Here is a 139,489-nt window from a genome sequence, read left to right on the forward strand (position 1 = left end):
CTTCAACCAGGATAAGCTGTTCCTTGTTCATCTCTTATGCTGGCCTCAGGAAGACAGGGTCTGTCCTGGCCTGTATGTTCCTTCCTCTGGAGATTCAGGAGTCATCCTTGAACTTAATCATAGCAGTGAGGGTAGCCTGCAGGATCTTGGGCCACTGATCTGGCCTCAGGAGGGTTTTAGGGACCCAGGGAAGGCTGTCTTTATCCTCTGTGGCTTTGCTGGGGCTGCCTTTCCTGGTCCTGATGCATTAAATGGAAACTAGACCTTGAATTACCCTCTCTCCACCACAAAGCAACTTAGTTGCTTTGGACTCCTGGCTTCTGCTCTTCATGGTAGGGGAAGGCAGGGAGAAACATCTGCCTGTATAGTTGTGATTCAGTTGGCTCACAACAATAAACAGCATTTATGAGACCAAAGCTAGAGAAGTATCTTGAATTCAAGACCAGCCTGTGCTACAGTTTTAGACTCTGTCTCAAAAGTAAGTGTAAATAAAAACCCACCACGACCTCCAGATCCGCAAGGCCCTATAGCCCCAGGAAGTGACGCATTCTTGGCTTCATGAAAAGGGTCATGGTTCTCAGCCTGGAGCCTGAGAACTTTATTTAGAAAGTGGCCTGTGTGTTTTAAAAAGGCTGAGAAAATGTAGAAGGCCTAAGTTAGAGGGTGACCTATTTATCTTCCAGTCTCTGGGTTCTTTTTGTACTCAGCATACTACACATGCTGCCTTCTGCTCCCAGGCTTATTGAGGGGTCTGTATATGCCTGCCTGCCTGGCGTTCATTTCACCCACTGAAGACACTGTCCTTCCCCCACTGATACATGCTAAGATAAGTGCTTTAAACTTTTGTTTTGAGAAAGGGTTATTGCCCAGTCACTCTTTGAATTTTTGATCCTCCTGCCTCAGTGTCCTGAGCACCTGGGATCATCAGCTTGTAGTGTCCCGAGGTGCCTAGCCCCTGAGGACGAGTTTTTTTTTTTTGTTTTGTTTTGTTTTTTGAGACAGGGTTTCTCTGTATTGCTTTGGAACCTGTTCTGGAACTAACTCATATGTACACATTAAAAAAAAATTAATGCTTATGAGTAAGGTGTTTTGCATGTGTTCATCTGCCTGTCTGTGCAGAAGAGGGTGTCAGATCTTCCTGAGCTAGAGTTAGACAGTTGTACGTGGATGCTGGGAATCAAACCTGAGTTTTCTGCAAGGGCAGTCCGTGCTTTCAGCTGCTGGGTCAGCTCTCTGAACCTCATGTTTTTGTTTTTTTGTTTATTTTTCGAGACAGGGTTTTTCAGTGTAACAGCTCTGGCTGTCCTGGAACTTGCTTTGTAGATCAGGCCAGTCTCAAACTCATGGAAATCCACCCCCCACCCCCACCCAGTGATGGGATTTGCCACCATGCCTGGCTTAAAACATTAGGGCTGGAAACATGGCTGAGTGGTTAAGCATGCTTGCTTCTTTTCTAGAAGAGCAGAGTTCAGTTCTCAACACCTATGTCAGCCTGTAATTCTACCTCCAAGTATCCAGTGCCCTCTTCTGATCTCTGAAGCATCGGAATGCATGTGGCATATACACATACATAAATGGAATAAATTGTGTATATGAATGCAGGAGCACCTGCCACAGGCACACTGAAAGCTGAGAACAGCTTCCGGGAGTCAGTTCTCTCCTCCCAGGCCCAGCTTCATTTCTGTTGCTGTGATAAAATACCCTGGCAAAAGGAACTTAGGGGAGAAAGGGCTTGTTTTGGCTCACAGTTCCAGGTGACAGTCCATCTTTGGGAAGAAGTCACAATGACAGGATCTTATATGCTCTCATTACATACACAGTTAAGAGGCCGAGAGCAAAGGACACATGTATGCTTTTTTTTCCCCCGACCCCCCCCCCCCACGTATGCTTTTATATAGTCTGCGTCCCTAGCCCAGAGAATGGTGTCATACTGTGGATGGGTCTCCCACCTTAATCAACATAGTTATGCTCATAGATATGCTCAGAAACCCATCACCCAGGTACCTTTAGATTTTTGTCAAGCTAACAAACAGCACATTCAACCATGGATTCTGGGGAACTCAGTTGTTGGCCTTGCTCAGCAAGTTCTTTTATCTGTTTAGCTATCTCACTGGCCCAGACTGTTTTTTTGCAGGGTTGGGTATTGAACTTGGGGAGGTGAACACTCCAGCACTCAGCCCCAGCCCTGTATGCACCTCCTTGTGTCTCGGCCATCTGTCCCTCAGCTCAGTGAAAAGGCCTTCTGTTATGTGTGCCCCTGTCCTGCTGGCCTGTGGATGGTGCTCAGGACCTAGCCAGAGACCTGCTGAAGATCTGCTCCTTGGAAGCTCTTACCCCAAGAGTTCCTGCCTCTGGTGCCAGGCCTGCCATGGCATTCCGTCGGACTGAGGGTATGTCCATGATCCAGGCTCTAGCCATGACTGTGGCTGAGATACCCGTGTTCCTGTACACAACATTTGGTCAGGTAAGATGGGCGTGGTCCTACCCAGGAGTCCTCAGCACCTGGGAGAGCTAAATCCTTATGGCTACACCGTGTGTCTTAGTTAATTTCTCGTCGCTGTGGGAGGAAGAGGGTATTTGCGCTCACAGTTGCAGTGTGCTATAGTCATCATGTGGTAGGCTTGGCAGCAGAAGCAGGAAGTTGGCTGATCACACTGCACTCAGGAAGCAGACTGACAGTGCGTGTGTACCAGTGCTAAGCTCGTTTTCTCCATTTCATACACGGGATCTTGCCCAGCCCAGTAGCGGTCCCCTCCACAATTAGGATGGATCTTCCCTGGTGCTGGAGAGATGGCTCAGAGGTTAAAAACACTGGCTGCTCTTCCAGAGGTTCTGAGTTCAGTTTCTGACAACCTCATGGTGGCTCACAACCATCCATAATGGGATCTTGTGCCCTCTTCTGGTGAACAAGTGTATCGAACATTGCATATGTAATAAGTGAATGAATATTAAATAAAAACAACAGAAAAACGGAGTCAGGGCCCAGTCTTCACCTAAGGCTAGGTGACTCTTGACTTCAGATTGTCTGTGGGAGTTCTGCCTGGAACAGCAGCAGAGGGTGGCCAGGATGAGCCTGGTTGGAGTGGTCTGGGACAGTGAATGTCGTTAGCTCCAGTTGTCATTAGGAAATGGATTTGAGATCTGGGTTTGAGTTGTGTGTTGGTCCCCATCTACACATTTCTTAAGTGCTGTGAACCTCGGATTCTTCATTTGGAAGGTGGCAGGGACTCTGACAGGTAACACAGGTCAGGCCTTGGTGCAGTGCCTGTCACTGTACCCCTGCTGGCACAGAATGGTGACCAGCAGTGTGGGGGCCCTGGGCCCGGCATCCTATTCATCTTCTCAGTGATGCATTATGCTATCTTTATATTTCTGCTTCACATTTCAGAGAAGCTGGCCTGATTTACTTTTCAGTGTCCCTTGTCACTCTTCTGATCATCAGGGGAACACTGCCCACACCTGCAGCTTCCTTTTAGGTGACATAACCAGACCACTTATCTCTTTCCTCCAGTCTGCATTCTCCCAACTGCGGTTGACACCAGGCCTGAGGAAGGTTCTTTTTGCCACAGCCCTTGGGACTGTGGCCTTGGCCCTGGCTGCCCACCAGCTGAAGAGGCGCCGGCGGAAAAGGAAGCAGGTGGGCCCTGAGATGGGAGGTGAGCAGCTGGGCACAGTACCGCTGCCCATCCTCATGGCCCGCAAGGTCCCTTCAGTGAAGAAAGGTAGGTGTGTGGTAGGGGACCCTGACATTGTCGTGTTTCAGCATTGTTTCCTGTGGGGTCTTAGGCCCCTGCCTCACAGCCCCCTTCCTGAAGTAGGAGGGACAGTAGATCCACTCTTTGAGACCCGGGGCTCAGCCTTGGTGGGTGGTATTGGTACTGGCCATCTTTATCACCTTAGGGGACACTAGGTAAGGGCCCAAGGTTGTCAGTTTCTCCATGTTCAGGAATAGGAAGAGCCATGAGCTTCATGAACCCAGAAGTATTTCTCACATTTTCCTTTTTAAGGGAAAAAAAAAAAAAAAGGATTTGCATGTGGTAAAATTCACCCTTTTAGCATGTCCTTCCGAGCTTTAAGAAGATGCCGTCATAGAACCAAGCCACTATGGGAAAACATTATTAAAAATATATTTTGGTGTTTTTGTGTATGTGAGTGCCTGTGTGTATATGTGTACACGTGTGTAGGTGTGTACCATAGTGTGTCGATGGAGGTCAGAGGACAACTTGTGGAAGTAAGTTCTCTCCTCCTTTAAAAATGTGGGTTCTGGGGTAAAACTCAGGCCATCAGGTTCAGCAGCAAATGCCCATGTCCATCTTGCTGGCCCTAGAAAACCCTTAACAGCCCCCGGTAACCTAGTGACATATATGTTTGCCACATGTCAACGTCATGTTGTTCTCCTTCCAAGGCAAAATGTTTTTAGGTTCTCAGCTTGGGAGAAACAATTTTCTGTCTTGGAAAAGAAATTTTAAAGCCAGGTATGATAGTGTATGCCTGTAACTCTAGCACTGGACGCTGAAGCAGGGGGATAGACAGTAGAAGGCCATGGTGTGCATGAGGCGGTCAGAGGAAGCTTGTGGGAGTTGGTCTTCCCCTGCCACCCTGTGGGTCCCAAGTATCAAACTCAGGTCGTCAGGCTTGGTGGCAAGCACCTTTACCTGCTTAGCCATCTTGCCAATCCTGTCGTTATTAAGTTCTCTTTTTGTGCGTGAGTGCTTTGCCTGCCTGTATGCATGTGGGGGTCAGAAGTGAGCACTGGACCACCTGAATTGGAATTAAGAGATGGTGTGGGCCACCATGGGAGGCCTGGGAACAAAACTGGGGTGCTCTACAAGAACAGGAAATGCCCTTAAGCGCCGAGCCATCTCTCCAGCCTGTTTGTTTTTGAAGCAGCGCCTGACTTTAGCCCAGTGAGTTTAAATAGCTCATTGCCCTTGTAGATGCTGTTTGTCTCGACAGTTGGAGACAGCCTTTAGGCTGTCACAGAACTGGACCCCGAGAAGGGATGATAGCTCTGCTGGCCCTGGCAGTGTGCCACCACGCAATGTCTACTTTGAGTGAGCTTGGCCGCACCTCCTCCATCTTTGATTTCACCCTTTTTCTCCCTTTCCTTCCCTTCAGCGCTGTGTGTTTAGCACAATCTTCTCATGAGCTGTACCCAAGTTCCTGTTTCTTTCTTGAAGTGTGTGTGTGTTTAAAAAAGTTGTTTCATTTCCCATTTTGGAAAGATAATTATTTTTCTGTCTTTTATTATTTATTATTTTTTGTGTATGGTATTTTGTCTTCAGGTATGTCTGTACTGTTTATATGCCTGGTGCCCACTGAGGCCATTGGAGCAGGAGTTACAGCCATTTGTAAACCACCATGTGGTTGCTGGGAACTGAACCTGGGTCCTCTGGAAGAGCAGACAGGGCTTTTAACCAGTGCTCCACACACAGACACAGGTTCTTGTAGCCATGGCTGGCCCCAAACATAGCTTGTAGCAAAGAATAACCTCGAGCTGGATTTTACACGCTGCCTAATTGTTTGTGTATACATGTGTTGTGTGTATGTGTGTGTGCACGCGCGTGCATACAAGTGTTTTTGTGGGTAAGTGTGAGCTTTCTCATCACAAGACAAGTGTGGCATCCAGAGTACCTGTGCTACCATGCCCAGTTTATGGGGTCTGGGGGTCAAACCCAGGGCTTCCTGCCTGCTGGGCATCCGCTCCTCTAACTGAGCTACAGCTTGGCCCCTTTAGTATTTTTCCTTTGTGTGTGCCATGGTGGGTGTGTGCAGGTCAGAGGACAACTTTCAGGAGTTGTCTCTCCTTCCATCCAGAATTGAACCACGTTGTTCGGCCTGGCAGCAGGTGGTCTTACCTGCTGAGCCATTTGAAAAAGAGAATTCTTTATCAGTCATTCAATCAAGCACACAGACAAACTGAGCAAGAGGTAGGGAAGTGACCCTGTCTTGCTCTCAGCTTGTCCCAGCATTAGGAACCCTCCTATGAGCCTGGCCCGGGGTTAAGTCACCAGGCCACAGGAAGGGTCCCATTCCTCTGCTAAGTGTACACACTAAGGGGGATCTGCTGGTGCCGTGGCTTTAGGAGGTCAGGTCATCAGAAAGATGAGGATGGGGAGGGTGGTCCAGGTGGAGGATGCATGCAAGGTTCACCTTTCTCCTCACAGGCTACTCCAGTCGGAGGGTTCAGAGCCCCAGTAGCAAGAGCAACGACACTCTCAGTGGCATCTCCTCCATCGAGCCCAGCAAACACTCAGGCTCCTCCCACAGCCTGGCCTCGGTGAGGAGCCAGGGAGGGATATGTGTGGGGACAGGATGCTCTTGGACTCTGCCCTGGGGAAGCTTCTGGACTGTTAGGGAGATGAGAGAGAGGTCCCTTCCTTCCTTCACACCGTCATTGGTGAATTTGGACTTCAGAGCCTGTGGGTGATGGTTGGAGACACCTGTGCCAAACAAGGTGCCTCTCAGGAAAGCTCAGGCTTCAGACATTGAGCAGGTGCCTGGGAGGTGTCCAGGGCACTGAGGGTCTAGAGATAACAGAGACAAAGGTGAATCCCTTCAGCAAGAGTGATAGCCTTGCCCTCAAGTCTCCTGTGGTAAGGTAGAGGCCCCACTTGTGGTTGAGAGGCTCCGAAGCATCTGCCCTTGCCCGACTGGTAGAACAGGGAGTGGGGCCCAGGGACGTTTCATTCATGGCTGTTGTTATCAACCTCTATGGGGCAATATCAGGCTGCTCTGAAGATGTGAGCGTTGGCCTAGCTCACTCGGGAGGGATCTGGGAGGGCATGTGGCCTGTGGTCAGGCAGTGGGATGGGCCTCACCTTTCTGTATACTTGGTCTCCAGATGGTAGTGGTCAACTCATCCAGCCCCACAGCTGCGTGCTCAGGTTCATGGGAAACCAGAGGAATGGAGGAGTCTGTACCCACCACCGATGGCAGTGCTGAGAGCCTCTATGTACAAGGTTCTACTGGGAGGCTAGCCCAGGGCCTTGGGGTAGGGTAGTTGTGGTGGGAGAAATGGCCTTTTAGGAGTCTGGACAAGGCAAGTCACTTCTGCAGTTACTGCCCCACCCCATGTCCCCAGTCACTACATTGCAACCCTTTCTGATCAGAAAATCAGACCTGCCTGGGTAAAGGCCTGAATACTGACCAGTCCCGAAGAAGTCAAGACCCAGGTGTCCAGCCCTGCCCAGTTCTGATCCTGCCGTGGCCTTTGCTTCCCGCCATGCTGCATCCCCTTAGGAGTGAGGCTCTGGGACCTGAGCCTGTCTCCTCTCACATGTTCTCAGGCATGGAGCTGTTTGAGGAAGCCCTGCAGAAATGGGAGCAGGCACTGAGTGTGGGGCAGCGAGGGGATGGAGGCAGCACCCCCACACCAGGGGACAGCTCCCAGAACCCAGACACCTCGTCAGAGGCACCGTCAGAGGTAGGTGCTCCTCCCCAATCACTGTGCAAAAGGTTGGGAGGGAGGGACAGACTGACTCCAGTATCACCTCCCATGGGCATTTACTAGTCTCCCATCCTTGAAAGCTCCACTTAGAATGAATAACATGCGTGGTGCTGCGTCGACTTGGTGATAGCTTGGTGGACAAGTCCCATATTGATAATCAGACCCTCCCTAGCTCTGTTTGGGCGAGGATGGGCATGCTGGTGCAAGACTATAGGAAATGGGTCTCTGTTACTAGCTGAATGGATTCTAGGGCCTTTGGGTTTTGCTTATGGTTTTTATTATAATGTTTTTATTATAATTCTATAATTTATTCATTTTTAGGACTTTTTAAAAAATGTGTTTCCCTGCATGTATGTCTGTGTACCATGTTGGTGCCCACAGAGTCCAGAAAAGGGTGTTGGATTCCCTGGAACTGGAGTTAAAGTTGTGAGCTACCAAATGGGTGATGGGAACCAAAGCTGGGTCCCCCCCGGAAGAACAGCCAGTGTTTTTAGCTGCTGAGCCATCTCTCTGGCCCCGCACTCCCACACCCATTTTTCTGATATTTTTGAGACATTTCCATGTTGCTCTAGCAGTCCTGGAACTCACCCTGTAGACCAGACTGGCCTCCAACTTACAGAGATCTGCCTGCCTTTGCCTCCCCAGTTCTGGGATTAAAGGCATGGACCACTACTTCCAGTGTTCGTTCGTTCGTTCATTCATTCATTCATTCATTCATTCATTCATTCATTCATTCATTTTTGTGTTTGTGAATGTGCACACCAAGGTGCATGTGTAGCATCCAGAGGACAATGCAGATGTTGGCCTTTGACTTCTGTCTTGTCTAAGATGGGGTGTCTTATTCAATGTACTCCATGCAGCTTCCCGGGATTCTCCTGTGGCTGCCCCTTGGATGCACTCACTGAATCCAGCTTGACATTAGTTCCGGGGATCCCAGCTCTGGTCTTCATGCCTGTGTGGCAAGTGCTTTATCTACTGCACCTTTTCTCCTGCCAGAGTGTGTGTTGAGGCAGTGCATTGCACCTATGTGCAGGCAAATGGAGTGGAAGACAAGTTGGTAGTTATCTGTGGAGAGAGGTGAAAAGACTCAGTTTACTTCCAGTGTCAGTGCCTTCCTCTTCTGTTTGCTTAAAAAGACAAACCTCAAAAACTTCCCAATTAAACTGAGCACCTTGCATGGGCCAAACTCACAAGGGTTAAGCCCTAGCCCTGTGTTTGGTAATTTTGAGCATGTGTGCTTGGCATTGGCTTGAGTGGGTAGAAATACTGTGAGCTATTGCTGTTTTATTCTTTATGCAACCCCAAAGCCCCCAGGTTTCCTTGCTCTGTCTGAGCAAGGTCCAGTGGGGACTCCTCTTGGGGAGCAGCAAGATGCCTGGAAACCAGCCAGGAAATGGCAGCAGAAATCTGGGGAACCTGGGTGTGGTGGCATACACCCAACACTTGGGAGACAGAGTCAGAAGGTCACAGAAAGTTCCAGGCCAGCTCAGGCTACAGAGTGAGTTCCAGGCCAGCTTGAGTTTCAGAATGAGATCCTGTCTCAAACCAAAGAAACCAACCCAGGGGAGTTTCACAGGGACTTGTTGCTCAGGAGAGGGGTACTTGGGCCTGTGTACTTCAGTGCAAGCCAGGACCACCTGTGGCAGCTGGAACCACAGTGCATCTGGCCAGTAGGGGCTGTGTCTCTATTCTAGCCCTGTCTTTGCACCTCCACAGAATGGAACCAGCTTGATTGGGTGCCTGGAAAACTGCAGTGAGAGAGTGGGCGGTGCCTGTAAGTGCAGGGCTGGGTGTTTAGTGCCTGGCACAGACAGTTACAGGTAAAGGTCACTTCTGTTGCCCAAGTGGAAAGCTCAAAACCTGTCACTCAGAAGTCTTGCCAGCTGTCTTAGGGTTTCTATTGCTGAGATGAAACACCATGACCAAAGAGCAAGCTGGGGAGGAAAGGTGTTTTAGGCTTACACTTCCGTATCACTTTTCATCGATGGAGGAAGTTGGGACAGGAACTCAAACAGCAGGAACCTGGAGGCAGGAGCTGATGCAGAGGCCATGGAGGGTGCTGCTTATTGGCTTGCTCCTCATGGCTTGCTCAGCCTGCTTTCTTTTTTGTTTGTTTTTTTGGGGGGGTTTTGAGACAGGGTTTCTCTGTGGCTTTGGAGGCTGTCCTGGAACTAGCTCTTGTAGACCAGGCTAGTCTCGAACTCACAGAGACCCACCTGCCTCTGCCTCCCCAGTGGTGGGACTAAAGGCCTGTGCCACCACTGCCCGGCTTCAGCCTGCTTTCTTATAGAACCCAGGACTACTTGTACAGAGATGGCCCCACCCACCATGGGCTGTGCCCTCCCTCATTGATCACTAATTGAGAAAATGCCTTACAGCTGGATCTCATGGAAGCATTTCTTCAACTGAGGCTCCTTCCTCTCTGACTCTAACTTGTGCTAGGTTGACTCACAAAACCAGCTAGTACACAACCATTGTTTTTGTCATAGGGTCTGACGGCCTGGAACGGGCTATATAGACCAGACTGGCCTCGAACTCACAGAGGTCTGCCACTGCCTCCCAAGTGGTGGGGTTAAGGGTATGTACCACCACACCTGGTTTTCAGGCCTTTAAAGTTTTTTTTTTTTTTTTTTTTTTTTTTAAATAGTGTGAGAGAGAGACTCACGTGATGCATGTGCCACCATGGGTTTGTGGAGGTCAGAGGACAACCTACAGGAATCAAATCTGTTTCTACCATGTGGGGCCTGGGAGTTGAACTCATTGTCAACTGTGCTGGCAAGCACTTTGACCTGCTGAGGTAGCTCACTGGCTTACCATCCTCTTTGTTGTTATTTTAGATTTATTTATTTTATTTTATGTGTATGAGTATTTTGCCTGGTATGTTCAGTACATGTGTGCCTGGTTCCAACCAAGGTCAGAAAAGGGTCAGTTCCCCTGTAACAGGTTACAGGTGGTGATGAGTCACCGTGTGGTGCCAGGAACCAGCAGAGCCTGGGTCCTCTGTTTGAGCAGCCTGTTCTTTTCACTCCTGAGCCATCATTCCAACTCTGTGTCAACATTTTTTGTTTGTTTTTTGAGATAGTCCTGGCTGTCCTGGAGCTTGCTTTGTAGACCTGGCTGGCCTTGAGCTCAGAGAGATCTGTCTGTTTCTGCCTCCTGTGTGCTGGGATCAAAGGCATTCACCACTACTGCCTGGCCCCGTATTAGCATTTATTTATTTATTGTATGTATGTTTGGTTTTCTTGAGACATGTTTTCTCTGTGGCTTTGGAGCCTGTCCTGGAACTAGCTCTTGTAGACCAGGCAAGTCTCGAACTCTGCCTCCCCAGTGCTAGGATTAAAGGTGTGCATCACCACCTACCTCCCGGCCCGTGTTAGCATTTTTAATATCTTTGTTAAACAGTATTCCTGTGTTATAGTTCACTCACATTATTCAGCCCAGTGGCTTTTAGTATATTTTTTGAGTTGTAGCTATCAGTCTTGGTCATTTCATAAATCCTTACATATTTTAACATTTACCCTCCATATTTCCTTACTTCCTCCCCCAGCCTCATGCACTCTGGCTTTGATTTTTACTCCTTTGCTGATGTTGCCTGTTTTTTTGTGTGCTGTTTGCCATTTGTGCATATATGTTAAGTTTTTTATTCCTTTTGTTGTTGTTGTTGTTGTTGTTGTGTGTGTGTGTGTGTGAAACATGGGGCACATGTGGAAGTCATTTTCCACCTCTGGTCATGTGGGGTGTTCTGGGGCTTGAACTCCAGCTTATTGGCAACACCTTTATCTGCTGAGCCATGTTGCTGACCCCTGTCTGTGTGTTCCCTTTGGAGAACTGTCTGCTCTGGTCCCTTTGTGTGGGATGACAGCACACTGGTTGTTTTTAATCTTACAATGGTGCTGTTGAGTGTGCATGTCCCTTGTATGTTCTAGGCTCAGTTCTGTTTTCAGATCTGTGATTCACAGGGATCTTCTGTCCTATGTGTTTTCACCTTCTTTTTGGTTTATTTTCTTTGAGACAGGGTTTCTCTGCATATCCCTGACTCTGTCCTAGAACTCACTCTGTAAACCATGCTGGCCCCAAACTCAGATCCGCCTGCCTCTGCCTCCGGAGTGCTGGTTCTAATGGTGTGCGCCACCATGCCCATAGTTTTCATATTGTTGATGGCATCCATTGAAACACACAAGACAATTTTAAATTCTGGGTCTAGAGATGAAACTTAGCTAGTAGAGTGCTTTTTTATCAGGCACCAAGCCTGTTGTGGGATATTTGTATGCTGTGTAAAGATGTATTTGCTGTGATTGGTTTAATAAAAAGCTGAATAGCCAATAACTAGGCAGGAGATATAAGCAGGACTTACAAAAAGAGAAAGGAAGAGGAAGAAAATCTAGGCGCTGAGGAGACACAGAGGAAACAGGAGGTACATACAAGATAGAGAGGTGATGCCATGTGATAGAGCATAGATCAATATAATGGGTTAATTTAAGTAAGAAGAACTAGTTTGGGACAAGCTTAAGCTATAAGCCAAGCTTTCATAATTAATAAGTGTCTATGTCATTATTTGGGAGCTGGCTGGCAGGACAGAGAAAAACTCTTTACAAAAGCCCTGGGTTCCATTCCCAGTACCACATAAGCCAGGAGGAATATGCCAGCAATCCCAGCACATGGGAGGTGGAGGCAGGAGGATCAGAAGTTTAAGGTTATGCGTAGTGAGTTTGAGGCCAGCCTGGGCTACATGAGACCGCTTCTTAAAACAGAAACATTTTAACCCTGAAGTTCATGGTGTCTGCTTTTCTTAAATGGTTGATCTGTGTTACATGTGTGCAGCTTTAACCCAGCCACAGTTATGCCCAGAGAGCTGACAGGAGCTGCTCGGAACCCAGCAGAGGGACCTATGGCCCAGAATTCTGTAGGCCGGGTCCAGGTTTCCCTCCTGTGGTATTTAGTAGACACCCTGGACCACTTAAACACCGAAGGTTTCTCCGTGAAGCATCAGTGCTCCAGAGAGGTGCTTTGGGACTGTACAGTGAGGTCCAGTGTCAGCCCTCACTCATGGCCGCCTCCCAGCTCTTCTGGCCCTTTCTCGGGCCTAATTGGCCTCCCTGGGCTCTGGTTACTGTAGGAACAGGCTTTGCCTGTTGCCTCCACCTCCATGGAGAGAGTGGTTAGGCTAACTTTTATCTTACCTGGGGACCCAAACCCAAGAGCTCCAGGCTGGAAGGGAGCAACACCCCACTTCCCATACTTGGGGCTGGACGTGGCAGCATAGTCACAGAGCTCACAGGCTGTCCCCCACACCAGCTCCCACCCTTCACCTTAGGCAGAGGCCCGGCTTATACTTCCTTTTAAGCGTTGTCATGCCACCTGGATCCTCCCTGGACAACCAGTCCTGCAGGCCATGACACTCATATACTAGAATGTCCCTTGCTTGGTGACATTCTACTACATGTCTACTATATGACAACTGCTATGTGCACCTGTCCCCTGAGTACTAGAAACTCTCTTTACCAGGTGACCCCTTTTCAGTCTCTTCTGTAGGGAAGGTCTGGGAGGACTTGAAGGGCTTGTCCAGGTACCTAGGATCTAAACTGTGTGTGTGTGTGTGGTGTGGTGTGGTGTGGTGTGTCTGGGGGTGTGCTTCAATCCAGTGACAGTCTCGGGTCACCTAGAGACCCATTGTCTTCGAGGAAACACGTTGGTTGAGCCAGCCAGCCACTCAAAAAGGCAAGAAGAGAGACAGAGGATCTGGCTCGGCTGCTAAAGCACTTACCTGTCATGCAGCAAGCCCTGAGCTCAGTCCCTAGCACCATGTCAAACGAGGTATTAGGGAGCAAACTTGGGTCTTCTGCACGATCAGTGTGCTATCTAACTGAACCATTGAGCCATCTCTCCAACCCTGGTGGATAAGATTTTCTTCTTTTTTAAGACAGGGTGTTGCTGTATAGTCCTGGCTGCCTGGAACTCACTAATGTCCCATGTTGGCCTAAACCTGAGATATTTTTTTTTTCCTGTTTTGCCTATAGGGTTCCAGGAAGATGTCCTTCCTGCTGACATCCTTTGCATGTCTTTCTGGCATCAGAGTGTGTGTATTTACACCCCTGATACTGGGCCTGCTGCCTCTTGCAGGGAGCAGCACAATTCTGGAGTTCTTCTTTTGGACCCAGAGCCAGCTTCATTTCCTTGGGGCCCTATCTGAATAGGGGAACTTGGCAGCTCTGGGTTGAAGGTCATTTTTTGTGTCATAGCCAGAGTCACAACGGAGGGAGTTTGCCGAGAAGCTGGAGTCCCTGTTGCACCGGGCCTACCACCTGCAGGAAGAATTCGGTTCCACTTTCCCCTCCGACAGCATGCTGCTGGACCTTGGTGAGCAGGACCATGCAGGCTGCTGCAGGCCTGAGATGCCAGGAACAGAGGTCGGGAACGAAGCAGGAGAAACAGGGCTTGGTTCCCCAGTGCTACAAACAAATCGCAGCTCCTGGGATCTCGTTGAACGAATAGGGAAACTGAGGTATTCCCTTAAAGATGGCAGACACTGAAGCAAGACGAGGCTCAAGGAGTCCATAGTTAGTGTCCGCGCCCTGGTCTCCCGGGAGCACCCTTGGGTAGTGTGTCTTCAGGCCTTCTTGTTCACATGGTGTTAGCCAAAAGCAGTCTGAGTGCCACAAACAGAAGTTCTCTTGTCACCTGGTGGAGGTGAAGCTGTGAGCCACAGAGGGGGAACCAGCTTGTTCAGCCCATCCTTGTCATGTCTGCTGTGTCTGGCCTTTCCCAGAGTACTGAGCCAGCTCTGTGGGCCACATCCTCCTTGGCTTCTTGGCATTGGCCTCAGTGTGGCTTTGCCCACTGGAAAAACCCTGATCCTTTGGATCTTCCTCTATAACTGAAGTTGATAGGACCTTCAGAGTGGCCACTATCAAGTCTATGGCCTCTGTTTATTTGACATACCTTTCCTAAGTTGCCTAGAAGGTCCAGCCCCCAGACTCTGGAGCTGGCAGATAAGGGAATGCTGGATAATTGCCCTGTGGATGTCCTTAAGGCAGTTTCAGCCTCTTAGAAAGGGAAACAGTAAATTGAGTGGTGGTGGTGGAGACTTTAATCCCACAGGGAGGCAGAGAAAGTAGGATCTGAACTCGAGGCCAGCCTACTACAGAGGGAGTTCTAGGACTAGGACAGCCTTTCAAAGACCTAAGATACACAGGAAAACCCGTCTCCAAAAACCAAACATCAAAAAACAAGAAAGAACCCTCTAGGTAGGGCCACAGAGACCAACGGAATGGGTATTGAGATGACCCCGTTGTTATCACACAGCTCCAGGCAGACAGAGCCTCTGGGGTATGGGGGTCAGTGCTGGGGGCAGGCCAGGATTCCTGCAGCACCATGGGTCTCAGCCCAGTCCTACTCCCTTTCAGAGAGGACCCTCATGCTGCCCCTGACTGAGGGCTCACTTCGTCTTCGGGCGGATGATGAGGACAGCCTGACCTCGGAAGATTCTTTTTTCTCAGCCACTGAGGTGATTGGCTTAGGGAAACAAGTTGGGTTGGGCCAGGACTTCTGGGCTAGCACTAGGTTGTGGGGAAGTAAAATTATTATTATTATTATTATTATTATTTTGGTGGAAACCAAGCCCTGCTTCCTAGAGACTCCGAAGTGCCAGGTCAGGGAGGCCTGAGAAGCCAGGCTCTGCATGGTCAGAGCAGAGGTGGTCCCACCCCCAGACTAAAGCACACCCAACTCTACTTCTCTAACCCATTCAGTCCTTTGGTTAGCATTAGTCTACTGCTAGGCTGGAGCAAGGGGAATGGTGTGCATGCTTGGAACAGGAAGATGGGAGCATGTGTTCAGTTGGCTAAAAGTAGGAGTGCTGAGGTCTAGGGCTGGACTCGAATGAGGCCTCCTGTCTCATGGGGCTAGTATGTCTTTGGCATCTCCATGAAGAGCCATAGGCAGGCTCCTTGGGTGGTCCCTGTTAGTGTGGCCCAGAGCTCTGGCCTCTGGGGTGCTGCTCACTGGCCTCCTTGGCCCCCTCTCCAGCTCTTTGAGTCCCTGCAGGTTGGAGATTACCCACTCCCTCTCTCCAGGCCTGCGGCTGCCTATGAGGAGGCTCTGCAGCTAGTGAAGGAGGGCAAAGTACCTTGCCGAACACTCAGGTGAGAACATGTGGCAGCTGTGGGTGGGCTCCAGTCCTGGGGAGGAGGTGCAGAGGTCCTCAGTGCCTGGCAGGGACTCCGCTCAATGAGTGCCTCACATTGGCCATGCCTGGCTCATCCCAGCATAGCAGAGGTCAAGAACAAACCCAGAAGGCCGGGTGTGGTGGCACATGCCTTTAACCCCAGCTCTTGGGAGGCAGAAGCAAACAGATCTCTGCGTTTGAGGACAGTCTGGTCTACAGAGGAAGTTCCAGGATAGTTAGGCTGTTAACATAGAGAATCCTGTCTCGAAAAACAAAAAACCCCACAAACCCAGAGCCAGGACGTAGTTTGAGGTAGAATGCTCACTTGGCTGGCACAGGACCTGAGTTCTGTTCCTGAGACAGTCAGACTGAAAACGACAGCCATACCTTTAGAAAGCTAGGCCTGTAGCCATACTTAGTGTGATCTTGACAGCTCTCTCGCCTTGGCCCCACTGTGCTCTTTCTGTGCTTACATGTGGGCTCTAAACTTCCCCTTTGGATAGAGCACTTGGTAGTCTGGCCTTGACCGTGAGTTTCCTGTGTAGCTAACTGAGAATGACCTCAAACTCCTGAGTGCTGGGATTGCATGCACGTGCCACCACACCAAGTTTCTTTTTGAGACAGGGTTTCTCTGTGCAACAGCCCTGGCTGTCCTGGAACTCACTCTGTAAATCAGGCTGGCCTTGAACTCACAGAGATCACCTGCCTCTGCCTCCCAAGCACTGGGATTAAAGGTGTGTGCTGATGCCACCCAACAAGAAAATGTTATAAGCATACATTAATTATATATAATAGTTTCATTGTGACTTTGTTTGTTTGTTTTGTTTTTGATTTTGAGACAGTGTTTCTCTGTGGCTTTTGAAGACTGTCCTGGAACTAGCTCTTCTAGACCAGGCTGGTCTCAAACTCACAGAGATCTGCCTGTCTCTGCTGTGACTAAAGGCGTGTGCCACCACCACCCGGCTTTCATTGTGACATTTTTATACGTAGAGTATTTTGATCATATTCAACCCCTGTCCTCCTCTCCTTCCTGTTGATCCCTCTTTTCCACCTATCTCTGTGTGTGTGTGTGTGTGTGTGTGTGTGTGTGTGTGTGTGCGCGAGCGCGTGCACACGCGCACGTGCATGTACATGCATGTGTGAGAGAGAGGGAGAGAGAGAGAGCAAGCAAGCAAGCGTGAACTTGAGCCAGTGTGCAGTGTTTGCCTTAGGGTTGCCTCCAGAAGCATGGCGTATAGGTAGGTGAGGGCTATTTCAGGAGCATGGACACCTTATCAGTGGGTGCACTACAGAAGAGAATGTCTTCCCATCAGCATTAACTAAATATGAAGCATAAATCTTCTGGGTGCTCTCTGCCCTCTGAAGTGAACCTTGCTGAGTTGTGTGGACTTGGCACTTTGTTTTCTGGTCATGGCTTGTATGGTTTAAAATTCCACTGACTGAAAACAGCAGAAAGCTCTCTTGAGTGCTGTAGTGACTTAGAGAGAGGTGGCATATGGAACTAACTGGTTGGCCATTTTTCCTTTGCCGGGGAACAGTGATGGTTGATTGTGGCCTAAAACACTGAAGTCAGCCTAGGTACTATAGTTATAACTGCCACCTATGCCCAGGACCAGAGGGGTCAATGAGGCTCCAGAAAACATCCAATCAGCCTGTGCCTTTGGCAGGGGGAGAAACTGAACAGAGGGAGGCTGGTGCCAGCCAGAGGTCACATTGCCAGGCTGAAGCAGTTGGGCCTCTACCCCTTCCTCCTTGCCCAAGGTACACCCTGCCCTCCGTTGGGCCTTTGCTAGGCAGGACCAGGTGGCATGACACCATCTGTTCCTCTCCTCAGGACAGAGCTGCTGGGCTGCTACAGTGACCAGGACTTCCTGGCCAAGTTGCATTGCGTGCGGCAGGCCTTTGAGGTGGGTGTGATTCCAGGGGCCACTGGGGAGGGTGCTGGGCCTGCACTACACAGCCACAATGCCCAGCCATGACTCTGCCCTCTCCATGGCCTCTGGGAGCTGCCAGCTCACCCCCTTCTTTCTTTAGGGGCTTCTAGAAGAAAGGAGCAACCAGGTCTTCTTCGGGGAGGTCGGCCGGCAGATGGTGACAGGCCTGATGACCAGGGCTGAGAAGGTAGTGGGGAGTGGGGCTGTTTGAGATTTTCTTGCCTACAACCTCTCCCTCCAAAAACTTATTTCTGGCTGGCGTTTGCTTTGTTTTGTTTTGTTGATGTTGATTGGCTCTTTAACAACAATAGACTGGGGCCTCTGAGATGCTCAGTGGGTAAAACCACGTGCTCAGTAGGACTGTGATCTAAGAAAGATCCCCAAAACCCATGGTGAAAAGGGAGACCAAGTCCTAGAAGCTGTCCTGATCTCCACATGCAGCCTGTGGTATGGGTGTGCCCACAGTCACACGAACACCCTAATAATTAGGACAACACTGCTTGGGGCTGAGATGATGATGACTTGGTTAGTGATGGCTGGCTGTGTGAGCATGAGGATCTGAGTTCAGAACCCGACTATTAAAAAGCCATGTGTGGTAAAGTGTGTTGTAATCCCAGTGCTGTGGAGGTGGAACGAGCCAGACCCTTGGGGTTCCTTGACAGTCAGGCTAATTTGGTGATCCCCTAGCCCCATCGAGAGACCCTGTCTGAGGAATGACTCCCGACCTCCCCTCTGGCCTGCACATACATATAAACACTTTCAAACCAAGTAAAGGAGTCCTGGCATTTTCCTATGGCCATGGGGTGCTGGAAAGGGTTGCGGATCCTTCCCAACCTGGAAATGATATTCCAGTTTGGGAGATTAGAGACTTCAACTCTTTCTTACTTGTGATTCCAACAGTTCAGCTTTATAAAGCTAACCAGTTATGAAATACAAACCACAAGCCAGGTATTGGCGGTGCACACATTTAATCCTATACTTGGAAGGCAGAGGCAGGCTTATCTGTGAGTTTGAGGTCAGCCTGATCTACAGAGTAAGTTCCAGGACAGCCAGAGCTTCATAGAGAATCTCTGTCTCAAAAATCAAAGTTAAACAGCAAAAGAAATGCATATCACAGAATGTCCCCTGCATCTGTCCAAGGCAGCCCTTGCTGAAGTCCCACATCTATTCCATGAACATTCTGACCATGGGTGCCATTGGCCACCTCCTTAGCTTGTGCCCTGCCAGCAGCTTCCAGCTTTTGCTTGGTGGTATCCCATGGTAACTCCTCCTCCAGCATGCTGGAGTGGGGAATTAGTGACTGCAAAATCCTCCATCTTGTGGGCTGGCTCTGGTGTGTCCTGTTTCCTGGTGGACAGGCATCTTGGTGGCATCTGCTGTTCTTCAAGTGTTAACAGCTGTCATCATCCCCACACAGACTCCACGGGGACCTTTGAGGTCTCTGTCTAGGGATCTTGCTAGTTCACGTAGATCCCTGTTGGCAACAGTAGAGTTTGTGTCCTCACGTCTTGGCAGATAACTGGGTTTTTGTAATCTTAACCTTTGTCACTCTATCCACTGTTCCATGGTTCTTCGCTTGTGGAAGAGGTTGCATAATTTTCCATATTTAAGGCTCACTTGTGCTTTTGTTCATGGATTGGAGTCTCTTTAGAGAGGCTGTTCTGTAATAGGATGGCTGTGTGGCTGAGGGTGACGGTGAACTCCTGACCCTCCTGCATCTCCCTCCTGAGTGATAGGATCTCAAGCATATACAACCATGCCCAGCCTCTTTAGTTGTTGCTAATTACATTTTTAGGGTGTTTATTTTGTGTGCGTGAGTATGGGGCCATGTGCATATACCACAGTTTATGAGTGAAGGACAGAGGACAACTTGTGGGAATTGGTTCTCTTCTTCTACTGTATGGGTTCAGAGGTTGAACTCAAGTTGTCAGGGTCGTGGTATGTGCTTTTACTACTGCAACATCTGGATGGTTCTCCTTTTTCTTTTTCTTTTTTTTTTTTTTGGAGCCCAGGCTGGCCTCAAACTCATACCAATGCTACTGCCTCAGCTTCCTGGGGCTCTGCTGGAGCAAAGCTGATTTATAGGCTGTCCCTCACTATTTGCTCTCCTATGCTGGAGGAATGATCTAAAAGCCCTGTATACATCATTTTCCTCCACTCCTTCAGACCCCCTGGTCCAGCTGCCCTCAGTCATGATCTGAGTGCTGGCATGGGCTATGCTGGGCATACTTTTCCCAGTGCAGCTTTGGGTGCTGGGGTCCTGGGTGCATACCAGACCCTCTGCCTGCTTTAGACTTTCATCTGTGCTGCCTCTCTGTGCATAGCACATCTTTCCTCAATGATTTTTCTATTTAGACAATTGAAATCCACAGAGTATGGGAAGGTGTGTATAATAGTTAATGGTGAAGGAAAGCACCCTGAGGGCTCCCACCTCTGGCCCTGTCACCCTGTACTCTTCTTATGATGACCCTCATCCTTCCCACCATGCAGTGAAGTCCACAAGGGCCAGGGTTGTAAGCCTTGCACAGGTGTATATGCAGTTGTGGCCCTGACAGGTGCTGTATTCACCTTAGCCAGGTAATTGCCCCTGGTGCCTGCCATCTGTCCCCAAAGTGAGCTCCAGGCAGCTTTTTTTATGTCTCCCTCCAGCCCATCAGAGCTCTGCTACTGTATTGTTTAGCAGATGAGGAAACTGAGCCTGGAGAGGAAAGGGCGGCTTCCCAGGCCATGGAGCAAGTGAAGTATAGAGCTAAGCTTTGCAGTTAAGTTGGCCAGCTGGGTCCATCCTGTGACCTTAGTTGGCTCTTCTTGGCCTCCTAGGAATAGGAGGGGGAACAGAAGTGAGGTGGCCTAAGGCCAGGCCTTTCTCAGCAGGCCTCTACTGCCTGAGCCCCATGACAGGAGCACTCATGTAGACCTGTTTAGGCTCCCCTTGGGAAATGCCCAGGCTCTGTAGCATCAGGGCCACTTTGTAATTATGCAGCCTTTGGCCAAGCCTTTTGTCTCTAAGTGGGCTGTTTCCATTTATAAGTGGGTGTGTCCTATGTCAGCCACCGCCATGCTAGGCAAGCCTGTGCTGAGCCTGTCCCTGCAAGAGTTTGCTCCAACTGCTAATGGAGTTTTTCTGTGCCAAGGCTGATGGTAGCACAGGTGTGTGTGCAGCGCCTCCCATCTCACCTCTTAAAGCCACACCTTTTGGGTACCTCCAGGCTGTGCCTGGCTCCCAGAAGGCCATAGCAGTTTAGTAATGAGCCAGACATGTCTGGGTGCCCTGGTGTGGAATCTGCCCCAGACACACCCTGGTTCTCGGAAAGGTGCAGGCAAAGACACCTCCTTGCCTCCTCTCTGGGGTGGGGCCCCAGCTGTGCTGTCATATTCTGCCTGTGAATCTTATCCTGTTGGGTCTCAGGGCCTCTCCCCCAACCAGGACCTGCTGTGTTTCTCACAGAGTCCCAAAGGCTTCCTGGAGAGCTATGAGGAGATGCTGAGCTACGCCCTGCGGCCTGAGACCTGGGCCACTACCCGGCTGGAGCTGGAGGGCCGAGGGGTGAGTTGGCTCATGTTGAGCTCTTAGCATCTTTCAGAACTGAGATCCTTTTTTTGAGGGCTCTGCATTGATGCTAAGTAGCTGAGAAGGCTCTCAGTGCATAGAGCCTGGGTCTAGCCATTTCCTCATGTGTCATGCACAGGCCTCTCTGGCCTCAGCTTTCTGTCTGTACAGCCACTCTAGACACAGCACCCCCTCTTGCAGGTGGCATGCATGAGCTTCTTTGACATTGTGCTGGACTTCATTCTCATGGATGCCTTCGAGGACTTGGAGAACCCTCCATCTTCGGTGCTCGCTGTCCTGCGTAACCGCTGGCTATCTGACAGCTTCAAGGAAACGGTGTGTCACCATCTCTTTCCCATATTTCATGTCACATTACTTGGGCACTCGTCTCCTTGTCCCTGGAGTTCATTTATCAGTCCTCTGACTTCCTGGCCAGTCCCTGTCCACTGAGATCTGGGGTGACAGATAGGTCCAGGGTTCTCTGTAGGCATTCTGGAGCTCCCTGATGCCCTGGTTCCAGCAGAGTGCACATTTCCCTCTGTGTTGTACCTCACATGGTGCAGAACCCTCTCTCTGGGCTGATACTAATTACATTTATCTTAATGCATCACATTTGTTTAAAATGGGAAAACTTCCCGCCTCACACTGCTACCCCCAAAACAAACAAAAACAAGTCAGGCAGTGGTGGCGCACACTTTAATCCCAGCACTTGGAAGACAGAGGCAGGCATATCTCTGAGTTCGAGGCTAGCCTGGTCTAGTTTCAGGACAACCAGAGTTACATATTGAGAACCTGACTTGAAAAACCAAAATCATAGGAGTTGGGGAGATGGCTCAGTGGTTAAGAGCCACTGGCTGCTCTTCCAGAGGTCCTGAGTTCAATTCCCAGCAACCACATGGTTCCTCACAACCATCTGTAATGAGATCAGGTGCCCTCTTCTGGCATACATGTATACATGATAAAACATAAAAAAACAAAACAAACAAAAACCTCAACGTCACCAGTGACACTCTAGTAACATTGTGGTGCTGCTGCCCATAACTGATCTCCAAGTAGGCCATTTATAGATGCTCATCATGGCTCCCCACAACCACCAGGTGAGGTGGGGTGCCTATCATGGCCATTTTACAGAGGAGGAAACTGAGGCTTGGAGTTCTGAAGCGGTAAGGGTTAAAGCATAGGTGTATATGGAGAGAAAGAGATGGCTCTGTGGGTAAGAGTGCTCACTGCTCTTGAAAGGCACCAAGTGTGATTCATGATGCTTATGTGGCATCACAACCACTGTAACTCCAGTATTGGGGATCCCATGTCTCCTGCCTTCTGTAGGCTCCTGCGTGCGAGAGCACACACACACAAGCACACGCACACGCACGCACGCTCACACATACAGTAAAAAACTGTTGCCAAATTTAAGGTAAAGAAAAAGCAAGGCTTGGGCACGGTTGAGTGTGGGTAAGTTGTGGGAAGCACTCATCCAGGGCCAGCACTGGGCCATGGGTTAGAATGTTCTAACTCTAGGCTGGGGTCTTATCTGTGTTTCAGGCCCTAGCCACTGCATGCTGGTCTGTCCTGAAAGCCAAGAGGAGACTCCTAATGGTGAGTGACTGGTGGGGCCCTTTGGGAGGTTATGCAGGGTCCTAAGTGGTCAGAGCTCCCCTGATTAGTTGGATTGATTGGGGAAGGGACAGGTGCAGCAGAACATCCCACCCCCACTGATCACCCACCCTGCCACTGTACCCCACTTGAACATCCCAGCCCCCACTGATCACCTACCCTGCCACTGTACCCTGCTTGGCCAGGAGCCCCAGAGGGCATGTAGCTCCATCATGTCTCCCCTTTCAGGAGCAGCCATCATATTCCAGGACTCAGAAGAGGAGAAGGACAGGAAGGGAGGGAGGGAGAGAGAGGAAGGGTAGGTTTGAGTGAGTGCACATGAGTGGCCAGTGGTTACAGAAGTCAGAGAGCAGGCAGAACCTTCCTCCTTCCCAGTAGGCAGAAGGTATCTGCACCCTGGATGTAGTAGTAGGCTTTGCCCCCTAAGGCTGCATGGGGCAGCTCTCAGCGCAATCTGCTGGCTATACAAGCCCACCACTTGCCCAGGGCCAGCTAGCCATGTTGTAAGTGGGCCTTTAGATGACCCCTGATCTCCAACCCCGACCTGGTCCTTATCCCATAGGTGCCTGATGGCTTCATCTCCCATTTCTACTCCGTATCGGAGCATGTCAGTCCTGTGCTGGCCTTTGGCTTCCTTGGACCCAAGCCTCAGCTTGCGGAAGTCTGTGCTTTCTTCAAGGTAGATGAACAACCCCTGCTTCCCTGCTCCTGATACAGGCACCCTCTCACTGCCACAAGAGGGGTGGGAGCCTGGGCTGCTCAGGAAGGCAGGGCCTGAGAATGGGAGAGTGGGCTGGGGCTTGGTCATTGAGAAAGGGACTTTGTAGGATGTAGAGAACATCACAGGACCCAGACCCAATATTGGTCTCCTCCCCGCAGCACCAGATTGTGCAGTACCTGAGGGACATGTTCGACCTGGATAACGTGCGCTATACATCAGTGCCAGCCCTAGCAGAGGACATCCTACAGTTGTCCCGGCGCCGCAGCGAGATCCTGTTGGGCTACCTGGGGGCACCAGTGGCTAGCAGCACTGGGCTGAATGGGCCACTGCCTCAAGAGAATGGGCCCTTGGAAGAGCTGCAGTAATGGGGACACAGGCTGGAGGGGAGGTGGCTGCTTGAGCCTTATTCACAAGGATGACAGGAGAGAGAAGGCTGCCCCTCCCCCTTCCTTCAGGGTGGCATCCAAGGGCCAGGTGGCCAAGGGCCATTGTCCCTGAGCCTGCTACACTTCCTCATCTGGGAATCCCAACACCCAGAGGACAAATTTCCATGGAGAGGAACCACTAGGAGCCTATCCAGATGCCCTCAGGGTTACCTGAGCAGCAGGGACAGGCCAGGGACAGTAAGGTGTGACAAGGGGAAGTTGGTGAGAGAGGAAGGTGTTGTAGAGATATGGACCATAGAGCCCCAATCCCCTCTGGGCTGCAGACAGAGGGCAAGGAGATGATCGGTGAGGGATAGGACATGCAGGGCTATGTGGTGACAGTCACAGGGTCCTGGAATAGGAGCTAGCACCCAGGCTCCTGGCCTGTATAGAAAGTCCCATCTGGGCCATCCAGAGGTGAGCTCACCCCACCTGTGCTCACATGTAAGCTGGGACTAGCCCTTCAGAAACCCAGGCACCAACCCAGGACCCTGTCCCCCACATTTCCACACCCCACCACCACCAAAGATGGAGGAGGTGGGACTGGGTACTTCCCACTCCCGTGAGCCTAGAACTTCCTGGGCAGTGCTAGGCTCCAGCTGAGGGCTCTAACCCGAGCTCATAAAGGCCTAGCACCTGTGTTAATATCTGATGCTCTAGAAGTGAGGGCCTATGGACCATGGCAGGAAGGGCAGAGGGTGGCAGAGGATGCACAGCAACCCCCCCTCCCCAACACACACACACAAGAAGCTGGACTCAACACTTTGCCTTCAGCTCCATGCACACACACTTTGAGGCTGCACGGCAGCATAGAGCCACCGCAGGGCTGCTGCCACCCAGGGTCCTGTAAGCATTTGTCATGGCAGCTGCAGGGGTCCTGGCAACCCGATCTGGGAAGTTTTTATTTATTGCCTTAACACTTTATTTGTATGTTCTGCCCCTTCCAGGTTGTAAGACTCCTGGTTTGGTCTGGAGTTGAGCACTGGCTCCTGGGACCCAGTCCCCCTGGAAGGGGCAAGGGCCTCCTCGGGTCAGGAGGATACAGTGAGAGAGGGTGGCCATGGCTCTGGCTCCAGATTCTCCTCTCTGAGGCCTGTGCTTAGAAGGGAGCAGCCCTCCGAGCTCAGTCTTGACATTCCATTCATTTGCACTTACCCTGAGCTGTGAATGTAATCCTGGGCCAAGGCCCACTCTGATTTGCCCCTGAATCCCACAGCAGTAGCGTTTTCATCTTGTCCTTGTTTGTGTCCATACACTGCTGTCTAGCACTCATCTGTCTCAGCTTCCATTCCCCAATGTAAAGCGTGCGCAGTGACTGTGAGTCAGATAAATGATGGAAACGGCCTCTTCCTGTGTCTTGCTGGGTGCAGGGGCTGGGCTGTAGTGGGGTGGAAGAAGTTCCAGGAGGAACAAGGTCACAATCTGCCTGATGTGAGCTGTGAACCCTCTTGATGTCATGTGACAGCATGACAAGTTCTGGGATGGCAAGATGCAGGTGTGATGTGGGTGGCCTGCACCTCTAGTCCTCAGTTTCAACATCTGTAAATTATAGGCATTTCACCCAGCCAGGGCCAGGTAGCCACAGGCCATCAGGTCTTCATGTGTCTTTATGGACATCTGTCTGAGGGCTTCTATTGCTGTGATGAAACACCGTGACCAAAAGCAACTTGGGGAAGGAGGGAATTATTTCACTCAGTTCCTTATGACTGTTCATCATCAAAAGCCGTGAGGGCAGACTGGAGAGATGGCTCAGGAGCTAAAAGAGTTGCCTGCAGGCCTAGAAGGTTGATGGCTCAGAGGTTAAAAACACTGCTTGCTCTTCCAGAGTTAATTCCCAGCCACAAGGTGGCTCACAACCATCTTTAATGAGATCTGATACCCTCTTCTGGCATACATACAGGCACAACACTATATACATAAATAAATCTTGGCAGGAACCTGGAGGCAGAAGCTGGTGCAGAGGCCATGGAGGGGTGCTGCTTACTAGCTTGCTCAGCCTGTTTTTGTATAGAACCAAGGGCCACCAGCCCAGGGTTGGTTCTGCCAACAATGGACTGGGCCTTCCCATTAATCACTAAGAAAGTGTCCCACAGGTTCACCTACATGGGGCTGTAGGCTGTAGGCATTTTCTCAATTGAGGTTCCCTCTCTGACGACTCTAGCTTGTGTCAAGTTGACAAAAACCAAAATAAGCAATCTTTAATCCCAGCACTCAGAGGTAGAGGCAGGAGGATCTCTATGGGTTTGAGGCCAGCCTGGTCTACAGAGTTCCAGGACAACAAGGGCTATATAGTGAGATGCTATCTCAACAGTTCTTAAGGGCTAGGGACTGGGCATTGAGTAAATGGCTCAAATAGTTCTTGCTGTGGGAGTTCAGTCCCCAGCATCCTGGTAAAAGCCAAGCACTGTGGCAGCATAGTTCCAGCTGGAGTAGAGATAAGAGGGTCCTTAGGGCCTTGCCAATTTAGCTGAATCACAAATCTGGGGTCAATGAGAGATCCTGCCTTAAAACATCAAGTGGAGAGTGATTATGGAGGACACTACTGACCTCTAGTCTCATATACATGTACAACAAGTGCATGGATACACACAGAAGTTTTCTTTCTTTTTTTCTTTAGACAGGGTCTCTCTATGTAGTCCTGGATGTTCTGGTCCTTGCTTTGTAGACCAGGTTGGTCTTGAATCCACAGACATCTGCCTGGCGCTGTGTCCCGAGTGGCTGGGACTAAAGTCATATGCCACCACAATCGGCTTTACAGGATTTTTTTCTTTTTGTTTCTTTTTTAAAAACAATTTTATTTGGTGGAAAAACATCTCTCATGTAAAATAAATACCCATCCAGTCCTGGTCTGGGAGACCGTTTTGAAGGACCCAGGAAGGCAGGTATATCCCAGATCTGAGGATAGGTTAGGGGATTTCTACATCACAGAGGGCCACTTTCTCTGCACTCCAGTGGACAGGAGCAGAAACTGGAAGCCAGGATAGGGGGATCAGTTTGGGGGTAAAGCCAAGGACATGCACTTCATGCCTTACCAGGCATGCTGTCTTAGACATGTCAGAGTCTGGGGATGAAGTAGTCCTCACTTTACAGGAATTTTTTCAAGGACTGAAGGTGCATTTTTGTGGAGAGCAATTAGCCAGCATTCACAAAGCCCTGGATTCAATCCCCAGCATCACACTATCCAAAATACACTACAAAACCAATGCCTTTAGCTGGCGATTAGAGCTCTGCCACATTTGTCTCCTCCCCAGTGTATTCAGAGTGAGCTTCTGGCTTCTTTCATAAGCACTTGAGTGAGCAGACTTGAGGGCAGTGTTCCAGTGAGCGCAACCCTATCACAGTCGCACCTGAAGCAGTAATTCTGTCCTGTCCTGTCTAGTGAAGCTCTTGCAAGGCTTGACTCTAGCCCTACTTGGAAATGGTGTGGGTGTGGTTGCGCAGTTTACAATTCTGGGGAAAGGAGATTGAGCATAATGATCAGAAGATCAGAGCCATCTATGGCTACACAGAGTTCAAGGCCAACCTGAGCTTCAAGAGACCCTGTCTGAAAAGGGGACAGGTTAAGTGGCACGCTTAACACTCAGGTAGAGCCACCTCTAGCTACTACATAATTCTAGGCTAATCTGGCTCTACATGAGACTCTCAAAAAGCAGAAACAAAAGAGGGCAGGGGATGTGGCTCAACTGGTAGAGTACTTGTCTGTATTCAGGAAGACCTGGGCTTCAGTCTCTGTAGAACCACCTAAACTGGGCATGGTGGCACACACCTGTGGGGCCAGCACTGTGGGGGTGGAAACAGGAGGTCAAAAGGACAACATTGTCCTCAGTTCCATAGCAAGTTAGAGGCCAGCTGGGACACCTGTGACTTTGTCTCAAACAAACAAAAATGGAGGGGTGCATGCTTGATTCCCCATCAGCAACTTTAGAGGTGTAATCTGTGACTGACATGTCACTCCAACACTGGGAAATAAGTGGACTGCAAGCCAGGTGGTGGCGCATGCCTTTAATCCCAGCACTCAGGAGGCAGAGGCAGGCAGATCTCTGTGAGTTCCAGGACAGTGTGGTCTACAGAACTAGTTCTAGGACAGGCTCCAAAGCCACACAGAAACCCTGTCTTCAAAAACAAAAACCAACAAAAAGTGGGCTTTAAACAAGGCCAGTAGTTTATTTAAGCAGCCTTGTTGAGGCATACTTTGCACCCCATACACACATTTTCTTAAGGATTTCAGTAAGGATGCACAGGCATGTACCAGTTCCTATGATGTACTTCTAGAACATTCCTATCACCCTCTGTGCTCTCCAAGCTGTCAGCAGCTTTCTCTACTCCTTGCTTTTTCTGAACATTTCCTGTAAATTGGTGTGGTCTTGGAGTTGTGCTTACTCTGGGAGAATGATGTTTTGAGAGTAATTCATTTTGTAACTGGGGATCCAATGCAGAGGTCATGTATGCAAAGCAAATACTCTGCCAGTAGAGCTACACCCACTTCTCTGGTTTTGTTTTTTAGATTTGTGTGTGTGTGTGTGTGTGTGTGTGCACATGCACACACACTTCTAGTGCTATGATGAAACATCATGACCAAAGCAACGTTGGGGAGGAAAGGGTTTATTTGGCTTACACTTCCACACCATAATCCACTGCTGAAGGAAGTCAGGACAGGAACTCAAACAGGGCAGAAACCTGGAGGCAGGAGCAGATGCAGAGGCCATGGAGGGGTGCTGCTTCCTGGCTTACTCCTCATGGCTCTGCTTTTTTTTTTTTTTTTTTTTTTTTTTTTTTTTTTGGTTTTTCGAGACAGGGTTTCTCTATTGCTTTGGGGCCAGTCCTGGAACTTGCTCTGTAGACCTGGCTGGCCTTGAACTCAGCTGCCTCTGTCTCCAGAGTGCTGGGATTAAAGATGTGGGCTACCAATACCCAGCTTTCAACTTGCTTTCTTATAGAACCCAGGTTCTTATAGAACCAGCCCAGGGATGGTACCACCCACAATGAGCTGGGCCCACCCCTATGCCCAATAGGCTTGCCTACAACTCAATCTTATGGATGCATTCCTTCCTTCCTTCGTTTTGTTTTTTGAGACAAGAGTTTCTCTATGTAACCACCCTGGCTGTCCTGGAACTCGTTCTGTAGACTAGGCTGGCCTTGAACTCAACTCACAGAGATCCATTTGCCTCTGTCTTCCAAGTGCTGGGATTAATGGTGTGTGCCACCACCAACTGATGTGGAAGCATTTTCTTAATTAAAGTTTCCCCCTCTCTTTAGCTTGTGTCAAGTTGACATAAAACTATCTAGCAAAGTAAATGTGTGTGTGCGCGTGCGTGCGTGCGTGTGTGTGTGTGTGTGTGTGTGTGTGTGTGTGTGTGTGCTTGTGAAGGAGAGTTCAGTGTCCACAGAAGCCAGAGGAGTCAGATCACCCCTAGAGCTGTGACTATAGGGATGCCTGGATCTGTAACTACAGTTCCAGGGGAAATTTGATGACCTCTTCTGACCTCCACAGGCATTGCATGCACACAGTATACAGACATATACATACAAGCCAAACGACATACATATATATATGAACAAATGCTGTCTCTCTGGGATGCTGTGATTGGCACAAGGGACCAAGGAGGAGGGTCATATGGAATGATCAGAAGGATTTAAGATGCCATTGGTCTAAATCTCTCAGAGGGAGGAGTTGGAGGCAGAGCTCCTCATCTACACAGCTGGTCTGACCTTGTCACCTTTGCCATGTCAAGGAACCCTGCAAGGTCTGGTAGGCACACTTCTTTCAGCAACAAAGATGTACCCATGGATTTACTTTGCCTCTCTAGACCCATATGTGATAGCTGCCCTGGTCCCAAATGTCCTCCAAGAGTCAAATGTGAAGTAAACTAGTAGTTCATACCATGGGAACAGGAGTCAGTGCCCAGTGGGAGAAGCTGATTGTGCATTGCAGGTTTTTGCTTTCAGCAGGTACAAACTAAACATGCCTGATATCTGGTATTAGATGTCACCTAGGGTGACTGCACAGGCCATCCTTATCTGGAAGATTCTTTTTTTTCTTTTTTTCTTTTGAGACAGGGTTTCTCTGTGTAGCCTTGGCTGTCCTGGAACTTGATTTGTAGATCAGGCTGGCCTCCAGCTTACAGAAATCCCAGAGATGCACCTGCCTATGCCTCCCGAGTGCTGGGATTAAAGATGTGTGCCATCACTGACCAGCTATCTGGGGGATTCTTACACAAGAATGTTTAGCTTCTGAAACACAATGACCTATATCCAATTTGATTTCTGGAACCTTCTGTAAGAATGTCACATATGGATACGCACGTGCACGCGCACACACACACACACACACACACACACGCACGCACGCACACACGCGCACACACACACACACACACACAGAGATTATTTTGATCCTCCTCCCATAGCTTCCCAAATGAAGAAAGGATAAGTGCACACCACCAGCAATACCATAAAAGTCAAAAGTCAAACTCACAATTTGGTTTTTAGTTTAGTTGTTTTTTTTTTTTTCTTCTATTTTTGAGGCAGATTTTCATGTATCTCAGGCTAGTCAAGGCCTGAGGCTGACCTTAAATTCCTGATCCTCAAAAAAAAAAAAAAAAAAAAAAAAAAATTCCTGATTCTCCTGCCTCCTCCTAGGTGCTGGGACTATTGGCATGATCCATCTGGTGTATCCTTTCTTTTTTTGAGACAAAGCCTCACTATGTATATCAAGTTTTCTTGGAACATAATATGCAGCATGGGCTATAATTCCATCCTCCTGCCTCTGCCTCTCAGGTGATAAAATTTTAGGTCATGCCACCCAGTTAAATATTTTATTTAATTAAAAATTAGCAAAAATAGGGACTGAAAAGATGGCTCAGAGATTAAGAGCACTGGCTGCTCTTTCAGAGGTCCTGAGGTCAATTCCCAGCAACCACATGGTGGCTCACAACCATCTGTAATGAGATCTGGTGCCCTCTTCTGATGTGCAAGCATACACTGCACACATAATATATAAATAAATCTTTTAAAAAATTGCTTGCAAGAGGAAGTTGGGTGTGGTGGAACACAGCTATAGTCTCAACACTTGGGTGGCAGGGGCAGGCAGATCTCTGAGTTTGAGGTCAGCCTACATGTTGCCTACCTAATGAGTTCCAGACCAGTTAAGAATACATAGTGAGACCCTGCCTGAAAAAAAAAATAATAAAGAGCAAACCAACTTCCCTACTTTCTCTCCAGAGCGCTCTCTATCCTTAGTAGCAATGGTGACCTCAGAGCCTCAATGGCCCAGCTCACCTCCCTCAGTATCCTGAGGTTCTTTTACACAGTTAGGCTGGACCACAGAACAGTGATCTATGTTCTTCCCTCTGCCAGAAACTCACCCCATGATTCCCACACTTCTTTAGTTCATCATCTTGTCACTTCCTCAGGAATTCTCTCCCTCTGTGTCAGGGACTTTGCCTCTGTGGGCCTGTTGAGGAGGGGTTGGGCAGCCTGATCTCCCATGACTGCCCCGTCTCAGAGAACTATTCTGGGAAGCCGATGGCCATTCTTCACACTTCTTTCTTTCAGAGGCTAATAATGGCAGTGTCTGAGAGAGCTCAGGGCAGGTGACAAAAGAGGTGAGGCCAGCTGACCCAGACAAGTTCAGGCTGGGCTGGGGAGATGGAAGGGAAGCTGAATACAGCTGGAGGCAGGGGCTTCCTGATCCAGAGCTGGATTCTGAGTCACCAGCAAGTCCCCAACCTACTCAGACTAACCTCTGTCCTAGCTTCTGCAGGCTGCCAAAATAAGCCACTCTAGCTAATGACCTCTTTGGTTTATTCTCAGTCCACCTCATAAGCACCATGTTATTTATTGAGTATTTATTCTAGGTCATCTATCAGGAACTTGTGCTATGTCATTTATCAAGTACATGATAGGTCTGGGTTGGGCCAGGTTTTGGATGTAAGTTGCCTGTTTGCTTGTTCTACGGTGGAGTTACAACCACTTGTATCAGAAACCCAAGAACATAGAATATGGAGGCCAAAGCTCCAACTCAGACCCACACCCCAGACAGACCCAAGAACCTCCATTTTTTTTGGGGGGGGGTTCAAGACAGGGTTTCTTTGTAATGCTTTGGAGTCTGTCCAGGAACTTGCTCTGTAGACCAGGCTGGCCTCAGACTCACAGAGATCCTCTTGCCTCTGCCTCCTGAGTGCTGGGATTAAAGGTGCTCACCACCAACACGTGGCTAAGAACCTGCGTTTTTATTGTGCATGCTATGGGCTCAGTGAGGTCAGAGAACCATTGCTTATTGGCAGAGACAGACAAGGAAATAATTACAGTGTAATGTAGCTAGAGATGAGGTAGACAAAGGGGGTTCAACTGTAAGAGCACTGGAGGCCCCTATGGTTTTTGTTTGTTTGTTTTGAGGCAGCCCAGAGTGGGCTTGAACTCACAGAGATCTTCTTGCTTCTGTGAAGGCCCTTCTTTTAACCTTGGGAACCTGTAAGTATGAACTGACAAATAAGCCAGACTAGGCAAGGAAATGGGGCAGGAGTGTGTGTGCCCATTCCAAGCAGAGGAACGGCATAGGTAAAAGCTTGGAGACAGAATACCTGACCTAGACTGTGGGTGGGAGGCGTGGCTGTTTCCTCAGTAATGTTTTGGGAAAACAGAGAAAGGTAGATGGAACATCTGGACTTATTCAAAATGTTCCCAGGTCGCCTCGATATGTAGCATAATTAATGGAACCAGTAGCATTCCATCTAAGATGCCTACTATGTGCTCCGTCTCAGGAGTTAGGACGCATAATCTTTTAACAAAAAGGCTCCTCTGCAGAACCGTGACTCCTATATGTCAATAAACGGCAGAAAAAAATTGGCACTAGGTCTTTGGCCTCAATTTACGTTTATGGACAGGAAGCCAGAACCTGAAAGGGTGAGTCAAAAGTGATGCTAGGATAAGCCTGGGCTTCATAGTGACACACTAATTTTTGTTTTCAAAATGAGTCAATTCAGACCCGAGGTGCAGAGACTCCCTTTCCACCGCGTTCACGGTTCCCGGAAGCCTCTACTCTGGGAGCAGGTGCCAGACGAACCAAAGCTCCCACCAAAGTACAACACGCCCCCCGAGATAGCGCCTGATTGGCTCCTCCTGCCCACACTCCGGACCAGGCTTACCTTTTGATTGGCTGTTCTGCACTCTGTCCTGCGATGGAACCCTCCGTTCTCCTGATTGGCTAGACAACTACCTGCGCTCGCCCGGGATTGGGCACTGGCAGAGCTGTGAGGGTCCCCGCTCTCTGATTCGCCGTGCGGGCCAGCCTCACGGCCTGCACACTGAATGGCTGCGCCACTACCTGCAATCGGCCTCGGATTGGGTGCGTGGCGCCTCCCCGGCGTGATAGGTCAGGACCACCGCCCCCCTTGCTCCCCATTGGTTGCTCGGCGAAGCCCGGTCTCCGGGTAAGATGGCAGCGGACGGACAGTGCTCGCTCCCCGCTTCATGGCGGCCGGTGACCCTCACCCACGTCGAATACCCTGCAGGTAAGAGGCGGCCCCGGTCCCGAGGACGTTCTCCGGGAGCCGGCGCCTCAGTCCCGAGCTCTCCAGGCCGCGTGGGCCGGCGTGGGGGCGCCGGAGCACCGCTGTGAGAACTGTCAAACAGCGAGCCATGGAGGGGCTCGGCCGGCGCGCGCGCCGCGCAGGCGCAGTAAGGCGGCGATGAGCTGGGCGAAATTGTTAAGCGGCTCTCTAGTGTACTCTGCGGCTGCGCGGCTGAGTCGCTCTCCGGGGTCCCGAGGTGCTGGTGGGCTGTCCTGGGCCAGAGGTTTGGGTGGGGCGGGCAAGGATCTGGTCCTGGACCTTGTCCCTTGTGCCCCGCCCTCCCGAGCCAGAGAGGCCGCACTCCTACTGGGGCGTGCAGGGAGTGCCAGTTTCCTTCACTATGCTGTGGGCTGCTTGCCGGAGAAAGCTCTCTGTTGCAGGGGGTGTACAAGTCGAGGCCAGGTTTGGGAGGATTTGCAGCGCCACACCCTGAGCAGCGGGGCAGAGGCTAGCAGCCACGGGGGCACGGAGCCCCCGGGAGCTTGACTTGTAAGAGCTTCCATCCGACACGCCTCTGGGAGTGCCCGCCTCTCTGGTGGGAAGGTCCATTAGCCACGGTTCTGAAGTTCCGGCTCGGCTCCGTAAGCTCCGTCTCCGTAGAGTGGTGCGGAGCTTAGGCCTTGGGGTTAGAGATTTCGGAGCCCCAGTGGAGCCACCATCACTCCAATGGCTCCAAGTACAGGGTCTCCTTTCTGTAATGGTGTGTGAATCAAATGACCACAGGCCTGGGAAGTGCTGGGCACAGGGCCTACCCCACAGTGAACACCCAGTAAATACCTGTAGTTTATATACCTCTAGCAGTGAACACCCAGTAAATACCTGTAGTTTATGTACCTCTAGCTTGTTAGCACCCTCCCTGATAGATGCTTGTTGCTGAGCAGCTGGTTGCTGGGAGCCTCTTGCTGACCTCTGATTGTCCAGGAAGGGAGAAGTTGATTCTGCTGAGAGTGCAGGGCCACAGGCAGAAAAAACTTCTTCAGCTCTGGGTGTTATGGGTTATACTCAAGGTGTGACAGTCTTACCCAGTATCGGTCCCTATCCAAGTGCCTGTCACCATCTCTCCATCCATCCACTCATTCATTCATTCTGCATCCCCTTAGCATCTCCCAAGTGCTAAGCCTTGAGCCAGCTCTGGGTTTGGAATGATGAAGTCCCTGCACTCTTGCTCTGTGGAAAATCTCTGCTCCAGAGGACGAAATCAGGCCTGGAGAAGGGGAGAGACTTGACTCAGGTCTCCACACCTTCCTGCTTTTCCCTCCCTGGCTTCAGAGTAGCTCCTTGGAAGGCTCATGACCTTAGAGGCGAGAAGGCACCCACCTCTGAGACATATGCAGGGATGTGTGATGTGGCACCTGATTGAGCCTGGGGACATCTGGTAAAGTCCAGTTTCCTGCTACCCTTCTGGAACCCCTGCATTTCATATCCCTCAGTATACTGAACACATTCCTTTTATCTGTTTAACATGGTGTCTGATCCTGTGGAATGTCATACATTGCTCCACTCAGGACAGTGGGGCATAGAAATGTTCTCACTACCCTCAGGGGACCTGAAGTATAAGAGGGCAAAAAGAGGCACTCACCCACAGCTACCTAAACTAACTAGTGGCTCATGAACCGTGGCCCAATCACAAATCTTCTCTCAGTCAGGCTGAGAGTTTTGTGATGGTCTCATCTTTGAGATTTGTAGCTTTTATGTGTTGAGTTCACCTAAGTAGTACCCCAGGTGGGAGAAGCCACGTGTGCACGAGTCCAGAAGTAGGACAGCACAGTGTGTTCAGGGAATTAGAGTTCTGTCCCTGCAACTGGAGCAGAGGGTGGGAGGGAAGTGGGCCAGGACTGCACAGAGCCTGGTAAGAGGGCCTAAGGAAACTCATCTCAAGGGCAAGAGAGGGGTGTGGGTCAGAGAGAGCTGAGGCTAGAGTCCCTGGCAATATGGACAGGAAAGCCTGAGGGTCTTGCTTGCAACCTGAGGAATTGTTCTGAGGTTTAGGGGCCCTAGCTGTGTCCTCATAGCTCAGCAGTTATCAGCTGTGAGTTGTGACAGAGTCAGAACCTCAGGACTGGGAAGACATGGGCTCAAAAAAGAGTGGGTACTCAGTGGGCCTGTGGCAATATAAGTAATAGAACCTGGGTTACGGGCCAACTCTAGGTCAGCTTTCCTGGTTGGATCTGATAAGGTATATGTACATCTAGCTTTTAAGGCCTGGAATCTGTTCTCTGCCCTCTGTGGGCACCTGCTTGCTTGTGTAAAGCCAGGCTGCTGGTGTGGGGGGCATTTCCCATACTAGGTTCACCCAGCCTCTGTGAGCCCCACTGTGGGAGTGTCCTGTGTGCCCATGATCATACTGGGCATTTTACATCGATCTTCACAGCTGTGGGAAAGATACTACTGCCCCTGCCCCACAGGAGAGTGTGTGGAGGTCTAGGACGGTAAATTCCAAACCTGAGTTCCTACAAGCAGCTTAATCTGCTACAGGAAGTGAATGATGGCTCCTGAGTCACCCACCTGTGAGCAAGGGAACGTGACTCTAAGCTTTAGCTTCTGTCTTTCAGAGAGGCCAGTGGTCCTCACTTCTTGCCTCCAGGCTTTGGCAGGAGTGGGAAAATCAATGCCTTGCCTGCTAACTGTTGTGGGTGGCCACTTTGAGCTGGCCTGGTTGGAGTCTCCTGTGTGGCTCTGTATTTGGTGTCTGGAAGAGCACAGGCTTCTCCAGAGGCCCTGGCCCCACAGGGCAACCCAGACATGTTTTGCATTGCATCTTGGGATTCAGATTCCCCCCTGGCAAAGTTATGGGTACAGTATCTAGACCAGGCCAGAGACTGGCATTCATCCAGGTTCCACCTCTCTCTGGTTATGCTACTTGAACAAGTCACAGAGCCTCAAAGAGACTTAGTTGCTTCTGTAAAATGGGGCCAAAGAGGCACCTTCTTGAAACTCCTGGTGTATGGGCTTTCATGATTGGTAGTACACCCCTTAACAACTATGGGGGAGTTGGTTCATCAACTGGATGTCCATGGCTATGGCCCATGGCTCTGGGACTTCCTCTTTTGTTTAGCCCCTGCTGACTTTCAGAGGACTGACCCCTCTTCTGATGCCTATGGCCTGTCTCATCCTGTTCCTCTGTCCCTACAGGTGATCTCTCTGGCCACCTCCTTGCCTATCTGAGCCTCAGCCCTATTTTTGTTATTGTTGGTTTTGTGACCCTCATCATATTTAAGCGGGAGCTACACACGGTGAGTTTTGGCCCCATGTTGCCCAGATCCCTCTTTCGGTCTGCAGTGGCTTACTCTACAAAGCCTGAAGGGTCTTCTTGCTGGGTCCAGGTTGTTCGTTCACTCATTGGTCTGGACTGTCCAGTCAGAGGCCACGATCGTGGGGATTGGGTGTTGGCCAGCAAGCAGGTATACAGAGGCCCAGCTGAGCGCCCATCTTTCCCAGCAGATTTCATTCCTCGGGGGCCTGGCACTGAATGAAGGCGTCAACTGGCTGATCAAACACGTCATCCAGGAGCCTCGGCCCTGTGGAGGTAGGGCTGGGACTTTGAGTGCCCAGGGCTTCAGGTTGGACATTATGAGGAAGCCCATGTCCTCACATGATGCCCTGTTGTTCTTCTCTCCCCCAGGCCCCCACACAGCAGTAGGCACTAAGTACGGGATGCCCTCCAGCCACTCCCAGTTTATGTGGTTCTTCTCCGTTTATTCCTTCCTTTTCCTGTATTTAAGGTGAGCCCCACCCCTGACCCCTGTGGTAGCTACGATCTGCTGGAGACTGCTGCAATAGGCTTTTGGATGGGACCAAGGGTAGTCGGGAGGTTCTTATTCAGGCTGTGGGCTGAGGCTGTCTGATGCACCTCTTTTTCCAGAATGCATCAAACAAATAACGCCAGGTTCTTGGACTTGCTGTGGAGGCATGTGCTTTCCCTAGGGCTCCTCACTGCAGCCTTTCTCGTCTCCTATAGCAGGTATGAAGGGAGGAGGAGCCCACCCTGTAGCCTGCTCACCTGGGGTCCTACTAGAATATTGGTCTCTTTTGTACAGTCCCTGGGCACCCTAGGCCCAGAAACTTTATAGTAGGACTGGGAAAGGAATTTTTAACAGCTAGGGCTCTAGCTGCCCTTTCTAATATAACAGGCTAAGCCCAGGAAGGTAACAGCAGCTTCTTGTATTAGTCATTTGTCCCCAGCTTCCTGGCAAGGTGGGAGTAAGGGTGGGTACACCTTTGTGGACAGGCTCCAGTTTAAGAGCTGGCCAGGAAGGAGGCAGGTCTGGAGATGGGCTGCTCCAGCATCCCTGTTGCCTTCTGGAAGTGCCTCTTCTGTGTGTATCTTCATATCTGCACACACAGGGTCCCAAGGAACTGGCCCTTGAGCATGGGATATTGTGCTAGAGCGTCCCTGGTTGGATCTCATGAATTTCCCTTCTGGCCTTGCTGCAGGGTCTACCTGCTGTACCACACCTGGAGCCAGGTACTCTATGGGGGTATTGCTGGAAGCCTCATGGCCATCGCTTGGTTCATCTTCACTCAAGAAGTTCTCACCCCACTGTTTCCCAGGATAGCAGCCTGGTAACCAATTCCCCACCCTTCTCAGTGTTGTGTCCCTGCCCCTCCTGCAGGTATGCCCATCTTTGGAGAGCTCTGGATGTCCCAGTGTCTGGGCCTTTGGTGGCACGAGGCCATGATGCCCATTTTCTTGGCAACCAACTCCCCCGGGGGCTTATGGGTCTCTCAGGCTCAGCAGCTAGAGTGCTATCCTCTGCCCTTGCTTCAGCACTTAGAGACTTAGAAGGCAGCCAGTCTCGTGGAACATTGGAGGAGGTTTTGGACTCCAGGAACTGTTGGGACATCTGGGTTGGTGGTAGGTTCATGCCCTCACCATGCCCTGGCTTTTGGGTATCTGTCTCTCCAGGCCCATCTCCGAGTTTTTCCTCATCCGGGACACGAGCCTCATTCCCAATGTGCTCTGGTTTGAGTACACTGTAACCAGGGCAGAAGCCAGGTGAGTATAGGGGACAATAGTAAACACTACCCCCACATTTGGAAGGCTCCTCAAAAGCTGGATATTTGTTTCCATTTCTGACACTGAGTTCTCTGTGCTGCTGGTCTCATCAGAGAGGAGGAAATCACTTACCCGGGCTCCGTCTGTTAGGAAGGGAGGGAGCTGGTGGTAAACTGCTGGCCTCTACAGCCCAGATACAGAGAGCCAGGCCTTGAGTCTTTCAAGGCACATGAATGTGGCTACCCTCAGAACTGTTTAGCTTTGTTATCTGGGTAAGCTGAGGCACACTGGGCCAGCTTGAGCCCAGTACAAGTTAGGGCAAAGCTGGACTTGGCATCTCCTGACTCATGTTCTTCCCCAGTCCCAGGTGGAGTTCTTCATGGGTGGGGAAAGGCCAGCCTCTCCCTAAGCTCTGAGGGGAGATGAGGCAGGTCAGGCTCCTGAGGATGCCTGAAAGATTTTCCAAGATCTGTAATAGGAGCCACTGGGCAGTGCAGAGCAGGGTGGGTGTCCAGCAGCTAGGAAATGTGTTAGGACATCAAGGTCCACATTATCTTAATGAGCTTAAGAGCAAAGCCTGGGATCCATGAGGAAAGGGGATTTGAGGGGTTAGGGCAGGGCAATCCCATTAGTGACAGAAAGGCCCCAGATGCCTCAGGCTCAGCTCTCCACCTGGCTCCCAGAGTAGCCAACACTGCCTGGCCCTGCTCAGCCAGCTGCCACCTGCTCCACGTCAGGCTGTGTGCAGGGGCTGAGCACAGTGAGACAGCTATGCTCTCGCCCTCCTGAGCCATGAGGCTGGAATGGCCAGCCCATGTGATCTCTTCTGAGAGGTAAAGCTCCGAGGGGCTTGAGGGGCTTAGCGAGTGACAGGATCCTAGAGCAGAGCAGGACAGTCCATAGGCCTCCCAGGAGGAAGCAGACCTAAGTGATGCAAATGAGCAGGCCTTTCACAGTGGGCCTGACAGAGGAATCTGGGAAGGGTAACAGCTTGCATGAAGCTCTCAAGACAGACACATTGGTGTGAAGAGCCTGAGGAGTGTGTTGGAGGACTGGGGCCACATCACACCAGGACCCTGGGGGCCATGGTTAGCTTTCTAGTTCTACAGGTACCTTACAGAAGCACTGTTATTTCTGAGCCTCAGCTAGTCCCTCTAGAGAACAATGGTAATCCTTCCTGGGCCTCTCCAAGTAGGTGCTTTGTCCCTGGCATCCCCTTCAGTGTGCCTTCCTCTGCTTGCATCTTCCCACAAGAAGAGCACACCACCTTTCTGTAGCTGCTTTGCTGGTAGCAGCAGAACTCCCCACAATTACTCAGGCCCAGACAAGTACCACTGACCTTTCTTGTCCCAACTCCATCTTGCCATCCCTGGGTCATCATGATACAGCCCAGCCTAATGCTGGCCCTCTTCAGGTTCCAGCCCACAGCAGGAGCTCTGATTGGCCTGGCTCTGGTCAGGGTGGCTGTGGTTGAGCATTTACCTGTCTTGTTGAGACTGAGCAGAGAGAGAGGACAGCTTTAATACCAGGCACCCCCCACGTCTAAATTGTCTCATTTTGCAGGAACAGACAACGCAAGCTGGGAACAAAACTGCAGTGACTGGTAGGTGTGGCTGGGTCAAGCCTCTGAATCTGGCCTGCACCATGCCTTGCAGGATGGACGGGATGATGGACGGAGGGTTGAAGCAGAGACTGCTACAGACCCAAGTCACCAAGTGGAGCCTTTTTTTTTTTTTTTTCTTATTTTAATTTTAATGGACATGGTGGACCAAAGGGCTTAGTCAGGCCCTCAGCGAGGACCCTGGGAGGGCCTGCTCTTTGTGGGTCACATGGCCAGAGACCCTGGCTCTGCTGCTGCCAGCTCCTGACTGGGTGGAAAGTGCTCTTGGCATGGGCCCTAGGGTGGGTAGAGCACAGGGGCTCAGCTCTCTGGTCATGAGACCAGGAACTCCATGTGGTGGAGTGCACACTATTTATTTTTTTGGGATTGTGGAGTTCAGGCTGAAGAGACTGCTCTGCAGTGGCTGCCCTGTATACAAAGAAGCACAGGTCAGCTCCCAGGCCCTGTGTCCTGAGCCACAGGTGGGACAGCTTGCCTTCTGTTGGTCCTGAGTGGGGTCTGGGGCCCATGAGTGAGGCATCTCCCTACCACCATTGCCATTCCAGAACCTTGTCAGTGTTTCCTTGTCTGGGGGCAGGGCCCAGAGTGAGCACCATCTGTCGGCTGCTGTCATTGTGCTCTTCCCTAAACCAACCCAACATCACAAGGGCTTTCTCTGGTCCTCTATCCCTTCCTGACAAGAGAGCCTGCACAGATGGGTGGGCACACCCAAGCGTTTACAGCTCCTTTTGTCTGGCCATGCAGTAGCAGTCTGTCTTCATCCCACTTGAACAAAACAGGAACCAGGAGCGAGGGTTCTGGCAATGTGGCAGTGCTGACACCCTTCCCCATCAGCTGCCCCGTGTGTTCTGGATTTGTTCCTGTCCTTCCTGGAGGCTGGAAACCTGTGCTGGTTGACCCTGAAGGCTGCCTGGGTGTGGGCTCTCAGATCCCCACCTGCCCAGCTGCAAGGAGTCCCTCTTTGGGCCTCTCTGAGTTGCCCTGCCACAGTTGTGGCTTCCAGAACTGAAGCCGCCCCCTTCTCTCTGTGGAGGTTCCTAACCTGCTGCTGAAGCACAAGTCCTTGGTGCTTTCCTTTGGTGTTTGTTAAAGGCCGTGTCCAAACCCAAGATGCCAGGGCCAGGGCTGGTTTCTAGGGAGGTAGGTCAGTCACATTCCCTCCCTCCCCCTAGGATTTTTATTTTTTACTTTTTGCCTGAGACAAGCCAAGTGTGAGGTGGTTTAAGAAAATAAATGAAATTGTTTACTATTGTTTTGAAATAAAATCTGAAACTCTGGAGGCTGCGTACACATTAACTGAGCTCATGAGAGGAGCTGGGACAGCTGGGGCATAGGTGGTCCTTTGGGGCAAGGATGTTAAGACCCTGAAGCCATGAGCATTTCCAGGCTATTAACCCTTCTAGCTCACAAAGTGAGGGTTTGAATGGCTGCAATATCTGCGACAGGGCTCGTCAGCCTCTGTTGCCTGTCTGTCATCCAGCATCGTCAGGTCTGTGCACCTGCCAGACGCCCTCTCTGCCTAGTGTGTCTAGCCCTGGCCAGGTTTCCTCCACAGAACAGTCTGAGGACTGGGGAGTTTCTGCCCTTCGCCCTTCATAGGGTCTGCGTGATCAAATCCACTTGTGCTGTCTGCTTCAGTGTGTACAGGTGACATGTCTGTCCACCAGAGGCCTTGCAGGACAGAGTGAGCAGGCTGGCCAGAAGCAGGCAGGCAGTTTCCTTTCCCAGCAGATTATGCCAAGGTACACAGCCACATCCCCGGGTGAGGGCGTGCAGGAGGTTACCGTGTTCCTCACATGATGGGAAGCCGGGAGACGCACTTAGATGGGGGAGGGTAGAATTTTGACAATTGTGACGTTTGACTAGTAAGAATATATCTTGGACTTCAGCTTATCCATAGTTTTTAAGTTACAGGAGTCCTGCCTGGGATCCAGCTCTTCTCTGGGGCCTAATCAGAACACAGGGCCACACCCCTGATACAGTTCCTTTCTGCATAACTACTGCCCTGGGACAGTGTGGTGTGAGGCTGGGCTGAGTTGAGCTTCAGGATCTTCTCAGACCTTTTCTGGCTTGGAGGTGACTAATGTACTCTTGGGTGCCTGCCATTTAGTAGCACAGTGTCAGTAGCTCCTCTGAGCAGGGTTCCTCAGGTGACCACACAGGTCAGTCAGGCCATGAAGCACTTCCAAGCACAGGACATGTGCCCTCTAGCAGGTGTCAGGATTGGGACAGTACATGGCTCTGATGTGGTGGTGGCCTCCCTAGCCCACTTCCAGTAAGCATTTGCTCTAATGTCGGGCCTGCTTCATTGGCCCTCCTGTTGAGCTCAGTGCAGGGTAGCTGCACCTCTTTCAGACATGCTGTACCCCCACTAGCCATGGGCTTGGGAAGTCAGGGCAGTAGGAGGGTGCTGTAGAAATAGATTCACTAGGGTCTGGCACCATCCCTGCCTCAGCACCAAGGTTGGGGCTGGCCTCAGCTCTCTGAGCCCAGCCTGAGGATTTCTCTTGGTTTCCCTGGGAGTATAATGGCTATTCAGACACCAGCTCTCAGAACGAGAGGTAGCTAGAAAGAAGGCAAGGCCAGGCATCTGTCCTCTACTTGCCCCTCAGCTGAAACGCATTGTCACCAGCACTTCTTCCTTTATTGATCACCTGGAACATTCACATTATGCAACCATGAATGTAGTTATGGAATCAAGCTGAATGGAAGCAAGAAGGCTGGGGCAGAGTCACCAGACAGAGCATGGCAGCTGGGAGATGGCACCTCAAGGTGGAGTGATGGAGGTGAGACCTCAGGGAGGCTGAGAGCCCAGCGATAGATCATCCCGATTCCTGGTCCTTGGGTGTTTACAGATGAAGATGGATTTCAGCTTGACTGTGGAGATGTAGCAACTGGCCATGCTGTGAGAAGGGATGGGCTAGACTGGCTCTCTTCCCTGGGGCTCATGTTGGTGGGTGATGTACTGGGGACCTGGGCCTTCATCTTGTTCAGCTTCTAAACTCAACCCTGGCGCTGGGACTATGGCAGGTGCCCAGGACAGGACCTGTAAGGCACTTGGCTTGGACTTTGGGGCCCTGCTAGAGACTTTGCCTGGCTCCATCAAATTGGAGGGCACAGGAGCCAAGGAACTGAGCCATGGCAGGTGTCCATACCAAAGAGGGCTTGATTGTACTGGCAGGCCTTGGCCTGGGCTCAGAGCTTGGCCTTGGGGTGATTCTGCAGTAGGGTGCGCATATCCAGCAGAGCTTTCTCCAAGTAATGAGCCATACGGGCAGCATTAGTCTCAGCGCAGCTGTTGTAGGCTGACACGGAAAAGTTGATATGGGCCTCCATGGGGTTATAGCAGATGCCATAACCATCTGGGACCACAGGTCCAAAGAACATGACGCAGTCTGTCTTAGCAGGCACCTGGGGACAGTAGATGCAAAGCTTTCATACCCAGGTCTGCGGTGGCCCTCCTGCCTCTTGGTTGTGCCAGTCTGCCTCTCTATGGGTGAACCTTCCTTCATATTTATCTCTCTCTGTACTCCTCTAGCCACTAACAGTGCCCTGGGCCATCACTGCCCCCTAACCATGCTCCACTGATACTGGGAGCTTCATGGGACTACGGCTTGTTCCCCAGCTGTGGCAGCACCCGGCACATGTTTCACTTACAAATGGCCAATGAAAGAATGGAACAGATTCTCCTAAGAGGCCTAAGCCTTCCCACCCTTGTCACAGCAATATCCCTTACCCTGAGCTCCTGCTTGGGAACTCAGTTGCTTTGGCAATGTGGCCGTAGTTACCTGTGTGGGCCACACTACCCCTAGGATCCATCTGCCCATGGGTTCTAAAGATTATTCATATTTTATGTGTCTGCCTGAATATAGACATGTGTGCCACATGTATGTGTGTGTGCCCACAGAGGACAGAAGAAGGGTGATGGGGACTGAATCTGGGTCATTTGGAAGAATAGCCATCTCTCCAGGCCCTGCCAGTGGGTTCTATTCACCCCTACCCTGGGGTACCTGAGGCAGTAGCCTACCTGGCTGGTAGAAAGGTTGAAGTGCATAGCGATGGCATAGGAGGTGTCCATGAAGATGTCGGGCATGCTCACCAGGTCCTCAATGGCTTGCAGCTTCAGACCCAGCAGGTGCCGGTCAAAGGCCTCCCCTCGGATGGCCTGTGGGTGGGAGAACTGTGAGTTCTGCAGGTGCTGCAGCCACTGGTCTCTCAGACCATAAGGCCAAGGTCTCCAGGCAGAGGAGTCCTCACCTCCCAGATGGAGAGACCAGGGCCATAGAGGAACAGACAGCTATCCAGGGAGGTACAACAGTGCAGAACTTAAAACATAAGCTTTTGGGGCTGGAGAGATGGCTCAGTGGTTAAGAGCACTGGCTGCTCTTCCAGAGGACCTGGGTTCAATTCCCATCACCCATGTGGCAACTCATAACTATCTGCTACTCCAGTTGCAGGGGATCCGACACCTTCACACAGATATACATGCAAACAAAACAATTCACATAAAATAAATAAATCTTAAAAAAAACAAAACAAAACATAAGCTTTCACCAAATGGTGGTGGCACATGCCTTTAGTTGGAAGACAAAGGCAAGCAATGATCTCTGTGAGTTCAAGGCCAGTCTGGTCTACAGAGCAAGTTCTAGCACAGCCAGGGCTATAACAGAGAAACCCTGTCTCAAAAACCAAACAACAAATCAAACCAAACCAACCAACCAAACAACAATAACAAAACATGAGCTCTGGTTCAGTGAGACCTAGACAATGTCTGCATGTAAGATAATCAGTGTCTGTGTATGCCAAGTAACAAGGCCAGGGCCTATACAGGCTGTGTAAAGGGTGGTGTCTGTACAGGGCAGTGTTTGCATGTTGGGTAACATGGGTAGTGTGCCTTCCATACGACAGGCAGTGTCTGTCATGCTTTGTAGCATGGGCACACCGTACCTACTGATGCCCAAACCGCCACCTCCCAGGCTGCAGCCTCAGTTGCAGGACAACAGGAGAGATGCCATCTGTTGGGCCATCAGGGACAGTACACAACACAGGGTCTGAGGGCATGGACTCAATTTGATTATGGAACTGGGACCAGGGCAGTGGCTAGGTTTACCCTGGTTTCACCAACTTTCAAACTGTAGGATTAATTAACTAATTTTACAATTTATTTTTACTTTGTGTGCATTGACATTTTATCTGCATGTATGCCTGTGTGAGGGTGTTGTAAGCTGACATGGGTGCTGGGAATTGAACCCTGGTCCCCTGGAAGAGCAGTTAGTGCTCTCAATCGTTGTGTCACCTCTGGCAATATTCATTTAAAATGGAGATTCCCTGGGGCTCCAGAGCTCTGGGAAGAGGCAGTTCTCATCAGGAATGGACAAGAAGGTGGACAGACAGGTGGGGTGGTAATGAACAATAAGGAAGGAAAGCAGGGCTCACTCACTCGGTCAGTGTAGGCTCGGTGGGCCTGCACAGCCTTCCGAAGCAGCTCCACCTTCTGGTGCTCCTGGGGGAGGGTGGGAACAGAACAGGCTGAAGTGCTGTCCCTCCTCTCCCACGTTAGCAGCTTGCTCTGCACCCAGCACCACAGCAAGGACTGCACCGCCGCCATTTCCTCATTCTATACAGCAGAGCCCAGCATTCGCTGCTGATGTGCATGGACAGATGGCTGACTGGCTTCTCTTATGAATGGATGGATACATGGTTTTGCCTTGGCTGCCAGAAAGCTCAGAGCTCTATTCATGGCTCCATCTTCTGTTAAGTTCCATTTGACCACTACAGGGCTGAAATACCATAGAGGTACAACCCATTTGCACAGACAGAGTGAACAGGAAAGGAAAGAGATGACCCAGCACAGCCTACCCACCCTTGTCCCAGACTTCTCACCGGCACAGTGGAATCATCCATGCCTTTGACAAAGGCTAGTGAGTCTGTGGAGGCTGAGCGGATAGTGTCAGTGCGGCCCAGGTGAAACATACGCAGAGAGGCGCTTTCATACGTGGCACATGCCTGTCCATAGATCCTGGAATGGAGTGGATATCAGTATGTCCCTTCTCCACAACAGGCTGCCTGTGCCTCCCCTCCCTTACTCCTCTGTGGGGTAGGTGGTCAGGCAGGGCACACCTGTAGTATGCCAGTTGCAGGGCTATCTGGATGAAGGCATCAGGGCTTAGCTTCTCTGACTTGGGGAAGTCCTTTCCAAAGTGATGGAATACCAGCATCATGATGTCCAGGTCCTGGATCATGCTGGGGGGAAGGTACAGGAGGCATGAGTGACAAACAGGTACCTGGCAGCCTTGTGGCTGGCCCTCCCTAACAGGGCCCAGCCATGCACTCACATGCTGATATTCTGTTTGGCTTTCTCAATGTCATTCTTCATCTCAGGTGTTATGTTGAACCGCAGCTTCTTGGGCATGGGCAGGGGTACCATAGGAGACCTCACGAGCTCAGGTTTTTTTCTGCATGGGACAGACAGGTGGGCTTTAGGCTCATGTTGCTGTCACTGAAACCCGGGTGTCCCTGGGACTGAGGTGAGGAAGAAAAGTTCCTGAAGCTAGTGGTAGGCGGTTCAGAAACCAGGGGTTAGCTCTTGTGAAAACTAATTACACCAAGCTTTTTAGATGCCAGATGGAAGCCAGGTGTGGTGGCATATCTAGTGTCCTAGTACTTAGGAGGCAGAAGTGGGTGGATCTCTGTGAGTTTGACGCCAGCCTGGGTCACTTAGTGAATTCCAAGACAGCCAGCTATAGTGGGACCCTCTTTCTTTCTTCCTTCCTTCCTTCCTTCCTTCCTTCCTTCCTTCTTCTTTTGAGACAAGGTGTCTCTGTGTAGTCTTGACTGTCTTGGAACTCACTCTGTAGACCAGGCTGCCCTTGAACTCAGAGGTCCACCTGCTCCTGCATCCCAGGTGCTGGGATTAAAGGTGTGCACCATTATCTTGTGGCATGCTCTGCTCTTCTACAGGCCTGAATTCAATTCCCAGCAATCACCTGGTGTCTCACAGCCATCTATGATGGGATCCAATGCCCTTTTCTGGTGTGCAGGTATACATGTAAAACACCCATATACATAAAATACATAAACAAACCATTAAAAAATCTAAACTGGGTGGTGGTGACAAACACCTTTAATCCCAGAACTCAGGAGGCAGTGATAGGCAGATAGTCTGAATCTGAGACCAGCCTGGTCTACAGAGCAAGTTCAAGGGCAGCCAGAGCTACACCAAGAAACCCTGTCTTAAAAAACACAACAAAATCTTCTAAAAGACAGAGACAGATGGACTGACTGACTCTTTGGTGCAAATGAGTGATCTATTTCTACAGGCTAGGTCTGTCACCTGCATACCATCTGCCACCAGGAACTGAGGAATGAAGCTGTAACCATACTCACGTATACTCAATGACATGGTCCACAAGAGCCACAATGGGGGGCCCTTCTGCAGCTGCATGCTCATAAACCAGCCCACAGGACCCATCTTCTGCCACAATGAACTGTGGATGAGAAAGGACCCATCCTATTAGCCCTAGATCCCTGGAGGAACCCAGTTGCTCTCTAGGTAGGTCTCACAGGAAGGGTCCCCAGAGCCATCTCCAGGCCCTATGCTGACATGCTTGACATAATTGAAAGCACTGCACCTGTGGTATGAGCGCAGAGGAAGTCAGACCCAGACTGCACCACTCTGACTACCCCAGACATGCTGAAGGGTTATGCTGAGGGTGTCAGTGGCATGCAGGCCTGGTAATGACAGGTTGGTTGCTTGGTAATTACAGCAGCGTCCCCAGCCTCCTTTACAAGCAGGAGGCTGGGGACGCTGGGCATAAGGAGGGGACAGAAAGTCTAGAGCTTTATTGAACCAAGTTTTGGGGCTGTGGCCCTGCCAGGTCCTCACTTACCTGCAGTGTCTTGTCAAACCAGCGGTTACCACTGTTGAGCTTGCTGCCACCACCATGCAGCATCTGTCCTGCTACATGGTTGCGGTAGACGTCATCAGAGACTCTGGGCACTGGCTTGTCCAGGCACACAGTGAAGATGCTCTTCTGAATGGAGTTCACCGACTCCCGATTTACTTTGTCTGTAGGAGTTGGGGTAGACGTAGGGGGCCTCAGAGCCTGTGGTCTCCTGATCTGGGCTCTTGCTTCATACCCCACTGGGGATGGGGCCACTAGGGCATGCTTGAAGTTCAGAATGTATGCTCAGAGCTTTGCCCTCAACAAAGTCCTGCAGGTAACCCCCCCCCCATACCTCAAAGGGTAGGGCCCAACACCTGGCACATCACAGACACAGAAAAGCAGAAGCCCAGGGTCACATGGGCTGGTGTGGCAGTCAGGGATCTAATGCCAGCAATCTACAACAGTATCCATGGACAGCATGGGATTTGATGGGGGTGATCCAGGGAACAGAGACAGTCTGGAGAAGGGCACCTCAGCCAGACACTGCCTAAATCCAACTTGCTACTTCACAGGAAGAAACTGGCCTTACCAAGCTGAGCCTTAGTTTTCTCATTTATAAAATGGGTCAGTAACACCTGCTTCAAACTGAGAGGGTCAATGAAACAGTGGCTGCCCCAGCCTCATGTCGGATTTATTTGGCATGTAAGGAAGCCCTTGCCCTGGAGGCACCTTTGATGAGGTTGTTGTAGGCCTTGGCCCAGGTGTTGCGGTGGTTGGAGGTAAGAATGCCAACCGGTTCTTTGTTGGTTTGCAGTGATGAGTTCCAAATTTTCTCCAGCTGTACAAAGATCTGATCAGAGGTGAGGGGTGTCCCATCACTGTGGTACACATCCAGCTCGAAGAACTGTGAGGCACAGACATGGAAGAGAAGGGGGCCTGGGTGATCTCAGACAGCGAATGCCTCTTCTGGTCTTGGCTATGGAGGTCACAATCAGCATAGCTTAGGACCAGCGCAGGAGCTGGAGTTAGGCTGGGAGGGGCTGGGGCCCCTCTGAGGGGGTAGTGGTGCCCACCTGGTAGTTGTGCACCACTGTTATGTGCATGGGTGGCTTCTTTGTCTTTAAGAAATTCACCACAGAGTCCTGCTTGGGGCCCGGCACACGGCAAGAGGACAGGATCTGATAGTACTGGTTCATGCACAGTGGCTTTCCCCCCAGGAACTCGACAGGCAGGCTCTCGCTGTGGGAGGACACAGGGAGGGGCCACTGGGCACGTGAATGGGGAAGAGGCCAGGGTAGACAGACACCTGCTAGTTCTATTTGGAACTGGGTGAGGGCCCTTGTCTTTAGCATGAGCAGGAGCCAGTGGGGTATAATGGGGTTTTGAAGCCTCTATTTTCTAAGGATTGGGGCTGTTTATGAGTCACCCACAAACTCCCTCCCTCTCCCTTTCTGAACTTCACTTTGCCACAGGCAACTGTGATCCATTTTGGCTGGGATGACAAGGTCACCAGGAGAAGTCCTAAGAGCTGTAGTGGCAGACTTAAGTGTCCCCCATCTCACTGATCACTGTCCTCAACCTTTTCCAAGGCTGGGCCAATAGGAAATGAAAATGACATGGGCCTGCTCAGTGCCTAGGCTGACACACTGAAGTCCAGGGCTAGAGCCAGGGGCAGCTATGATATTAGGCAGGTATGGGCAAGGGTAGGAATGGGGCTACTCACTTGTCAATCATGGACTTGAAATCCAACACACCCTCGATGAGTTTGGCAGCAAACCTACAGGATGAAGTAAAGATGTAAAACAGTGTGGCCATCCAATAGAGGACCCTGGGACAGGGATGAGTGCTGAGTAGGGGGAGGATCAGTCAAGGATAGGACCTATGGAATCGGTACCCACCCTCAGTACTGAGGGTTGTGGACTTCAAGGTGGACCCATAGTAGTGGGAGACCCTTCTGAGCTTCTTTTTATCATCTCCAGTGGGAGGGCTGCATCTGCCTCAGAAATGCTGGTGGGAGATCACCTGGAAGGACCAGGATGCTGCTCAATAATGGTACACTACTGCTAGATAAGAGGCCAGTGGTGACTGGCCACTGAAGGGCCACCACCACCACCAAGGGCCTGAACCACAGTCTGAAGTACTCATTATATGGAGATTTGTTACCCTAGTAAGATAGATAAGGGTCCCCTCCAGGATCCAGATATCCCTCTTTCTGAGTCTATATTCCCAGGACACTACTTTTAACCTGTTCTTTCTCCTTGGATTATCTGGGTGTAGGAAGAGGGGTTTTCTGGTTCATACCAACTATCTCCCAATGCCTGAGGCCATCTCTGGTCCCAGTACAGGCTGGCTAGAGTTCCCAGGCTGAGTCCCATCCATAATCAGGAGGCACTGATTCCTTTATCATTTGTGTGTGTGTATTACTAAAGATGGAATCTAGGATCTGATGTATGTTACGCAATCACCCAACTACTGAGCCACACTTCTTTCTTCCTCTCCTTCCTGGCTTCTCTGTATTCTTGCCCTGGTCTCTTTAAGAGAAGCTGGTGGCAGTAATGAGTGAGTGGCAGGCTCCTGGAGATCCCTGCTGCTAGTATTTTTATCTCTGGTAGGACTGGAACAGGGGCCAGGGCAGGTGACATGGCTGAATGTGGAAAAGGGGACTGTGTATAAAGGTCACGGTGTGGCCAGCTGAGGAGAGTGGGAGGGACTCAGGGCAAGGTTGGCGGGTGAATGGTTCCAAAGCCTTGGCACTAGAAGCCCAGCCTCTTAACTGGAGTTGTGACCATGGGAGAAGGTTCCCTCATTGTTCTGAGCTTCAGTTTCCTCATCTGTGGGTGGGGTAAAAGCACAGCGTCAAGGCTTTCCAGTTTCCTAGGGAGTAGCCTTGAGGGTTCTGGAAATGCACAGGGCCCTGTTCACTGGCACTGCCAGCCTTGTACCAGTCTCTGACACTCACCGGAGCTGCCCCTGTTGGTCCACGAAGTCCTGCTTGGGCAGCATCACTCCTGGGCTAGAGTAGATGACCACCGGCTGGCGGTACTGGAGATAGGCTGTCTTGAGCCACCAGTCGGACAGCTGGATGAGGACCAGATCAGAAGTAGAATATTGGTACCTGATGCCCCTTCCTCCCCACAACTAGGGACCTAGCTAGCCCTGGTGTCCTTTGGCCTCTCTGCAGGACAGTCTTCCAGTAAATGTTTAGGTCTACAGTACCCTTCCCTACCTCCTCCTACCCATCATCTTCTCCCGAGCCTGAGCAAACAGCACTGCCTAACAAAATGACCTGGGAGAAAAGATTGGAAACAAACCTGGCAAGGGAATAAACAAGTGAGCAGCTTTTCTCTTTCGGTGTGCATGCATGCTGGTGAGGCTTGAACCCAGAACCTCACATACATGCTAATAAGCATGTTTGGTCACTGAACTATACCCTTTCTTTATCTTACAAATTTCTTAGCAATGATTATAATATACTACTAAATAAAAATGCATCCCTAGATATGTAGAATAAAGTAGAAGGAATGAAATAATAATAATAATAATAATAGTAATGATAAAATAAAGCTCAGCAAGTGTGTTTTCAATCATCTCTAGTTGGCAAATATCTGAGGAGCCAGAAACCTGTGTCAGGGCCACCCACAGGAACTGGTCCTTTTCAGTGGCCCTAGACTAAGAGGTGGATACTGGCAATTGTCAGGGCAATTCTAAGTGGGGAACTCACTGTGAGGGTGAGTTATTGTAGGTTTTTTTTTTTTTTTTTTTTTTTTTTTTTTTTGAGACAGGGGTTCACCATTTACCCCTGGCTGGCCTAGAGCGATGCAGATTAGGCTGGCCTTGAACAGGGATTTGCACCTCTGTCTCCCATGTGCTAGGCATGTGCCACCATTCCACACCTATCTCTTTTAGGCTCCTACACTTCTTTGAGACCTAGGCCTTTCAGTGCACTCCATGCCCATCCCAGACAGCAGCAGGGTATGTCTGCACAGCACTCAGACTATCTTTGTGCAGTGGCTAGTCTGTGGCATCAGGCCACTCGTCCTGGCTCTTGGCAAGAGGGAAGGGAAAGTGACTTGCCACAGGCTGGGTAACATGTGACTGCCATCTGCTGACTTGTAGCCAAGGACTGGTCCCCCTGAGGCATCCAGGCATCCTGTACATCTCAGGGTCTTTCTTTTCTGAGAGCTACTATGAGGATCTGAACTCTAGTCTACCTCTCTAGGTCACAGTTTCCCCATTTGTAGGGAGGAGACAGACTAAGGATCCCTCTCAGCCAGGGGCCCAACACCACAGGGCTTTCAGGAATCCCTGGTTAAGGTTTAGAAGATGAGGGGAGAAGGTGCGCTTGGTAGTAGCAGCAATGCTTCCAGGGCCCTGTGAATGGAGAGTGAGTAGCCTAATTCTAGTCAGGGTCTTTGACTCAACAAAGTCAGAAAACCATTAGACCCGACCCCAGAATCTCTATGGTCCTTTCAGGGCCAGCATCCTGACTTGAAGAGTCCAAGGCCCTGGCTTGCTAAGGCTCGGCAGGTGCTTATCCCTAACAACTTCCACCTACTCCCAAATTCCTGCACGGGTTTCCAGACTCCACTGAGGCCCACCTATCCAAAGTCCTTCCCATCTCTTACTCCAGTTAGCTCAGATCTGTGCTTCTACCCCCAGATTCTTTATCTACAGATTCCACCAGCTCAGGTGGAGAATTTGAAAAGCAAAAAACTGCACCCATACTGATCACATAGGCCTTTTACTATACATCATACTTATTTACCCAGTATTTATGCTGTGTTAGATATAATACCATCTAGAGATGACTTAGGGTCTATGAGAACAGGTATTTAGTGAGACAAAAATACTGAAATACTTAAGGGACTTGAACATTTGTGGGGTCATGGAACCAATGCCCCATGAATACTGAGGTGACTCTTACCCAGCTCAGGCTGTCCCCCATAGCCAGCTTCTTCCTTGGCTTCATATTGTAACCTTCTCCCCAGTTGCTCGCTCTATCTATCTATCTATCTATCTATCTATCTATCTATCTATCTATCTATCTGAGACAGGGTTTTCTCTGTGGCTTTGGAGCCTGTCCTGGAACTAGTTGCTTTAAAAGGGAATGTTCTACCCTTTGGCCCCACTGCATTAGCAAATGCTATTCAGTCTTGCACCTCACGACTCCTCATCTCCTTGAGCCAGGCCCAGGCCATGAACATCCCCCTCTAGGTAAAAGCATTGAAGCATTCACCTCTTCATTACCTCTGGCTCCTAGGGCTATTTTTTTTTTTAATCTTTATAACGTGAATACAGAAATATGTACCAAGTACCAGTCTAGCTGTGTTTTGCAAATTGAACTACTCTATCTGATTAGACACAGAACTAGGAGCATATACAGCAACCTCAGGCTGACACAAATTCCCTGTCTCAAGCTATCCCACCAAGCTCAAGTCTATATTCCTTCCCTTGACTGCCTATCCTGCTCTGAACAATCTGGTCCAGGTTCTGTCCCAAAGTAGGTCATACTATTGCTAACTTTGTCCTCAAATCCAACACCTTCTCCTCCTACCCTCTATCTGATAGACACTGCCATCCATCTCTCTACCTCTTTTCCCCTCAGCCCTTCAAGTGGAACCCAGGGTCTCACACAAGTAAGTGTTCTACCACAGAGCCACAATCCAACCAGAATGACCTTTAAAAAACCACATGTAATTTCTTTTTAACATGACTTCACCTACTGATTTACAATCCTGTTTTCCACCCTTCTTTCTCCACCCCCAAGACCCCTACAACCAGTCCTCTTGCCAATACCCTGCATTTGCCAAGAGTAACCCTGTCAAGCACACAAATGAAAATGCCACAACAACAGGTATGGGGAGACCGTGGGCATGCAGCTAGCAACAAGCAGCCGGAGGGATGCTCTGGAGGACCCAGGGGTCTGGAGGAGCATCGAGATGCTCCATCTCACTTACCCAGTTCTCCATTTTCTTGGCCCTGCGCTCCAGTCCCTTCTGCAGGCGTTCCCCTACACCCCCTGAGGTCTGAAATTCGTCCACCAGTTGCTTGGTGTGGGCCCACTCTTCCTCACTCACGATGGGCTGCAGTGCCTTGAGGTAATGGTCCAGGGATTGCTGGAGTGGGGGCACGGGCAGCCTCGGAAGTGCATCCTGGTGGGCCTTGAAGCGACCAGAAACCCTCATCAGGGAGGAGGGCTTGAGAAGGCCCAGGGGCTTTACCTGAGGGAAGCAGAAGAGCTTATTCATTCTCTCAGTTTGAAGTACAGCTCTCCCTAAACTGCAGTCCTAGGTGTTTATATGCCATCCCTGGGGGCAAAGTCAGCTTTAATGGGTGGTGCCTGTCCTGGATGCCCAGCCCTTGAGGGACAGGAGTCCCACCTCTCAGGAGTCAAGAGGTGCAGGGAGGCTGGGAAAGGGTGGGAGCAGGGATGAATGACACTGTTGGGGAGGCAGAGGTAAGGAGGCCTAGCACCCATCATCTTTCTTGTCCTGGCAGGTAAGTCAGCTAGCAGAGAGGTGGCAGTTGGCTCTCTAAGCTGAGGTTCCCAACTTCTTTCTTCCCCGACCCTTTCCAGTTTGAGAAATAGGAGGGGATTGGAAACGCCAGAACCAGACAGTGACAGGACCTCTAGGTGAAGCTTCAGCCTCTGGGCTTTCTCTTCACCATGCGGCGATGGTAAGGGGTGCTGGGCAGTGCTGCAGCGAGAGAGCTGAGTAGCCTGGCCTGGAGGGTGAGAGGTAGCAGAGAGAGAGGTGGGGAGTCCAGGAGACTCAGGAAGTGGCAGAAAGCAAGGCAGGAAGGTCCCAGGCTGCTGGCACAGTGGCAGACAAGCGGCAGAAGTTCCATTCCATACCTTCTCTCTCTGCTGCTCGTCCTCCATGGCAGGACTGAGGATGTGAGCCCTGTCTGTCTGCCTTTGCTGGATCGCTAAGCCTAACTGTGCTACCAACTGGACGAGTAGAAGCTAGCAAGAGGCAGCCACCTGCCTGGGCTGGAAAGAAAAGACAAGATCCGATATTCAGGGCTGAGGGAGCAGTGAAGCAGTAGCCACTGATGTGGCATTTAAGGTTATAGCCCTGGTGGCTACAGGATTGCAGCAGCTACTCCACCCCTTCCTAGCTTCCAGAAGATGAGGAACGGGGCAGGGGAGTGAGTGGGCTGGAAGTGTGCATTAGGAGGAGGAAACCTGGCACTTTCTCCCTTCTTCTTTGGATGGGCCCAGTGCCAGGGAGGCAAGCCAAGAGGTATTAAAAAATCCACCTGTCAAAATCTTCGTAGATCTTTTTGATGTGGGAAAACTTGGCTGGAGGGTGGAAACAGTCTGGCTGCTAACCCATGGCCCTGAAATCGCTCCTGTGTGGGACTATACAAGGCAGGAGATGGCAGGAAGGAGCCACTAGGGGTCCATGCGAAATTTCTACAAACCTTGCCCATTTGTTTCACTTTTAGAGCCAGGGGTAGAGGGTCACCCCTCTACCAAAATCTGGGTTTCATTTTTCTGAGCTTTGGATCATTCAGGTTAGGATAAAGAGTGTGTGGCTGGGTGTGTGTGGGGGGGGCAGAAGTACTTTTGGTATGAATAATAAACTAAAGGTCCCTAGTTCGAGGGTTGGGTTAAATTGATTAGCAGAGCCATGGATTTGATTGTCTCCTCGCTTTAGTTTCCTTAGGATCCAGTGACTGTGTCAATATGGTGACCCCACATGATGACATAGAAATGTAGAAACAGTCTGTTGGATGGATGGCGGATGGCTTTTGCAAAGGGCAAGGCAGGTCCCAGGTGCTGCTGGAACTACTCCAAGAGTCTCCCTCTGACCTGAGATGGGTACTCTTAAGTGCCAGCCTACTGTCTGAGATGGAGATACAACTCACTGCTGTACATATGGCATCAGAGAGGAACGGGGCTCACATCCGTATAGCAGCACTGGGTAAGGATGGCAAGGGACCACCTGCGACCTCCTGCCTTCCTGGGGACTCTCAGTATTAGTCTCCACCCGAGGTTCTCTTAAAGAGGGTGAGCACCTGATGAACTCAAGAATGGCCAACTGGGTAGGCTTGGAGAAGTGGCTCTTGTGGGGCAAAGGCAACCGGGCCTGAGGCTGAGCCCATGCCAGGAGCTCCCAACTGGTGTCTTGAGTCAGAATAGCTGAGCATGAAGGAGAAGCCGGGTGTAAAGGTGCAAAAGGCTTGAACCTAGATTTCCCAGTCTTTTCCTGGGTAGTTGATATTAAGCGCCACAGGTCTCCGGTTCGATCCTGCCCCTCACCTGGTCGGTCTCTCTACCCACTTTGCAGATTGTACCCTATCAGCCGATGTGGGAGTTCTAGACCTGCAGCCCGCGGCCCGCCCGCCTTACCCGGTCTAGAACCCTCCCGTGCGTACTCACCACGGTCCTGGCAGCAAAGGCTAACATCGTCCCAGTCTGTCTGCGGACACTCGGTCCGCTCCGCCTCTTGTGCTGGGCAAAGTCTGCGCTGCTGTGGGGTCAGTGGGTTCCCCTCTCGGGCTCTAGGTTCAAGGTCACCGAGTCACTGCTGCCAGCCAGTAGAGGCGGCCCCGCGCCCACCGGGCCCGGCGGGCGGGCGGCCGGTGGAGCAGGACTCACGGGGCGGAGCCTCGGTGGAGCTCAGTCCCCGGCCGCTAGCCGCGAGCTGGGGGCGGGCCCAAGCCTGGACGTGGTCACAAGGGGAGGGGCCTGTGGCGATCGGGCTCCTGTTCATCCGTTAGAAGCCAGGCCCTGGGCTTCCGTCACGGGTCACAACGGTGGCCACTGTCCAGCACGCGCTTTCCTCCTCCAGACGCCACCTGAGCTGTCGAGGCGGTTGGGTGCATCCATCAAGTCCGACTGGTGTCCTTGAACGTTGCAGGAAAACATAACTATGTTGACAGGGGGCTGTCTCAGATTCTTTGGGCTAGGCTCTGTGCCATTCACAAAGATGACAGGTGGCCTTGCCCCGCAAAAATATGGCTGCCACCCCACCCCCGAAACCGGAAGCCCCGCACAAACATGGCTGCCACATCTGCTGTTGGCCTGCGGGCAGCGGCCGTTAGTGCGCATGCTCTCAGCGCCCCGCACCAAGATGGCCGCTGCGTCAGTCCGCACGGCGGCCGCGAGACGGCAGTTGGTGGGCATGCTCTCTGAGTGCCCCGCACTGGTATGGCTGCCGCCCTCACAAGAGTGACTCTAGTTCTCGGCTTCCGGTCGTAGCCGGCCGGCGCTCATTTCTCTTCTGGAAGCTTAGTGGAGCCGGGGAAAGGTGCGGGGTAAACAGTGAGAGGGAACTGCAAGCATCCGCGCCGGCTCCTAACGGAGAAGATGGCTGAGGGCGAGCGGCAGCCGCCGCCAGGTAGGGCGTGTGGAGGGCCCCGGCGAGTGGGTAGGAAAGGGGTGTGGCTCGGGGGTCTCTGGAGTGTGGAGAGCTGGAGAGGCGTTGGAGGCGAAGCTGTCGGCCTCGGAGGAGCTAAAGGGCCAGAACCCGGGACTGCAGGCGGGTGGCGGAGAGGGCGACCAGACTCGGGGAGCCCGGGGCTGACGAGGGCCGGGCGGGCAGAGCTCTGGGGAAAGGTAAAAGCTCTTGACCTGATGCCAGAGTTGCCTGGGACCGGGGGCGAGACGGATCTAGGAGGCTGCCTTTTTTAAGAGACTTTGCTCGAGTGGGCCTGCGCCTCGCTCGCTCCCAGGCCAGCTTCTTCCATGCCCTGCCCACCCTGCATCAGCTCCCTCCCTCCCTCCTTCTTCCCCTCCCTCCGTTTCAGTATCAGCAGAGTTGAAACTACCCGCGGTGTCTAAACTACTAATTTTAAAAAAAGGCTGTTTGCAAGATGAGAAGGTTGATGGCATCATCGTCTGTTAACTTTTATTTACACTGTGGCCTCATTGTATTCATCTCAGTTAACTAGGGCAGAGGTACAGGCCCCCTTTCCTGGAGAAGAAAGCAGTTTGTTGACTCCATAAGTTAAGAAGGTCCGGAAATTTCTTACAGATAGTTTGGCTTAACACAGCATTTGATACTACTTCTGTCTCGCTTCATAGTTTGTGGTCCCAAACAAGGTCTCAATAGGGAGACATTTTGAAAATCAAAAGAGGCGTCATTTCTGTGTCTCCCTAAAATAGATGAGCACACTGGAATTGGAAACCAAACATTTACATTATTCCCAAACTTCAAACCTCTATGAATGTATCCTAATCAGTTCTGGTGATGACATCAAGAACTATAAGTGTCCCTGAAGATGACTAGGGGAGAGACATGAGGACCAGAACCTGTGCACTGGAACAGACAAAACAAAACAAAAAAAAACCTCAGGGAGGTCATCTGGAGAGACTCTGGTTCCTGGAAGGAGTATTTATGTATTTGAAGGCAGGGTCTCACTATATGTATAACCTTGGCAACACTGGGACTCACTAGGTAGACCAGGCTGGCCTTGAATTTACAGAGATCTGCCTGCTTCTGCCTGAGCGATGGGATTAAAGGTGTGTGCCACCATAACTCCCAGAAGAGTTATTTATTTTTTAAAATTAATTTGGCCAGTTTTAACTTAGTTTTAGGAATAAAATAGATTTGAGTACCCATGAAGGGCAGCAGTATGGGGAGGGATGAGAGTAGCGCCTGTGGCCCAAATGGAGTTTTTAGATTAACTCTTAAGACTCTGTAAAGTTAGGGGACGTTTTCAATCACACAGACTAACATAGCAAGTCATAACCTTCGTGTCCTTCAGTAGACTGAAAAACAGGGATACTCTGGCTTGGCAAGTAAAGTGTTTGCCGCCTAAGTTCCATCACTGGAACCCACAAGGTGGGAGGGTAGAACTGGCTCTTGCTTGGTTGTCCTCTGACATCCACATGCACTTTGTGGCTTTATACACACATGTGCATGTACACACACACACATTCTCTGTCTTTCTCTTTAGAAATACAATTTTAAAATGAGGTTATCCAACTTTCCTCTTGGAGTTTGTGGTATGTGGGCAGTCAGAAGTGAGCACAGTGTAGGGTGTGGCAGGTATGTGGTGGTTACAAATATGTCACATCCAAATGGGAGGTGATAACCCAGCACACTCTTGGTGGGGGAGGTTGTGGATATTTTTTGTTTTTGTTTTTTTTTTTTTTTTTTTTTTTTTTTTTTTTTTTTTTGAGACAGGGTGTCTAAATCCCTGACACTTTTCATTTCCCCATGACTTCTCCAGGTAGATTCTGTTCCTCTGCCCATGCCACATACACAGAACTTTGCTAGGATTAGGACTCACTGTAGACCAGACTGGAACTGAGCTCTTGAGTGCTGGTCTTAAAGGTCTTCACTGCTATATCTAGCATGTACTTTTGGTACACGGTCACTGGCCCTGGCTGCCCTGGAAACATCTTCTAGCCCTCTCAAGAGCTGGGGTTACAGGTGTTCTGCTGTTTTTGAGGCAGGGTTTAACTATGTGGCCGAGGCTGACTAGAATTGGGGTTCTCCTTCCTCCATCCACTGAATGTTGGGATTTTAGTGATGAGCTACTGCACCTGGGCTACTTTTGGGTGTTTTTAAGGAACATCTATAAACCCTCATTTTTTGATCTTAACTGTCAGTGCAGGGGATCCAGTATCTGTTGTCAGAGGCAGCCTGTGACTGGAGAAGCTGTGTGTGCTCTCTCTTATAGTCTTGTCTCTGAATGAAGTCTTATAGCTTTGGTTTGCTTGTTTGGCTTTGATTTGGGATTGTGTATTCTGTTGACTCTGTTTTTTTAGGGATGTACTGTTTTGCTTTTTGGCTTTGATTTGGGATTGTGTATTCTGTTGACTCTGTTTCTTCAGGGATGTACTGTTTTGCTTCATATAAGGTGGCCTCTGCTCTTGGCTTTTGTCTCTGTGAAATAATGTCTGGAGGGCAGCTTGTTGCAAGGAACAGGTCTCTTACAAGAGAGTTAGATACCAAAGATCATTGGCAGGTTGAATATTTGTCATGGGGAAGACATTTCCCATAAATGTGTCTCTATAAACAGTGGTTGGCTCACCAGACTAGCTTCAAAACTTTTATTTCTCATCTTACTTCGATTAGCCATTTACTATTAGGAAGGGTCTGGGGTGGGGCTCTGGAAACAGTGTTTGTGTGAGGTGGGAGGAGTGGGGGGGAAGTTTGCGACTCTCCGCATGACCTTTTAGCTTCCCTTACCCTCTGCTTTACTTTTGGGTTCTGCTAAGTCTGGGAAGCTTATCTTGCTCTTATCTCATTTTTTAACCTTCCACTTTGGTCTCCAAATCCCCTGCACTTTAGTTTTCTCAGGACTTCTCTGGGCAGGCTCTGTTCTTGCACACACCACATCTACAGAACTGTCTAGGCCTCTGTTAATTTTTTCTGCATACAGTGATGACCAGGTTTTAGAGGAAGGCATCAGGGCAGGTTTGTGTTATATGGAGCCTCATCATCTTTCACCTTCCTGAGAGTTAGTGTTTTCAAATGCAGAGGACCTGAGTTTGGTTCCTTGCACTCAGGTTGGATGGCTCACTACCATTTGTAACTCTAGCACCACTGCCTTTGATCTCTTGAAGACACTTAAACGTATGTACATATATCCACACATAGAAGCATGCACAGTCATCTCCATACACCTAAAAATAGTTAAAAATAAATATTAATATAATATCTTTTAAAAATTAAAATAGTAGTTCACCCTATGCTAGTTCCACAGTTGATAGTGCAGAGTCAGTGATCTCTCACCAGCTGATTCTGTGGGTTTCCCCATCATGGTCTTGGCTCCTTTGTTCATATTATCCTTCCTCCCTCACTTCGATTGTACTCCAGGAAGTTGACCCAGTGATTAGTTATAGGTCTCCGAATCTGCAACTTCTCTGGTGTTGTGGATTGTAGGCTGATTGTACTTTGCTTTATCTGGAATCCACTTATGAGTGAGTACATACTGTATTTGTCTTAATGGTTTTGGGTTACCTCATTCAGGAAGGTTTTTTTTTTTTTTTTTTTTTTTTTTTTTTTCCTAGTTCTGTCCATTAGAATGCCATTGTTCCTTACCACCGAGTAGTATTCCATTGTGTAAAGGTACCACATTTTCTTTATCCATTCTTCAGTTGAGGGACCCCTGAATACAGGTAACAATGGTCTGGCTTGGGCAATATATGAAGCCACTGACAAGTGACCAAGATCTAACTATAATGCATAAACCGACTCTGTGGAGCCTGTTCTCTATAGAGAGAAACCTTGCTCAACCTAGACACGGGTTGGGGGAGTGCGTTGGGCTTGCCTCAGCAAGGTGGTGGGACAGACTTAGTTAACATCTTAGGGGAGGCTTTACCCTCACTGAGGAACAGATGGAAGGAGGGGAGAACAAGAGGAGAAACTGGGATTGGAATATTTAAAAAAAAAAAAATTTAAAGTAAAACAAATAATAAAGACAAAGTTTTTAAAAAAGCAGTGCCCAGACGTTTTCTTTTCTTTTTCTTTCTTTCTTTCTTTCTTCTTCTTTCTTTCTTTCTTTCTTTCTTTCTTTCTTTCTTTCTTTCTTTTTTTTTCTTTTTTTTTTTTTTTTTTTTTTTTTTTGAGACAGGGTTTCTCTGTATTGCTTTGGAGCCTGTCCTGGAACTCATTCTTTAGACCAGGCTGGCCTTGAACTCACAGAGATATACCTGCCTCTGCCTCCTGAGTGCTAGGATTAAAGGCTTGTGCCACCAACACATGGCTACAAGTTTTATTTTTAAATAATTTCTGGGTATATGAAGGTCAGCTTGATATCTCTCTCTCTCTCTCTCTCTCTCTCTCTCTCTTTCTCTCTGAGGCTGACCCAGTCTGCCCTAGAACTTATTATGTAGCCCAGATAGGCTTCTGACTTGATGATTATCTTCCTGCCACAGCCTCCCAAGCTTTCGACTATAGGCAGATACAGGGATTACAGGTGTATGCCACTATACCTGGCCTGGTTTTATTATTTAAGTGTCATGTCCAGTTAGGGATAATGGAAGGAGTGGTTGGTTACTAGAGAACCAGTCACTTTGTATGTAGACATGTGTGTGCAGGTATGTATGTATGTAAGCAGAGTCCAGAGGTTGTTTTGGGGTATTATCCTCATGTTTTTTAAAGACTATGGATTCAGCTAGGCTCTGGTCCATGAGCTCCATGGATCCACCTGAATGCCTCCCCAGCACTGGAATTGCACATGTGTGCTACTTTGCCCAGATTTTTATGTGTATGTTGGGGTTCTGAACTCAGGGGCTCATTCTTTTGTGGCAGGCACTTTACCTGCTGAACGGTCCCTGGTCTGCTCTGTTTTTCACTCCTTATGCCATGAAAGGCTGAAAGCTGATGTTTTTTTTTTTTTTTTTTTTTTCTTTAACTTTTGCTTGGGTTCAAAGGCTTGCTTTAAAAATGAGAGAGAGTTGGGTAGTGGTAGCCCACACCTTTAAACCCAGCACTTGGAGCAGGTGGATCTCTGAGTTTGAGGCCAGCCTGGTGTACATACAGATTAAGTTCCAGGACAGCCAGGGCTACACAGAGAACGCCTGTGTTAAAAAACCAAAAAAAGAAAAAAGAGAGAAAAGAGGGGGGAGAGGGAGATCTGGATGTGGTGTTCACTCCTTCATCCCAGCACTGAGAGGCAGAGTGTACAGAGCTCTCCAAGTTTTCAGCCAGGCTGGTCTACATAGTCAGATCTAGGCCAGCCTGGGCTACATAGAGAGAACCTGCCTCCAAAAAGGAAGGATGGATCAGAGGGAGGAATTATTTACCTGTGTGCCCTTTCATTTTCTTTGTCAAGATTCTTCAGAGGAGACCCCTCCAGCTACTCAGAACTTTATCATTCCAAAAAAGGAGATCCACACAGTTCCAGATATGGGCAAATGGAAGCGCTCTCAGGTACGAGTGGTACCCACACTTGAGGGTTGGAGCAGGAGTGAGAACTTGAGGCTTTTCAGTAGCTTTCTAGGCAGGCCATGGTTATATGCCCCTTGCCTTTCCTGCTCTTAGAACTGGAGCTGTCTGTTCTAAGGAAGGAGATGAGAAGATAGCTGTCTCCCTCCCTCCCAGCTAGTGCACAGAATTGCTTTATCAGGAAGGTCTGGCTGGGGCCCTGTTAAGTCTGGAGCGTCCCACTCCCGGTTAAATCATTCATTGCTGCTGGATGAACATGAATCTCCTAACTCTTGCTTGTAAGAGCCTACACATGTAGGAGCCAGTGCAACAGGGAGAAGAGACTAGCTTGTGGATAACTCGGCCAGGGACATGACTGCCCTAAATATAGCTGGGAGTTGAGATCCAGCGCCCTGACAGTAGGCTGGCTGTCTCTGCTTGTCAGCCCAGACCGTGGGCAGAAGAAAACTAACTGTGCCTCTTAGGCATCCAGTCCAGAACTGAAGAAAAGAAAGATCACTTGGAAATCTTAGAGAGGGCCTTGGGCCCAGCTCCACGCAGGCACTAATGCCAGTTCTGCAGCTGCCATGGAGAGTGTCATTTGCACAGAAAGCAGGCACAAGGGCCCTTGCTTGTGTGACAGATTGTCCATGCCAAGTCTTCCAGACCTACACCGAGCAGCCATATGCCTTACTCCATTGAGTAGGAAGGGTCACAGGAACCTGTCCCTGCCTTCTTTCGCAAGCCTGCCCTCTGACATATGCAGATGGATATCATGTCCTTTTCTGAGTTTTTACCAGGATAAGCGCCTTATTCCCTTCAGCTGCTCAGAAGACGTGGATGGAACCTTTTCATCATCTCAGTTGCTCTATCTCTGTTTCTCAGTCTTAGCACTGTTTAGTCTTGTAGGAGGCAGTCCTTGAATGGCAGGCTCTAATGCTGGCTCTACCCATTAAATATCACTAGATGTTACCCATACTCGCTCAGCTAAGACACTGTTCTTATCTGGAACTAGCTGTTTGAATCCTTCTGTGACACCACCTTTTGCATTCATGGCAAACACTGACCCTGGTCAGGACAAGGGCTTGGTCCTGTCCTCCTGTGTGGGCGGAGTTTCTGTGCTTGATCCCCCTGGCCTACTGGAGGCCATCTTGCAGGCTGGTAGGGGAACTCCAGTTTGAATTCATTCACTCTAGATGCCAAATGTTTGTTCTCATGGCTTATCCTGGGTATCCCTCCAGACTATGGGAAGTAAAAGGGAGAAATGAAGAAAGAAGATGGAATGGAGACACTTGCTCTCAGAAACTGCTTTTCCCCAGGGGCCTATATCTCTTTTTTTCTCCCTAGGGTAACCCTGCAACACAGCAGGAAGAAAGTCCAGTTGGAAGTGGGGCTGGTGTGACAGCAGACCTGTCTGTAGGCAGGAAACAGCTCCTGCAGCTGCCACCCTGACATGGGGAGATGCTGGAAGATGACCTGGGGAAGGGAATGTTGGGGCATTCCTTGAAATCTACTGGTACAGGGTAGTAGTCAGACATTTAATGGCTACTCAGCTGTATTAGGCTGGCAGGATCCTAGCTCTGTTTCCAATGAACTCTTGGTCCTGGGAAACCATGGGCAGATAGATTACTTCTTCCCTTGAAGTCTTGGTTTCTATGTTAGTAAGATGGTGACAATAGTGTCTTCCCGTGGGACTGCCTAAAGCAATTATAAGCACTCAGTAGACCTTGGCTAGGGGTTGGATGTGGTTGTGATCACTGCATGGTTTTATCATGGGGTGGATGTGTGTATTTGGTGCTTTTGGTGCTGTCTGGGTTGGGAATAGGAGCTAGGGCAGCTGGGATAAAAGAGATCTGACACTGTCTTCCTTCTCTCCCTGTTTGGCAGGCATATGCTGACTACATTGGTTTTATCCTTACCCTCAATGAAGGTGTGAAAGGGAAGAAGCTGACCTTCGACTACAAAGTCTCTGAGGTAGGCACAGGCGAGGAGCCTGCTGCAGGGCCACACGGGTTGACCATCCATGACAGACAAGTTTCAGACGATGGTTTGCCCCAGCATAGTGCAGTTAGCATTTGTGGTCCATACTCCTAATGTTTTAAATCTATGAATAAAATAATATTTATAGCTGAAATCAATGTAAGTATGCAATTTTATAGTCTGTATTTTTTCTAGTAAGTATTTTTGTGAAACTTGAAGTTAAAGATGACAAGAGGGGCTGGGGATGTGACCAGGTGCTTGCCTAGCATGTGCACAGCCTTGGGTTCCATACCTAGAGCTGGAAAAACAAACAACCAAACAAACCAACCAACCAAAGACAGTAGATGGGTTCTATGGAGAGATCACTAGCAGAAATGTGTGGCAACAATGAAAACCAAAACAGGATTAGGTCGCTAGTTCTCTAGAAGTTCCAGCACATACTGGACATGCATAGGCCCTGAATTCAAATTCCATCACCACAATCCCAGAGCAGCCCTGGTAACAGTGCGTACACGTCTCCTGTCGATTGACATAACTGGTCACCCCATTGAGATATTCCCTCATGTTTCCACAGTCCTGACTTTGCAGCTGTATCCCTGGGCACTACTGCTCTGAGCATATGACCAGGAGATGTATGGACCCTGTTTCTTCAGGCTTCATTCTTAGGAGAAACACTGAGCAGAAAACATGGGCGGGCTTGTGCTTTAGGGTTCCCCGTGTGTAAAATAGGTACTCTGTTTTAGAGACAGACCTGATTTAAGAAAAGGCATGAGTTAGAAACAGGTGTCCAGCCACCTCTATCACTGGAGGGTATAGTCTCCCATGCTGCATGCTATGGCAATGCCATCTCCCAGAACTAGGGCCCAGGTCTCCAGTGGCCTCTTGGGTTCATGTCCCAGTTGGCCCAGAGCCACCCTGAGCCTCTTATCTCAGACACCAGCGGCTGAGTGGCCTCTCAGAACTTTGGCTCTCTGCCTTCTAGTTACAACTGGGACCTGTTGGGTAAGGTCTGGTCTTGTCCTGACCTAGTTTCTTCATCTGTTTTAGGCTGACATTGCCCCCCCCTTTTTTTTTTAGCCTTATACCAGGTCGCTGGTACAGCCACTTCTTGGCCCTTGGCTGCTGGGTGACATAGTCTGGTTCTTTCTACTAGATGGGACCTAGGGCTGCACTGGGGAGTCCCTTGAGAGTTAGCCCACAAGTGACTCCTTGGATTGGCTCTTCTTGGGCTGTGGCTTTGAGCATAGGTTGTCTGAGAGGATGAGTTCAGCATTGCCCAGTGTGTTGGAAACATCAAGAGGGAGTTAATTAAAGGAGAATGCTATAATTGCCCCATCGAGGACTAAGCTACCAGCTCTTGGGTCCTCAATTGCTCCTAGGTTTCTGTGGGAGTTGTCCTCAATGATTAGGTGTTACCTTGGCTGATAGGCTGTTCTTTTGGCAGGATCATATCGTGTTTCATAGGGTTTACCATCACACCACCTCTCAGCTGAGTGGCTTTGCCCACCCTCCCCCTTTTTTTTCAGTGCTGGGGATAGAACCCAGCATTTTTGCACATGCTATGTAAGAGCTCTACATTGAACCACATCCCTAATCTCCAGTTCTAGTCCTTGAGACCATGTCTTTTTTTTTTTTTTTTTTTTTTTTTTTTGAGGCTAGGATCTTACTATAGCCTTGGCTGATTTTGTTATTTACTGTGTAAACTAGGCTGGTCTCAAACTTGTGGTCTTCCTGCCTCTGCCTTCTAAGCACCAGGATTGGAGGTTTTCAGCCAGCTTCCTTCTTGTCCTTTCTGGCCCTCTGTAGAGTGGCTGGTCCCTCAGGGTGTAGGACGTGGGGAGCCATTGGGATCCCATGTGCAGGGTTAGCATGTGCTGAATGCCTCTGCTGTTCTTAGTTCCATGTCAGTTCACTCACCTCTGATGTTCCATCAAATGTTCTTGCTTCGGCTGGGGCTGAATCCACACCTCACTGGGTGTACAGCCATAGTCAGTGTGGTCCCCAGAAGTCTCCAGCAGAAAGTACTAGTCACAGCATGTAGTCATGGCTGTATGCAGGGCTTTCCTTGTGCCACTCAGCCTAGCTACCAGAGCTCCTGTGTCTTCTCTGTATAGCACTGATGGATCAAGAGGAAGCAGAGGGACCTGGGCTAGTGATTTCCATACAGCCTGAAGCAGGGGACAAACCATAGCAAGGTAGAGAGTTTGTCTAGACCCATGATGACCAGTTGTTCTTTAGATTGTACCTATGCTAGTACTGGAGAGGTTTTTTTGTTTGTATGTTTGCTTTTTTTTTTTTTTTTTTTTTTTTTTTTAAAGAAAGGGTTATGGATTGGAAGGCTTTTGTTTGTTTGTTATTGAGACAGGGTCTCTGTCCCAGCCTTGCCTGTCCTGGACCTTACTATGTAGACCAGACTGGCCTTGAACTCACAGAGATCTGTGTGCCTTTGCCTCCTGGGTGGTGGAATGAAAGGCATTTGCTACCACACCTAATTTTGTGTTTTCTTTTTTCTTTGTGGGTTTTTTTTTTTTGTTGGTTTTTTTTTTTTTTTTTTTTTTTTTGGTGTTTGTTTGTTTGCTTTTGGTTTTTGAGAAAGGGTTTCTCTGTGTAGCCTTAACTATCCTGGAACTCACTTTGTAGATCAGGCTGGCTTCAAACTCATAGAGTTCTGCCTGCCTCTGCAGAATGAGAAGTTGGCAAGTATAATTTTGGAGAAAGAAGATTTAGTGGTCTATGAAGTTCAAGAGGCATTGCTATAGGACACAAATTATTCGTTGTGCCTTGCTGTTGGGCAGGGTGGAGTGGGATGGGGTGGTTCCAGTCGAGGTTTGCCTCCTCTCTAGCCCTTTTCTCCCAGCAGGCCAGACAATGGAGGCAAGAGGAGGAGCTGTGAGTCTCTTATATATTTTATCAGCCCAGCTGAGCTAGCTGGGCTGGACCCAGGCTCCAGCTAGCCTCAGGAGTCACATTCTTTAATCCCCTTTAGTGCCTTGTCAGGGTCGCAAGCAGAGATCTCCAGGGAGAGAGCCTGCTGCTTCCTGGAACTAATTCCCCATCCTCCTGCAAGCCCCAGCTGCCATGGGAAATGAGCTTTGGTCTGTATTAACAGCGGTTCCTAGTTACGTGGTTCCTCACAAAGCCTGGCTCTGGCAGCAGTTTGTGTTACAGTTCAGCAAGACATTTTTATGTCACACCAGCTACCAACTCAGCCTACAGGTAGCTTACCTTCCTACCATGCCCCAAGCATGGGGAGAGGTCATTCAGGCCCATTGTTAATGCTGTGCAGTTAGAGTCTATGTAGCTGGGGTCACTGGCCAGCAGTTATCTCGAATTAGCCCCAGGCCTCACTCCAGGAACATGGCACCTAAGGAACATGTGGATAGATGCCTGACCTGATTTCCTCTGTAACTAACATTTGATGTGATGATGCCTCTCACACCTGTGACTCTGGTTTTGCTTCCTGGTACTGTTTGTGGAGGTGGCATGGAGACATGGCTTCCCAGGCTGCTGGCTGTCAAAGCTTTGTACAGATGACCCCAGATTTGCACTCAGATAGCGCTGCAGAATTGTGGACCAGTATTGTCTATGGTGGTGAAATATGAAGAAGACCTAGACATTTAACAGTGAGGACCATTAAGTGGGTCACAGCATTCTGTGTACACATTGGTATGGAATGAGGTTGTGGGTTGAGGGAGTAGGCTGAGGCAGTTGTCCATGGTCCAGTTTCAGAGTCTGCAGGTATCTGTGGCAGGCTCTTATACCTTAGGAGGTATAGATCCTTGCCATCACATTTGGAATAAAGAAACAAAAGATTGGGGTCTTCCAGTAGCTCCATGCTGTTTTAGTAGAGGGTTGGAGCCAGGCTCTCTCCCTGTGGAGTTCTTGAGTAGGGGAGCACACTAGAGCAAAGAAGCCAGGGTGTCAAGATGTAGGCAGTGTTTGTTTTGGATGGTCAGGATTACTGGCTGTATAAGTTGTCTTGTTGCTGTGGTCAGTACCTGATAGGAAGCAGCTTAAGGGAGGGGGTTATTCTGGCTCTAAGTTGAGGTGCAGTTCATCATGGCAGGGAAGGTAGAACAAGCTAAAGGGATGTGAGGTTCATATGACATCCACAGCCAGGAAGCAGAGAGATGAAAGTTGATGCACAGCCGAATTTCTCCTTTTATCCCTTTTATTCATTCTGGGATCCCATCTATAGGGTGATGCTACCCACATTTAGAGTGGGTCTTCTCAGTTAAACCACCTGGAAATGCCCTAGGGACATAACACAGAAGTAAATGCATCATGCTGACAACGAAGATTGTCTTAGTGCTTCTTTTGCTGTTATAAAGCAATGTAACCAGCAGGGCGTGGTGGCACACACCTTTAATCCCAGCACTCAGGAGGTAGAGGCAGGCAGATCTCTGTGAGTTCAAGACCAGCCTGGTCTACAGAGTTCCAGGACAGCCAGAGCTGTTAACACAGAGAAACCCTGTCTAGAAATAAATAAATAAATAAATAAATAAATAAAGTACCATGACCAAAAGCTGCTTTGGAGAGGCAAGGTTTTATTTCAACTTACAACTCTCCTGTCATAGTCCATCAGTCACTGGGGGAAGTCAGGGCAAGAACTCCAGGAGAGAGGCCATGGAGGAGTGCCGCTTACTGGTTTGTTCTTATGGCTTGCTCAACTTTTTTCTTTCTTCCTTTATTGTTTTTTTGAGACAAGGTTTCTCTGGGTAGACACCTGGTTGGCCTTGAATTTCAGAGATCTGACTGTCTGTGCCTCCTAAGTGCTGGAATTAAAGGTGGTGAGCCACCACTGCCCAGCTTCAGTTTGTTTCTTATAGAACTCAGGACCACCTGTCCAGGGTTAACACTGCCCACAATAAGCTGTGCCCTCTTATATCAATCATCAGTCAAGAAAATGCACCACAGCCTTGCCCATTGGCCAATCTAGTGCGACAATTTCTAGCTTTGCTATAAAACTAGCTGCCATAGAAATGAAGTACCACATTGCATTTCTGTTCTCTCCTGTTCATGCGTCTGTGTTGTTGAGTGAAAGACTTCAGTCATATCTGCTTTAATGAAGATTGGGGCTGGGATTTGCGCCTATCTAGTGGCCCTTCCTGGATAGGCTGGTTGAAGACACAACTATCCGTGACACTGTCCTGTTAGCCATGTGCGATTCCCTCCCTGACCCTCCTTTATATTGAGGACAGTTTGGAATGAGGATGACAGCTAGGCCAGACTAGGGACTACCTTCCACACCAATTGAGACTTCCTTCTGTGGCTCCAGCAGGGCCACCCGTCAGTGGTGTGGTTCTTCTGTCTCACATTCACAGGCCATTGAGAAGCTGGTGGCTCTTCTTGATACGCTGGATAGGTGGATTGATGAAACCCCGCCGGTGGACCAGCCTTCCCGATTTGGGAACAAGGCCTACAGGACCTGGTATGCCAAACTTGATCAGGTGAGACTGTCAGAGCACGGGCTGGGCCGGGCCAGGGGGAGGACTACTATGGCTCCAGATGGGGCAAGGTCTGTGTTCAAAGCAGGCCTGTCTAGCTCCCAAGCATAAAATCAGGTAATCTATTAGAATGGCAGTTTTGTTTATCTTAAGTTACAAAATAATCCTCTGTCCCAACGAGTCTTCTGGGAACTGCAGGTGTGGCTACACAGTCCCCTCTATGAGGCTGTTTAGTAAGTAATTTTATTAGCAGCAGATTGGAAATGACTCAGGTACACATTGTAAGAGGACAAGGAGTGGTCTTTTCAGGGCTGCAGTTGGAGCCCGCTGAGTGGCCCCAAGTCCATACCTGAGTGGGGGAATGTGGATGAGGGAAAGGCTAGCTATAGGTAATAAAGAAAGAGAGACAGAATAAAGGTCAGGAGGGCAGATCAGTCAATACTGAAATGCCACGAGTTTATTTTCCGACACAATTATATACCATAACCAAAAGGGGAACACAGTATCATGTATATGGAACAGACTTTTCTTCCTCACTCATTCCAAGGGTTCAATAACCACACCTTAGCTCTAAACTTTGTTTCCTAGCCTTGAGGTCAGGAGTAGCCATACCTCAGATTCAGGTCTGTTATTTAGACTAAGATGGCTGAAACATCCTTCTGTAGCTACACCTTTGGCCTTTAGGTCTTGTGACTTGCTAACAGCTTTGAACTCTGTCCTTGTGCCAAGATGGAGTGCAGCCATCTTTATGGGCACCCACAAAGTTAACTATCCTAGATCATCCATACTGTAGAATAATATGAAGCTCTGAAAAAGAATAAGGAAGCTGGGTGGTAGTGACATGCGCCTTTAATTCCATCACTCAGGAGGCAGAGTTAGTCGGAAACCCCCCCCCCAAAAAAAAGATAAAGGGAAAGCTGGGCAGGAGCGTATACCCTTTAATTTTGGGTGGCAGAAGCAAGTGAATTCTTGTGAATTTGAGACCAGCCTGATCTCTATAACAAGTTCCAAGCCAGCCATGGTTACATAATGAGACCCTATCTTTTAAAAACCAAAACAAACAAAAAAACAAAAACAACATAAGTTTTAAAAAGTTCCACAGTCTTTAAAAAAAATTCTTACCACCTACAAGGTCCTAGTTCTCTTTAAAATCTGAGTCTTAACTGGACTCTTGTAAAAAAAAAAAAAAGTTATATACTTTTATAGTTGATAAGGGGAACAGTCAAAGTATGGTTATGAGATCAAAGCAAAACTAAATGCAATAGTCTAAAAAACTCAGCTTCAGACTGACAGTGGTGTCACACGCCTTTAATCCCAGCACTTGGGAGGCAGAGGCAGGTGGATCTTTGTGAGTTCAAGGCCAGCCTGGTCTACAGAGTGAGTTTCAGGACAGCCTCCAAAGCCACAGAGACAACCCTGTCCCAACCCCCCACTCAAAAAAAAAAAAAAAAAAAAAAAAACCCAAATAAACAAAAAACTTAGCTTCTTACATCTGGAATTTCCATATGACCTTCTAGGCCCCAAAGGACTTGGGCAGCCTTGCATTTCCAGCTCTGCTGTCTGCAGCACGAGTAACTTGTCTTGTCAGCTCAGGTTGGCTCCATTCTACTCTCTCTACAGTCCTTGCATTTTCGCTGTCCTGTGGTTTTCACTGCAAGGTAGGCTGCACCATCACTAATAGCCCCACACCCCAGCCTCTCTTTAGGGACTGTGACCTTACCACTTGATGTCAAGCCCCAGTTTCTCTCCTTATGACTCCTCATGCCTTTAGAATTATACCATGTGAAGGCTCTTACACATTGCTCAGTTCAATTTCCAGCTGTAGATGCAGCCTTGCCCAGACCACAGCTTTTCTACACAAATTTGTCTACACAGTTTGTCTGGTGTGAAGTATTTCCCAGAAGAGTTCTTCTTAAGGATGCTGATCTCATATCAATCACAATCAGTTTCTCAGCACCAGCTGACTAGAAACCTTCATATGAACAGCCTCTGTAGAATCTGCTTCTTTGTGAAACTTAACAAGCTGGGCCTCCATTGTCTGCATTTTTCTCAGTATTCTTCCAAGCTCCTACAGAACTGTCTATTAAGGTCTGAGGACTCAATGTCTTTTCCAGCTGTGTTCCAGACACTTCCACAGTCTTCCAGCAAAACATGGTCAGATCCGTTGATGCAACACCCCACTCCTGTACCAGTTTCTGTTCTTTTGGTCATGGTGTATATTGGCAGTAACAGAGAATAATAAGCAAACTGAAATATTTAATCCAAAGCCAGAATTAATTTACCCTTTTTTTAATGAAACTCAGGTTGGTAACTCAAATTGCAGGTTTTTGGGGTTTTTTATTTTTTGTTTTTTTCTTTTTCTCGAGACAGGGTTTCTCTGTATTGCTTTGGATCCTGTCCTGGAACTAGCTCTCTAGACCAGGCTGACCTCTGCCTCCTGAGTGCTGGGACCAGATGTGTGTGCCACCAATGCCCAGCTCAAATTACAGTTTTTAAAATCAAATATTTACTGTGGCTGGAAAGATGGCTCAGCAGTTAAGAACATGTGTTACTATATTTGAGACAGAGCCTTTCTAGTTAATCTGGGATGTCCTGGAACTTGCTTTGTAGACCAGGCTGGCCTCAAACTCACATAGATCTTCCTTCCTCTGAGTGTTGGGATCAAAGTCATGTATCCCAATCATGCAGGGGATACTGTGGTAGAGAACCTGAGTTCAGTTCCTAGCACCTACACTGGGTTGTGGGGATTTATTCCGCCAATAGCTTTGGAGTGGTTTCTTGTCTGTGTATGTTATCTTTGGTTTTTTGTATTGTTTTGGAAATTGCTTTGTAGATCAGGCTGGCCTTGAACCCACAGTGAACTCACAGAGATCCACTTGCATCTGCCTCCCAAGTGCTGGGGTTAAAGGCATGTGCTAACAACACCTGGCCAGATGTTATCTCTTAAAAGGAGAGAGGCAGGAGTTCTCCCTTTGTTTTGAGAATACTGGGTCAGGTGGCTTGAAGCAGCATGTGGCCAGTTCCCATCTCCCTTGGGCAGAAGGACTTTGCAACTGGTTATCCTTGTCCTGTATCTGTGATTCTATTTTCCCCATAGCATCTCTTAATAAATTGATATATATATGAATATATATCTGTGATTCTAGTAACACTGGGTAGCTCCTGGCTACCTGCAACTGCAGTTCTGAACTCCAGATATTCATACATGCACTGAAGGCATGCAGAGTGCAATCTAGAGATACATTAACTTGATTGGTGCTGAGGAGTGACAGCAGGGGCATTAGAAGTCTTTGTTTTCTGTAGCTAAGCCATTATATTTCTTTGGATTTGGTTTTTAGTTTTTTGAGACAGGGTTTCTCTGTGTAACCCTGGCTATCCTAGAACTCGCTTTGTAGACCAGGCTGGTCTCAAACTCAGAGATTTGCCTGTTTCTTTCTGCCTCTCGAGTGTTGGGGTTAAAGGTGTGCATCTCCTCTACCCTGAAAGCCATTATAATTCTATTAGAGAACACTACAGAGAAAGTTCTGCAGTTCTCAACATCTGAGCCTGGGTATGTCAGTCAGGGCCCATTGTATTGTGTGGTGTGATGGCATACATTACATGACAGCACTCACAGTGCCCAGGTGCGTGTTGTGTTCTCAGAACCAAGGCTGCAGTAACATGTGTTGCAGCGGAGGAGAGCATTGCCAAAAACACCTTGGACTCACAAATGCAACTGATTTTTTTATTGTTGTTTGTACTGTTGTCACCCTCACATTCAGCTACCTCTCCCCACAGTTTTAGGAGTTGTGTTCTCAGCTAGTTTGGGCTACAGACTCAGACAAGCAGACAAATAGAGCCTGAGCCCAGTGTGCTGATGTACAAAATTTGTATCCTCTGAGTTGGGAGGGGGAGTTAGAAATGCATGCTTGTGCTGCTCATATTTGCAGAAGACATACCCAGTAGAGTCCAGGAAGGTCATAAAGCTCTCTGTACTGTGCCATACCCCAGCTGTGGGTTTTTAGGACAGTGAAGAATGGGGTGGAAGTAGACTCCTGTGCCACCTCATGACTCTGGTGGTATGTGGGCTTGGTTTTTCACAGAATATACGTGAAGTTAGAGCTTAGAAGAAAGCTGATGATAGCTTTTCAGCTTGGTGGACCTTTGTATTTTTGTAGTATACCCACCACCAAGTCACGCTGCAGAATATTCCAGCTCTCTGGTAGGACCTTTTAAATTTGAGAGAGTTGATATCCCCCAGACTCTCTTGATTGCTAATTCATAACATTGATTTTATTTGCATGCTTTTGAATTTCATGTTTTTGTAGCCTCCTTTACTTGATGTTCCATAGCTGAAATCATCATGTTGTCACTTGTGGCTTATCTTTCCCTTTATTGTGTGTTTTGTTACAGAAAAATGTACAATTTTATTAATTCTGCTATTTTTGGGACATTCTAGTTGATTTTTTGCTTTGTTTTTCATTTGTTTAGTTTCTGAGACAGTTTCTTTGTGTAGCCCTAGCTGTCCTTGAACTCACATAGATCTGCCTGCCTCTGCCTCCCCAGGGCTGGGATTGAAAAGGCCTGTACCACTACAGACTGGCATCTAGTTGAATTTTTTATGTTTTGGCTACCGTAAATAATGTGGGTTGGGAACATTTCATGTGTCGGTCTGTCATGGCAGACTTGTGGCCTGCACTCTTACTTCCCTGGGAATGGAACCAGCAACTATGGGGACAACAGGCCTGATGCCCCATAGCCTCTGCGGGCCTGGCTGATGGTGACCTACCACATGGGAGGATTAGCTCTTGTCTTGCTCTCAGAGTCACCCCAGGTGTCTGTTACTTCCCCTTCCCTTTTCTGTGGCCAGTCAGAACAGGGAAGCAGGTCAAGCTGGTAGCCTGGACCCCAGGCAGATGCCGCCCCAGGGTTCCTGCTCCCTTAGAGGCTGCCTAATCTGCTGCCATCACTGTGTGTCTCTTATGTTATCAGGAAGCAGAGAATTTGGTGGCCACAGTGGTCCCCACCCACCTGGCAGCTGCTGTACCTGAAGTGGCGGTTTACTTGAAGGAGGCTGTAGGAAACTCCACGCGTATTGACTATGGCACAGGTACCTGCTGCTGCGGGGCTTGGGTGACTTGAGCCTTGCTGCTTTCTTTATGTTGCCCGGGCTGTTTTCTTCATGCTCCACATAGCCCCTGTCCGCATGCCCCCCCCCCCCAAGTGTGCCCTCTATCCATCCATTCAGCTGTCCAGCAGAGAGAGAGAGAAAGAGAGAGAGAGAGAGAGAGAGAGAAGAGTGTGTGTGTGTGTGTGTGTGTGTGTGTGTGTGTGTGTGTGTGTGTGTGTGTGTGTCTCGGGGTGAGGGTGGGGCCTCTGTGCTCTATTTTCTTCCACCAGGTGGCGCCACTGCCACAGGCATGGCACCTGCTGAGCCGGATTCAGTTTAGTTGTTTGTAATGCTGGCTTCTGATTAAGCTCTTCATCACTCTAGTGATAGAAGCTGAGAAAAGAAAGACCTTCTGTAGCCCACCCTCTCCCTGACATCTCTTGTCTCTTAGCCCTTTTCTTTGTGCTGATAATCTTTGGCTATGCCATCTATTTCAGCCAAGCTGTTGTGGGTACTTTAAAGAGAAGTGCTTTCTAGATCAGAGGTGGCCTCTATAGTCCAGGAGACTCCTGTTGTGGTAAGGGCTTCCTTTCCTCCTGCTTTCTTGGGGAAGGAGGGCCAGAGGGAGCCTGGTTCCAGACCAGTTTTGGAAAAGGTTTCTCTGAAGCAGAACCTGAGAGAACTTCGTCCTCTGCTCACCCAGCTGGGAACAGTTCTGAGACCCTGGATGTGGACCCAAGTAGGAGGAGGCAGTGGCAGGTGAATCTCTGTGAGTTCAAGGCCAGCCTGGTTTACAAAGTGAGTTCTAGGACAACCAGGGCTACACAGAGAAACCCTGTTTCAACCTCCATTTCCCACCCCAAAACCCAATTAAGAAACACCCCCTCTCCCCCAGGACAGGGTTTCTCTGTGTATCCCTAGTTGTCCTAGAACTTGCTCTGTAGACAAGGCTGACCTCGAACTCACAGAGATCTGTCTGCCTTTGCCTCCCGAGTGTTGGGATTAAAGGTGTGTGTCACCACTGCCTGGCAAGGAAAAGATTTCTAGGCCAGTGGGGTCATTTAGAAATTTACAGGTGAAAGTAGCTGAGCATATATGCTTCCAGATTCTGTAGGCTCTTTGTTCTGTATAAATAGCCTGAAACACCTGGCTTCACCTTTTTCCAGATAAGGAACAGGGTCCAAGGTCCAGCCAGTACCTTCTGCAGCGCTGACTGTTGCTGGTGGATGTGACAGGGAGAGAAAAAAAGGATACCTTAGCCTTTTGTAATTTGTCCACATGTTCCCAGTGCTCTTGGGACCGTGCCCACACTCCTTACCATGGCTATTCAGGCCATCTGGTGAGAGGCTTCTCCCTCACCTCTGTTGAAGACTTATTGCTTACTTGCCTTGAGCCTTTGCATGTGCTTTTGCTTCTCCTATTTCCTACTGTCCCCCTCCTCCCCAGCCATTACCCATTCCTCTGTTGTTTCAAACATTTCCTTAGGGGAAATCCTTGAACTCTGAAATCAGGGTTCCCCTGGGATATGCCTCAGGTACCCACCTGTATCCTGCATAGCTAGATTCACAGTAGTTACTGTATATTTAATGTCTGTGGCTTCTGACAGATCATGAGCTCTTTGAGGCAAGGACTCCTTTGTAACTGGGAGCTAGCATTAGTCATTGACTGACTACCCACATAGTAGGTGCTCAATAAACTGGGGTTGCTAAGATGTCAAACCTATAAAGTAAGATGCAAGTGCCTGTGCAGGAAGTTGACCTCAAGGCCCATCGGGAAGTGTGCCAGTGCTTGTGGTTGCTGAAGGGCCCAGGTCTTCTGGACAAGGAAGAAGTCTCATCTCAGTATGGGCCTTCCTCCTTAAAAGAGCTGAACACTGGGGACTTCTTCTGGAGGTGCCAGCCTGAGTTGTTTTTCTTCCCCAGGGCACGAGGCTGCCTTTGCTGCTTTCCTCTGTTGTCTCTGCAAGATTGGGGTGCTCCGAGTAGACGACCAGGTGGCTATTGTCTTCAAGGTGTTTGATAGGTGAGACTTGGCTTGGCGGGGAAGAGATGGTGGGCCCCTGTCCCTGGTGTTCACCATGTGGAGGCACTGTTCTGAGGTGGACCATACAACTCAGTTAATTCCCTATGATGTAGCAGCTGCCTCCCTCTTATGGAAGAAGAAACAAACAGGTTTCTGTTGAGGTCACAGTCCGCCAACCAAGGCAGGAGGCAGTTTCTTCTGGGCAGCACAAGTGTGCGCTATGGTTGGAATTTTCTTTGGGCTGCCAACCAGCTCCCAAATAAAGACACAGAGACTTAATTATTAATCAATTATTAATTATGAATGCTCAGCCTTAGCTTACATTTGTCCCACCAGCTCTTATAACGTAATTTAACCTGTTTCTCTTCATCTGTGTTTTGCCTACTTTCCTGCTTCCTCTGGCTGGCTGGCCCTTGGTGTCTCCTTTTCTTTCTTCCTGAGCCTACCTCCTGTCACTTACTCTCCCTGTCCCAAAGTCTTGTCTATACCTCCTCCCTCAGCTTTTTATTAAACCAGTCAGGTGGTTTAGGCAGGCAAGGTAAACTGACAACGCATCTTTTCATAATTAAATGCAACACATCTTTGCATAGTTAAACAACTATTCCACAAGAGTGCAGAAATGTGCTCTGAGCTGCAGTGGTCCCAGGGCACACTGGCATGCTGGTGTTGAGGCACAGGACAGCTCTGCAGGTGACCCAGGCACTCAATCTGTTGTCTGACTTCTTCACCCACTTCACAGTGGTACCTGAGGTTAGAGAAAGGGACTCCTGCTGATGACACTAAGCCTGGTTTCCAGGTGGTGTTTCGTCTCTTTCCCTGACAGAAGATGTATGAGGGAAAGAGAAAGAGCCCCATCGGCTCTTTCAGCTTCGCCATTCTCCTACCCTTCCTGTGCTGAAGAACACCATTTGTTACCTTCTTACCTTTCTCTCTCCTTTTCCCCCCACCCCCCTCCGGCACAGGTACCTTGAGGTCATGCGGAAGTTGCAGAAGACGTACAGAATGGAACCTGCAGGCAGCCAGGGCGTGTGGGGTCTGGATGACTTCCAGTTCCTGCCCTTCATATGGGGCAGCTCACAGCTCATAGGTACTAGGTGGTCATGTCTCTACTTTGAACCCCAACTCCCTCCTTTTTCCAGAAAGCTTTCTGACAGCTTGTAGAGCGGGACATTAGCCTAGCTATTGATGGAGTCTGATTGCTGTTGACTTAATGCTTTCAGTCAGTATGGCCATCTGGAGGAGATGGAGGTGGAGTACCACCCAAAAAAATGGATAGTGACATGGACTGGAGCAGGGGCATGTGCCTGGTACTTACTTAATAGACTGGTGTGAATGCATGCAGCCCCTGGCAACCATAGCTGTGGGGTTATGTTGAAAATTATGGCCTGTTTTGAGTTGGCAATCATCAGTGTCATCCACTGTTGTTACTGCACTCTGTGCAGGGAGCATATGGGGAGTTGCTGCCAAGTGCTGTTTCCTGTGTGCTTCCCAGGTTTGCTCTGCCAGGCTCCTCACTTTGAAATGATTGTCCAGGCATGGTCAACATCTTGGGATCTGCCATTGGGCAGGGTTAGCAATCATCTTTAGTTCATGGATAATGCACAACTACTGATTAATACTCACAAATGCCTAATGGCTGAGAATTTGCCATTCTAGATACCTCCACCAGTCTTCTCAGGGGCTCCAGCGTCTGGTGGGGTAGAGGGGGAGGCTGTTGCATAGATGCAGAGCCTGGAAGGCTGGAGTCATCCATCCAAGGGCTCACTGCCACATGCTGAGTTGAGTTTGGTTTTCTAGGACACAGTCCTGCATATAGCTGCATGCTTTCATTGCATGAGCACTGTAGTGTGTGCTTCTCACACTGTAGTGTGTCTTCTTGACATAGTGTCCTGGCTGGTCTGAAACTCACTAGTCTCTACGTGCTGGGACTAAAAGTACATACTACCACACCCAGCTGAATACATTCCAAAAAGCAGGGGTCAGTGCTGACAAACCAGGAACAGCATTGTTGTCATGGTTAAGTAGGTACACGGTACTCAATCCTGCTGCGTCTATCCCCTCTGCTGACTGGTAGGTAGCACAGCAGGTTTGTGTGCACCAGCATCACCACAGGCACACGCATGGTGGCTCATTATGATCTTTAGACACCAGGCAAGCACTCTACCACAGCTCTGCCCCAGCACACCATCACAGTGGTTATAAAGTATCTGTGGTGGGTACCTTGTGTCAGGCTGGATCAGGGCTGTTCTACAGGCCAGGCCTCTGCTCTCCCCAGACCACCCCTACTTGGAGCCCAGACATTTTGTGGATGAGAAGGCAGTGAGTGAGAACCACAAGGACTACATGTTCCTGCAGTGCATCCTCTTCATCACTGAGGTGAGAGCCACAGCAGCCTCCGTTAGCCAGCCTCGGCTACCAGGGCCTGCTTGCCCAGCCATCAGTCCCCCTCCCCCACCCCAAGATCTTTCATTGTTTGGTTTGAGTTAGAGCCTCACTCTGCTGCCCAAGCTGGCCTTAAATTCATGACAATCTTCCTGCCTCAACCTATTGACTGCGTGGGATTACAAAACAAGCAGCCACACTCAATTCCTACAGGGCTCCTGAGCTGATGGACTAAGTTGTAGTTTTTAGCTAGACTTGGTGACCGGCAGCTGGCCTGAAAGGGTGACAGGCTTTGTGGTGGGGCAGGGGTGGGGGGACAGTCATCTATCAGAGCTCAGGGATTAGGTCTATAGAGCCATGTGCTATAGAATCATGCTGGAATCTTTAGAGGAGCTGGAGTGATAGAAGTAGCTAGCTGTCTGTCGTCTGTGCTTCGGCAATGTGCTAGAAGTGATAACAAGCAGCCTGTGGTGGCAGTCACTGGGCCCTATACCACCTGTTTCACTAAGGCAGGATTCCCTATAGTGTGGTGCTGGAACATTCCCCAAGGTGGCCCTTGAACTCTGAAAATTCATGGCCTTGGGCCCATGCCAGCTTTCTCACTTAGAATCTTATAGACACGAGCGAGGACCTCCTCAAGGAGCCCACAGCCTCAGGGCCTTGCTGCTAGTAGATGTTGGACCATTTCATTCTCCCACCTATACCTGGAAACTCTCTCACCCCAAATCTACAAAGTCCTGTTTTCCTGCTCTTCCTTTAGCCACCTGCATGTCTGCTGTGTGGAAATGCACATGGACTCCTACCCTTGAACACTCCCTGTTCCAAGCCTCTGAGTAGGGAAGAGCCTGGTTAGCAGACTTGACTCTTAAGTTCCTTCTGGTCAGCATTCACCTCAGGCTTCAGCCAAGCTCCAGGGGCCAGAGGGGAATGACACATTTTCTCCAAGTCAGCAAATGGAGCCAGGACTGATGGCTGGGCAGCCACTACTTGGTTCTTGGAGATGTGCTGCCTTCAGCAGTGTGGCAGGCTCAAGGTCAGAAGGACTTGGGGGCAGCCTGGCTCACTGCCTTGAAAGCCAGCTGTAGAGGGCTCCTTCAGGGTGGAGTGCTGGGCTGGGGAGCTCTAGGATGAGGTGGAAGGACTGGATGGGATGGAGCCATACATTCTGCAGAGTTTGCTGCTTGAGGCCAAAAGCTTGTTTCTGCTTCCCTGGTCGCCTGCCAAGCCCCTTACATCCTTGTCAATAATTCTAACAATAAGGCTATCCAGGCTGGGCTTTAGGGACTGGGAATCAATCTCATGCTAAGACTTAGCATGTTTGTTTGTTTCTGCTGGCATAACACCCCATAAGCTTCCCCAAAGTTTGGGACAGAGGACCCCATCGAAGAGAGCCCAAGGTAACCACAAGGTGGCGCTAAAAGTGCATTGAACTTGGTCGGCTTCTGTAACAGAGGTAGGAAGTGGGAAGGGTAGGTTTTTGGCTGTTGTGCACCTTCTCTGCAAGGCTTGGTTTGCTCTTCATTCCAGCAGGGTCAAGCTCTGATTGGTTGCTAGGCATTGTGGTAGCAAAGGGCCCTTTAGCGTGACTGGGTTGGATGGTTGCTGTTGCAGCACACTGTTGTTTCACAGGCCCCCACCCCCACTAGCCTTCTGTGCGCTTCAGAGAAGTGAGCAGCATTTTATGACCTCTGATCAGTAAGTGAGTGAGTAGCTTGGTTAGGATCACCCAGATTCTGGGGCACAGCAACCTGGATGTCTATGAGATGTTCAGGGCTCTGTTGCCTCTGGAGACCAGAAATCCCTACTGGTTAAACAAACCCAAGGAAGTTGGTTAGGAAACCACTTCCCTTTGCTGGGCCTTGTGTTGGGACTGCTTTGATACCCTGGGCATGGCAGCTGAGGAAGCCCACCTTGCAGGGCTCCTACTGCTTTAGGAAATGCAGCCCTGGTGCCTTTAAGAGCCCAGGGCAGGCAGGAAAAGAATTTCAGTTTCAATCTGGCTTCTAAATTTGGAGTTTTGGGAAGGGAGGGATCAGATTTCAGCTGGAAGGGAAGGAGCTGACAGGAAGGCGCTGTGCTGAGCCTCCCCCACCCCCGCCCATCCCCCTCAGTTACTGACAGAGGAACCATTTACAAAAGGCCGATTCTCTGGGGAGTGGAGAGGCAGGAACGCAGCGTCTGTGAGTAATTTCCTGCTCAATATGGCTGCTCTGACTCACACGATTCCCCTGGGGTCACTGCGGGACTGCAGTTGCTTGCTTGTTCTTGCTCTTTCTCTTCTCCCTTTGTGGCTAGAGTGAGCTAATATTTTTTTCTTTTTTTTCTTTTGTCTTCTCACCCCCAATTCCTTTTTTCCCCTCATCTGTTTTTTTTTTTTTTTTTTCTTTCTTTCTCTGAGTTGCAGAGCCTTCTTTTGAAGGACTTGGAGACCTGAGGCACTGAAGGCCTGGGGGTGGGGTAGCCTCTCTAGAGACATACTGGGTCTCACCACTCACTCTGCAGCCTGCCAGACAGCCCTTTCTGAATGTCCCTTGCTAGGGAGCTAGGCTGGTCCCCCAGGCAAAGTCTTAGTGTCCCTTTCTGTGTCTTTGCCCCAGAGCCCTTGAGCACCTGCTAGGAGACAAAACATTAGGCAGTTGGCTCAGAGGGTCTGCATTCTCCAGCAGTCTCATGCCTCTGGCCTGCAAGTGTGTAAGACTTGCAGTGTAGAGACTAAGGGTGGAGGGAGTCTTTGTAGGACTGTTGGGATGAATCTTAGGAAGCCCAGGGCCCTAGAAACCTTGGAGCCTCTCTTGGTTCCTGATTAAGGAAAGACTTCACAAATGCCTGGTAGAGAACAGGGCTGGCTTTGGAAGTTTGGTGACTTCACCACTGGGGAGGGGCCACTGAGACAGGCTCTCATTGGGGACTTTTGCCAGGGGAGGGAGAAATGGGGAAAATGGAAGTGTTTCTACTTTAAATCTAGAAGTTGCTCTTACTGAAGTAGAGGCCTGTGGGAATGGACCACCAGATGAAGTCACAGCCGTAAAGTTTCCTGTAATGCCCCATACAAAGAATGTTTGGGTTTATCTTTTCTCCTTGGACTAGCCCCTACCTTACCCCCACATCCATGTATAGCCTCTTCTGGAACCTTCCACTGACTAAGGTCCAGGTCTCAACTTCCTTGCCAAACTCAGTCACTTTGCTTTTCAAGAGTCTTACTCTGTAGCCTGGGGCTGGATGCTGAGCCCTGTTCTCAACATAAATGCTGCTTGTAAACTGGGAAGGGACTGAGGAGGGTGTGGTGAACTGCATGGTTAATAACTGCACTGGCCTTGTGCTGTCCCTGCCAGAGTCCACTCAGGACACAGGCTTCCCGTTCCTCATGCTGCGGATCTGATGTCACAGGAACTGCTCTGGACTTGTGAAGTGCTTCTTTGCCTTCCTGGAGTCAGGTTCTTGCGCAAGAAGGACCGCAGTGATGGAATTTATGTGTTCCTACTGATTTTATTGTGGCTATTTCTGCCTCCCTCTTGACCTGGCTAAACAGATTGTCCTCCTGTACTGCTCTGGAACTGTAGCCTCCTTCTTGTCTGCCCCTCTTCCTTCCCTCTGTCACAACAGGGTCCTCCCATAGCCCTGTCCTTGCCCTCTGAGGTCTGCCTGGCAGGTACAGTCCGAACTCCCTACAGGGCAGAGAAGGGAGCCTGACTGCTATCTGAATGGGAGCATAGCCTACTCTCCTAGAGTGGAGATTTTGTTTTCCTAGGGTTGCTAAACTTGATAGGTATTGGGAATGGAGCCTGTTTACAGTCTTGGAAAAGAAAGGTAAGTAGAGGATGTGGGTAAGAGAGGTTGAGAGAGGTTATGTTTTTCAGCAGGCTTTATAGGTTGCCCCTCCCCCATCTCTTGTGTGTGTGTTCTTGTGTCCATGTTGCAGGAGAACAGGGTTAGACCCCCAGGTGGCTTCTGCCTCTCTAGTTCCTGGACTTTGTTTTCCAGATGAAGACCGGCCCCTTTGCAGAGCACTCCAACCAGCTGTGGAACATCAGTGCTGTCCCCTCTTGGTCTAAAGTGAACCAGGGCCTCATCCGCATGTATAAGGCGGAGGTGAGTGGGGTCTGGCCAGCATGCCTGCCCCTGCTGACACTTAGTTCTGGGGGGGGTGAGTTCAGGACTGCTGATTCTCTCTGAAACTTGAGGACTTCAGAACCTGGTTGGAAGTCACAAGGCACCGGGCAGAGGTCCACCTCAGCCCTGTATAGCTTAAGGACTGAAACAGCCCTCGATTCCAGAGAAGGCACCTCAAAGCTCTGGTAACCTGAGTGTCTCTCCCAAAGTGACTAGGGCATCCTTGGGGGTAGGTGTGATCCTAGAGCCACTATAAAAAATGAGCTATCCTCCTGTAGAAGGTGACTAGAAAGAGGGTAGGGTCAGAGGTGGTGACCCACATTCTTTAGTGGGTAGGGCAGGGTGTGGGTTCTCCCTGCTTTCAGCTCACAAATCTGCTGTTAGGAAGGACCTTGGGCTGAGACGCTCCCTGCTGAAAAGTATCTGCCCTTCCTAGGGTCTCCCATACTGTCCTCCACAAAAAGGGAGAGAGGACACCTGCCTGCCTGTCTCTGCTGGCCCCTCCCACAGCTTGAGCACACTAATCCTGGAACTACTCGTCTTTGACCTTGTGTAGTCCCTCTGCCCCCCACTCCCATCTCACTAACCACTCACTTCTCAAGTGTTACCCTGCAGCTGCCCAGCTCTGATTCTTGACATTATCCCTTCTCTTCTGGAGAAGCCTGCTTCACTGAGCTCAGAGCTCACTCTATCCATCATCAGAGGCAGGACAACAGGGAAGGAAGGGTCTAGTAGCCAGTTGGATTTGGTAGTGCAATGTTTCCCTCTGGCCTGGCACCCTTGGATTGACCCTGAAGGGGTTAATAGGACAAGGTCTGACCAGGTCTGGGCCTGGCCAGCTTTCTTCTGTTCTTCCCTCTACCCTCTTGCTCTAGACTTCACATCCTGTTTAGGCTTCAGGACACATAGCTCTCATCTGGGAAGCCATTCCTGGAGCTGCCCAGACTTACCTGCTCAGCATGCCATCTCCAGCACCTGGGCACTACCCTTGGTCCTGTCTCCACAGCCTTACTTCTGCTGATTCCCAGCGGGAAATACAGAAAAAGACTGCCCCACTGCTGGGGAGTGTCAGCATGGATGGTATAGAGCTCCCCTCATATTAAAGGCAGGATTCCAGCTGCCTCCTTGTTTACATTCCTAAGTGCTGGTCTTGTGTGTCTTCAAACCTGTCTCGATTCAGCTTCCTAAGGGGAGGGCCAGCATCTCTGTCCTTCTTTCAGAGGCAGAAGCTCTGCAGGCTGAAGGAGAAGCAGATAAGAAATAAAATGGTGGCATGGCATACAGGCCTTGGCATTCTTGACCTGAAGGGGTTGCTAGGTTGTTGACTGAAAGGTTGGTGTGACCTGAAGATTGGACATTCATCTGGTGTATGCAGCAGGTGGTAGCTGAACCCTGCCTTGGCTTAGGCCCCCTATGCCAAGGCTGGATTTTTAATGTAATTCTGCAACTTTCTGACAGCTGTGAGGACATGAAGGCTTTGTAGGACTCAGTTCTTTTTTTGTGTGGTTTTTTTTTTTTTTTTTTTTTGGTGGGGGGGTAGTTGGTGATCAAGACAGGATTTCTTCATGTACCCCTGGGTATCCTGAAATTCACTCTGTACACTAGGCTGGTCTCAAACTCACAGATCCACCAGCCTCTGCTTCCCATGGGCAGAGAGTAAAGGCATGCACCACCATTGCCCACCAGTACCCAGTTCTTATTGGTGCTTTTATGTCTGGTACCTGAAAATGGGGGGCTGTAAGCCCCTGCCCAGAGGGCCCAGGAAATGACCTACTTTCTCAGCCCGGTTCTCCATCCCTCTATAGGGAAGGTCCTTTGCAGCTCACTAGACTTGAAGTACAAGGCCGTGGCCCCTGATGCCAACAGAAGCCTTCTGAGGCCTGGCCTTAGTCTTGGGACAGTCAGTTAATGTCAAGTTGCCTAGCCTGGTTTTTTGAAGAGAAGTATCAGAGGCTTCCTGGGCCTTGTGTGGTGGGGTCTTTCTGTCCTGAAGGTTGTCACTGTTCATCCAGCCTGGACTCTGCTGGGCTCAGGAGGTGACAGGGTTCTGAAGGCCAGGCACAGCAGCAGGCCAGTATTGCTGGAAGAAAGACCCTCTTGGATGCTTCTGCGCTGGGGTCTTGGACTCCTCTACCTCTGCAGCTTCTTTCCAAATGGGGATGATTTCTGCCCTTCCCCCACTTGCCTTTGTGGCTTCTCTTCTGTGAGAGCTTGAGGCAGGTTGACCTTTGACCCTTTCTGGAATTCCAGGCCCTGGGGGCTCCCAGGGGTGACTTCCAAACTCCCACCACTTCCTGATGACATAAGCACCATGGCAGCTGCCTTGCCTCAGGCCTGGACATGCTGCCCCTCCCCCCAGGGACTTGGTGCACTCTGCTTCTCCCCACTTTCTTTGGTTAGGCCTGGCTTCATATTTGAGTTTATTGTCTGTCCTGCTTGTTCTGTACCAACCCCTTGTGCTTGTTCTGAAGCTGGGTTCTGGGGTAAAGGAAGGTGAGCCGATCGCTCCTTTGACCACAGCCAGAGTAAGGCCTCCCCTCCTCTGAGTACCTAAGTCTTGTTCTCCAATAGCCTACAGGTCCCTAGTGTGCTGAGGGTTGTTTCTGAGACCAAAGTATAGGAGGAGGTCAGGCCAGCTGGGCAGACCCCACCCTTACACCCTGGCTAGGGCTACTGCCTGGGGGAGAGTGAGCCAGGGATGGCCTATGGCAGGCAAGGGATATAGGGCTGTGGCCTGGGGATCCCACTTCTCCTTGCCAGGGGCCTGACTGGGCTCAGAGAATTCCCTATCCCTTTGCCTACTACCATTGCCCCGACCTCCACAGTGGGGGCTGCCAAGGTGAGACAGGTGTCAGCCCACTCCTTTGACTCTAAAGAGTCAAGATGTCTTTTTCAGGCCAGAGGCTACAGATAAAAGACCCTAGCCTCTTCCCAGCTGTGTTCAGATGTCCCCACACCTCCAGGGTCAGCATGGGGGTGGGTGGAGGTTGTGTGTGTGGGGTCTTTTCTATCTCTTAAGGCTGGCTTCCCCTCTGGGTCTCCTGATAACCTCTCAGATGCCTGTCTTGGCTTCTACTGTGTGTGCATGGGGCGGGGAGTGGTGGGGGTAAGGACAGGATGAACAAGTATGGCCCTTCCATGTATAGGTCAGGGGCTGCTCTGAGTGGCTTCTTGAGCATTAATGGTTATCCCATAGAAGTGGTTTCATTTGAGCCCTTATGTTTGTCTGGGTCCCCGGGGATGCAAGAGGCCAGCCAGGCCTTACCTCCTGGTCTTCCCCTCCTTCCTCAGTGCCTGGAGAAGTTCCCTGTGATCCAGCACTTCAAGTTCGGGAGCCTGCTGCCCATCCATCCAGTCACATCAGGCTAAGAGAGGCTGAGCCACCAGAGCCACCCTGGCCAGGTTCCTGTGCCCTCTGACCCGGCACCCCTCCCACCCACCTTCTGTTCTTTCTGTTTACTGAGATGGGTGCTGAGCAGGGCCTGAGTTGGGTATTGACCAAAGTGTGGCCGGTTTTTGACTGTCCGTCTGATGGGCAGACAAGAAGAGGGGGTGGGACCTGGTCCCAGGGCCCCTGCCCACCCCTGTCCTCCCTGCTTCCTGTCTTCTGCCCAGGCCCCTGTGGAGACAAGGGCTTCCTGCTCTTCCCATTGCTCTCCCTTTCCCATGCTGTACCTCCTCCTTCAGAGAGGGCTAGCTGTTCAGCTTTCCACCTGCCCAAGCTGTGTTCCTCTGGTGACTGCCTTGGGGCAGGAGGGTGAGGCTGTCAGCAGCTGTGGGGAGGTGTGGGGTGGGGGTGATGGTTGGTAGAGGCACCATGGATGATGAGGTTGGCCTTCTCAAGGTAGCCTCCTAGTGTATCCATCCTCATTCTTGCTTTTGTTCTCTGGGCCTTGGATTTGCCAGGTTTCTTGACTGTTATTGTAAAGCTTCCCTTGCTGGGGTAGCCTAGTTATGGAAGCTGTCCTGGGCTCCTGGGAAAGCCTGTTGACTGGGTGAAGGCTCTCTTTCCAGAATTGTCTCCAGCAGGGAGAGAATGGTAGAGACTCAGGGAGGCACTAGGGGTACTGTGTTTTGGAGAGCCTGGTTTCCTCCAGCCAGTCTTAGGCCTGACCAGTTCTGCTCCCCCCACCCCACCCCTCCCGCTTTGAGTGGCCTTTAGCTTCACCTGAGGCCCTTGCTCGCTGCTGTGCTCCCTTGGGTAGGTTTGTGGCTGGTGTGAGATGGCAGGGAAGGCAGCAGGCCTCTTTCTCCCTCTTACCTTTTAGGGGACGAGGCAAGCAGTGCCTTGCGCCTGGGCACAGACTCAGAATGGGTAGGACTGCTGGGGGCAACCTAGCCACAGTCAGCAGTTCTCCCAGCACTGTGGCCGACCTGGTACCTGTAGGCTTCCCTGACACACTCATCCTGTCCTCCTGCACTGCCCATCCTGGGTCTGTCCACAAAGCCTTTGGGGATGGACACTGAGAAGCACAACCCAAGGGCTTGGCTTAGCGATGATCTGGACAGAGCTGGGACTCAAGTCATCAATGGCACAGTCAGTCTCCCAGGATAGGCCCAGGGCCAGCCTCCCTTCCAGGGCCAGGCCATCGCTTTCCTGGCTCCCTCCCTTGTCCCTGGGTCCCTAGTCCTGCACCTTCCTTGCTGTTTGGATTAAAGCCTCTGTTTTACACCTGTCCCCTGTGTGAGACATCTTTTCCTGACATGTCTGAGTGACTGTTCCCTAGTAGGTCTCCTCCCTATCAGTTGACTTTCTGCAAATGGGATGTGTGACTGTGATTCAAGCAGACAAGAGGGTTCAAATCCCAGCTATCCCTCTGTTCACTCCAGTGGCAAGGTTGCAGGTAGGTTTCAGAGCTGCCCTGAACCCCAGCACTCTCATCTAGAAGATGGGTACAATCACAAGTGCTGGCGCCCCCAAATCTAGGCATGTCACATAACACATGGTGTGTTGTCACTGTAGCAGTGTGTGTGTGTGCCTCCTGCAGCTGCTCTGGACTGCTGTCAGCTCTGTCCATAGTTCTTCTGAGCCCGCCCTTCTGATCTGTCTATGCTAAGGTTGAGTGTGGATGTACAGTGCGATTCCTTAGCCACCTGAAAACAGAAGCCTTTCTTCTCCTGGTCCTGGAGGCTTTGCACAGAGGCAGGAAGAGGAGCCTCAGCCCAGTGCCCTTGTTCTGCCTCTGGATGTCCTTAGTTGCCCAAAGCCTTGTCTCTGAAGTCCAGCACACTGGAGTTCAAACCCAAGGCCAGCTGCTTACAGTGGAGGTGATACACTTCTCTCGGAGCTTCAGTTTCTTGGCCCGAAAAACAGGTACAATGTGTCATGGTCTAGAGCGGTGATTCTCAACTTTCCTAATGCTTTGACTCTGTAATAGTTCCTCATGTTGTGGTGACCGCCCCCCAACCATTAAATTGTTTTCGTTGCTACTTCATAACTAATTTTGTAATGTAAATATCTTGTGTTTTCTGATAGTCTTAGATGACCCCTGTGAAAGGGTCATTCAGCCCCAAAGGTCTTGGGACCCACAGGTGGAGAACCACTGGTTGAATGGCTTATTTGTTTCACAGGCAATAACTGTGTATTTGTGACCACAGCATACCAGAAAAGAACAGCATTATTTAGTGGATTGTAATTAGGAAATTAATAGGGGTGATGCTTTAGTTACACACAGGCATGTACAACCTTGTATCTTAGTTAGGGTTTCTGTTGTTGTGAAAAGACACCATGACACCTTTTTTTTTTTTTTTTCTCTTTTTAATTGTTTTAAAATTTTATTTATTCTTTTAAATTTCATTTTATATTCCAACCACAGTCTCCCTCCCACTCATCCTCCCACTCCCCCTTGCCTCCCCCCCCCCCAAGCCCACCTCCAGTCCATTCCTCCTCACTGGTAAGGGCTCCCATGAGGAATCAACAAAGTTTGACACAGTAGGTTGGGGTAGGACCAGGCCCCTCTCCCATGCATTAAGGCTGAGCATGGCATCCCACCATAGAGAGTGGACTCCAGCAAGCTTGCTCATGTACTAGGTTTGTATCATGGTCCTAAAGCTAGGGGCCACTCTGGTAGCCCAAGCTTCACAACTGTCTCCCACATAACGGCGGAGGGCCTAGCTTGGTCCCCTGGAGTCTCCACAGTTCTTGGTCTAGAATTCATGAGTTTCCATGAGCTTATTCAGCTGTCTCTGTAGTTTTCTCCATCGTGATCTCGGCTTCCCTTGAGGCTCATATATTCCCTTATCCCTCTCTTCAACTGGATTCTGGGAGCTGGGCCTGGTTCTTGGTTGTGGATCTCTGCATCTGGTTCCAGCGGTTACTGGATGAAGGCTCTCTCAGTCCTTTGTGCAGTAGATGTCTGTGTCTCCAGAGCCCCTCGACGACGACAACAGTTCTTATAAAGAAAACAGTTCATTGGGGCTGGCTTACAGGTTCACAGATTTAGTCCATTATCAACGTGCTGGGAAGCTTGGTGGTGCGCAGGCAGATACTGTGTTGGGGAAGGAGTTGTACATCTGGATTGGCAGGCAGCAGGAAGAGAGAGAGAGACACTGGGCCTCGATTGAGCCCACCCCCAGTGACACTTCCTCCAATAAGGCCACACCTCCTAATAGTGCCACTCCCTATGAGCCTCTGGGAGCCATTTTTATGCAGACCACCACAATAACCTGCTTGAGATCTGTGCAGTACATTTACAAATTTTATCTTTGGCTAAAGCAATCTTCTCATCTATCCAAGGGCACATGCACTTATAAACACATACCCACACACAGATGCACACATATATGTACAATTAAAAATAAGGGCTGGGGCCTGGAGTGATGGTTGAGAGCTCTGTCTGCTTTTCTGGAGAACCTGGTTTCAATTCCCAGTGCTCATATGGCATCTCACAACTATAATTCCAGGTCCCAGGGATCCAACACTCTCACACAAACATACATGCAGGCAAAGCACTAATGTACATAAAATAAAAAAGTAAATGTAAGGGCTATGCCTGGAGAAGGCTCAGGTTAAGATTCAGAAGCTCCAGGTTTGGCTCCCAGCACCCACATGGGGCTTACAACCAACCATCTGTAACACTAGTTCCAGGTGATCTGATAGCCTTTTTGGCCTCTGTGCATTGCATGCATGTGGCACACAAACATACATGCAGGCAAAGTGCTCATACACATAAAGTAAATATCTTTTCAAACAAAAGTTAGGGGCCAGAAGGAAGGCTCAGTGTTTAAAGTCTTGCTGATCTTGCAGAGGATCCCTGTTCAGTTCCTGGCACATGAATGGTGACTCACAACTTTCTATAATTTGAGTTCCAGGGGATCCACTGCCCTCTCCTGGCCTCCATGGGTATTGCACATGTCTGATTATATGCCGACAAAGCTGTTTTTTGAGACAGGATCTACACATAGCCTTGACTTGCCTTGAACTCTCTGCATAGATCAGGGTGTCCTCAAAAGTTACAGAGATGTATTTGCCTCTTGAGTGCTGGTATTAAAGCTGTGCACCATCATGCCCAGCTAATAAAAACAGATGTAAAAATAAAAATCTTTTAACGGGGCAGTGGTAGCGCACACCTTTAATCCCAGTGCTCAGGAGGCAGAGGTGAGCAGATCTTTGAGTTTGAGGACAGCCTGGGGTACAGACTGAGTTCCAGAACAGCCAAGGCCACACAGAGAGAAAAAAAAAAATCTTTCATTAGAAAAATAAATTTGTTTTGAGACAGGGTTTCATGTATCTCAGGCTGCCTCAAATTTGATGAATATTTATTCTTCTGTGTCTGTCCATCCAGTGCTGGAACTAGAGACATGCACCATCAGACCTGGTTTGGGAAGTGCAGGAGATTGAACCTAGGCTTCTGTGCATGCTAGGCAAGCCAACTGAACCACCATATCTCCAGTGGACACCTCCTACTCTTACGTTTATAGTTGCATGTGCTGGGAAGGAAATGGATGTGAGCCCCAGGGTAGGTGGTGTAACCCTGGAGTTGCTGCAGGCTCCAGGAACCCCAGCCAGGGATGGGGTGACATCCTAGGTAGGCGAGGAGTTTGGGGTTTGGTTTTAGTTTGGAGCCTGAGAATCCTGGGGTGAAGCTAAGTGGATAGACAGCTTGCTTGGGAGGCTGTAGCTATGTTTGGCACAAGGACGGGGACTGGTGAGAAGTAGTCCACTCAGGTATGTGAAGATGTCACTCAGGAAGGGAGATGTGAGAGGGAAAGCAAGGTTTCAGGAAGACTCCCAGGTCTTGGCTAGCATAGCTTGACTGCTTCTGGTGGGAAAGTGAAGAGGGGAATGCTCCAGGGTACCGTAGGCCTTCTAAAGAATGGGAGGAGGTATTATGCTCCTGGTCTGGCACTGGCTGAGGTGGAGCAGTTGGCTTAGAGATAGGATATAGCCAGCAGGCCCTTGCCAAGTGTGAGGAGTGCCTGAGGAGAGGAAGGGCAGGAAACTGGTGATGGAGCTCTGGCCTTTCCCCTTGCTGAGGACTGCTTTGCTTCCCTGCAGTGAAGGGAAATACTGGGGGTGGGTGCATGGGGAATGGAAACAGGGAGGTAAGAGGGGCCCTGGACATAACCTCACAACTCAGTGTTTACTAGGTTAGTGTTTAGCCCAGCCCCTCCAGAGGAAGGAAGAGTGTGCAGTGGGTTCAGCTGCTCTGAACCCCACAGCCTGCTGCTCTTTAGGACAGAAGAATCTTTGAGTGGGTGAGATTGGAGGTCGTGGGGAGGTTTTGGAAGGTGGGCCATGCTGTTCTCTGCATTTAAAAAAAGGCGTAGGAGGTGGTACATAGGTGATGATGGACATCAGAGTAGAGCTGGGAGAGTCAACCCTTGAGGCCAAGTGCAGCCTCCTCCAGGCAGCCAGAGGGTACTTGTCCTATCCTGCAAGAGGTTTATCTGAGCAAGGAATGGTGAGCCAGGATCATCTGCTGCCCTAGGGCTGAAGGGTAGTGGAGGGGGCTTTGGAGCAGTGGGGGCATTGAGGAAAAGGGCAGATGGGAGGTACATTCATGCCTTGGAGATGGGTGAGAGAATTCACACTGCTGGCCCATGTTTTATCTATGAAGGATGACTGTGCTATACTGATGTTGGGTCTAAGGAAGCTCTCAATGGATGGGCATGTCTCTGCCTACCATCCTGAGCCAAATGGACTTTGAAAGCCGAGCTTGTGTTTGGACGTCTGTGTGTCAGTCTGGTTTTTTCATAGAGGTAGCCTTTTCCTAGGAGGGGGCACTGCAGGGTAACAAAGCTGGAGGCTTGGTGGCCCCTAACAGATTGTGTTAGGTTTTCTCTGTGTAACCCTAACTGTCCTGGAACTAGCTTTCCAGACCAGGCTAGCCTCAAACTCAGCAGAGATCCTCTTGCCTCTGCCTCCAAGTGCTGGGATTAAAAGTGTGACCAATGTGTTTTCCTTGAATCCACCTAACATCAAGCACTTTCATAAAGATATTCCAGGGGTGTGGAGAGAAGACTGTTTCCTGTTTTCAGGAAACTTACAAGTGGGAGGAACACATGGTGGATCAGCCATGGAAGAAGGTAGCCAGTTGTACAGGCTCCAGGGCTCTCTCAGAAGGCTGATAAGCAGCCCAGGAGCTGAGCCCTGAACAAGGAGCACAGACCATGGGCATCAGGTGGAGCCTGGGACAGAAGTATGTAGGTGGCAGGAGACATCTGTGAAGGTGAGTGGTGGTGATGGCTTTGAGTCAGGCTTGGGAACACTCATAGCACTATGCCCCTTTGACTCAACACAGCTACATTTAGATGTCTTCACTTACTGTTTCTGGTAGGCAAGCTACAGGAGAGCAGGGCATCGACCACAGAGCCGTGTAAACCAGTAGTTCATAGGGGAGCTGGTGGGCACCTCTGTAGGTATGTAAGAACATATGAGGGACCTGTGTAGAGAGTGGGGAAGCTTCCTAGCATCTGGATGGGTGCTGGCCTGGAAGCTGCTATCAGTTAGTGCCTTGGCACAAATACGCCATGCAGACCAGGGAGGCCTGGGCTGCTGGGAAGAAGTGAGAAGAAGGAAGGGTTCATGGAGCCTGAGTCCCATCACCCTTGTCTTCGAGGAAAAACAATAGGCTGTGAGGAAAGACACACTGAGCTCAGCCAGGGGTGCTGAGTTTGAAAAGCTGTCCTAGCAGCTTGTTGGACCTGGTCCATAAGAGGCCCTCTGCAGGGAAGGGAGAGACGGGCTGCAGGGCCTCAGGCCCCTTGCCCGCCCTGTCCTCTGAGTTGTAGCCACACTGGCAGCTCTGTTCCTCAAACTCTCACCTACTGACTGATTTGACCTTTTACTTCATTGGGGACCCCCTCACTTGATTGAAAGGTCTCAATGTGGCCTAAACCAGGCTGCCTCTCCAAGCACACAGAGCTATAGAGGCTGTGCTTAACTGTCCCAGCAGAAGCTCTACCAGCTTTCTGAGCAAGAGAGAGAGGCTCGACTTGGGCTGGAGGGTTCTTGGCTCTGCATATGCAGCTTTCCTTTGGAGCTGATGGGTGATATCCTTATTCTCAACAGCACACCTCATGTTTCCTCCTGTCCCTAGAAGTATGCCTTACCCTGCAGGCACGTGGGTTAGACTTGGGGATGGCCAGATTAGAGTCAGGCAGGACCCTTCCTGTGCAGGAAGGATGGGAGGTACAGGGAAGGGAGGTTGAGCCAGTGGCTAGAGCCGGAGATGGGGAACAGCACAGTTCGGAGGGTCCTGAAGTAGAAGTGTTATGTGCCGGAGAAAAGGCAGGACCCCAGTGTGTCTACAGGCCAGTGATGAACAGGGTGTGCAGAGCCAGAGATGCATGCCAGGCCCGAGTCCTTCCCTCACCCAGTGTGGGTGGAGCCCTCTGCTCCCAGCTCTTTGCAGAAGCTAGGATGCTGCAGTGGAAGCAACCAGACAAGGCCGGCCCTCTACTCTCATGACTCATCCTCAGAAAACACTGGAGATACCCCAGCGTTCAACTGTAGGGGACTGTCAGGTGACGTACTTCTATGTTCCTTCCGGTCAGAGGCTTATGGCTCGTTAAAAACGGCAAGCAGTGAAGGAGACCAAGAAAAGCACACCCCCTTTTGGTAGTAAAGCAGGTCTGTGTCCTTTGCCTGTCTGTTGCCCGTCTGTCCCTGTTCACCATTGTGGAGGTAGGTGGTTCTCTACGGTGGGACTGAGAGCTTTGGGAAATCCTGCTGTCCTCGCTGTCAAGTCTGGTTGTGAAGAGGTGAGACACCAGTGATCCAGCAAAGAAAGGGGGTTGCAGGTATTCTAGTTGACGTTCCCTTTTTGTTTTTTTGGGTTTTTTTTTGTTTGTTTTTTGTTTGTTTGTTTGGTTGTCTGTTCTGAAACAAAAGCTCACTATGTATTCTAGCTGGCCCAGAACTTTGTATGTGGGCTAGGTTGGCTTCAAACTCACAGTAATTCACTTGCCTCTGCTGGGAATAAAGGCATGTGCTTTCATGCCAAGCTGCTTTTCATTTTGTATTTTTAATTTTTAAGTCTGTCTACAAGGCCTACATACAACTTTAGTACTCAGACAGATGGACTGGAAATCTCTTCTGAAGAGCCCTGGGGATGGGCGGTAGGGGCACACACCTTTAATCTCAGCACTTAGGAGGCACAGACAGGTGGATCGCTTTTGAGTTCAGGGCCAATCTGGTCTACAGAGTGAGTTCCAGGACAGCCAAGGCTGATATACAGAGAAACCCTCTGTATACCAAAAGCGTATCTTGCTCTCTAGTGGCCTGAGTCTAAACCCAGGTGGGATGTCCCAGGATGGGGATCCTATCATGCCTTCTGGTTGGGTTTACAAGATGTGTCAACCCTTCTAGAGTCCGCTCTTAATATAAACATGGGAGCTCTGGGCCCTGAGTTAGCTCCTATAATTACCAGTGTGTGACCTGGAGCCAACATTAACCCTCAGAGCCCTTGTTTGCTTATATATATAAGTGGGCAAGGAAGCATGGCATTAACCAGTGTCTGTATGAACCATTAAGGTACAGGCCTTGGTTTGGCTTCATGTCCCCAGGCCTGAGATGAACATGTGGGGATCCATGCAGAGCGTAAGACCTGAGTACTTCTTCCTTGTCCTTGTGAAGCTCTGCGGGGGTGCTTAGATCAAGGGAGGGCCCCTTCTGGGGACATGTAAGGTGTTTGAGAGTTGTGGACACTACAGGGCTGATTGGAAGGCCTGTGAAAGGCTCTTGCTAAGTAGATTACAGGCCTGCCATCCAGTTGAGCCAGGCTGGCTCCCTCACCTCCGCATGAGCCAGTTTCTGAAGCAGCACATGCCTTGGCCTGGGAAACTGTCCTCTTCTGATCTCTGGGGGCTGCTGCTTTTGTTTGTCTTGGGTTTTGGAGACAGGTTCTCTGTAGCCTAGTCCTACCTAGATAGAACTCAGGGGAAATCTTCCTACCTCAGCCTCGATAATGCTGGGATTATAGTCATGAAGCCAGTACCCTTGGGTATGTCTGCAGAAGCTGGTGGCTCCTGAGCTGAGCCTGTCTTTCAAACTTGGAGACAAGTGCTCAAAAGTGTGTCACCTCATCCTCTGGCCAGAATGTCCTCATGTCTCAGAAGAAAACCAAGACAGCTGGCGCAGGGCACCGACTGATGTGGGACGCTGAATCCTTTACACCAAGATGCCAGACCTCAGGGTGGTCAAACCTGCTGAGAACTGGCCTGCCCTGGTGGCCAAGAGCCCCTCTCCTCTGCTGGCCAAGAGGTACCAGGGAGAGATGAACCTCTCCAGGAGGTGGGTGCTAAGTATAGACAACAGAGACAAGATAGTGGCCATGGTTGTGGCATATCTGGCTGACAGTGAGACGTGCTTTGTCTTCTCATGGATTCCCCACAATAAGCAATGAAAGTGTTGTCACATCTGTTCTGGGGGGGGGGGTGGTGAAGGTGACCCTGGAAGGATTTCAGTGGCTCTCCAGAGCCTCCAGCTGGTAGTGGTGTGTTAGAGTAAGTCCTGGCATCCAGTTACACTACCTGCTAGTAGTAGAGACTAATCGGTAGTAGGGGGTAGTGGGGGGCTGCTAGTAAGACTGAATCCAGGCTATTAACCCCCCATTCCTTTTACCCCAGGAATGCAGCCCTTGAGCAGGTCTAACTTGCTTTCCCTCCAAGTTATAAACCAGATCTGTTTGCCCCTCTCACCTGCACTATAGCCAGCTCAGCCCCACTTTTGGCCATCACTTGCCACTCTGCTACGTTCTGACTTCTATGCTGTCAGAGAGAAGGTCTCCTAGACCCAAGTCTCTAGCACATCGTGTGAGAGAGCCAAGCATAGACTGGGTTTGTGGCTCTCCAGTCCCTTTCTGGACACAAAAGCCCCTTTCCTAGAGAGCCCATTAGAAGGGGCTAAGATAGGCTCATCTGCCTTCTAGCCTTAGGCTGGTCATATGCCCAGACTTGCCAGTCAGAGAGACCTTGCCTCCCTCCCTACTGTGATTGGTGCAGGGTAAGAATGATCTGGGCTGTACCATTAAGTGCCATTGGTGATGCTTGGGCCAGGGCCAGGGGAATACTGTGTGGAGCCCAATGCAAAGGAAAATGAAAACCGTGTTGCTCAAAAAGCAGGATATTGACACATGGTTTCCTTTAAAGCTTGTCATGGTGCTTTTGTTGTTAAGGTGTTTATTGGGGGTAAGGAAACACATATGCAGCAGACACAGAAAAAAAAAAAACAAAAACCCTCTGCAGAGCAGAGGGAGACTGGGAAGCTGAAAAATCCTTGTCATTGGTGTTTTGTTTATTTATTTTTGGCTTTTTTTTTTTTTTTTTTTGGGGGGGGATTTTTCAAGACAGGGTTTCTCTGTAGCTTTGGAGGCTGTCCTGGAACTGGCTCTTGTAGACCATGTCAGCCTCAAACTCACAGAGATCCACCTGCCTCTGCCTCCAGTGCTGGGACTAGAGGCGTGCACCACCAATACCTAGCTGTCATTGATGTTTTAAATGTTTTATTGAACATTTTAAGTAAGGAAAAATGAATGTCTCGAGTGAGTACTATGAAGTTTACCACCTTATATTTTTGTGCAGCATCAGCTTCATGTGTGTGTCCAGTCACCCAGTTCACATAAGTGTTCACATGGAATCAACACAATTCTTATTTTGTGGCCTTCCTTGAAGGGTACTTTCAGCCTGCCAAAAACACCAGGCAGGTTACAGAGAGGAGAGCACCCCCAGGCTGATGTCCCAAGCCCTGGCACCTCCTCTTATGTATTCCACCAGCTTAGTACAGGGAAGTGCTGCTGACTCAGTCTGTGGGCCTGAGAGGGAAGGGAGCGGGGAGGCTCATCTCACATAGACACAGCCCTGGCTGGCTACAAGATGGGCTCTGTGTGGCTGCATTAGGGCAGTGACCATGCCAAAGACAGACAGACAGACAGACAGACAGACAGACAGACAGACACACACACACACACACACACACACACACACACACGAATATGAGATAGGGCCTTATGTTTGTTTTGAGGCTTTTTCTGTGTAACTCTTAACTGTCCTGGAACTTGCTCTGTAGACCAGGCTGGCCTCAAGCTCACCTGCCTCTGCTTGCTTGAGATATGTAGTCCAGGCTGACCTCAAATGTACAGTGTAGTTTGAAATCCAAGTCCTCCTGTCTTCACCTCCTGAGCGCTGGGATCACAGGTATGCCCATCAAACCTATTTTTGATGTTTTGCTGGGGACCAGACCCAGGGCTTCAAGCACTCTAGGCAGCACTATACTGGCTGAGCAACTTCTCCAACTCATCCTAGATGTCTTGAACAAAATGCAAGTTCAGATCTTGGATCAGTGGTTTGTAGACAGTAACCACAGAGCTTGACCTTTGAAGTGGTTGTACAAATGTATTGCTTCTGGCAGAAAAACTAAGGAAAAGCTGGAGAGACTGAAGTGCCAAGAGAGCCATGAGCCCGGTAAAATCATATGCCCAAGCTACACTCAGCTGTGCACTTCCTATTTCCCTGCTGAGGCTGGCTTCCCATGCCTGGCCAGCACCAGACCAAAATGGGCCACAGAGGAGGTGCCCAGCCTGACAGCTACCCCACACATTTCTATTTCTATTTTTTCGTAGATTCATCTGCATATGTAGCCTAAGCTGACCAGAAACTCCTGATGCTCCTGCCTCAGCCTCCTGACTGCTGGGGTTTATATGCCTGATGCTGGGATCTTTCTTGACCTCTTGACCCCAGGAATCTTAGAGCCTTCCATCTCTGTCAGAGGGCACTGAGATTCCACTTCCACAGCTCTGCTAGTCCTTGTCACGTGCATCAGGTCTTAGGCCAGATTTATTTCTAGAACAAAGGAAGCTTATTTCCTTCTCATTCAGGTTCTACCCAGGCTGTCTGAAGTGTTGGTGAAGGGGCATGTGTGCATCCCTGTGTAACCCTGGAGGGTACTTGGGACTTAAGGACAAGGTTCAGGGCAGTGAGTATTCAAGAAACATCAGCTAGTGATCCTTGCTACCTCAGAGGCAGAGGCAGGGGCAGGCAGAGTACTGGGAATTCAATGTCAGCCTGGGGTATGTGACAAAACATCATCTCAAAAATAATTTTACAGGCTGGGAAGACAGTTGAGTGGTGTGCAGACTGTTCTTCCAGAGGACCAGGTTCAATTCCCAGCACTAGCCTAACAGTACAAAACTAATTTTGGTTCCAGAGGGTCTGACACTCTCTTCTGGCTGAAGCCCATGCTGTATGCACACATTGCACAGATATATATATGCTGGTAAAACACACACACACACACACAGAAAATTTAAAGTAATAAAAACTGGGCTGTGGAGAAGTAAGGGGTAAGAAGATGCTTGCCTATCTTGCTCAGGCTCTGAGCTCATGCTCCATCAAGCATTCACCAGGAAATACAGGGTTGGATTGGAAGCTAGACCCATGGGTAAGGTAGTGGAAGGGTCTGCACAGGGAGCACGATGAGAACATCTTTTCTTTCTACAGAGTCTTGGAACTCACTATGTAGACTAGGCTAGCCTTGAGCTCACAGAAGCCCTCTTGCTTCTGACTCTTGAGTGCTGGGCTACATAGAGAACCTCTGTCTCAAAAAACCAAAACCAACGGAGAGAAAGGGAGAGGGAGACCAAGAAACCCTCTAAAAACAGAAACCAGGGCTAGACAGTGGTGGTGCACACCTTTAATCCCAGCACTTGGGAGGAGAGAGGCAGGTGGATCTACAGAGCAAGTTTGAGGACATCCAGGCCTGTTAATATAGAGAAATCCTGACTAGGAAAACAAAACTTCCAGAAACCAAAATATACAAAGACTATTAATATGAAAAATTAAAATAAATGCCTAAACAATTCAGGCATTGACAAGTGGTGGCTCATGCTTTTAATCTCTCAGCATTTGGGAGGTAGAGGCAGACAGATCTTTGTGAGTTTGAGGCCAGCCTGGTCTACAAAGTGAGTGCCAGGACAGACTCCAAACAAAGGTATACAGAGAGACCCTGTCTGGGGGGGGGGGGTGACACACACACACACACACACACACACACACACACACACACACACAACCCAAACAAAGCAATTTTAGACACAAAGGTCTACAAAAATAAAATTGAGATCATTTTGTATTGGTCACCTACACCTGGGCATGGAACCGTCCCTGAAGTGTGGTTGATACACTCAGTGAGCCTCCATCATTGAGCCTTTGAAGCTATTTTTTTGGGGGGGGGTTAGGGCTGTCCCCCCTCCCCCTTTCTAGCTTGAACTTGTAGTCCTGTGCATGCTGCCACATTCTCTGAATTCACATGTACATCAATCCTGTAGTGTCTGGAGGAAATTTTCCTTTGTGTCATTCACTCCCTCTGGCTTTTAGGATCTTTCTGCCTCCTCTTCCACAGACCTCCCTAATCCCAGAGGGGAAGGTTTGAAGACAGCCCATTTAGGGCCAGGAGCTCCAAAGTCTCTGCATATTGACCAGTCCTGGGTCTCTGTTAGTTCCTATCTCCTGCAAGAAGTTTCTGTGTTGATGACTGAGTGAGATACTGATCTATGGGTATAGCAGAATGTCCTTAGGAGTCATTTTATTGCTTTGTTCTTTTATTAGAACAATAGTATTTGGTTTTCCCCTAAACCCATGGCCTATCCAATCTCACGTTCTTGGCCACCCAAGCCAGCAGCTTCCTCTGTAAGACACACCCTGAAATGGACAAATAGTTCTGTCAGTCAAGTCCCAAATATCTTTTGTTTGTTTTTTGAGACAGGGTTTGTCTGTAGCTTTGGAGGCTGTCCCTTAACTTACTCAGTAGACCAGGCTGGCCTTGAATTTACAGAGATCTGCCTGTCTCTGCCTCCCTAGTGCTGGGATTAAAGGTGTGCCCCACCAATGCCCAGCTTCTGAAATTTCTTTTAAAGGTTTATTTATGTGTGATTGTGTGCCCTTGCATGCCTGCACTCATATGCCTGGGGTGGCCAAACACATTGGATTCCCTTGGATATGAAGTTAGAGGCCCCTATGCTATGCCTAACTCTGGTGCTGGGAACTGAACTAAGGTCTTCTATAAAAACTATACATTCTTTTACCCTGTGAGACATCTTCCTAGCTCCCTTAAAAAATTTTTTTTTTCATTAGGAATTTTATTTGGTGTGTGTTTGTGAGCACATACCTTCCAGGGCCTGCATGGAGGCCAGAGAAAATTTGCAGAGTCAGGTCTCCTTTCACTCTTTAGGACCTGGGAATTGAACTCTGGCCCTCATGTTGGTGGCAAGCACCTTTGAGCCTTCTCACAAGCCAACCTACCTCTCCCTGGCTGGCCTGGAAATCACTATGTAGACCTGGCTGGCATGACATTCATAAGATACCCACCTACCACTGCCTCCCAAGTGCTGGGATTAAAGGTGTGCATAATTACACGGCTGAAATTACTTTTTTAGAAAAGAATAGCCTGAGAGTTGGTGCATTGGTTAAGAAAGAATCTGTGCTGCTCTTCCAGAGGACCCAAATTCAGTTCCCAGCATCCACATTGGGGGGCTCACAACGCTGATGCGCTACATCCTCTTCTGGCCTCTGTGGGCACTGCACTTATGTACAGAACCCCCCCCCCCACACACACGCGCGCGCAGACCAAAAAATAAATAAAATTAAAACAAAAACAACTGGCTTCTCAAGTGTCCCAGGCTAGTTAGCTTCAAACTTGCTATGTAGCTGGTGACCCTCCTGTCTCTCGCTCCCAAATTCTGGGATTACAGGTGTGTATTACCACACCCAGTTTGTGCAGTACTAGGGATCCAAACCCAGGGGCTTGTGCATGCTAGGCAAACACCCTAATTAACCACTGAGCTATATTTCCATTCACTGAGCCAAAGCTGTTAGCACAGGCATGCCCCAAAGATCCCTAGATATCTTGCTTTGTGTTAGCCTTTTCATCTTTAAATTATAATCTGAAATGAGTTTATTTGTGGTATTGGGGTCACGGGGATTTTTACTTGAGCACCCCAGTGTTAACCTATTTTAAACATGAGGGCCAGGCCAGGTGTGGTGGTGCATACCTGTAATCCTAAAACTTGGAAGTAGAAGCAGAAAGATTACGGGCTTGAGGGTAGCATGGGTTACATGGTGACTGCCTCCACAGCAAACAAAAACTAACCAGGCAAACTGTGACAGTAAAAACATGACTGGTGGCTTTGCAGATGCCACTGCCCCCTGTCACCTCTTCCTGAAGCCATGGTCAACCACACCATGTTCTTTGACATCACAGCTGATGTCAAGCCCTTGGGTTGCCTCTTTCTAGCTATTTGCAGACAAAGTTCAAAAGACAGCAGAAAACTTTTACACTCTGAGCACTGGAGAGCAAGAATTTGGATATGGAACCTGTCCTGGAACTAGCTCTGTAAACCAGGCTGGCCTCGAACTCACAGAGATTCACTTGTCTCTGCCTCCCGAGTGCTGGGATTAAAGGCATGCACTACCAGAATTATCCCAGGGTTCATGTGCCAGGGTGGAGACTTCACATGCCATAATGACACCGGTGGCAGGTCCATCTACAGAGAGAAATTCGAGGATGAGAACTTCATCCTGAAGCATACCGGTCCTGGTATGCAAATGCTGGATGAAACACATATGGCTCTCAGTTTTTATCTGCACCGCCAAGGCTGAGTGGCTGGGTGGCAAGCATGTGGTCTTTGGGAAGATGAAGGAAGTCATGAACATTGTGGAAGCCATGGAGCATTCCGAGTGCAGGAATGGCAAGACCAGCAAGATCACCATTTCTGACTGTGGACAACTCTAATTCTTTTGACTTGTAGCTCAGGAGAGCATCCCCCACCCCATCTGCTCACAATGCTCTGAAATATCTTCTCTCACTGAAATTCTTTGGGTTTCATATTTTCCTCATTCCCCTCCAAGTCTAGATGGATTGCAGAGTTAAGTTTATAATTATGAATAAAAAAAGAAAAAGGAAACAAAAACAAACAAACAAACAAAAAACATGACTGGCAGTCTAAGGAAGACAAACAAATCCACTGTGTCTCCCCAGGTCGAGAGGGCAGTGCTGGGGCTCTCAAGAAAAGAAGAAAAGGTTCCTGCTTCTTCTTAGGCTGGACTTTTAACGGGGCAGCCTCGGGGCTAAGTCTTGACTTTTCAGGAGAGTTATAAACTGGGAAGAGCTAACCACCCAAATGGCAGTCTCCCTGACTGGTCACTCAGTTGTGTGCAAGGCACCACCATGGGGCTCCCTGCTCCTGTGCAACCCAATTTTGTGGGTGAAGGACTGGAGTCTGGGAAGATAAATCACTTAATGTGCATCAGAGCCTGGCAGGACCCAGTGTGGCTCTGGGCTGACCGGGAACTACCTGCCTAGATTCCCTACCCCACCCCCTATCCCACCCCACCCCCTGCACTCCAGAGGGTGTGGCTGGTAATCCACATCAACTACCATCAGTCATTGAAAATGTTTGAGGGTGGCTTTCTGTAGCCAGAACCCAGTGCACAGCCGGAAACCCCCTCTCCCCACCACTAAGAATCCCTGGGATCAGGGTGTCTAAGCTCAGTCCAACAGGAAAGGCAACAGACAAGATTGCTGGAGCCTCAGCCTGCCAGGTACAACCAGGAAAACTGGTTGGGGCAGCTGCCCAGACTGCTGGCTCCTCACCCAACCCCAGCCCCTCCCTTCCACTGGTCTAGGGTAAGGAAAGAGGCTCTTGAAACACCAAGAACTGTGGGTATTTCTGAGTGCTAGCTAGATGCCAGGCTTTGCTGAGTCCCTGTAGTCAGTTGGCTCTCTGAGGAGACCAAAGTGTCAGACCATTGGTTCTAGCCTCCCTCCCCAGGGGTGGGGCCAGAGCTGAGACATGAGTCTAAGCATGTTGGGTGCCCCCACCCCATAAGAATTCTCATGCCCTGAACTGGGCTTCCATGGTGTGATAGTTGACACGTCCATCTAGACCCATCCCTGACATCCGGACTCCATCTGCCACTATCTCCTGCCCTCTGTCTTGGCCAGTCCTACCCACATGCCAGTACAGTCTCAGGGTCATCTTTTCTCTTGCTGTCCTTGCATGCCTTTCCACTGTCTGCTGGTGTAATAGAGATTTCCAGTGCGCACCACAGACTGCCTCTCTATACCATTCATTCCTCTTGGGGTTAGACAGAGACCTGAGACTAATTCTGACTAATGACTGGGAGTATAGATGAGGTTATACAGAGGTGTACAGAGCCTTCACAGGATGCTAGCTTTCCTTGTGTCGCTGTGGCAGCGGCAGGGCTGAGACAGAAGCAGTTGAAACAGTCACTAAGAGAGATGCAGCTGCAGAACATTGTCTGATGTCACAGGACTTTTGCAGTCAACAAATAAACCTTGGGCCCATCGAGATGACTCATCGGTAAAGGCTCCTGTCACCTGCCCAGTCTGACAGTCTGATCTCCAGGGTGCACATGGTGGAAGGAGAGACTCGACTCCCTCAAGTTGTTCTCTGAACTCTGCATGTGTGCCACAGCGTGTGCACCCATGTGTAGACACACACACACAAGTAAATAAAGGCAATGATTAAGAAATAATTCTTGTCAGATCTCTCAGGTTGGGGATTAATTTGTTACAGCAGCATAGCCTATCCAGTTCTGACTAATATGCTGATCTGCTCAGGTTTTGAACATCATCTCAGATCACCAGACTTCAAGTGGTCCACCCTCTCCAAACAGCCAAAAGCTCGGACTTCAATTTCCTGTAATGCTTGCTTAACAGTCTTTGTTTAGTCAGTCTCCCTCACTAGACTTCAGGTTCTCTGAGGCAGAGCCCACCACTGTCTGCCTCATGCCTGTTTCCTAGTAGCAGATTTAGGTGTTTAAGAAACCCTTGAGTGTTCATTGACTGTGTGAGTGCAACCATCAGGTGACCGTGCCCCCAGGTGTGTTTGTGATTTACTATTACTGCCTGTGCATTTCTAGCTTGAAGTCATCAGAAAGTTGGAAGCTGTGGTTATTTTTCTGAAGTCTGGAGTATTCAAGTCAAAGCTGGCTGGGACCTTTCTCCTCTCCCCATAGCTTTAGAGATGAGGCAACATGGACCTGTTAGGAACAGGAAGTAACTCCTCAGTGCCAGGGTGGATAGATCCTCGGCTTTGCCAGAACTTGCCCTGAGGTCTCAAGACACCCTGTCCATTACTCTTCCTACTCAGCTTACTGGCTTCCTCTGCAACTTCTGCCATCTTCCTAAAAAATGCCCTTCCCCAACATCTGCCTCATTGCACCAGGGAGCAGTACTGGGACTAGGATAGGGCTTGGAGATGAGTGAATGGGGTACCTCCCCATTAGGGAGGCGCCTGCTGTGAACACAAGGATCTGACTTTGGATCCCAGCACCCATATAAGCTTTGGGCACTGAGCCTGTCATCCCACCACTGGGGGCGGAGTGGGTTAGTCGGGTGGGTTTCTATAACTCATCAGCAATTCAGCCTAATCTGTGGGTGAGGCTCCCTCCAGTGAGGAATACTCTGTCTCCAAAAATAATGTGGAGAATAACTATGAAGACACTTACTGTCAACCTCAGGCTGCCACATGCACAAGTACACACATATACCACCCAAAGACACACAGAAGAGGTCCTCTTCAGAGGGTGCCACAATGCCAACAAGATGAGCATGTAGGTTTGTTTTATTTATTTTAAAAACTTTTTTGGTGGGGAGGTGCTGTACAATGCCTTCTTTTGGCCTCCGTGGACACCAGGCACTTATTTGGCACACACACATACATACAGGCAAAACGCTTATTTGCACAAAATATTTTATGTGTTTGTGTGTGTATGTGTACCATGGGTGTGTAGGGCCAATGGAGCTCGGAAGGACATCAGATCCTCTGGAACTGGAGTTAGAGAGGGTTGTGAGTCACCCACTACTCAGGCACTAGGAACCAAATCCAGGTCCTCCAGTGCTCTTACCTGCGGAGCCATTTCTCCAGCCCCAGTAAATAATTGTTTAACTTCATTTATTTATTTATTTATTTATTTATTTTTGAGAAAGGGTCTCACTGTGTAGTTTGACTAGCCTGGGAACTTTCTAGGTAGACCATGGTGGCCTCAAACACACAAAGATCCTACTGCCTCTCTGCCTCTGCCTCCCAAGTCCAAGTCTGGGGATTAAAGGTTTCTATGCCTGGCTAGAAATGAGTTTACTTATTTATTTATTTATTTGTGGTTTTTCGAGACAGGGTTTCTCTGTATTGCTGTCTTGGAACTTGCTCTGTAGACCAGGTTGGCCTCGAATTTACAGAGATTCACCTGCCTCTGCCTCCCGAGTGCTGGGACTAAAGGTGTGTGCCAACAATGCCTGGCTTGGAATAAATACTTTTTAAAAATAGGGTTTTTTTGTTTTTGTTTGTTTTTTCTTTTCTCCTGGGATGGGGTCTCAGATGGGCTGGTCTAAAACCTACCTTAGCCTTCTGAGTGCTTGTTTATTTTTATTTTGTTCATGTGATTGTGTGACAGCATGTATGTGTGTACACTATGTGCATGCCTGGTGCTCACAGAAGCCAGGAGTGGGCATCAGATCTCTTGGAACTGGAGTTAAAGACAGCTGTGAGTCATTGTGATGGGAACCAACCCCAGGTCCTCTGCAAGAGCAGCAAATAAATGCTCTTAACTGAGCAACCATCTCCAGCCATCTATCTGTTTATTTATTTATTTTCAGCACTGGGGATCAAACCTAGGGTCTTGTGCATACTTGGCAACTGTTCTGTCACCGACTACACCCCTGACCTAAACGTGTGTTTCTCTCTCATTTAACAACAGAGGGATGAAGAGAAGATCTGTCAGGCCGTGGGTTCCATCCCCAGGACCAGAAAACCAAAAGAGAAAGCAGTGCCCAGAGTTCAAGCTGCTTGGTCAGGTGTTTCTGGGTGGCACTTGCCCCAGAGGGGCTGGATGTGCCTCTGCCTCCTCTCTGCTGGGCATCTCATTTACATTAATGAAAGTGCCTGCCACTCCATACGGTTCATTTTTTTTTTTTTTTGTAGAAATTTGGGAACTATGGAGTTGTGTGCAGGAAGATGTATAGAATCACGGTCATCTTTGGCCTCCCTGCCTTCTGTGACCTGTGATTGTCTCAGCTCTTTCCTGTTTATCTGAACAGGTGACTAGATCACACTGCCTGGATCCCAGATGTCCCAGGTTCCTCCAGGTGGCATGTTGGCCTCACAGGGTTCCTCTTCCTTTTGGCTTGCTGGCTGACATCTTGGCTACCTGTTGAAGCTCTTTTCAGTTCTACCCAAAGTCCAGGAGGTCCCACAGAAGTTCTCATCATGGTCTTCTTGAAAGTTATGTCCTTGCCCTCAGTCCCCTGGGAGTGGCCTATAAGGCCTCCTGCCCCAGAGCCTGCTTGGAGAACCTAGCCCCTGCCTGGGGTGTGCAGCTTCTCTCCCTTGGTCATTCCTGAGTGGCAAATCAGGGAAGTACCACACAGTCCCATGGTGAGAGAGGGCATCTTTTCTAGAGCTGTACTGAGTGTTGCTCATCACCCAAGTGGCCCTGCCCAGGCCCCATCAGAAAATCTCTCCTCAGCCCAGAGCACAGCCCCTCTGCACTCTCTCTACTGCACTCACCAGGCGCCACCCTTTCTGGGAAAAGACTTCTCTGCTCATGGGCTCCCAGCTACCAACACCTCAGGCTTGGCCAAAGAGAGAGTGAGGAGCTCCAGACTCGAGAGGTTATTTTGGAAATCTCCAACTGTATCCACCTGTGCCTGAAGCCAGTGGCACCCCTGCCTGCTGAACAGTTCAATGCCTCCATTCCAGAGGTCACACCTTTTGCCCAAGTCACTCCATTGTCCCTTACCAAAAGTCTAGAAGGACACAGGAATAGGACAGTCCTAGGTGTGTGGAATTCAGACCCTCTTCTGTATTTTCTCTGCCTTTGCCCTGGACCCTGCATAATGACACACTGAAGGATGAATGTGTGCTTCCAACCTGCCAGCTCAGAATGACTAGACCCTGTAGCCTAGTGTAGACTCAGTTGTGAACTCCTAATCTGGCCGTTTAAGCCGAGTCCAGATCAACTGTCAGCTCCCATCAAAAGGCTATGAATTCCTCCCCACCAGACTGTGAGCTCCAACAGGTGGAGGCAGGCTACCAAGTGATGTGACCTTGGACTTGTGTTCTCATTTCCAAAAGGCTGGATCCACCTCTGAGGATGGCTGGGAAGTTGAGATCAGTACTTCACAGACTCACTTGTTGTTCCTGCTCTTTATTGCTTTGGTGGTGTTGAGTGGAGAGAGCTTTCCAGGGGATAAGCACCCAGTGCATACTTTGTAGATGTGCATCCAGTGGACAGAGACTGTAAGACGAAACTCTTGGTGTGCATTCTCTTTCTCAGCTCGGTGGTCCTCGAGGAGCTTGCAGTATCCCCAGCCCCAGACTTCTCTGAAGGGTAGCTCAAAGTTCCGTGAGGCTCGAGAAAGCTGTCGTCCTGGCATCTAGCTCCAAACACAGAGCCTGGCTCAGCCCTTCCCCAGCATCAGAGGCAGCCTTGGATGTGTGTTTTATGTTGGGAGAGAGCAGATTAGCGGCGGAGGACCAAGGGCTGAGCTTCTGTTCTCTGGACACTGCCTTTTGCCACCACGAGGAGCCCTCAGTCTTCCTATTTCCCTTCAACCTTGGTCTTGCTAGAAGCAGAGGGTCTATGAACCTGACTGCTCCTCCCACTCCCATATCCCCATACCCCCATGCGGAGGACTCTCCTGCCTAGACATCCCTTCCCCAATGTTTCTGTGTGCTATGCCTGTGGAGCATCGGTCTCTGCCCGACAGTTCTGTGCTGCCATGTTGTGGGCTGCGCAGGAGGCTCCTGGGTCTGTGAGTGGGGTGAGAGAATGCTTGGAGATCCACGTGTTGGAGGCAGTTGTAGGGTGGCTGTGGCCCTCAGTATGGTGTTTTGTGGCCGCAGTTTCTAGGGGAATATCTGTGTGGATATTAATGTGTAAAGGGCATTAACCCTTTGTGTTATTGCTCCAGGTACTTGGGCCCTGCAAAGATAAGTGGGGCTGAGCTCTGCCCCAATCCCTAATTTCACCAGATGCCAATGTATCCATTATGTCCTGAACATAAACTCAGAAAATTTGCGCGGGTAGGGAGGGGAGACCCTTAGTCTGTGGTCTTGCTGATCCCAGGGCTTTTATTTCGCACCCAAACACCCGTGCATCTTCACCTCAGGGGTTCCAAGGATGAATGCAAAGGTCCCAAGCCCTTCAGAGGGAATCTTGCTGTGCCCAGCTCCACAATCCCAACAAAGGCGCCCGACCACGTGCCCTCCTCCGCGCGGACCTGGAATGGTGAAGCTCCATTCTCACCATCCCTGGTCAGGCCGGGACTGGCTGGGGATTCGATGCTAGGCTGCGGGTGGGCGTGCAGCCTCCCCCCAGCAGCCCGGCAGCCCCCGGCTGCGCCTCGCCCACTCCCATTCGCACACGCTGCAGCGACCTCCAATTGGCACTAGGGGGAGCCGTGGCAACTGGCTTGAACTGACAAAACTGCATCCAACAGCTATTTCCTTGGACTTGCAGGGGGAAATGGAAGGGGGTTAAGATGTACCCCCCGACACACACTTCCCTTGGGAGGCCGAGAACACAGGGGTGGTGGTGGGGGTGAAGGTTTCTTTCCTCTCGGTAACACACCTCCAGAATATCCCTCTTCCCCAACCCGGATCGCGGACCTTCGCAGCCCCCCGCGTTTTGGAGTGTCCCCCAAGAACTTCGCCACGCGCGACAGCGAGATCCAGAGCCGAGCAGCCCCCTGAGAATGGACAACATCTGCCTCTCGGAGTCTGGGCTGGGGACCCCTGGCGATAGCGCCTCCTGTCGCCCAGTGAGGCGTGTGGGGTGGGGCAGCGTGAGTCGTCCGGCCGGTGGCTGGGAGCTTTTGCGCAGGGCAAGGGAGTGCGGGGTCGAGCCAGTGAAAGCCAGAGATCTTTGGGGAGACGGCCTGAGACAGAGATAGAGATGCTATCCTCCCCCCCTCCATTCCTCACGCCACCCCGGCTCGTTCTTTCTTATCCCCCTAGCAAGACTGGAATAACCCGTGTGCCCTGGGACCGGAGCCCCGGCTCCAGATGTGAATTTGGTTCCAGTGGGAAGAACGCGAGCTTCCTCCGGGCCTTGGCACATTCTCCCACTCTGAGGTCATTCCGTAGGTGGTCAGAGGGGAGCGCGCGCCTGGAGCCTTCCTGCCTCCATCCACTGGAGAGGGAGGAGAGGCAGGCGGGAGGGAGTAGAAAGGGAGAGGGGAGGGGCTCGAGGAGGGAGGGAGACGCCGCCAGCACACCACCAAGTGGCACCGAGCAGTGATAACAAACTCAACTTAAAAAAAAAAAAAAAGAAAGAAAGAAAGAAAAAGAAAAAAACTTCCCCAAGTTGCTGTCTGAGACGTGCGGACGTGCGGTCGCAGGCGCTGGGTGGGGAGTGTGGGTGGCCCAGAAGTCTCCAGGCTGCAGAGAGCTCAGACCAGGAACCAAGTAGGCCCATGCAACCCTGGTTACGTTGGAGGCTGGCTCAGCTTCCTGCTGGAGACCCCGGGGCAGCCGGTTCTCATGGAGGCAGGACCCGCTGGTGAGGGGGGAGGGGAACTGGGAGCCTTGTAGTACCCGGTTCCATCCCTAGAACCCGCATCACACACACACACACACACACACACACACACGACTACCAACCACTGGCCGAGACTTGGGCAGATCCGGCCCGCAGTCCTGGAGAGCTGGGGTGTGTGTGTGTGTGTGTGTGTGTGTGTTTAGGTTCTCCCACCTCTAGGCCCATGTGAAAGCAAAGCACTACCAAACACTCTACAGACGACTTTTTATTAAGATTATAAATTTAAACAAATAATCTGAACAGTTTTACCCGGTGAGATTCAATTTAGTATGCACAAAAATACAGGAGGAAGAAGGGCTGGGAAGGCAAGGTTGGCAACTTGTTTTGGAGTCCCTGGGGTGGTGATAGCAGAGACCCAGAGGGGGTCTAGAAGAACCTCACCTTCTCACAACAAAAGGCTTTTAAATGAAACAAAATCTATTGAGCTGAGGACGCAGACAGGGTTCTCACAGGCTGGAACAATGCTGGTTTCATGAGATGGAACCGAAGACTGAAGCAAGACAAGGTAACTTAGAAGCGCGCACACAAACACCACAGCTGACCAGGAGCTAAGCGAAAAGTCTCCAGCGCAGTTGGCGATCCGGGCCCCTCCCTCCCCCGGGGCCGCTGGGGATCCAGGTGAAGGAATCGACTTCCTTTTTTGTTTAGTGAGGACCGCAGTGCTGGGCATGATGGGAAATGTAGTTCGCCTGCTCGCCCCCCACCCCTTCCCCAACCGTTCAGAGTGTGGGGTGTCGGGCGCCACCTTCCCCATGGCCCGGCAGGCGGGTGGAGGAGGGGAGGAGGACCGAGCCAGAGGGGCGGGGAGAGGAGGGGTTCTAGACGCCCGCCCCGGCAAGAAAAGAAAAAAAAAAAGTTGAAGTGTTTTCATTTCTGCCTTCTCATTTTGAGAACTTTGGAGGCCGCCCCCAGAGAGGAAATGTGACCGAAACGTCCCTTTTGGAGATAGAGTTTGCCTTTGTTTTTTTTTTGCTCAGAATTTCACAAGACCCATTCCTCACCCCAGAGATGAACTCAGGAGAGCGGAACGTCGGGCTTCCAGGCTCTGACAACTGATTGGAGTCGGCGTCCCGGGCCCCGCGCCCTCCTGCGTTGCGCCCCCCGGCACCCAGCCTCGTCCCCCGCTGCCCGGCACCTCCTCCGGGCAGCAGCCCTGCCTCACGTGGCAGGCTCCTCGCTAAACACCACCGCAATCAGTACAATAAAAAGAAAAAAAGAGTAAGAGAAACACAAAGCATACTTAAATAGGCTCTTTTTCTCTCTGCAAAAATAAAGTCCAAGATTTTTTAGATTTTTTTTTATTTTACAATTTATAAAACATCAGCCTCTGCTCGCCCCCAGTTTGCCCGGAGTGGCCAGGACCCGCTCGTTCTCTATCGTCCCTTGTCCGAGTCTTTGTCTGGCCCCAGCCCCGCGGGGCCCAGGGTCCCCATGCCCTCGGGGGTCCCTAGAAGGCGACAATGGCTCGAGTCCAGGCGCCGAGGCTGGCGAGCGCCTGCTTGGCGCACAGCTGCCCGTTGAGCGGCGGCGGCTGCTCGGAGGAGTCCGGCTGTCGGCTCACCAACCCCGAGAAGCCCGAGCCAAAGATGGAGATCAAGTTTGAGATGTTGGACGCGTCCGGGGACGAGTCCGGGCAGAAGTCCTCGAAGCGGGCGCGCTTACAGGGGGCGAACGGGGCGCCCCCGGGGGGCTCGGCTCCCAGGTCACCCGCGTCCTCCTCGTCGTCGTCCTCTTCCTCCTGGCCAGGGTAATACTTGCGCTTGCAACCAGCGGTGGACGCCAGGCCGGGTCCCGGAGCGCCCTGGCCACAGCAGGGGCAGTGGGCGGAGGCGCAGCAGTCCTGGTGCAAGTAGCCGTTTTCCACCGTGGTCACCACGTGAGTGTCCAGGTCCAGCACGGTGGTCTGGCTGCTGCAGTGCACACTGAAGTCCGAAGGGGCCGGGTACGCGCCCCGGTAGAAGCCAGGGGACGAGGAAGGGGCTGGAGAGGCGGGAGGAGAGGAAGCGGCGACGGTTGGTGGGGCAGCCCCCGGGGACGCCGAGGGCGCAGAGCAAGCGGCCGGAACGCGAGGGTCCCGCGGGCAGAGCGCGGTGGGCGCGGGCGGCGGCAGCGGCGGCGCAGGACCGGGCTGCAGCGGCTCCAAGTGCTGCCCGCGGTGGGGCGCGCCGTGCGGCGGCTGGAGCGCGGCGCACCCGGGCAGCTCCGAGAGCGCCCCCGCGCAGCCCGCCGGCGCTCCGGCCACCACCGCCGCTGCCGCGCAGCTCCTGGGAGCCGGGTGCTGGTGCTGGTGCAGCTGCTGCTGGAGGTGCAGCTGGTGGAGCTGGTGGAGCTGGTGCAGCTGGTGCCGGGAGACCGGCTCGCGCGCCTCCGCGTCCCCGCCGCCGCCAAGTTGGAGCGGGCCGAAGTCGGCCGCGTTGGCCGGCATTCCCGGTGCCGCGTACGCGAGGTGCTGGTGCTGGTGGTGGGGCGGCTGCTGTTGCTGCTGCTGCTGCTGGCGCCGGTAGAGCTCGGCGTAGCGCTCGCTCAGGTAAAGCTGGCGCGCGTTGCGGAGCACGTAGGACACTAGGAGGTTCTTGTGCAGCTTGATGCCGCCGCGCTGGGTCCGGGAGCTGTGGATCTTGCGCAGGGAGATGCTGATCAGGCTCTGGGCGTCCAGGGCGCACTCCATGCTCCCGCGGAGACGCGAGCGGCGGAGCAGCCGCCTTTGCCGCTGCTAATGTTGCTGCTGCGTGTACCTCCAGCTGGTCTCCGGAGCGCACTGTGCACAGAGAACCGAGCCCTGGTCAGCGGGTCGGCGGCGCTCCGAGAGAAGCCGCCACCATGCGCTACACGCCACCCGCAGGCTCACGCTCCCCAGACGGCGCCAAAGCAATGAGCCTCCGCCGGCCCCGGCCCCAGCTATTTAGCCGGGTAGCAGCGCCCCGCCCCACTGCAAATTAACCAATAGAAGCTTGCTGAACCTCCCGAATGACAGCCGCTTCCCGCCCCGGGGCCACTTAGCTGACCAATCAGACCAAGGCGGTTCCTTTGTGCTATTCAAATACCGAACGGACCCCGGGCCTCCAACGCCGCCGCTGCCTCGAATGTTCTCCTGGGGCCGTGGCACCGCGTGGGACTCGGAGCCTCCTAGGTAGCCGCCCACAGCGTGGGTCGTCTCTCGGGAAACCACGTTGAAGCCCGCGGCTACCCTGGACCTGGCTCCCGCGAGCTGGGGGTCGGCTCACCTGAGCGCCGCGGAGATGGCTCCGCCCCCTTCCGCACGGTTGGGCCTCACCTGCAGCAGGTGCTCTCGGTTCCCTGCTCCGGGCCACGCGGCGCCTCCTCTTTCTCACCTGCTAAGGCCAGGAGAACCTGGGAGAGCTGAGCCTTCTCCCGAGAAAGCTGGAGTGTGTATGTGGGGGGCACAGTGGCCACTAGGGCACCCTCATGGAAGAAAGAGTTTGGGGCCAGATTCCCTGATGTTTTAGACTAGGGGCCTCTGGGAATGGTTGGGGAGGGGAAGGGCCTCTCTGACTGCAAAACCCAGTGAATTTTGATCTCTAGTAGAGAAATTTCGTTGTCCTAAATCAGCCCCAGGAGTGGGGGTCGGGTAGAGGTAGGGGTATAGGAACGCTCCCCAGCTTCCTCCTCATCTTTGGGTAACCTCTTCTTTCCTGCCTCATTAATATCAATGACAATAGGAGCCTAGCAAAGCCCCTTATCAGAAAGATCTGAATCTCTCTAAGGTTCTTTGGGCCCAGGGCTGAGACCCCCCTTGAGTTGGGCAACCTGTAAAGATTTGGTCAGAATCCTGAACCCCAGGAGTACCCAGGCCAAAAACTTGTCGCCTTTTGTGCCCTTGTTCTGAGTTACCCACAGATCAATGGGGAGAGGCAGTAGGATAAGGAGGATTCCTGGTAGTCTCTACTGAGAAGCTTACTGAGGAAGAGGGCTGCTGCGGGGTGGGGAGTGGGGGTAGGCAGCTGCGGGGCTGGGACTGAATTCGCAGTGCTCAAGGCCTCTTGAAGTGCTTAAGTCAGGAAATTGGCCCAGGAAGAAGGACAAGCAGAGTCCACAGAGACAACTGGTGATCCTTCCTGTCTTTGAACCCTCTCAGCACTTCTGTCTCTTGGCTGGAGTCAAAGACACCCCACCCTGCTGTCCTGGTGACTCTTTTTAGGAGAGGACACAATGGTAGTTGTCTCCAAGTTTTAGCATCTTCTTAAAAGTAAAGTGTCAAAAAAAGTAGGGGACAGTTTGTTCAGGTTTTCTGATGAAGGGGCTTGGTCCAAGACCACAGGGTTGCAGGCACAGACTCTGTTTCTTCCATGAGAACATGCTTCTCACCCTGCTTCAAAATGGCCAGGATTACATTTGGGTAGTGAGGGAGTGCTCAAGCACACTTGACTGGCATCCCAGTGGCCATGGGGACTTGCTTCATGAATCCCGGGGGAGCAGAGCCATACCTCCCCCACCTCCTGAACACCTATTTCAAAGGTGTACAGGCTACAGTGGTAGAGTGGAATGCTTTGTCCCACTCCATAGCTGAGGGTGTTAGCTGGAATCACGGGAGACTGGCCCACAGTATGTGCTGTCCTTTCCCAGTATTTACTGAAGAAACTTGAGACCTGAGGTCACAGGATTTGAACCCCCTTCTGTAGGTGCCTGGAAATATGCCAGTAGAGCTAAGTCCAGTTCTTTGGGTCTAACTCCTGATGAATGATTTGATGATCTCACCAAGTGTGTGTGTGTGTGTGTGTGTTTGGGAAGCCCCAGGACCAGTACTCTTCACAGCCTCTGGGCTACAGACCTCTGTTTGAGCACATAATGGTTCAGCAGAGTGCAATAGAGACCATTCAATACTCTGCGCGCGGCGTGTGTGTGTGTGTGTGTGTGTGTGTGTGTGTGTGTGTGTATGCCTGTGCATGCATGTGCATGCGTGTTTACGTGTGCACACACACTTGCAGGGCCCTAAGCAGTTACCTTGCGGAGGGGAACTGTGCACAAAGGTAAGGGTTCTAGAGATCACCTGAGTGAGGTTGGGGTGCTCGCTTTTCCTCCCTGTGTTGGAGAGATTACATCTGGTCTGAGTCACCATTCCCTAGAGGAAGTTAATTAATACCTCAATATTTACCAAGTGTCTGCTGGGATGGAGGCTCTGAGCAGGGCATGGATCACTGGGGACCTGGTAATTCCAGCCCACATTGGAGCCCTTATGCCTTGTAAGCACAGAAAGCTGCATACACAGACAGGAGCATCTAGAGAAGTACCTGGCCAGTGATGGGATTCACCCTTGGGGGGGCTCTTGGGATGCTTGGGCAGAAAGCATCTTGAAGGCATTGTGCTAGGAGTGGAGGGAGGAAGATTTGGACTTCTCAAGTTTGTGTATACATTCGATCTCCTGAGAGATTTTCAGAGGCATTATCTGGAGGCTGTGGAAGTATATGAAAGAACAAGACATAGTTCTGCCCTTCAGGTAAAGTAGATGGTATCTCATAGAGCAGACACTGGGGAGGCTCCCTATAATAAAACCAAGATCTTAAGGCCAAAGAGGGAGAGGACCTTTCAGTATAGAATAGGAAGGGGGGGGGACCAGTGAGGACCTGGCATATAGTAGGTGCTCAATAAACATCTGTAGGAAAAGCAAATCAGTGAATGTAATGTGCAGAAAGTATGATGATGAAGGCAAGCACCCATTTCCACATGGGTAAAATGAGGTACAGTAAGAGTGGTGCTGAGAATTGGATCAGATGCCCCTTCAATGCCCGCCTCTTTTCGCTATGCTCCAGGATATGTGAATATGTGGGCCTCATGTGGTGGCAGGGCATGGCAGTATGGGAGCCATTGCTGGGGCCTGTCTGAATCCAAGAGGCTGGTGATTCTTAGATGCAGGAATCATAGCTGTACCCAGGAAGTTTACTGTGTAGCAGCTACTGCTGGGGAACCATGACAGCAGACATTCCCAGCCCTAAATGACCATAGCTTGTCAATAACATGGGTAGAAGTTAAGAACTCAGCAGTGTCTGTTTGTCTCACGTGGTTCTATCAAGAGGCACAGTACCTAGAAACATTGGGTCCCGGCTCCCAGGACCTCGAGTACCTTCTGTGTAGTAAGGTGGACTGACATTGCCTTGCCTGTGAAGAACTTGTGCCCTTGTTCGCCAGGTCAGGGCTGAATCCAGCACTGTCTTTAAGGCAAGGCCTCTTACAATCCACATCCCATGGAGGAAGCAAGAGGCAGAGTAGGTGCCCTTTCTGAGGTGACACAGGACACCATTCCAGGGTGGGTGAAGGGTATATAGTCCCCACCACTGTTATTCATGAGTCCTCCAAGTGGCTGTCCTTGTGGGAAGAATGTGCTGGGTGCTGCTGGATGCTCTTGTATCTTGGGTTTCAGAGCACTTGGGCTAGCTAGATGTGCATTTGTTTATTCATTCTCTGTTCAGGCTGCAGGCTGGGTACAGTGCAAGTACTGAGCTAGGCTGTAGGAAGAACACAGCAGGTTGGTCTCACTGCCTGAGGTCAGATTTGAAGTATCCTTTTCATCCCCTGAGCCATCTGATTGATTGGTAATGTCTGCCTGGAGCTCTGGGTGAGAAGGGATTTGGTATGTGTCCCAATTAGTGATGTCTGCCAAGGACTCAGCTGGAGCCTTCAAGACCAGTGTGCTAGGCAATTTGGACACCTGGGTGTCCCAACAGATTGAGTGGGGGTTGTGGGTCCAGCACAAATGGCAGGAAAGTATTTGAGAAGCTGGGAAAGGGAGAACAAAGTTTGGAAGGAGTTACATACAGCTTTTCTTCTTTCCTAGAGTCTTGCTGGCATATTCCCTGGGTAGCCAGGGTTAACCCTTGTTGGTCTGGGCTGGGAGTGTGGATGGTGAATGTGGGCAGCTAAACCTTTCTGATTGGGAGTTGTTTTTAGAACTCAGTACAGATCTTGGGAGTTTCTAAGGCTCTTAGAACAGAATCTTGGGATTTTGTTTTTATTTGGGTGGTGGAGGCTGCCCCTACCCACCATACAGGTAATAACCCCAGACCCCATTGTGTCCAGGCTGTGTTTGTCATGAGCCACTTTTCAGTAATTCTCAAAACATCTGAATGAAGTGGGCAGTGCTGCAGGCCCATTTGAGAGCCAAGTGGAAGAGGTCCGGGAAAGTAGAGCTGCAAGCCAGGTGTGGTGGCACATGCCTGTCATCCCAGCACTTGAGAGGTAAAGTCTAGAGGACCTTGAGTTCAAGAACAGCCTGGGCTGCAGGGTGATTTCAAGGCCAGCATCAGTAAACCAAACCAAACCAAACAAACAGTCACAAAGTGACACTGGGATACAATAGGAGATGTCATTCTGTAAATATGTTTCTCATATTGGTTAACTGTTGGCCAATAGGAAAGCAAGATAGGCAGGACTAGGAGACAAAGAGGAGAGAGGAAGTAGTAGGGAGGAGATTCAAGATGGAGGACGGAGAGAGTAGAATGCCGGACTCTCTCTCCGGTAAGATGAGACCATGTGGAAGTACTTAGATTAATAGAAATGGGTTAATATTTAAGACAAAGCTGGCAGATAAGAAACTAGTCACTGACCTACAGCTTCATATCTAATACAGGGTCTCTGTGTGTTATTTGGGGCTGGCATAGCGGTGGGACCAGACCGGCAAGGAAAACCTGCTCTTAGCAGGGTATGGTGGCTCCTGCCTGTACTCCTGGTATCTTGGGAGGCTGAGAGGAAAAAGATCTTAAGCTTGAGGCCAGCCTGTGCTACCTAATGAGTACCAGGCCAGCTGGGATGACATAGCAGGACCTTGGTTCAAAGTCAGGAATGGGCCAGGTGGTGGTGGCACACACCTCGGAATCCCAGCACTCAGGAGGCAGAGGCAGGAGGATCTCTCTGAGTTCAAGGACAGTCTGGTCTGCATAGCAAGTTCCAGGAAAGCAGGACTCTGTCTGAAAAAGCAAACAAAAATCAAACCAACCAACCAAACTGTAGTGAGAGATCCACCCAGAAGGGGCCCACTTCATTGATTCTACTTAATTCAACTTGATGCATCTGGACTACAAACATCACCCTAACACCGGTTTGGGACTATAATGCTCAAGACAACTCCAGACTAGCTAGTTGAAACGGTGCACCTTCTTATTACACCCTGGGCAGAGCCTCAGATAAGAACTTCAGTCAAACATCTGCCACACAGAGACTAACTACAAAGGTTACTACTAGTCCTATCGAGACTTGTCATTGTTTTAATTTCCTTTTTCCTACAGGATCCCATAGAGCCATGGTCATCCCATTTCAGCAGGAAGTAATCCTAGGAAGACAATGCCCCCTTTCCCTACTGTTGGCATTAAGGGATAATATTCCTGCATAGGGTTGAGTTTTAACTATATAGGGTTAGGTATGGAAGGTGATGCTCAGACTCGGGTATCTCTTTTAGATAAGTTTAAGGGTATGGATGAGAAAGGTTTGGTTAAGATGGGATATAGGTAGATTAACATGTTTTATAAATTATCTTAGTAATCATTACTACATACAGCTTACATTGTTACAGATTCTTATATGTTATAACTTATGTAAAATTAAGTTTGTATTCCTTTCTCGGATAATTTGTATATTATATTTGTCATATTGTGTAAGGTCTTCTTTCTGTTTATGATGTTTTTTGCGCAAATATCTATCATATTCTATGTATGTATACTTTTATATATGTTAATATATTTTGTATATTTTATACAGCTCTACCTCTGGTCAAGACATTTCAATCCTACCTCTAGTTTAGAGATTTACATATATACATATATGTATATAGTTATATTACTAAATCATTGTCCTTGTTAAATTATTTTGGGAAGTTTCAGCCATTTGTATAGCTATGTTCCTGAATATTACAGATTATCACTACCCATGTTTTTTATACCTATGAGACTAGTCAGACATCAATGTTTGATCTTCAAACACTTCATAGACCTGTAGAACATGGCATTTAAATGTTTTAGTATTAGTACTCCGTTGACATGAGACACAGTTGCTCCTGACAGCACCAAGCTGCTCCAGAGAGTATGTTGGGCACTGATGTCACTCCTTTTGGAGTCCATCCTCTCCTTGGCTATGGCCTCTTGGGCAAAGAACTGCCCCCACCTCAACCACTGACTTTGGACATGCTGTCCTACTGTGCTTGCAAGAGATAAACTTAGAAGACTGATGAACCTTGCCTTCAGCCTTCCTGCTTCTGTGTTGTTGGTCAGTCAGAGATACTCTCTACTGTTACAAATAAGGTTTTCCCCACCGGCCTGGTCCCACCGCCATGCCAGCCCCAATTAACACACAGAGACTCTGTATTTGATATAATGCTGTTGGCCAGTTACTAGTTTCTTATCGGCTAGCTCTGTCTTAATTATTAACCCATTTCTATTAGTCTAAGTACTTCCACGTGGTCTTATCTTACCGGAGAGAGGGGGCAGGCGGTTCTGCTCTCTCCAGTCTCTCCATGTTGACTCTTCCCCTACTACCTCTGGAATCCTTCTTGTCTCCTAGTCCCTCCTATCTTCCTTTCCTATTGGCCAACAGTGCTTTATTCATCAACCAATAAGAGAAACATATTTACAGAATGACATCTCCCATCATCTTTTCTGTCTAAAATAAAAAGAAGGGTTTTAACCTTAGCATAGCCAAATATATAACCTATCTGTTTATCCTGACCCTTATTAAACTACAATACTCTAGGCCTTAGCCAAAACTGGTTGCCCCAATGTTGTTATGTGACTGTAGGTGACTGTCCAGGTAGCCTGCTGTTTCTGTCTTCTCTGCACCTTTTGGAAGCTGCCCGCCTGCACTTCCTGCCTACCCTAGTATTGTTATCTTCCTTCTCAGGTCTTTGATGAGGTTGAAGATTAGACTGTCACAATTATTGTTCGCTCTTCTTAGATATAAATATTAGGTACAAGACTTAAGCTTTCCAGCTTAGGACAACTCTATGGTAATCTCTGTTATACCTTCACCCTAGGACTGGATATGTATTTCTTGCCATTTGCTCTTGTCCCTTTAGTACAATAGGTATTTGTTTGTGTTTGTTCTTACTTTTCCTTTTCCTAGAGCATACTTGATATTTTCTGTCTTTGTATATAGTTTTGTATCAAGCCTAAATCTTTTTCTTTAGACTAAAAGGGGAATTGTAGTGAGATATCCACCCTGCCTTCACCTGTGGCCATGGTCAGAGGTTTGTAGGTGAGCCTGTGGTATTTGGTCTGGGGTCCGGGACAGACTTGCTCTCTCTTGCTCCCAATCAGGTCATGGAGGGGCAGCATGTGTGGATCTTTGGAGCTGGGACTTGGCAGTGGTCATCTGCATCGCATGTAAGAGATTTCTTCTGGAATAAAATTATATTAATCTATATTTGAGCCAGTCTCATGAATCTTGTGCCGTACACCAGTTGTCTACTTCACCAAACAAAATCACACCAGCAGGAATGGGCTGGGGAAACTGATGGGTGGACAGACCCTACCCTGAAATATACCTTTGTGAGTAGAGATGCTTGACAACATTCAGTTCAGAGCTCACACAGAGGTAGAAGGAGAGAACAGTCCACAAAGTTGTCCTCTGACCTCCACATTCGAGCTGTGGCACTTCTGCCTGAGTTGGGGAGAGGTGGCCTTCTCCCACCTCTGACCAGACACCCTTCTGCCTTAGTCTTGCTCATACCTGCTGGTTCTTTCCTATACATTAAGTGCCTCCTGTTTACTGGGCTCTTGTTCAGCTCCCAGGGCCATAGGATTCCTTACATTTCAGACGAAACAAACAAGGAGTCAGTCTGAGTGTGGTGGCCAAGAGGCTAGGGAGTTAGAGGCGAGCCTGGGTTACAGTCTATTACAGCAAGCAAGATGGCCTTGAAGAAAAACACAGGAAGCAGGGGCAGGGAAGGTGGAGGGAAGGGACAGTGCCCATCCTCCCAGGCCATGGGGCAGAGGGCCAAGTCTTCTTCACTGATGGGGAACCCTGAAGCTGGGGCTGCTGCTCTGACCCTCCTGCTCCCCTAAATAGTGAATTTTTAATGCTGGCTCCATGGAACACAGAGGAGTTTTCATTTTGAGAGCATTTTTTAAGAACCTGTTTCTCATATGTGTGTTCACACTTCTGTGTGTATGAGGAAAGTGAGTTCAAGGGAGCACAGTGACACTACTCCAGAGGCTGAGGCAGGAGGATACTCAATCCAAGGCCAGCCTGAGTTGAAGTCAAATGTGGGCAACTTGGTAAGACCCTGTTTTAAAATAAGTTTTAAAAAATAAGGTGGGGGACATAGCTCTGTAATAATGTCTACCTACCCTGAGTTCAGTCCATACTACCACAGAAACAGAATAAAGCAAAACCAGAATGGAACCAGATGTGGCTCAGTTGGTAGAATGTTTGCTTGGCACCTCAGAAATCAGGCACTGTGGCATGCACCTGTAATCCTAGCACTTTGAAGATGGAGACAAGAGGATCAGGAGTTCAAGGTCATCCTTGGCCACATAACACTTTTGAGTCCCAAGCCAGCATGGGCTACTTGATCTTCTGTCTCAAAACAAATAAAACAGAAAATCAGGACAAAAAAAAAAAAAAAAAAAAAAAAAAAAAAAAAAAAAAAAACAGTTCTGGTACTGGTTCTGGGAGAGGTATGAAGAGCCCCTAAACCCAGAAACATCATTGAGCCTTCCTGGCTGTGTGGGACTCAGGTGCTGTTGCTGAGCAGATGGGGAAACAGAGGCACTGAGGCAGGAATTGGTTTGGGCTGTCCACCCTCCCTCTTCAGGCTCTGCTGCCTCAAGCAGCACCTGCTGCCTCGTTGTTTCTGTCCCTGACCCCTCCTCTCAGGTGTGCTTTTCAAAGCTGCAGCTCTGCTCCAGAAGAATGTAAGAGGGGATCTCATCTGTGACCTCAGAGGGCTGTGACCTTAGAAAGCTGTGACCGCAGAGGGCCTGAGAAGTGGAGAGAGAAAGGGGCCGTAGGTAAATGGTTCTGCAGAGCCCAGGGCTCCTTTCCCTAGACTTGATGGGGTGTGGCCTTGCGCCTCTGTGGAGGCTCTTGTGTCTTTCTCTTAGCTTATTTGCTGAGGGTTCACTGAATGTCACTAGGTTCTACTTGTGAGTAGTTCATGAGGTCAATGACCTTGCTGGGTATTTTTGTTGCCATACCCATTTCACAGGCGGGGTGGGCTGGTTTGATTCCAGAAGAGACCCTTCTTAGTCCTGATCCCTAAGGAGGCACTTGTCAAGTGTAGATGGCCTTTGGGATCCCAAGAGCTGGGCTCATGGATGTGGTATGAACTGGGTCTGTTTCTTCTCCTCAGCCTGATCCCGCTGCATCTAAGGCCCTGCCTTGTGACGATGCCTCTAGGGACTGCTGTGATGGCCCAGCCTGGAGCCTCGGCCCTCCTGTGCTGCTGGGGTCTGCCTTCAGTTCCTGGTTTTCCAGCCCCCTCTCCTTCATCACAAGATGGGGGTGATTTTAAGAAGGGTACTTGTGAGCCAGGCTGTGCTCTGCGGCAGCAATGATGACCTGGATGGCAGAGGCTTCTGAAACATGTGTTTTCATCTCAGCCACGTCTAATGTAGGCCCAGACCAATGTCCTCTAGGCCCTGAGTTCTTCAGTGTTCTTCAGGCCTGGCAACCCTGTAGACCAGTGTGTGTGTGTGTGGGGGGGGGTAGAGTCAGGATGGTTTTCTGTTAAAATTTATTTTATTATTTATTTATGTGTCTGTGTGAGTGGCTGCCACATGAAGCCCGAAGAGGGTGTTGGATCCCCTGGAGTTAAAGGTGGTCGTGAATGCTGAGAAATGAACTTGGGTCCTTTCTGCAAGAGCAGCAAGTGCCCTTTCCCTGAGTCATCTCTGCAGCTGTTTTTTGTTTGTTTGTTTAAATACACTCTTCATTAATACTTTAAGAATTTCATACATGTATAAAATGTATTCTTTTTTATCATATTCATCCTCACCCAACTTCATGTCTGCTTCTAAAATATCATGAATATAACACACTGAGTTCAGTCTGGGATGTACATACACTCATGGATATTGAACAACCCACTGGGACACGATTGAACTGCCAGAAGCCACACCCTTAAAGCAAACTCTCCTTCCCCAGCATGGACCAATAGTCAGAAACTCCTCAGCTGCAGGTGGGTGGTGAGCCCCCACAATGTTAACTGTGCAGGTCTTGTTCAGACAACCAAAGCTGCTGGGAGTTCCTTAGTGCAGTAGCCCTGTGTGTGCAGAGGACCCTGTCCCACCCCAGACCTCCCCAACCTCTGGCTCTTCCATCTTTCCAACCTCTCTTCAGCAATGTTTCCTGAGTGAGTGAGTGAGTGAGTGTGTGTGTGTGTGTGTATGTGTGTGTGTGTGTGTGTTTATTACATGACCATAGGGTTTAGTTTTTGTTTTACTGCTTTTTTCCTTTATTAGACTAGACATTCTCTGAAATCAAGGCCATAGTCTTTGGGCTTGCAGCTTCCTTAGTCCATGACAAAGAATAGATGGCCAATCAGCATCTGCTCCACAAAGGTTGTCTGGGTGACAGATTTTCGATGAACAACTATTTTGGCTTTGTATACATGCAATGTGTACAAAATCTATTTTAGCGTTGCTTAAGCATTGAAGTTCCTCTTTAATTAAACTAAATTATTTAAAAAGTGTGTGCCCGTGTGTGTGTGCCTTTGTGTGTGTACCCATGTGTGTGTCTTTGTGTGTGTGCCCTTCTGTGTGTGCCCCACACTGTCTGTCGGGTATAGAGGTCAGAGGACAGCCTCAGATGTCATCCTCAGGACCATTGTCTACCCCCTTTAAGATAAGAGTCTCTCATTGGCCTAGACATCATTAACTGGGCTAGACTGGCTGGCCAGTGAGCCTCCAGGATCTGCCTCCCTAGTGCTGGGATTATAAGCAATGTACCATAAGTGGCATTTTAACATGAGTTCCAGGAATAAAATCCAGGGCTTTGTGTTTGTAAGGCAAGAACATTATTAGCCATCTCCGTAGTTCTTTGAGACAGTTCTCCCAGGCTGGCTTCAAACTCACTATGTAGTTGATGTAGCTGAGGATGACCTTGAACTCCTAATCCCCCTGCCTCCACCTCCAAGTGCTGGATATTATAGGCATGGGTTACCATGGTTGGCTTGTGTGTGGGTAGAACTGGCATTTTACTGACTGAGCTATATCTCTATATAGAGAGCAGGGTATCACTATGTAGTCTTTGTCGTTGTTGTTTGTTTTTCAAGTCAGGGTTTCTCTGTATTGCTTTGGAGCCTGTCCAGGAACTAGCTCTGTAGACCAGGCTGGCCTCGAACTCACAGAGATCCACCTGCCTCTGCCTCCTGAGTGCTGGGACTAAAGGCATGTGCCACCAACTCCCAGCTCACTATGTAAGTCTTAATTGGTCTAGATCTCACTGCATAGACCAGGTTGGCTTAAAGCTCACAGAGATCTGTCTGTCTCTGGCTCCTGAGTTCTAGGATAACAACTGTGCAGTATGTCTGGATAATTTTGATTATTCAAAGCAGGGTCTCCATGTGTAGCTCAGGGTGGTTTCTAACATGCGGTAATCCTCTTGCCTCAGCCTTGCAAATGTTGGGATTATAGACATGTGCTACCATACTTGGCTAGCAGTTTCTCTCTCTTTCTCTCTCTCCCCTTGGCCTTTTGAGGCAGGGTTTCTCTGTATGGCCTTGACTGTCCTGAGACTTCCTCTGTAGACCAGGTTGTACTTGAATCCAGAGATCTACCTGCCTCTGCCTCCTGAGTGCTGGGATTAAAGTGTGCATTACCTTGCCTAGAACATAGTTTTTAATTAACAGGCACCATTATGTTGGTTTATTTATTGGTTCTACATTGAATGGAGGGGTGGGTGAGCCACTGGTTTACAGATATTTGCTGAGTTATCGCCTCTTTTCCAAATTCCCCAAGACACAAGAAAAAGGGAAATGATGGTGTCACAATGACTCAAATGAGACTTTTTCAAGGCACCAAAGTCAGTGTTGGAGCCATGTGAACACAGCATGGTTTCTGCCCCATGACACCAGGCACAGAGTGTCATTTGGTCTAAGATATCAAGTTTCCAATGTCTATCATTGGTAACAAAGTGTCTTCCCATCAATGACACCTTGTATTTGAGAAAAGCTGATATGTCCCTCCTTGGACAGTTAGCATTAATAAAACAGGCACATCCTATACCATGGCCACATCTCTGTACCTTTAGGAGCAAGTTCTGTTCCAGACTCTTGAGGAAGCCCACTCAAAGAAGGGATGGGGCAGATTACTCCTGAGATCTGAATAAACACTGGTCAGGGCACCCATACTCACTCTCAAACCAAGTATCAGTGTCATTATTCATACCAATTTTAAAGACAAGGAGATAAACCTTCAATAAGTCCCTCATGGGAGGGGCTTGCACTCCAATCCAGTGTTCCTCTGCTCTATGACTCATACCCAGCAGTACTATGCTGCCTCCCCCTGCATATGTGACCATCACCTCATTTCCCACAGGAGACTGAACTGTCCCTGTTCTGTTAGATTGACAACATCACAAAGTGCCAGGGCTGGGGTTGGAACCCAATGCCAAGGCCACTCTTGTGTCTGGCTGCCTCACAGATGGGCTGGCATGGAGGATCTATTGCAGGCCCAGCCAGCCTCCTTGAGCTCTGGTTGAGTATACTCCCCTGTGAGTTTTGGGCCAGATAGGTTCTGATGCTCACAGAGCTAACTGACAAGTTAGCTGAACAAACTCATTGTACCATCCTTGCGTACCATACCAGTGTGCAGGGCTAGCAAACATTTTGGTGGCTAACTAGATGGATCATTCAATAAAGTGCTTGCTGCACCAGCATCAGGGCCCTGGCACAAGTTCAGAACTCTGGCACTCATGTGAAGGGCAGGCGAGTGTAACTCCTGCAGGAAGGGAAGGGCACAGACAGGTGCATCCCTAGGGCTCCCAGCCAGTCAAGCTTAATCAAGTGATGAGCTCCAGATTCAAGGAGAGACTCTGTCTTGATATATAAGGTGGACAGTGACTGGGAAAGATTCCTTACACTGTCTTCTGCTTCCAACACTCATGTGCACATGTCTGTATGTGTACTTCCACACACATGCACACACACAGTCATGGACCTGTATACATATATGCACAGGGTAACTTGTGCAGCTCTTGTTAGGTAACCATGGCTGTGAGTTTATGAGGGCAAGAGCCATGCCATGTCCAGATGACAGGGTCTCACAGCTCTTCCCCCTGTCCTCCAGCTTTTACAGTTGCTGTCCTTTCTTCTGCAATGTTCCCTGAGTCTTGGAGGGATGAAATAGATGTCCCGTTCCTTAAATCTTGGAGAGGGTGATCTAGCCGTCCTGTTTAGAGCTGAGTACTTGAAATCACTTTGTGCTCAGCACTTTGACCAGTTCTGAGCCCCAGCATTAATCACTACTCTCTGCAAACACGATTCTCTGACCAAGCCTGAATGCAGCAAACATTTATATTCAGAAGGTGGATTGACACTATGTCCATTTAGCCAAACAGCAGCCATAGGTTTTCCCTAGGGCATCTGAGTGCCACTGTCATGGGCTTTTGACCACATGTATAATACCAGGCATGGAGTCCCTCCTATGTAGTATCAAATCCTTATCAGAAAGCAGTTGGTTATCCCCACAATGCTCATGCCACTATTTTACCGGGGGCTCATCTTGTCTGGTAGGTTGGTGTTCTGGTTCTCGGGGTTCAAGGCCAAGCTAAAACTGCTGATGACATTTCTCCCCCAGAAGCATGCATGAACACCTTTGGGTATTGACCTTTAACCTCTGCCTCAACAGGCTGAGTAGTTGGGATTAGAAACCTATGCTGCTAGGCTGGACAAGATTTTGACATCTTCAAGTAGCTGCAAGCACATTCATTTAAAGTCAGTGCAACTACTCCAATTTGGTCCCTGTTACTGTTATTATATCACATACTGTGATGGTCTGAATAAAAATGCCCCAACAGCCCCATAGGGAATAGCACTATTATGAGGTTTGGCCTTGTTGGAGGAAGAATGTCACTGGGGGTGGGCTTTGAGGTCTCAGATGCTCAAGCCTGGCCAGTGTGTCTCAGTCTCTTCCTGCTGCCTGTGGATCCAGATGTAGAACTCTTGGCTCCTTCTCTAGCATCATGTTTGCCCGCATACATGAGCTCCAAAAGGAAGAGGTGGTTCATTGGGAATGAGTGAGTGCGGATGAGTTTGGGGTTTATTTGCATTTTGCCCTCTCTGTTGAGAAGATGTGCATTTATTTCTCATTTTTATGTTTATAGTTGTTTTATCTGTATGTCTGTCTGTCTGTACATCATTTTGTATGCCTGTGGAGAAAAGGGTATCAGATCCCTTGGGACTGGAGTTCAGATAGGAAGAAAACCCATCTTCCCAGCCTGAAATTTTGCATTTTAGAATTGTTCTGGGGAATACTGAGCCTTTTTGGTCAGGGGGAATGGCTCAGGAAGAAGCCATCCCTTGACTCCTGCACATCCAGACCTTTCCCTGGTCTCTGTGGAGATCAAATCCAGTCACAGTTTGGTGGTTGTGGACTCCTGACTGAATCCCAGCCCTGCCAGCATTGGTGGGATAAATAAATAAATAGTACACACCTAAATGAACGCAGAATTTCCCCTTCCTTCTCCATAGCCACATCTAGGAGTGAAGCTTACACTCTCCCATTTCCCACAAAATGAAACATTGCAGAGGTTTTGTGTGAGTGTGTGCGAGTGAGTGTGTGCGAGTGAGTGTGTGTGTATGTGTGTGTGTGTGTGTGTATGTTGGAGGAATCTAGGGAGGGACCTACCATGAGAGACACACAGGCTAGAGAAAAGAGGGAGGAAGAAAGAGGGAGAGAGATGTAATGCTCTGCCCTCACCTCCTGTTTCTTGGCCTCTTAGCATCTCTGTCACATCTAAAGTCACAGCTAGTATGTCTGGGTACCCTAGCTCCCTTTCCCCTCAGCATTTGCCAAGCATAGAAGACTCCAGAGGAGCACAGATTTTGATGGGGGTGGCAGTCAAGGGCAAGCTGCCTTTGTTATCCCTCATTCAGGAGGATACAGCTTTCCTATTGGCTCCTTGTGTCAGGAAGTCAGCTCTTCTATTCCCAATGCTTCATAATGTCTCCTGCCAATACCACCTCCTCCAAGAAGCCTTCCAAGTGTCCTGACTAGAACCAGTGGCTCTGCACAGCTCCATCTTCCCAGATGTCCCCCAGGGCGGCCCCACACTGGGACTGCCTTTGTGTTTTCCCTGGGACTTGGAGGGCAACAGCTCCACCTCTGTGGGTCTCTCCATAACTGGAAAGACACCAAAGCCTGTCCCTAGTACTTCAGAGCTATAGTTCTGCATGCGCACAGCCTATGCATTAGGCTAATTATGCACAGTCTATGCATTAGGTATTGGACACAATGACACACTATTTCATTTCATCTTTTATTATCGTATGTGCATGTGAGTTTGGGTGCACATGCCACAGCATGCATGTGAAGGGCTGAGAGCAACTTTCAGAGTCTGGCCTTCTCCCACTGGGGCTTGAACTCAGATTGTTAGGCTTGCTCATGTGACAAGTCTATATCCACTAAACCATCTTGCTGGACCTTCCCTCCCCCCTCTTTCTCTCTCTCCCTCTGTGTGGTGTTTGGTAGATAGGCATGTTGTAATGTGTGTGGGTGCACACATGTGTACATATGTGTGTATGTGGAGACCCATGGCTGACATCAGATCTTCCTTGATCACTGTCTACCTTATTCATGGTGGAAGGGTCTCATGTAAACCCCGCGCTCAAGGACTGGCTCAGCTAGCTGGCCAGCTTGCTCTAGGGATCCTCTTCTCTGTCACCTCCACCTGGCATTTACACGGGTCGGAAGGATCTGAACACCAGGCTTCAGGCTTGCACAGCAAGTGCTTTGACCACTGCCATCTCCTCATCCTCCAGAAAAACCGCTCTTGGCACCTAAACTGAACCAATTCAGCCCTTCCTAGACCCTCCCTGCCAAACAGATACTTCCACACTGAATATGAAGGTAAAAGGAATCCCCATTTTCCCACCAGACTCCCCAAAGTCACCAAGTCCCACACTGTAAAGGAAACTAAGGCCCAGAGAGAGAAAGGAACTTGCTTGGAGCCAGTGTGGCACTGCAGGGCACCCTAAGTCTCAAAGAAACACCCAACACTTCCCTCTCAGACTCAGTCTGCTGCTCAGGTCCCAGAGCTCAGGACTGACTCATCCAGCTGTCCCCTCCCTTGCCCAGTGTTTAGAAGACAACTGTCCTGGCTGCTGTGCTGCTAAGCATTCTCAAGGTCCCCAAGCTCGCTGGGTGATGAGTCAGGGTTTGCAGTTAGCTGCAAGCCACAGAAACCCAACCATGATGGCTTAAACAGGAAGCACAGAGCCTTGGAGGAGGCAGGCAGAGCTAGGCAGCGTCTCCAGATGCCCTTCTGGCTTCTCCATCTCCACCAGACAGAAAAACTGGAGGGGGGGGCCTTCCAGGCAAGTTGGGTTTTGTTGTTTTGTTTTTGGTGGGATATTTTTGTTGTTTGGTTTGGTTTGGTTTTGGTTTTTTGAAGATATGGTTTCACTGTGTAGCTCTGGCTGTCCTGGTACTTGCTGTGTAGACCAGGCTGGTCTCGAACTCACAGAGAACCAGCTGCTTCTGCCTTCCGAGTGCAGGGATTAAAGGCGTGTGCCAATATAACCCAGTGAGGCAAGTGTTTTTTTTTTTTTTAAATCAGGAAAATATTTGATGTCTGAATATTCACAACAGTGATTTCATCTCCTGGTCAGAATTCCACCAAGAGGTCTGGCTAGCTGCAAAGGAGTCTGGGAGGTGAATATTTTTATCTGGGCACATTATCTGGAGAAGGAAGTTTGGGATGGAATGAAAGCTCATTGACAGAGCAGTTTCTACCCCTGTGTCATTGGTCTTGGCTACTTGCCTTGGGGTGGGATATAAAGTGGGAAGTCCCTGGTCAGTGCCTTGCTGTTTTGCAATGGCTTAGAGTCAGTGTCTGTACACTGCACAGGGCCTGGGATGCTTAGGATGCTCAATATCTGTGGGGACTTGGGAGGTGTCTCTAAGTCTGAGCATTTCCAAGGTACTTACCAGAAACCCATGGGGCTTCTGTTGGCTTATACAGGACTCTCAATAGTAGCTGGGTTCGGGTGACCGTGATTACTAGTTCCTCCTTAGGGGTTACAGCCTCCTTCTGTCTTGTAGAGGTTCAGAGATGCACATAGCTTAGTCCTTCCTTGCATTTCCATTCCCTGGCCGCCCCTCTGCAGAGATGTTGATGCTGCCTTGCTGAGGACATGGCCACTCTCCAGTGCCCTGTGTATTCTTTCCATGTCCTGGCTGCTAATAGACTGCCCGGCAGCCCTAGGGACTGTTGATCCAACCCATAGTTGACAAACAGTCTGCATCATTTGCCTAAGGACCCAGAGATTTCAAGTGGCAGATCTGGGACTTGAACCCTTGCTTATCTGTTTTCATAATAATGACCACTTTGCACAGGCCAGTGGATACCATTTGTCCTACAGGTTAGTGGTCAATCACTCACTGGGCTTCTGGCTGTGCTGAAATCTGGAGAACTCAGAGGCACAGAGGCAGAATGGCTGGGGAGAGGGCAGGAATTGGTAGCAGGTGTCAGGTGGCACTGAGAATCTTTAGCAGGCAGCAGCTTGGCTCAGACCTGGGGACACTGGTGAGTCTGTCTGTCTGCCTGGAGCCTCCCCCCCCCCCCCCAGGTCCCTGACTCCTCTGGTGCTCGAAGCCAGCTTGGCCCTGTCAGAGCAGGCTTGTTTCCTTGCTTCTTTTGTTTTCCTCCTCCTCCTCTTCTTTTGTGAAACAGAACTCAGCCAACACTGTGGGTCAGTTCTGTCACAGTGACTCGAGACACCTGGGGTCAGTTGCCTGCCCTGGCAAGGAGCCCATGTTTGTGAAGTGCTATGGAAAAAGAACGATTATGGGCTGGAGCTGCAGTGGAGCCAGGAGAGAGTGAGGGTAGGCTTGGGGGAGGAGGCATAGCCTGACCGACAAGTGGACACTGGGGACACCCTGAGCTGGGCTGCAGTCATTCCTCTCTGCTGGGGGAGATTTCACTGAGGGGACACACTTCTCTGACTGACTGGATTTTGCAGCAAGGGGCTGGGGACAGGATGGGAGTGGGGGATGTTCCTCCCTTTTAGATTGAATTTATTTTTGTTTTGTTTTGAGACAGAGTCTCACAAAATAGTTTTGCCTGGCCTGGAAGTCACTGTATAGATCAGGCTGCTCTCAAACTTGCAAAGACCTGCCTTCCTTTGCCTCCAGAGTTCTGGGAATTAAGAGTACACCACATGCCTCTGTGTGTGGTGCATGTGCATATGTGTTCATGTATGTACATATATGCATTGCAGAGGCACATACACCCTTGTACATGTGAGGGTCAGAGATTCATGTCAGGGACACTCCTTAGTTGTTCATCACGTTATTTTTTAATTTGTTTTTGTTTTTTGACACAGGGTTTCTCTGTGTGGCCTTGGCTGTCCTGGATCTCACTCTGAAGACCAGTCTGGCCTCGAACTCATAGAGATCCACCTGCCTCTGTCTCCCAAGTGCTGGGATTAAAGGCATGTGCCACCACCACCCTGCTTATTTTTTATTTTTTAATTTAAAAAAATCCTGTATTTTTATTTCTATTACCATGTATATATGATGTGTGTGTGAGCATGGACACACATGTACATGTACTGTGGTCAGCAGACAACTTTCAGGAGTCTACTTTCACCTTCTACCGTGGGTTCTGGGAATCAAAGCCACTTTTACCTGCTGAGCCATCTTGCTGCCCAAGCTTATGCTTTGACACAAGAACTCACTAAACTCGGAGTTCACCCATTTACCTTGGCAGGCTGTCCAAGGAGCCCCAGGGATCTACCTGTCTCCATCCTGCCAGTGCTGGGGTTTACAGATTCCCACCAGCACGCTCAGCTTGTTATGTGGGTGCTGCAAATCCATCTCAGGCCCTCATTGCAGGACATGTACTTTCCCAGATCCAAACGAAGCTCTTCTAGGTTGGGGAGATAGACCAATCATTGTAGTAACTTCATCATGGCATATTGAAGGGGCCAGGTGCTGTCCGTGGAACAAGGAACAGGAAGACAGTCCTTGCTCTCAAAGTCTATCCTGGAGGAAAGGAAGTGGGAGTGGCATATGAAGGACAGGCTCCTAGAATCAAGGGTGCTGCCCATAGCTGTGCCTGCCTGGGCATCAGAATGTAGAATATGAGGGCCATTCTCCTGGGAGGGGTTTACGGCTCCCAAGCAGGGTGAAAGTGTCAGCATGATCCCAAGAGAATGATACTGACCAGAATACAAACTAACAACTCAGCAAACCCCTGTTGAGTACCTACTGTGTGCCCTGGGGCAGGGCTGCAGAGATGGAATCTAGGTGAGGGTTTTCATTATTCATGCAGCCCACATCTGACTCAACTAAAAAAAAAAAAATAAAAATAAAAAAAAAAAAAAAAAAAAAAAAAAAGGAGGAGAGTATGGAGGAGGTGTCAGGGAGTCATCAGGAGAGCAATGAAAAACAGGACTGTGGGTAACGGGGCCCAAGAGGGCTCTCTAGACTGTACACCAGGACAGCAGGTCTTTCTGAAATTGAGGCATTGCTGACACCCCCAAAGAGAAGGATCTACAGGCAGTGCAGAGACCCCGGGGCAGGAATGAGTTCAGAGAGCGACCCCTAGGACAGAAATAGGATCTAAGTTAGTAGCAAGCACTCAGGAAGGGCTAGCATTGTTCATTGCTACTGTAGAATAAATTGCGTCTTAAACAAATGGAGGTCTTGATTAGTCAACAGTGAGCCTGGAGTGGGTGGGTGGTCAGGCTGGGGATGGTTGGTTGATGTTGCCAGGCTCTTGGCACTGTCTTCATTTCTCAGGGTTTTCAAGTGTGGAGACCTCACCCCTTCACATCGGCTGCCTCCTGGTGTCAATATAGCTGCTGCTCCTTTGGGTCTCATGTTCACGACCAAGCAAAAGCAAAATGGGAACTGCTTCCCGGAGGCTGTTGGCTTATCTCACTGGCTGGAAGTGGGTTCTATGGCTACCACATTTTACAGAAGATACTGAAGAAGCAGGAAGGAAGGAAAGCAGGGCTTGCAATAGCTTTGTCATCCACAGGACAGGTCACCGGCTTGCAAGGCCTCTTGGAGAGAAGGCTTTGGTAAAGTCAAGGGCCAGAAAAATATGCAGTTGAAAGGCTTTGGCTATAAAAGTGGGCTTCCTTGCAGGGCTTAGGGACATGTGGATGGTTTTTACAGGAGTGTGATGGGGTCAGGTACAGATTTGTTCATTTCTTTTCTGTTTTGTAATGCTAAAGATTCAACCCAGGCTTCATATGTGCTGAGTAGTCATTTACCACCAAGGTGTTTCATCTCTCTCATTCTTGAGACAAGGTCTTGCTATGCAGCCCAAGCTGGCTTCAACCTGTGGCTCCTCTGTCTTGGCTTCCAGAGTTCTGGGATTAGAGGTCTGTGCTCTGTCATAGGTGTGTGTGTGTGTGTGTGTGTGTGTGTGTGTGTGAGAGAGAGAGAGAGAGAGAGAGAGAGAGAGAGAGAGAGAGAGAGAGAGATCTTCTAAGTCTATAATATGTTCAGGAGGAAACCATAGGAAGATGTCCTTCCTCAACTACCCTCTTTCTTAATTTATTGTTTTAAAAATATTTATTAATGTTTTAAAAATGTGGAGTCTGTGTAAATGTATGTGCACCAGGTGACTGCAGGAGTTAGTGGAGTTGAGATGAGGATGTCAGATCCCTTGGAGCTGGAGTTATAGGCTGCTGTGACTCACCATGTGGGAACTGAACCTCCATATCCTGGAGAGCAGTGTGCGCTTGTAATCACTGAGCCATCTCTCCAGTCCCTTCCTGCCTTTAATTTTTGAGGCTGAGTCTCTCACAGGATCTGAAGCTCATCTATTCAGAGAGGCTGTTGGCTAATGAGCTTTCGGGACCCTGTCTCCACCTTCTCTCACTGGAGCGACAAACATCAGCGTGATAACACTTTTATAGTTATGTTTTTACACGTGCATGCCACGGAGCATGTGTAGATGTCAGAGGACACTCATGGGATCAGTTCACTCCTTCTACCATGTAAGCCCCAGGGATCAAACTCAGGTCTTGGTGACAGGTGCTTTTACTTGCTGCAGCTTTGGGATCCACAGAAGGAGGTACCTTTTACATGAATTCTGGGGATCTAAACTTAGATCCTCATGGTTGCTTGGCAGGTACTTTACTGACTCACAATCTTCTCAGCCCTGGTTGGGATTCTTCTGTGTAGCAGGCTTTTTTGAACCATCAGCCCCCAAACCACAACACAGAGACTTATTATTAATCATGAATGCTCGGCCTTAGCTTAGGTTTGTTTTTAGTTAGCTTTTTTGAAATTAATTTTTATTTAAATTAAAAAACAATCTTATTTTACATACCAGCACCCAGTTCTATCTCCCCCCTGTCCTTCCATTTCCCCCACCAACCCCGCCCCCATCCACTCCTCAGAGAGGGTGAGGCCTTACATAGGGGATCATCAAAGTCTGTCACATAATTTGGGGCAGGACTTAGGCCCTCTGCCCTGTATCTAGCTGACAGAATATCCCTCCATAGGGAATGGGCCCCAAAGCCCATTCGTGCACTAGGGATACATCCTGGTTCCACTGCCAGAGGCCCCATAGACTGCCCAGGGCCTCACACTGACAGGTTCAGCCCTATGCTGGTTCCTCAGCTGTCAGACTGAGGTCCATGAGCTCCCACTTGCTCAGGTCAGCTGATTCTATGGGTTTCCCTGGCACGGTCTTGACCCCTTTGATCATTTTTTCAAAACTTAAATTAACCCATTTCTATTAATGTATGCATTGCGCCAAGGCTTGTTTACCTCACCCATGTACTGGCCATCCTGCTTTCCAGCTTCCTCCACGTCTGGTTGGCTGCCTTTATCTCTCTGCCTGTCAGCCCTGCCTATCCCTCCTCTGCCCAGCTATTGGCTGTTCAGCTTTTTATTACACCAATCAGGTGCCTTTGTCAGGCGAGGTGAACCAGCAACACATCTTTACATAGTGAAACAAAGGCAGCAGAAACAAACGGAACACACCTTTACTCAGTTAAACTAATATGGCGATAACTCTGAGTGTCTCTCAGAGCTGCACATGTCAACAGTTTCATCTCCATCCTGGAACTATTGGGAGGCTCTGGGACCTCTAGGAGGTAGACCTAATGGAAGGGAGCCAAGGTCCTGGGTGTGCCTGTGAGGGGTTGCAGGGGCTCTCCCTCTTCTTTTTTTTTTGCTTCCTGCCCGTTACAAGGTGTATAGTATGACCTTCCTGTAGAGCCAAAGATCCTTGGACCAAAACCTGTAAAACCTGTGGGAGGGCCAACAAAATTGATTAAGGGCCAGAGTTTCATCCCTGGAGCCCACAGGCAGGAGATAACCATCCCACGAAGTGTCTTCCAACCTTCACACGTGGTAACCATTGTTATGTGTGTCCACACACCACACATACTATACATTACCTCTCTCTCTCTCTCTCTCTCTCTCTCTCTCTCTCTCTCTCTCTCTCTCTCTCTCTCTCTCTCTCTCTCACTCTTAGCGCTGGCAAGATGGCCCAGCAAGTCAAGTCAGTAGCTTTGCTGTCGAATCCGACTCCCTCAGTTCCATCCCAGGAATCCACGTGGTGGGAGAAGAGAGAACTCCAGTGAGTTGTCTTCTGACCTTCATGAGTTCCAGGCCTTCTGTCTACGCCATGTCTCTCTCGGCTAGCAACCTTCTGTGTAACCTCGCTAATTCCCATTGCACCCATACAGTAAGGAAGTGTAGCAGGTTAGCTGTCCCCAGTAGTTGTGGGTAGCAAAGACAGGGCGGTGGCTTTCCTCCTCTTTCCAGAGAGCAGCTCTCGGCCTGACCCAGCAGGTGCTCGGTAAACCTGACTTTTGCTTTTCACTGTCTCAGGGGAGTGATGCTGGGAGAGGCTGCCCAGTGAAACAGCCCCAGAGCCCAGGAACTACAGTCCCCAGAAGTCCCTGAGGGTGCAGAATGCAGCGACTTGGGAGTTGTAGTTCTATACCACTGGGGGTGGGCGTGGTGGGGGCGCGCTTACCCGCGCGCGCTGCTGGGATGGGGGCGGAGCGGCCAGGTCCCAGGGAGTCGGTCTCCCGGGGATGCTCACCATCGTGGGCTACAAATTGACCTTGGTGACTTGGGAATCCTGGGCAACTCCACTAGTACTCTGGGTTTGGGGCTGAGGTCCCTTTAAGGGGCGAGGCCTGGAACGTCCCAACCTTTCACTGTTCCACCTCAGGGCGTGTACCACGTGGCGTTTTGAAACCCCTGTCACTCTGACCTTTCTGGTCTAGGATCCCCCCCCCCCCTCCCGCGCAGCACTGGTTGTCCCCTGTGCTCTGGTCCTTTGGGGCACAGGGCTTGAGACGGGGCGGTCAGGAGGGGACCACAGGGATCTAGCTGACCTCAATAGCGGTTGGGGGGGGGGGGACACACCTGCCTGAGGCTGAGTGTATGTCAGGCTACCAAGGTATTGGCATCCAGACTGGGCTGGGTGGGTGAGGTCAGGAGCAGGAGGAGATGTGGTTGGCTCACATGAATGGGTGCTCTCGGGCTTTGAGGGAAACAGAAGACTCTTGCCAGGTTGGAGATGACTGGGAAGGGCCACTGTGCTATGATGTAGGGGTCCTCTTTGACTGAGGAGTCAGAGGCATCTGAATCTAGCTTGGCATCGTGCTTCTCAGCCTGGCTTGTTACTGAGGCAGGCACTTCCCAGGGCAAGGTTGCTTGGATTGCTGCCACCTGCCACCCTGAAGTTATCTATGGAACCAGGCAGCAAGAAGTAGGAGATGAGAAGAGAGGTCAGCATTCCTACCCCTTGCCAGGGAAACTGAGACCCTCATGACTTTCTGCTGAGTGGGTCTGTAAGGGAGATTCTTCCAGACAGACCCCAGCTATCAGGAACTTGACCATGAAAAAAAAGTGGGGGAGGATTGTTCTCCAACATGCCTCACCCCCAGATGTGACAGAGACAGGTAGTCAAGCTAGAGGACTAGAAGTGGGAGCTGTTGGGTTGAAAGTTGGGCTCTGATGGGTTGGCTGTGTTGGGTGTTCCTGCTTAGCCTTGCAGGCTGCATACCTCCAGAGAGGCAAGAAGGGCTGGACCTCATGGCTATATAACCTTGGCAAATCTTCCACATGTCTCCTGACTACCTGGGACCTATGTTCTCTGTCCTCTCATACCTTGGGATTCTCATGTTCTGGCTTCTTGGTTTTTGTTTAAGACAGATGTTTTCTACATAGTCCTGGCTGTCCTGGAACTTATTCTGTATCCCAGGCTGGCCTTGAAATCACAGAGATCCACTTGCCTCTGCCTCTGAAATGCTGGGATTAAGGGTGTGTGCCACCAATGCCCAGCCATTTTTTTTAAAGATTTATTTTGAGAGAGAGAGAGAGAGAGAGAGAGAGAGAGAGAGGGAGAGAGGGAGAGAGAGAGAGAGAGAGAGAGGGAGAGAGAGAGAGAGAGAGAGAGAGAAATACATGTGAGTTCAGGTTCCTGCAGAGTTCAGAAGTGGGAGTCAGATCTTCTGGAGCTGGAGTTACAGCTGCCCAATGTGGGTGCTGGGAATCAAACCAGGGTTCTCTGCAAGAGCTGCAAATGCTCTTAACCCCTGAGCCATCTTTCTGGCTTCTACTTTCCAGACTCTTTGGGAAAGCTCAGCAGAAAGGAAGTTCTTCCATATTGGTGTGATGTCATTCCCTGGATGGTAGGTTTGTCTTTGATTAGGAAAAAAAAAAAAAAAAAAACCCTAAACAAAACAGTGGATGTTTCAAAGAAATCAAATGCCCTTCCATTAAAACGCAGGTCACACTGTAGCAAGGTGGGGTTGCCACTTCTGCATGAAAATGATGAATCACACAGAAGGTGGATGCTGGAGATGCCTCTGTCTCATGGGTGGTTATGGCACACTTGACAGGGACAAAAGAGAGAGGGGTAGGTGGCCCAGGGGAGGGTGGGAACAATGCTGGTGTTTGTTGAAATTTCTTCCCCACAGGAGCCAGCTCCTGAGGACATGGCATCACCTCTACTGACTCCCACTTTGCTAGGTTTCTGAACCAATGTTCTAGAAACCAAACGATTGCTCAGGAGTTGGCTGCTCAGTCTTGGGAGGCTGTCGAGATGCAGGCTCCTGCCCCTGACCTCATACAAAGATCCCAGGAGAGCCAGGGGCACTGACTTTCAAGTTATTTGGTGTTCAGAGTCAAAGCGGCTCCTATCCCAGGTCCCAGCCCAACTCTAAAAGGGACATTGGCAGAGTCCTTTCTCTGATCCCAGATCCTTGTTGGTTAAGTAGGGTTGAGTACCCTCTGCCATGGGCTGTGTGTGTGGCATGCACAGGGCACACATGTAGGGGACAGCTGCTATGACTGGGTCTACTGGTCATGAGCTGTACTGCCCTTCCATGTGGAGTTGGAGTCTGTGGTGTGGCTTGGGGTGCAGGTCAAACAGTAGCCTTGCTCCTCGGGTCAGGGTGTGCAGCCAGTATGGGCAAACAAGCCCTTGGTACTCTGCGCAGGCCCTGCCTCTCTTGGAGCTCTCCACCCTAGGGCAGCC

General features: G+C 49.8%; 5 protein-coding genes across 10 annotated transcripts; 3 read left to right on the top strand and 2 right to left on the bottom strand.

Moving 5' to 3' along the window:
- Positions 1–2,110: 2,110 nt before the first annotated feature.
- Miga2 (mitoguardin 2) lies at positions 2,111–25,202 on the top strand. Of its 2 annotated transcripts, none has more exons than XM_051185092.1 (15): positions 2,111–2,390; positions 3,512–3,722; positions 6,168–6,280; positions 6,845–6,962; positions 7,290–7,426; positions 13,690–13,807; positions 14,854–14,954; positions 15,476–15,591; positions 17,449–17,521; positions 17,649–17,735; positions 20,997–21,095; positions 21,300–21,434; positions 22,641–22,694; positions 23,275–23,391; positions 23,592–25,202. In XM_051185092.1, the coding sequence occupies exons 2-15, from the start codon at positions 3,650–3,652 to the stop codon at positions 23,796–23,798; spliced, it is 1,548 nt and encodes a 515-aa protein (XP_051041049.1). In that variant the 5' UTR covers positions 2,111–2,390; positions 3,512–3,649; the 3' UTR covers positions 23,799–25,202. The 2 variants fall into 2 exon arrangements, with proteins under 2 accessions (XP_051041049.1, XP_051041048.1); XM_051185091.1 differs by having other exon boundaries at positions 2,112–2,464.
- Positions 25,203–33,002: 7,800 nt separating this feature from the next.
- Positions 33,003–41,326, top strand: Dolpp1 (dolichyldiphosphatase 1). Of its 2 annotated transcripts, XM_051185099.1 has the most exons (8): positions 33,008–33,370; positions 36,563–36,663; positions 36,872–36,956; positions 37,053–37,152; positions 37,293–37,391; positions 37,865–37,993; positions 38,337–38,426; positions 39,990–41,326. In XM_051185099.1, the coding sequence occupies exons 1-8, from the start codon at positions 33,295–33,297 to the stop codon at positions 40,024–40,026; spliced, it is 717 nt and encodes a 238-aa protein (XP_051041056.1). In that variant the 5' UTR covers positions 33,008–33,294; the 3' UTR covers positions 40,027–41,326. The 2 variants fall into 2 exon arrangements, with proteins under 2 accessions (XP_051041057.1, XP_051041056.1); XM_051185100.1 differs by lacking the exon at positions 37,293–37,391 and having other exon boundaries at positions 33,003–33,370.
- Positions 41,327–42,669: 1,343 nt separating this feature from the next.
- On the bottom strand, positions 42,670–56,570 carry Crat (carnitine O-acetyltransferase). Of its 2 annotated transcripts, none has more exons than XM_051185093.1 (14): positions 56,323–56,570; positions 53,891–54,154; positions 50,893–51,011; positions 49,657–49,710; positions 49,007–49,172; positions 48,663–48,837; positions 47,937–48,115; positions 47,434–47,534; positions 46,383–46,502; positions 46,168–46,290; positions 45,931–46,066; positions 45,488–45,550; positions 44,075–44,212; positions 42,670–43,458 (listed from the first exon to the last, which is right to left on the bottom strand). In XM_051185093.1, exons 1-14 carry the CDS (start codon positions 56,347–56,349, stop codon positions 43,243–43,245), a joined length of 1,881 nt encoding a protein of 626 aa, XP_051041050.1. In that variant the 5' UTR covers positions 56,350–56,570; the 3' UTR covers positions 42,670–43,242. The 2 variants fall into 2 exon arrangements, with proteins under 2 accessions (XP_051041050.1, XP_051041051.1); XM_051185094.1 differs by lacking the exon at positions 56,323–56,570 and adding an exon at positions 54,790–54,907.
- A 418-nt stretch (positions 56,571–56,988) lies between these two features.
- Positions 56,989–104,635, top strand: Ptpa (protein phosphatase 2 phosphatase activator). 3 transcript variants are annotated; one of them, XM_051185097.1, is made up of 11 exons: positions 56,990–57,283; positions 62,676–62,773; positions 64,655–64,741; positions 70,072–70,197; positions 75,166–75,283; positions 77,206–77,305; positions 78,268–78,392; positions 79,581–79,681; positions 83,669–83,776; positions 87,089–87,199; positions 88,066–88,474. In XM_051185097.1, the coding sequence occupies exons 1-10, from the start codon at positions 57,253–57,255 to the stop codon at positions 87,164–87,166; spliced, it is 972 nt and encodes a 323-aa protein (XP_051041054.1). In that variant the 5' UTR covers positions 56,990–57,252; the 3' UTR covers positions 87,167–87,199; positions 88,066–88,474. The 3 variants fall into 3 exon arrangements, with proteins under 3 accessions (XP_051041055.1, XP_051041054.1, XP_051041053.1); XM_051185098.1 differs by lacking the exons at positions 87,089–87,199; positions 88,066–88,474 and adding an exon at positions 104,567–104,635 and having other exon boundaries at positions 56,989–57,283; XM_051185096.1 differs by having other exon boundaries at positions 56,991–57,283; positions 87,089–88,474.
- A 6,408-nt stretch (positions 104,636–111,043) lies between these two features.
- On the bottom strand, positions 111,044–113,734 carry Ier5l (immediate early response 5 like). Its single transcript, XM_051185095.1, has one exon. The coding sequence runs from the start codon at positions 113,523–113,525 to the stop codon at positions 112,305–112,307; it is 1,221 nt and encodes a 406-aa protein (XP_051041052.1). The 5' UTR covers positions 113,526–113,734; the 3' UTR covers positions 111,044–112,304.
- Positions 113,735–139,489: the final 25,755 nt, after the last annotated feature.

The sequence above is a fragment of the Phodopus roborovskii genome, unplaced genomic scaffold, assembly GCF_943737965.1.
Source record: "Phodopus roborovskii unplaced genomic scaffold, PHOROB, whole genome shotgun sequence".
NCBI classification, from domain to species: domain Eukaryota; kingdom Metazoa; phylum Chordata; class Mammalia; order Rodentia; family Cricetidae; genus Phodopus; species Phodopus roborovskii.

Bases quoted from the DNA above. Each gene is read 5' to 3' on its own strand.
- Dolpp1 (XM_051185099.1), top strand. From the start codon at position 33,295: ATGGCAGCGGACGGACAGTGCTCGCTCCCCGCTTCATGGCGGCCGGTG. The intron at 36,664-36,871 runs GTGAGTTTTGGC...CTTTCCCAGCAG, and splicing joins TTAAGCGGGAGCTACACACG to ATTTCATTCCTCGGGGGCCT. The intron at 38,427-39,989 runs GTGAGTATAGGG...CTCATTTTGCAG, and splicing joins GTAACCAGGGCAGAAGCCAG to GAACAGACAACGCAAGCTGG.
- Crat (XM_051185093.1), bottom strand. From the start codon at position 56,349: ATGTTAGCCTTTGCTGCCAGGACCGTG. The intron at 48,116-48,662 runs GTGCCTCCAGGG...CAACTCCTACAG, and splicing joins CTACAACAACCTCATCAAAG to ACAAAGTAAATCGGGAGTCG. The intron at 46,067-46,167 runs GTGTGCCCTGCC...ACTCCATTCCAG, and splicing joins CTGCAACTGGCATACTACAG to GATCTATGGACAGGCATGTG.
- Ptpa (XM_051185097.1), top strand. From the start codon at position 57,253: ATGGCTGAGGGCGAGCGGCAGCCGCCGCCAG. The intron at 64,742-70,071 runs GTAGGCACAGGC...TCACATTCACAG, and splicing joins TCGACTACAAAGTCTCTGAG to GCCATTGAGAAGCTGGTGGC. The intron at 70,198-75,165 runs GTGAGACTGTCA...TTATGTTATCAG, and splicing joins GGTATGCCAAACTTGATCAG to GAAGCAGAGAATTTGGTGGC.
- Ier5l (XM_051185095.1), bottom strand. From the start codon at position 113,525: ATGGAGTGCGCCCTGGACGCCCAGAGCCTGATCAGCATCTCCCTGCGC.
- Miga2 (XM_051185091.1), top strand. From the start codon at position 2,369: ATGGCATTCCGTCGGACTGAGGGTATGTCCATGATCCAGGCTCTAGCC. The intron at 3,723-6,167 runs GTAGGTGTGTGG...TTCTCCTCACAG, and splicing joins GGTCCCTTCAGTGAAGAAAG to GCTACTCCAGTCGGAGGGTT. The intron at 17,522-17,648 runs GTGGGTGTGATT...TTCTTTCTTTAG, and splicing joins GCGTGCGGCAGGCCTTTGAG to GGGCTTCTAGAAGAAAGGAG.